Source organism: Xyrauchen texanus, chromosome 50 (assembly GCF_025860055.1).
Source record: "Xyrauchen texanus isolate HMW12.3.18 chromosome 50, RBS_HiC_50CHRs, whole genome shotgun sequence".
Classification (NCBI taxonomy): Eukaryota; Metazoa; Chordata; class Actinopteri; order Cypriniformes; family Catostomidae; genus Xyrauchen; species Xyrauchen texanus.
The window spans coordinates 8,445,653-8,589,831 of NC_068325.1; the positions used below are offsets into that span (position 1 = coordinate 8,445,653).

The 144,179-nt window shown below is 38.0% G+C and overlaps 4 protein-coding genes across 4 annotated transcripts in view; all 4 read right to left on the reverse strand.

Moving 5' to 3' along the window:
• Positions 1-8,268: 8,268 nt before the first annotated feature.
• Positions 8,269-20,477, reverse strand: LOC127641140 (programmed cell death protein 4-like). Its single transcript, XM_052123929.1, has 12 exons — positions 20,408-20,477; positions 19,877-19,964; positions 16,916-17,218; positions 14,614-14,708; positions 14,128-14,241; positions 13,798-14,019; positions 11,492-11,589; positions 10,210-10,327; positions 9,931-10,038; positions 9,724-9,834; positions 9,505-9,644; positions 8,269-8,989 (listed from the first exon to the last, which is right to left on the reverse strand). Exons 2-12 carry the CDS (start codon positions 19,917-19,919, stop codon positions 8,923-8,925), a joined length of 1,419 nt encoding a protein of 472 aa, XP_051979889.1. The 5' UTR covers positions 19,920-19,964; positions 20,408-20,477; the 3' UTR covers positions 8,269-8,922.
• A 7,481-nt stretch (positions 20,478-27,958) lies between these two features.
• On the reverse strand, positions 27,959-66,371 carry LOC127641291 (RNA-binding protein 20-like). Its single transcript, XM_052124195.1, has 14 exons — positions 66,207-66,371; positions 57,135-58,146; positions 55,740-55,801; positions 54,953-55,050; positions 50,520-50,617; positions 40,991-41,134; positions 39,340-39,471; positions 38,418-38,497; positions 37,710-38,331; positions 35,556-35,648; positions 34,548-35,106; positions 32,794-32,901; positions 32,097-32,218; positions 27,959-28,955 (listed from the first exon to the last, which is right to left on the reverse strand). The coding sequence occupies exons 2-14, from the start codon at positions 57,939-57,941 to the stop codon at positions 28,887-28,889; spliced, it is 2,994 nt and encodes a 997-aa protein (XP_051980155.1). The 5' UTR covers positions 57,942-58,146; positions 66,207-66,371; the 3' UTR covers positions 27,959-28,886.
• Positions 66,372-109,222: 42,851 nt separating this feature from the next.
• Positions 109,223-135,807, reverse strand: LOC127641339 (structural maintenance of chromosomes protein 3). Its single transcript, XM_052124301.1, has 29 exons — positions 135,605-135,807; positions 134,944-135,019; positions 134,667-134,705; positions 134,485-134,552; positions 132,805-132,876; positions 132,642-132,721; positions 132,466-132,544; positions 132,088-132,205; positions 128,445-128,620; positions 128,218-128,298; positions 127,894-128,058; positions 125,321-125,442; positions 124,683-124,896; positions 124,421-124,524; positions 124,080-124,179; positions 123,223-123,383; positions 122,975-123,116; positions 122,237-122,387; positions 121,957-122,109; positions 120,912-121,063; positions 119,294-119,452; positions 116,173-116,280; positions 115,959-116,067; positions 115,282-115,529; positions 113,610-113,822; positions 113,308-113,496; positions 112,815-112,992; positions 110,370-110,476; positions 109,223-110,209 (listed from the first exon to the last, which is right to left on the reverse strand). Exons 1-29 carry the CDS (start codon positions 135,617-135,619, stop codon positions 110,138-110,140), a joined length of 3,651 nt encoding a protein of 1,216 aa, XP_051980261.1. The 5' UTR covers positions 135,620-135,807; the 3' UTR covers positions 109,223-110,137.
• A 3,398-nt stretch (positions 135,808-139,205) lies between these two features.
• The window catches only part of LOC127641246 (dual specificity protein phosphatase 5-like), a 5,371-nt gene continuing 397 nt past the window's right edge, over positions 139,206-144,179 (reverse strand). The window contains exons 1-4 of the mRNA XM_052124084.1: positions 144,124-144,179; positions 143,127-143,269; positions 142,356-142,575; positions 139,206-139,931 (exon numbers count right to left, since the gene is read on the reverse strand). The exon at positions 144,124-144,179 is cut by the window's right edge and continues 397 nt beyond it. Coding sequence (XP_051980044.1) covers positions 139,525-139,931; positions 142,356-142,575; positions 143,127-143,269; positions 144,124-144,179 — 826 coding nt within the window. The 3' untranslated portion in view covers positions 139,206-139,524. The remainder of the gene's footprint in view (positions 139,932-142,355; positions 142,576-143,126; positions 143,270-144,123) is intronic.

A 144,179-nucleotide genomic window follows, 5' to 3' on the forward strand; every position in this document is an offset into this window, starting at 1 on the left:
CGAGCCAGAGCCCGCGCCTGCCCCGGCCAGCGAGCCAGAGCCCACGCCTGCCCCGGTCTGCGAGCCAGAGCCTTCGTCAGCCACAGTCAGCGAACCCAAGCCAGCGCATACCACAATCAGTGAGCCAGCGCCTGTCGCCTCAGAGGTCAGTGAGCCAGCGCCTGTCGCCTCGACCGTCCCTGAGCCAGCGCCTGTCGCCTCGACCGTCCCTGAGCCAGCGCCTGTAGCCTCGACCGTTCCCGGACCAACGCCAATAGCCAGGACTGACCAAAAGCCAGCGCCAATGGTCATGCCCGTCCTAGAGCCTGCGCCCCTCGAGCCTCCCGAGGTTTCCCAGAGCTCCGCCTCCCGAGCTTTCCAGAGCTCCGCCTCCCGAGCTTTCCAGAGCTCCGCCTCCCGAGCTTTCCAGAGCTCCGCCTCCCGAGCCTCTCGAGCCTCCCAGGGCTCCTCTTGAGCATTCCAGGGCTCCGCCTCTCAAGTCTCCCGAGCCTCCCAGGGCTCCTCTCGAACCTCCCAGTGCTCTGCCTCTCTAGCCTTCCAGGGCTCCGCCTCTCAAGCCTCTCGAGCCTTCCAGGGCTCCACCTCTCAAGTCTCCCGAGCCACCCAGGGCTCCTCCTCCCAAGCCTCCTAGGGCTCCGCCTCCCAGGGCTCCATCTCTCAAGTCTCTCGAGTCTGCCAGGGCTCCTCCTCCCGAGATTCCCAGGGCTCCGCCTCTCGAGCCTCCCTCTGCTCTGCCTCCTGAGCCTCCCACGGCTCTGCCCCCTGAGCCTCCCGAGCTTTCCATGGTTCCTCCTCCCTCGGCTCTGCCTCCTGAGCCTCCCACGGCTCCGCCCCCTGAGGCCTCTTAGCCTCCAGAGCCTCCCTCAGCTCCGCCCCCTGAGCCTCCCAAGCTTTCCATGGTTCCTCCTCCCTCGGCTCTGCCTCCTGAGCCTCCCACGGCTCCGCCCCCTGAGGCCTCTAAGCCTCCAGAGCCTCCCTCCCTCGGCTGAGCCTCCCTCGGCTGAGCCTCCCTCGGCTCCGCCTCCTGAGCCTCCCTCGGCTCCGCCTCCACAGCCTCCCACGGCTCCGCCCTCAGAGCCTCCCGAGCCTCCTGCGGCTCCGCCTCCCGAGCCTCCTGCGGCTCCGCCTCCCGAGCCTCCTACGGCTCCGCCGCCAGAGCCTTCCAGGTCACCGCCTTTGTGGCCTCCTCCCAGGCCTCCTGACCCTGTTCCCATCCTGTGGCCTTCCCCCAGGCCTCCTGACCCGGTCCCTGTCCTGTGGCCTCCTCCCAGGCCTCCTGACCCAGTGCCTGTCCTGTGGCCTCCTCCCAGGCCTCCTGACCCTGTTCCCGTCCTGTGGCCTCTTCCCAGGCCCCCTGACCCTGTTCCCGTCCTGTGGCCTCCTCCCAGGCCTCCTGACCCAGTCCCTGTCCTGTGGCCTCCTCTCAGGCCTCCTGACCCTGTTCCCGTCCTGTGGCCTCCTCCCAGGCCCCCTGACCCAGCCCCTGTCCTGTGGCCTCCTCCCAGGCCTCCTGACCCAGTCCCTGTCCAGTGGCCTCCTCCCAGGTTCCCCAAACCTGTCCTTGCCCGGTGGCCAGCTCCCTGACCACCTGAACTTGTCCTTGCCCTTTGTGCCCCCTTGGACTTCCTGCCTGCCCTTTGTGCCCCCTTGGACTTCCTCCCTGCCTTCTGTGCCCCCTGGACTGTCTGTCTGCCCCTTGTTGCCCCCTTGGTCTGTCTGCCCACCTCAAGCTCCCCCCCAGTCATGGACATTTTGTTTTGTTTTATGTTACTTTGATCGTCTGGAATCCGATCCTTGAGGGGGGGCTATGTTAGGAATTACTTGTCTTGTTTCACTGTTGCCCTCTGTCTGCCATTTTTGTCACCTTTGCATTCCATAGTTTTCACTTTTGTCCCTTGTTTAGCTCCACTGTCTCACTTGTCATTGTTTAGAACTACACTTCCCAGAATCCACCTGCCATCATACGTTTATTTCCCCATTGAGGGTTTTCCTTTGTGTTTTGCCTGTTTGTTTATGAAATAAAGTTGAACTGCAACTGGATCCGCATCTCCTCGTCTGCCTTCGCTGCTCGTTCATAACACTATATATATATATATGAGAGAGAGATAGCAAATATTTTAAGCACTTTTAAGAGTTTCTGTTTTGTGAAAAATAATGACTTAAATAGTTTTAATTTATCTCTTTGTCATACAAAGTCCAATCAATATTTGGTGTGACCACCTTTGCCTTTAAAACAGCCCCAATTCTCTTAGGTACACCTGGATACAGTTGTTCTTGGTTGTTGGCAGATAGGATGTTCCAAGCTTCTTGGAGAATTCGCCACAGTTCTTTTATCTATTTAGTCTGTCTGAATTGCTTCTGTCTCTTTATATAATCTCAGACTGACACAATGTTCAGTGGGGGGCTTTGTGGGGGCCATTACATCTGTTGCAGGGCTCCCTGTTCTTCTATTCTAATCTTTTCTATTTGCAAAAGTAATGTTTGGGAGTCTAACATGTATATACCCTATTGACACACTAAAGCTGAAGATATAAATAACTATCTTAAGACAAATGTTTTTGACACAGTACTATATATATATATATATATATATATATATATATATACACACTCACCTAAAGGATTATTAGGAACACCATACTAATACTGTGTTTGACCCCCTTTCAGCCTTCAGAACTGCCTTAATTCTACGTGGCATTGATTCAACAAGGTGCTGAAAGCATTCTTTAGAAATGTTGGCCCATATTGATAGGATAGCATGTTGCAGTTGATGGAGATTTGTGGGATGCACATCCAGGGCACGAAGCTCCTGTTCCACCACATCCCAAAGATGCTCTATTGGGTTGAGATCTGGTGACTGTGGGGGCCATTTTAGTACAGTGAACTCATTGTCATGTTCAAGAAACCAATTTGAAATGATTCGAGCTTTGTGACATGGTGCATTATCCTGCTGGAAGTAGCCATCAGAGGATGGGTACATGGTGGCCATAAAGGGATGGACATGGTCAGAAACAATGCTCAGGTAGGCCGTGGCATTTAAATGATGCCCAATTGGCACTAAGGGGCCTAAACTGTGCCAAGAAAACATCCCCCACACCATTACACCACCACCACCAGCCTGCACAGTGGTAACAATGCATGATGGATCCATGTTCTCATTCTGTTTACGCCAAATTCTGACTCTACCATCTGAATGTCTCAACAGAAATCAAGACTCATCAGACCAGGCAACATTTTTCCAGTTTTCAACTGTCCAATTTTGGTGAGCTCTTCCAAATTTAGCCTCTTTTTCCTATTTGTAGTGGAGATGAGTGGTACCCGGTGGGGTCTTCTGCTGTTGTAGCCCATCCGCCTCAAGGTTGTGCGTGTTGTGGCTTCACAAATGCTTTGCTGCATACCTCGGTTGTAACGAGTGGTTGTTTCAGGCAAAGTTGCTCTTCTATCAGCTTGAATCAGTCGGCCCATTCTCCTCTGACCTCTAGCATCAACAAGGCATTTTCGCCCACAGGACTGCCGCATACTGGATGTTTTTCCCTTTTCACACCATTCTTTGTAAACCCTAGAAATGGTTGTGCATGAAAATCCCAGTAACTGAGCAGATTGTGAAATACTCAGACCGGCCCGTCTGGCACCAACAACCATGCCACGCTCAAAATTGCTTAAATCACCTTTCTTTCCCATTCTGACATTCAGTTTGGAGTTCAGCAGATTGTCTTGACCAGGACCACACCCCTAAATGCATTGAAGCAACTGCCATGTGATTGGTTGATTAGATAATTGCATTAATGAGAAATTGAACAGGTGTTCCTAATAATCCTTTAGGTGAGTGTGTATATATGTATATATATATATATATATATATATATATATATATATATATATATAGATAGATAGATAGATAGATAGATAGATAGATAGATATTTATTTATTTTAGTTTGGGACCCCAACTCCTTACTGTCGGCTGAAACCACAAGTGCCTGTGCTCAGGTTGTACTTGGATGGGACAAGTGACCTGAGGCCAGATTTTAGGATTACCAGATAAACCCTGACCATAACCCATAACCACCCTCCATGAGGATCGTGATGGGTCAAGATCTCAAAATTCTGGTCTTTACATTTTGCTGGCAAGTGCTTCTTACCGGGTTGTTTGCAGAGCATTTGACACATCACATTCGACAGAGCACAATATTGGTTACAGAGTCACTAAAAAGATCCTCCAAATCAAACAAAGATTTATCCTCTTCCCATCTCTGCAGGAGCTTGAGGAAATCTGTTCTGGCTTTGCAAACCTGGCTGGCAGTCCTGTCTTTGGTGCAGTTGCTGGCAGCACTGATGGCTGTCACATTAGAATCAAGCCACCATCTGCTGATTCTATGTGCTACTTAAACAGAAAGTTATTTTATTCCATCCAGCTACAAGCACTATGTGACCACCAAGGAAAATACCTGGACATTTTTGTGGGTTATCCGGGATCTGTCAATGACTCCAGATTGCTCAAGACCAGCCCAATCTACAGACACTGTACCCACTACCACATTTTAGGAGATGGAGGTTACTCCTGCCTTAGCCACCCAATCTCTCTTATTACACCATACACAGAGCCACTCCAGAATGCAAGTCAGCATCCAGAATTTCAGCTCCCACCATGCAAAAGCTTGGTCCATAATTGAGAGACCATCTTTTTCAAGGCCTTTGAAGTTAAGCCAGACTTTGCTCCAGAGGTCATAGCTTGTTCTGCTGTATTGCACAACATCTGCATCACAAATGGTGACATCACGGAGCCAGAAGAAGGCCAAATAAACAATGCTGACCCTGATGACCAGCACATAACAGACCCACAGAGTGGTGAACTCACAAGAGACCACTTAGCTGCAGCCTTCTCTGCTTCAGATTTTGATGATCTTCCTCCAGCCCTACAACATTATGATTATTTATAAAATCTGTTTCTATGAATGACTATTTACTAATCTAACATATAGTTATTATATACAGGTGCTGGTCATATAATTAGAATATCATCAAAAAGTTGATTTATTTCAGTAATTCCATTCAAAAAGTGAAACTTGGATATTATATTCATTCATTACACACAGACTGATATATTTCAAATGTTTATTTAATTTAATTGTGATGATTAAAACTGACAACTAATGAAAATCCCAAAATCAGTATCTCCAAAAATTAGAATATTACTTAAGACCAATACAAAAAAGGATTTTTAGAAATGTTGGCCAAATGAAAAGTATGAGCATGTACAGCACTCAATACTTAGTTGGGGCTCCTTTTGCCTGAATTACTGCAGCAATGCGGCGTGGCATGGAGTCGATCAGTCTGTGGCACTGCTCTGGTGTTATGAGAGCCCAGGTTGCTCTGATAGTGGCCTTCAGCTCTTCTGCATTGTTGGGCCTGGCGTATCGCATCTTCCTCTTCACAATACCCCATAGATTTTCTATAGGGTAAGGTCAGGCGAGTTTGCTGGCCAATTAAGAACAGGGATACCATGGTCCTTAAACCAGGTACTGGTAGCTTTGGCACTGTGTGCAGGTGCCAAGTCCTGTTGGAAAATGAAATCTGCATCTCCATAAAGTTGGTCAGCAGCAGGAAGTATGAAGTGCTCTAAAACTTCCTGGTAGACGGCTGCGTTGACCTTGGACCTCAGAAAACACAGTGGACCAACACCAGCAGATGACATGGCACCCCAAACCATCACTGACTGTGGAAACTTTACACTGGACTTCAAGCAACGTGGATTCTGTGCCTCTCCTCTCTTCCTCCAGACTCTGGGACCTTGATTTCCAAAGGAAATACAAAATTGACTTTCATCAGAGAACATAACTTTGGACCACTCAGCAGCAGTCCAGTCCTTTTGTGTTCTGACACTGTGTCTTGTTCAATAGTGGCTTGACACAAGGAATGCGACAGCTGAAACCCATGTCTTGCATACGTCTGAGCGTGGTGGTTCTTGAAGCACTGACTCCAGCTGCAGTCCACTCTTTGTGAATCTCCCCCACATTTTTGAATGGGTTTTGTTTCACAATCCTCTCCAGTGTGCAGTTATCCCTATTGCTTGTACACTTTTTTTCTATCACATCTTTTCCTTCCCTTCGCCTCTCTATTAATAAATCAACTTTTTGTTGATATTCTATAATTATATGACCAGCACCTGTAGTTAAACTGAATAAAGATGTAGGGTGTTTGTTGGTATAAATCATCTTGTTAAAAAAGGGCAAACATGACTCAAATCAAACTTTTTATTCTAAATAAAAACGTTTTTCCACAGTTTTCTCAAGAATTGAGTGAAGTCTCTCCTCCCTCCTCTCATTCTCTCCTCTGCCCTCTCAGTCTCTCTTGCTAAAAATCCAGCACTAAGTCCTATATCTGTCTCTTTGCTGGCCCTGCATCTCCACTCCCTCTCAAGTCCTCCTGCCATTGGTCCTCTGGTACTGAATCAGAGGAACTCACTGCAGCAACAATGGAGTTTTTCTCTGATGAGGCAATTAGGATGGGAGGCTGGATGGATAGCCTTTCACCTATTGCCTCATCCATGAGGTTGTACCACTTCCATGTTCCTGCAGTGGATTCCGCTGATTCAGTCCCAACTCTAGTGGGTGGCTTCCTTGGCTCCTAAAAATAATTTAGAAGTGAATGATATATCTTACAGAGATACATGACATTTTCATATAATAAGGCTCTGACATCATAACATTGTCCAGTATGGTTCTAAAGAAATAGTTCACCCAATAATTATAATTTGCTCTTCATTTACTCACCCTTAAGTGGTCTCAAATTTGTATGACAGAGCACAAATAAAACATTTTAGAGACATGATCTGCTTATGTCCATACAATTCAAGGCATACATGCAGTACATACAAGGTTATGCGTAAGACTTTCTAATAGCTTATTGATTAGAACAGACAAAAAAAATTAATTTCTTTTTCACTTTAAATCTTGACACAAGTAGTTTCCTAACACTAGATTTCAAGCTCAGGTCTCCAAGAGTTCAAGTCTGCTTACACTTCCTGGCACCATCTAGAATGCATCTAGCACTGTGAAGTGTAATTGAGCTTGAAATCATGATTGGCTAGGAGACTGCTGATGTCACTATTCTCACACAAAACTGATTGGATTGCTTCAGAAGACATAGTTTTAACCATTGGAGTCATACATATTACTTTACTGCTGCCTTTATGTCCTTTTTTGGTCCTTATTTTTATGTACATATTTGTAATATCAAATAGCTTCATATATAAAAAATGCAGTACTAAATGAAAGCTACTTTTATGCATCACATGCATTAGCCAAACACATTTAACTGTTCAGTCAAGAAAATATTTTAGCTTATTTTTTTATATTAACACATTTAAATTTCATAACAAAATTCCATCAAATTGAATTGTGTAGCCTTGTGTTAAACACAATTTTATTAATAAAACTTAAAATATTTATTTTATTTAAATTTGAAATTGAAATGCGTAAATCTTAAAATATTTTTTTTTTATTCTGAATGTTTTATATATATATATATATATATATATATATATATATGTACAACCTAATATCAGCACATATCATATAGTCTTCAAAATTCATGTATGGTCTACTGAACCTTATTGCAACAATGAACTGTCAGATTGAATCTATCATTTTGTTTGTTCATTTGATAGATATACAGTATATTCTCGCATTAGCTTATTTATGCTTTTGGTTGTAAATATAATGTAATTAACTGCTCTGACATCACTGTGAAGGCGTTTGTCAAGAATGGCATGACATTTTGTTTCTGCACAGGGCTTTATATTCTTTCTAGTTTGTAAGCTCATTACAGTTTGAGAAATACATTTCTCTTTAAAACTGTTTATTTTGAAGGGATTGCATCTCTCTTTTTTCATTTTACAGTAATGAGGTTAGGGGTGGGGGCTTTATTGTCAATGTCACAATAAACAAGGCGTCCCAATACTTAGCTTAATTTTCTTAATGCAAAATAAAACGTCAAACATGATGTCTAAAAAAAAAAAAAATTAAATTAAATCATCAAAAAAAGTTAAACAAAAATGCCACTATATTGCCCTGAGAGATTTAACGTAATTTACTGGTATCATTCAAATATGGTTAATGCATTAACATCAGCCTTAAGAGTAAAACTAAAATAACAACTAAATGTTCAGACAACCATAATTAATTATCAAAATTATTACAGCAAAATGACCTGGACATTTTTTTCTGAGATTCCCCCGGTTACTTTCACAAAATCCCACATAATCAGTGATGACAACAGGAACATGATCATTTTTATTTATTTGTCAACCATTTTAAACTAAGAGCAAGTTAGGTACATTTCACACCCAGCACTCTACTGAAATATAAAAATAAATGTTCTTGACACTGTTCTGTGAAATTATCCCTGCTGCTTTACATTGCTCAGTTTTGGCCCTTTCTACAGTGACCCACCGATATGACATCCTTGAAAGTTCAACGAGAAAAATAAAAGGGAAAATTAACTCAAACACAGTATACAAAAAAAAAAAAAAAAAAAAAAGCAGCCCAGGGAGAAAGAGCTTTGAACTTGGAACATGTCCTCTCAATTCCATTTATAAAGCGCTGTACACAAGTCTCTACAAACACTGCCAACTGGAGAACAGGAGTGGCAGTGAACTCAGGAATACAAAACATGGAATGACTTAAGTCATTATAAGTGTGGCACTTTCAGGATTAGCTTATACAAGTCACATATCAGAAGGATTGTATGATTACATCTTCAGATTTAAAAGTGCCTGGCACTTTGGCCCAATTGTGTTCTGACAGGAGGAAAGTTTAGTACTTCTCAAATGTTCAAGACAAATACAAGCAACTTAAAGAAATATAAAGCTCCAATTACAGTTAAAACTGGAGAAGCTGCCATGAAAATGGCTTGTGGGAGTCCTAAACTCCGTAAGTTTCGATTTTAAGGCGCCCGCCATCTCCTTCGCTGATGAACCTCTTTCGGCCCCTGGAATCAGAGGAAAAGTAATGGTTTCAATTCCAAAGTTACGGTCAAAATGACAGTATTTGTGGCATAATATTGATTACCACTAAAAATAAAATTGCAGTTACAGTAAGACACTTACAGTGGAAGTGAATGGGGCCAATCCGAAAGTGTTAAAATACAGTTGTTGTTTTTCAAGCACAGCCACAAGACGTAAGCATTATATGCGTTAACATGATTTTAATGTCATAAAATTACTTATCCATGTAAAGTTATATCCACTACTACAAATTGGTTGTAATGGCAGTAAACCCTGTAATCTGGTAAACAATGTAATGCCGTTACGATTTTATCACATTAAAATCACGTAGCACGTATAACGTTTACATCTTGTGGCTATACTTTTGAAAAAAAAAATAAAATAATTTAAATGTTTATGGACTGGCCCCATTCACTTCCATTGCAAGTTACACAAAGTTTACTACTAAGGGTTAGGGGTTTGTTGCAAGTATGAGCAACAGTTAAAGTGTTCAACTCACCGACAAGGACAGAGGTCTCTGAGTTTTTTGTTGATGACTCCAGCGTTAAAGCTCTGTTCCACAAACTTCTCCAAGAGCGCGGAAGCACATGGTACATCAATACTAATATCTGCCATATCGAGGTAGACCCTCTCGAATCCCTGTATGAGGAGGATGTTCAAATTAGAGAAGGACATTTAAAGCCATAATAATTCAGATGACCAGCAGATGGCACCATACCCGTCTCAATTGATCCACAGTGATGACTGTTGAGGCGCAGAGAGACTTCAGCAACTGTAGAATCATTTGAAGCGTTCTGTCGCCTTTAGATTCCAGCACCATGATAATTGCCTGTAAAAGTTATGGAAAAAGAGCAACATCATGAAAACAGAATCATCATTTGAGGCTTTACCGTATCCTAAACAGCTTTTTTGTTGGTATTCTTACCTCATAAACAAACTCATGATGGAAATGTGGGACTTCCAGTTCTCGCAGGCACCGTTCGGCCTCCAATGAGTCACCTGACAACAGGTACTCTTTTAGCAAGAGAGTAACCTGCAACAACAACGATTGCGCAATCCATCAGTGACATTTCACATACATTCGAGTTATTGAGGCTGAATGAATATGCTGATGCTTATTGTACTGTTAAGTCTTCCAGCTCGCCCTTTCAAAAACAAAAGTACAACGTTATGTAATTTAGCCGGTGAATGGGTGCATTCTTGCCTCTTTGATGAGTTGATTGACAGGCCTCTGGCCACCGCCCGAGCCCCAGAGGTTGTCGATGCGAAGGCCGTTCCATCGGCTCATTCTCAGCAGCACGGCTGCCCGATCCAGAGCAGCTCTGACAAATCAAACAAACATCAAACTTTGTCTGATTTTTTAATTCTTTTTGCATCAAAGCAAAGTTACAGAGAATGTGTACTTAACGTCTGTAATGAGGGAATGAACTACAATCCCATGAAGCATTGCTAATCCTGTTATCGAATTAAAAACAATGGAAAAATATGAAACTATTGACAAGTATTATTACAAAACATTTATGTAGTTTAAGAGTTTGACTGGATTGCTTCATTCACAGTGCGTCATGGGAGTGGCTGGTTTCTGCAGAGCTGTTTTGGTGCGCTTGGTTTGTCGCAATTCTCTGGTAAATTTCTCTCTTCAGGATTCACGTGTAATTTAGTTCTTTATTTTTGTAATTTTGTAATTTAGGAATTCCACTATTAAACAGATTTTTTTTTTTAAATGAAGTTGAAATAACAGAGTGATGGCTTCTGTCTACGCATATGCCATTGATTCACAACATCAGACTCACCGTAGGTCTGTCTTTAAAGGTTTATACGTTTATCGTTAAAAATCAATTCCCCTATGGAAAAATTTTTTTTTTTCTTACGGAAACCAACCATTGCAATCTACTGCACAAATAACTTCTGCTTTAAAAAAAAAGGTTTCTCGACATTCCCTCATCTGCCATTGGTCACCAAACAGATAGTCCCACCCCATCTCACTCCATTGGTTGAGCCAATTTTCTATGTCGGGCTGGTTGAGATCCTCAAAAAAACATTTTAAAGCTTATGTAACTTTTTCAGTGTCAAAATACTTGACATACTCCTATCCCAGTTTAATATTCAGAGACAACTATAAGTATACCATTCAGAAGAAGTTCATTTTCTAGAAAGCTGTAAACACTATGGTGCTATCAAAAATGGAAAGTTTGATTTGAGCAACCTGACTCAAGAGAGACAATAACATTGACTCAATAGCATGATTTGGGGGCAGGAATATCTGTTTTTTGATCAACGGAAGGAGGGAGGGGCGTATTCAGAAAGCTGTTTTGTTTATTTTTGCAATATCGTTTGGTGGCGCTAGGAACACAGAAATTACATCAGCTGTAATTTCCGGTGGAATAAACCTAAAAATTACTTCTAGGACTAAGCTATAATGACTTACAGGAGAAAGTATTTTAATGTCAACAAAATTACACACTTAATTAAAACATCATAAATACCTGGCATAGTCACAATCCACTCGTCCTTTGTAGCCATCTATGAAACCTTTTAGCAGGATGTTGTCCGCAACTGCTCGAGCAATAAACTGGCCAAGCATCTGTAAAACAAGAAACAGGTATTGGATTTTATTATTTTCCAATCTAGGTGGAGCTTTCCACTCAAAGCAAATGTGCCTCAGGCCCCATGAGCTCATTGATTCCAAAAAAGGAACTGAAATCAGTTAAAGCAGCAGAAGTTCACTTGAAAAAATAAAACAACCCCAAAGTTCCTTATCGAGACTTTGGAAATGAGCAATGGCATATTTTTGAAATGCCACTGGTATTTTGTGTGTTCTACCATAAAGAGAACATTTCAGATAATGCAGTAATACACCTCGTATGTCAGTGAATTACGGAATTAGTTGAATTAGCCAAAGCCAGCATCACTGGTGTTTTCACATTCTACCATCCGAACAATATTTGCACTCGCGTATAGAGTGAGGGATGAGAGGAGAGGGTTGGGTAAATGTGTTTGTACAGCAGAGAGGGTGTTTGGAGGTATAGCGCTGACCCAGCACACAGCAAGACAAAAGCACAAGCTCTGGTGTTTCTACGAAAGTCTCTTCTGACTGGCTGATCTGCACCACCAGACATGCTCTACACAGAGACCACACAGTTTTCATTGTTAACCGCAGACAAGCCAACTCACTTTCAGCAAAATAAACATTTGACACAGAGGAAGACACACCGGAGCTTAAAAACTGTGCAAAATGTTACAGATTAATCCAATGCCTCTAAACGTCTAGTTTACAACATTTTCTACATTCACTGAGCACTTTATTAGGACCACCTGTACACCTACTTATTCATGTGATTATCTAATCAGCCAATCGTGTGGCAGCAGTGCAATTAATAAAATCATGCAGATATGGGTCAGGAGTTTCAGTTAATGTTCACATCATCCATCAGAATGGGGAAAATGTGTGATCTCAAGTGATTTGGACAGTGGCATGATTGTTGGTGCCATATGGGCTGGTTTGAGTATTTCTGTAAATGTGATCTCCTTGGATTTTCACACACAACAGTCTCTAGAGTTTACTCGGAATGGTGCCAAAAATAAAACAAACATCCGGTAAGCAGCAGTGCTGTGGACAGAAACACCTTGTTATGATAGAGGTTAAAGGAGAATGGCCAGGGTAGCATTTCCCAAAAGCATCCCAAGCTTAAGTTGATCTTAGAGACCATTGGTACAAATGGTTTCTACGATCTACTTAGGCTTACGTTGTTTTGGGGAAACGTGCCCAAAATTGTTAAGTCAATTTTTTTATTAAGTCAATTTTTCTGGAGAAAATGCAAATGGTACTTGCCAATGCAAAACAGGCCACTATGTGAAGGTGTTATGGGTGGTTGTTAGGGCTTTTCTTTGCAGTTGCTAAAGTAAATCTTGGTGAAAGCTTACTGGCTCAAGTCACCACCAAAATGATAATACTGTTAAGATATTCAGATTCTTATATATGCGTTTCTTCGACTTCAGAGAATTTCATGGGACAGGGGTTGATGTTCATCAAAACAAATTCAGATTTCAACTCATTTAAACCTAATTGGAAACTAGCTGTAATCATGCCATAATTTATTTTTTATTATTTTCAAATTCCTTTTATGTATAGATGTTACCGTTTCAGTCTTTTTTCCAGACTTAATATTAAACAAGGAAAACCCATTATAAAAATACAAATAACTACATTTACAAATATGATGATATAAACATAGAATAAAAAAACAAAACCATTTCAATATTTATTGTGTGAAAATAATCTCTATTCATTTAGACTGTCCTACACTTTTGGCGTCATTTCCACAACACCAAACAATTTTGCCCCTAATAAAGTTTTCAAATGTTAGTGTACTTGTTAAAGTCAACAAAAGTGTCAATGAAGAGCATGCTTGAGTTGAAATATGAAGTTATGTTTGACGAAAAATGTATGGTAAATTTCACTTGAGAGCAGAATATGTTTTATTGGATGTCATGTCCAATTAAGATGTAAAAAAGTGTGAAAATATTAATTTGAATATATCGGATACATTAAAACATGATTAACTGCTTAAATTTTAAGGCATCGTTCATAACCATAGCACGAACCAATTATACACAAATTTCAATAAGAGTAGGGGTTTGTTCAAAGTTCTAATCCCAAGTATGAGCAATAGTAATAGTGATGCTTGCCTTAGCACTTAGAGTTGTCAAGGTCCTTAAAAGGGCAAAGTGCATCTATACACATCTTACAATAGACCACTTAAACATATGCATATTATGTCAAGCATGTTACCTGTGGAGCCCCTGGTGTGTCCAGCACCAGGTCAGGTAGGTCTTTGAGCAGTTTGTGGAAGGAGGCCTCCACGTCAGTGGTCACGAGTACACGACCACAGAGTTCACTGAGCAGTTGTGACGTCAGCTCTCTGTGGCTGGCTTTCGCCTCAAGAGCTAGCGACACAGCTAGCATAGGCACATCACCACGCATATCACCCAGGTTTATCTCGGCAAGCAATTCCTGTGGAAACAGAGTAAACGTCCTTTATATCTGATTATATATATCAAATGTCAAAAGCTGAACCCTCATGATAAAGCAACACAAACAGTCATAAAAAAACGAACTCACCGCCACTTCATTGGCATCACCATGCTCAAAGTACTCTTGAACGATAGGAGTGACCGTCTTCTCGAAGGTTTCTTCGTCCAGTGGTAGGACAACAGTCTCATACACGCAGTTTTCCTGAAGAATGCAATGGGTTGTTAGTTGAGTTCATTTTTAAAGAATTTCAATCTTCTATTGGTCATGCATCTTCTGGTTATACAAATTCACAGGTCAAAGTTTGCCTTTTCTATCACCATAAAAAATCATTTCTATCACCATAAAAAAAATTCTATCACCATAAGTTTGCCTTTTCAATCTAATGCATATGAAATGAAAGTGGATGGAATGCAAAATGTAGTTACCACGATTTAGCACATTTTTGTTATTGTTTAAATAATTTCCACAGATTCTGTCAAAATAGCAGCTCAGAAATGCAGTAGAAGTCTACAGATTCCATCTGGGCCTTCGTATAAACAAGCATTGCCAGTCAGAATGCAGTAGCATCCTTACCTGTTCCGCATCGTAATTGGGATCTTTGAAATCGACTTTGTCTTCGTCGTAAACCACCCCAGGGGTACCCCACACACCTTTACCGCCCGCTCCACCTATGGTAAAGGAACAAAAATAAAGATTTGAGAAAAAACAATACATAAATACATTCAAATTCCTTTTCAAAACAAATAAAATGCATAAGGAGAACTTTAAAGTGACATCAAGAACAAAAAATTTACAACTCTTTCAGTGCCTCCTACTAAAGTGAAAGTACATACTGTTCCTGCCATTGTTATGTAAACCACATAGGGTTTACCCTCTGAAATAATTCCACAAAACAAAGCTGGTGCCCTTTTATTCACTGCTGGTGACATCATCTCGATATGTGTAGAGCGAGCTCTAACCACAAGTGCCACATTGATTCTGAAAAGAAACCGATTCTAACCCATCATATTCTCCAAGGCTGCAACTAGTGATTATTTGGATAAGTGACTAATAACAGACTAGAGGTCAATCAATAGTGGATTTTGTCAATACCGATAACTAGGGTGGTGGAAATGATGAAACCGATTAATCGTAATAGTTTTTAAGACCGATTCATAGAATGTAACAACATTTTCTGTCAGCACAGACAGAGAGGCCAGAGTCCAAAATGAATAAAATCCCAGATGTAGTTTAACCAAAATGATAATCCCAGTGATAAATCAGAAATAAATTGGATGCATAACGTGGGATGTTTAACAATAAACAAGCTTGAAACACAATTATCAGAGGAACACAGAGGAATGAAACAAACATCGGCATGAATTAAGCAGATAATCAATGGTTTCAAAAAGAAACTATTGGCAACGATTAATCTGTAAAACTGTAATTTCGGTCTACCTCTGGTGGATTTTGCAGATAACAGATTAATCTGACGATATAGTTTCAAATGGATTCATTGATTGTTATTTTTTTTTTGCCTTAACTTAATGTGACGGACAAATAAAAAAAATAGGCCCTCTCTCACTTTTTGTGTTCAATTAATTTTCCAAAAGTTCTTTTTCTCCGACATTTTCTTTTAGAGTGCGAGCTACATTGTTATCTTCCTTTCCAGCTGTGTCAAGCTCTTAGTAAGCAGCATGAAAATAGTTTTTTTTACAATTTACTTCACATGATGTCAGACGAGATCTCAGATTTAAGGGCCTTTGAGACTGACTAGGAAAACAACATAGATTACAAACATCAGCTCAGTCTCAGTGCAAAGCCTCCAAAGAAGATTGTCAATATGGCATAATCCACTTTCAGGCCTTTTTATGGATGCTGCCCATATGTGCATAGGATTGCACTACTGTGTTCAACCCTAAAGGCTTTAGAAGAAAGCACTGCACTTCCAAACCAGGTATATTTTTGCTGCGATTTCAGGTTTCTGGACAAATATGTAAACAGGAACTCCTGCCCTGTTCTGCAGGCTGATTTATCCAGAAGTTATGTAACAGGAATGGGGTGGACAGAGTCGACTGTGCAAAGCCAGAGAGAATAAAAGACAAAATATCCCATTATGTCATATTGTGGATGATCATACACAGTGGAGTCGGAATGGGGGAGGCGGTAGAGAGGTCAGCAGAGGCAACCATGACTCAGTCTCTGCTAAAACAAATTAAATCTCCTACCCATCAAATAATCTTATATCTCAGATGATTAAATGATCACACTCAGACACAAAGAGAGTGAAGACTGTTACACAACAGCAAGAGTTTCCTCACATCCTTAATGTAGCTCTGTATGTCTTTGTCTGACTATATGTAGGCCATTTCTGCAGGCTAGCCTTTTCCAATCAATTCTGGTCTGTTGCACTTAGGGGCATTCAACCCTATAAAACAGACCAGCAATTGGCCAAACAAGTTTGTGTGAGTGTGTATAGTGAATGAAAGGGTGTGAATGTCCGTTATGAATAAATGTGTTTATTTGGGATGAGTTTGGTTTGTGAAGTGTGTCAGTTTGAAAAGGGGGCACGCGGATATGCGTGCTTAAGCAGAAAGGACCGCCCTGCTGTTTGTTTGCCATTTAATTGGTTTAAAACTGTTGAGGATGCAGGGATAAAATGGAGATTTGCCAAGTATCAGGGACTTGGACTCAAGCCAGACCAAAACACACAAACACACATTCATAAATGTCTGAAACAACATTTAAAAACTGGACTTCCAGAACTTTCCACCAGCACAAAACAAATAATCAGCTACAAATTCCAGATGTCCAAGTTCAACTTACTGGTATTTATGTGCATTCCAGAACTTTAGTTTAACCAAAATATCTGCATTCCTAAGAGAAAACAGGATACCTTTCTTTGGCAGTCCTCGTCCTTTCCCCATCCTTGACCTCCTGTTAAGCAGTTTGCCCTTAGGACTGGTGGGTGGAACCGCAGTCCGGACCACTTCCCCATTATCGCTGAGCGAGTCGCCCCGGCCCGAGTCCCGGGAGGAGTTCTTCCTCAGACGTCTCTTCACCTTGGCTTTGAGTCTCGCCTCCTGAATGGTGCCAGTGGGGGCCGCTATCCAGTTTCCATTGACCTCATTGTCAACATTTCTAGTTAAGGTGCTTTCCTCGTCTCCAGAGGGGAAAGAGTCACTCGGATCGGCAGCCCCTGTGGAAGGAAAGGATGACAACTGTGTTAAGACTATTGGCGGGAAGCAGCAAACTGTGATGTAGATGATCAGCTTTTGAAAATGAATGTACATCAAAGGATTTTAAATATCTAGTACAAGAATTTTAAACATATATAATATGAAAATAGGTATTGCATTAGCAATTACTCTTTAAAAAAAAAAAAAAAAAAAAGAGCTTGGGGTGCCTTGCTGAACTCATATGGTGATGTCAAAATTGTAAATTCAATTCTAATAAAACGCACTAATAAAATGAAAACCTTGAATGCAATGTAATCTGCTTGAGATTTAAAATAAAAAAAAAGATGACAAATGCATAAATGAAAATGTACAATACAGGGCTCCAGACTGTGACTAAAATAGTCTCAAACACGTCCAAAAATAATTGATTGCAACAATAAATAAAATGTCGCCATTGGTGACAGTCGGGTTGTGTGCGTTCATATGCGGTTTTGTAAGATATCATCTTGTGAGCAGAAGCAAGCAAGTTTTCTTTCAGGATAACCTTGTACGTGGCTTGAGTTATGAGTCCTTCACAAACATGAATCAGCCCAGTTCCAGTCTTGCTGAAGCACCCCCAGACCATCAACGATCCTCCACCTGGTCGTCTAATGGTTAGATGGAGACCTGGAGAGGCCTTTAAGCCACAGAGCACCCACTGTAACATTTGTGGGTGATCATTTTTTTCTCTCCAGAAGAACAATGCTCCATGCCACACAGCCAGGTCAATCAATGTGTGGATGGAGGACCAACGGAACAAGACCGTGTCATGGCCAGCCCAATCTCCAGATCTGAACCCCATTGAAAACCTCTGGAATATGATCAAGAGGAAGAAGGATGAAGATGCTGACTACCACCCCTGGAGTCATGAGTTCGAATCCAGGGCATGCTGAGTGACTCCAGCCAGGTTCCCTAACCAACCAAATTGGCCTGGTTGCTATGGAGGGTAGTCACATGGGGCAAAAGGTGAGTTGTGAATGGATGCAGCGGAGAATAGCGTAAAAGCCTTTACATGCGCCATGTCTCTGTGGTAACGCGCTCAACAAGCCACGTGATTAGATGTGCGGATTGATGATCTCAGACACGGAGGCAACTGAGGTTCGTCCTCTGCCACCCGAATTGAGGCGAGTCACTACGCCACCATGAGGATTTAAGAGTGTGCTGGGAATTGGCATTCCAAATTGTGGAGAAAAGGGATGGCCACAAGCCATAAAACAAAGCCGAGCTGCTTGAATTTTTGTGCCAGGAGTGGCATAAATTCACTCAAAAGCAATGTGAAAGACTAGTAGAGAGCATGCCAAGACCCATGAAATCTGTGATTAAAAATCAGGGTTATTACAACAAATACTGATTTCTGAACTCTTCCTAAGTTTAAACATTAGTAATGTGTTGTTTAAAAATTTATATGAACTTGTTTTCTTTGCATTATTCAAAGTCTGAAAACACAGCATCTTTGTCATTTTGAAATGTCATTTTCTGCAAATAAATGCTCAAAATGACAATATTTTTAATTGGAATTTGGGAGAAATGTTGGCAGTACTTTATAGAATCAAAATGATTATAATTTTACTCAGACACATTCCCATTAATAGCAAATCCAGAAAGAGACTGATAATTTTGCAGTGCTCTGTGTGCGTGTATAATATATATATATATATTTTTTTTTAAGCCTGTAGATTTAACGCGTTAATTCAGTGCGATTCATTTTACAAAATTAATCGCATGCCCATGGACCATAATAAGGAAGATTCCAGAGAAATGCAAGCTTGTAGTACCACCCGTTTACTACAGAGGACAGTAAGTGATATTTCAGCTGTATGAGCAACACACAGTTTATACAGTGAAGAAAAAACTTCAGTAGGCAGAACAACACAAACATGTACTATGTTCTTGCATTCAAAAGACTTGAAGGAGCGCAAATGCGATCTTAGGGATCTCAAGATGTGTTTAATGATTGATATAAATATGTATAATCATTATAAATTGAGATATTGTTATGAGGGGCTTTCTCAGTAAATATTTGTATATGCGATTAATCGCGTTTAATTAACTGCGACACCATGTAATTAATTTGATAAAAATGTTAATCGATTGACAGCATATATGAGATCCAGCTTTTGACACTTGGGACCATTGAGGGACTCATACACAACTATAACACAAGATGCAAACATTCATTGATATGAATACTATACTTTATGCAATTATCTGTAATGTAGATTCTGAAGAGCAGTACTAAATAAGAAAATCTTTTATCTAACATATTTGTATAAATTATGAAAGGGGTGTGAACATTTGAGACAAAAGGGAATGCATTTTTCCCTTTTATTAAACCTCAGATTAAGGAGTTATCCGCTGTTATTTTTTTCTTCTGCTTTCTATCTAAATACAGCAATTCTGTGATTTGGTGACTAAAAACTTTAGTTTAATGCTTTAGTTTAGGAGCCAATGGCTCCTTGGGTCATTTTTTAGTCTGGAGCCCTGCAATAGCAAACCAGCATTTATGAGAGTAAAAACATGTTACTCTTGACCTTTTGCACACGCTTATCACTACAAATACCAAATATTTCTACAGCACTGACCCAGAAACAGTTAGTAGGCCATAAAACCACTACAAACTGAAATAACTATCAACTTACCAACAGGGTTTGCATTGAGCCATGCCTCACAATCCGTTGACATTGTAGAAAAATTTAGTTTTACAGCGTATGAATTGCGTCTTTGCACCTAGAATGTCAAAAATAACATTAATACACTTCTTTCTACGCAAAGCATAAATGAAGGAATAAATGAAAACATGGACTGCAGTCAGCTGCTCCAATCAGCTTCGTCCATCTGGCTCATAACACAAGCCCAATGCAATGAATGGTTAGCATTAACGGTCCCAAACAAAGTGTTTAGGCAAATAAGTCACATGTTTTACATCAACTGTAATTAACACTTCTTATATGCGATGAAACGTATGCATTTAATGATTGGCGATAAGTGCACGCGCAAAAGCACGAGCGCAACATAAACATAAACAAAGCCTGGGGACGAGCAACGAACAAATGCTGTTCTTTTGATTAATTTGATGCCGCTGGCAACCCAACTTAAATTAAACTCTTATATATCGCGAAATATGCTCATTTAAAACAACAAATAGTCGATAAAGGACAAATCCTGCTAACCTGCTTTATCGCGTAGTCCAAGTTCAGCGGACGTACTTTCAGTGGATGTTGATTTTGTGTTCTCTGCCCAGCAACTAGATAGCGTCATACTTTCCTCTGAGCATTTTGATTGGCTAGAATAATGGAGGCGGATTATTAAGTGGCCAATGAAAAATAAGATGCGATGAGGCAGGTCTTTCTCGCATTTTCGACGGGGTGTTCGGCTTGTTCCGCCGCCCGGTGTTCGTCACTGGAACGGCAGTAATCATTATGTAATAGTTTGCGCATATATGAGCAGGAGGTAACTCTGCTATTTTTTAACTGACCCATTAAAATAATTGTTGATGGGAAAAAAATATTTAATGATGGATCATGGTCGTAAAACCATCATTGTATCAAATGTCTTTGTAAGGGAAAGGACATCACTAATATACAAATTCAAAACAATGTTCTTACCATCCTTATGCATTTATTGCTATTACTGTATGTTAGATCGATCTATCGATCTATCTATCTATCTGTCTGGCTGGCTGGCTGCCTGCCTGCCTGTCATTTGCTTTGTCTATCTTTCTATCAGTGGCTCAATCTATTAGCTATATCAATTGTTGTCTATCAATATTTTTTGCTCTATAGTTCTGTCTATCATTTTGTTGCTCTGTCATTTACTCTATCATTCTGTCTATTGTTATCGTTAATGTCCTATCCATCGTTCACTTGATTCTATCCATCGTTTTGTTGCACTGTCGTTTGCTCTGTAGTTCCATCTATCATTTTGTTGCTCTATCGTTTGCTCTGTAGTTCCAGCTATCGTTCACTTGATCGTTCTATCTATCGTTTTATAGCTTTATCATTCTATCTATTGTTATCATTATGGTTCGCTCTATCGTTCACTTGATCATTCTATCTATCGTTTTGTTGCTCTATCATTCTATCTATTGTTATCATTATCGTTCGCTCTATCGTTCCATCTATCGTTCACTTGATCATTCTATCTATCGCTTCGTTGCTCTGTCATTCTATCTATTGTTATAGTTATCATTTTCTCATCATTCACACTATCGTTCAATCTATCATTCACTTGATCATTATATCTATAGTTTTGTTTCTCTATCATTCGCTCTGTCGTTCTATCTATTGTTAGCTCTATCATTCGCTCTATCATTCTATCTATCGTTCGCTCTGTTGTTCTATCTATTGTCAGCTCTATCATTCTATCTATTGTTAGCTCTATCATTCGCTCTGTCGTTCTATCTATTTTTAGTTCTATCATTCGCCCTGTCGTTCTATCTATTGTCAGCTCTATTATTCGCTCTGTTGTTCTATCTATTGTCAGCTCTATCATTCTATCTACCATTCGTTCTGTCGTTCTATCTATTGTTAGCTCTATCATTCGCTCTGTCGTTCTATCTATTTTTAGCTCAATCATTCTATCTACCATTCGCTCTGTTGTTCTATCTATTGTCAGCTCTATCATTCTATCTACCATTCGTTCTGTCGTTCTATCTATTTTTAGTTCTATCATTCACCCTGTCGTTCTATCTATTGTCAGCTCTATCATTCTATCTACCATTCGCTCTGTCGTTCTATCTATTGTTAGCTCTATCATTCGCTCTGTCGTTCTATCTATTTTTAGCTCAATCATTCTATCTACCATTCGCTCTGTCGTTCTATCTATTGTTAGCTCTATCATTCGCTCTGTCGTTCTATCTATTTTTAGCTCTATCATTCGCTCTGTCGTTCTATCTATTTTTAGCTCTATCATTCGCTGTCCTTATCTATTGTTAGCTCTATCATTCTATCTACCATTCGCTCTGTCGTTCTATCTATTGTTAGCTCTATCATTCGCTCTGTCGTTCTATCTATTGTTAGCTTTATCATTCGCTCTGTCGTTCTATCTATTGTTAGCTCTATCATTCACTCTGTCATTCTATCTATTTTTAGCTCTATCATTCGCTGTCCTTCTATCTAGTGATAGCTCTATCATTCGCTCTGTCGTTCTATCTATTGTTAGCTCTATCATTCTATCTATCGTTCACTCTGTCGTTCTATCTATTGTTAGCTCTAGCATTCGCTCTGTCGTTCTATCTATTGTTAGCTCTAGCATTCGCTCTGTCGTTCTATCTATTGTTAGCTCTAGCATTCGCTCTGTCGTTCTATCTATTGTTAGCTCTAGCATTCGCTCTGTCGTTCTATCTATTGTTAGCTCTACCATTCGCTCTGTCGTTCTATCTATTGTCAGCGCTAGCATTCGCTCTGTCATTCTATCTATTGTCAGCTCTATCATTCGCTCTGTCGTTCTATCTATTGTCAGCTCTATCATTCGCTCTGTCGTTCTATCTATTGTTAGCTCTATCATTCGCTCTGTCCTTCTATCTATTGCCAGCTCTATTCTATCTATCGTTCGCTCTGTCGTTCTAGCTATTGTTAGCTCTAGCATTCGCTCTATCATTCGCTCTTCATTCTATCTATTGCCAGCTCTATCGTTCGCTCTGTCGTTCTATCTATTGCCAGCTCTATCATTCGCTCTGTCATTCTATCTATTGCCAGCTCTATCATTCGCTCTGTCATTCTATCTATTGCCAGCTCTATCATTCTCTCTGTCGTTCTATCTATTGTTAGCTCTATCATTCTATCTATTATTCGCTCTGTTGTTCTATCTATTGTTAGCTCTATCATTCTATCTATCATTCGCTCTATCATTCTATCTATTGTTAGCTCTATCATTCTATCTATCATTCGCTCTGTCGTTCTATCTATTGCCAGCTCTATCATTCTCTCTGTTGTGCTCTATCATTCAATCTGTCGTTCTATCTATTGCCAGCTCTATCATTCTCTCTGTCGTTCTATCTATTGTCAGCTCTATTATTCGCTCTGTCGTTCTATCTATTGTCAGCTCTATCATTCTATCTATTGTTAGCTCTATCATTCGCTCTGTCGTTCTATCTATTTTTAGTTCTATCATTCGCCCTGTCGTTCTATCTATTGTCAGCTCTATCATTCTATCTACCATTCGTTCTGTCGTTCTATCTATTGTTAGCTCTATCATTCGCTCTGTCGTTCTATCTATTTTTAGTTCTATCATTCACCCTGTCGTTCTATCTATTGTCAGCTCTATCATTCTATCTACCATTCGCTCTGTCGTTCTATCTATTGTTAGCTCTATCATTCGCTCTGTCGTTCTATCTATTTTTAGCTCAATCATTCTATCTACCATTCGCTCTGTCGTTCTATCTATTGTTAGCTCTATCATTCGCTCTGTCGTTCTATCTATTTTTAGCTCTATCATTCGCTTTGTCGTTCTATCTATTTTTAGCTCTATCATTCGCTGTCCTTATCTATTGTTAGCTCTAGCATTCGCTCTGTCGTTCTATCTATTGTTAGCTCTATCATTCGCTCTGTCGTTCTATCTATTGTTAGCTTTATCATTCGCTCTGTCGTTCTATCTATTGTTAGCTCTATCATTCACTCTGTCATTCTATCTATTTTTAGCTCTATCATTCGCTGTCCTTCTATCTAGTGATAGCTCTATCATTCGCTCTGTCGTTCTATCTATTGTTAGCTCTATCATTCTATCTATCGTTCACTCTGTCGTTCTATCTATTGTTAGCTCTAGCATTCAGCTCTGTCGTTCTATCTATTGTTAGCTCTAGCATTGGCTCTGTCGTTCTATCTATTGTTAGCTCTAGCATTCGCTCTGTCGTTCTATCTATTGTTAGCTCTAGCATTCGGCTCTGTCGTTCTATCTATTGTTAGCTCTAGCATTAGCTCTGTCGTTCTATCTATTGTCAGGCTAGCATTCAGCTCTGTCATTCTATCTATTGTCAGCTCTATCATTCGCTCTGTCGTTCTATCTATTGTCAGCTCTATCATTCGCTCTGTCGTTCTATCTATTGTTAGCTCTATCATTCTATCTATCATTCGCTCTGTCGTTCTATCTATTGTTAGCTCTATCATTCGCTCTGTCCTTCTATCTATTGCCAGCTCTATTCTATCTATCGTTCGCTCTGTCGTTCTAGCTATTGTTAGCTCTAGCATTCGCTCTATCATTCGCTCTTCATTCTATCTATTGCCAGCTCTATCGTTCGCTCTGTCGTTCTATCTATTGCCAGCTCTATCATTCGCTCTGTCATTCTATCTATTACCAGCTCTATCTTTCGCTCTGTCATTCTATCTATTGCCAGCTCTATCATTCGCTCTGTCATTCTATCTATTGCCAGCTCTATCATTCGCTCTGTCATTCTATCTATTGCCAGCTCTATCATTCTCTCTGTCGTTCTATCTATTGTTAGCTCTATCATTCTATCTATTATTCGCTCTGTTGTTCTATCTATTGTTAGCTCTATCATTCTATCTATCATTCGCTCTATCATTCTATCTATTGTTAGCTCTATCATTCTATCTATCATTCGCGCTGTCGTTCTATCTATTGCCAGCTCTATCATTCTCTCTGTTGTTCTATCTATTGTTAGCTCTATCATTCAATCTGTCGTTCTATCTATTGCCAGCTCTATCATTCTCTCTGTCGTTCTATCTATTGTCAGCTCTATCATTCACTCTGTCATTGTATCTATTTTTAGCTCTATCATTCGCTGTCCTTCTATCTATTGTTAGCTCTATCATTCTATCTATAATTTGCTCTGTCAAATGATAGAGCATTCGCTCTGTCGTTCTATCTATTGTTAGCTCTATCATTCTATCTATCGTTCGCTCTGTCGTTCTATCTATTGTCAGCTCTATCATTCGCTCTGTCGTTCTATCTATTGTCAGCTCTATCATTCGCTCTGTCGTTCTATCTATTGTTAGCTCTATCATTCTATCATTCGCTCTGTCGTTCTATCTATTGTTAGCTCTATCATTCGCTCTATCATTCTATCATTCGCTCTGTCGTTCTATCTATTGTTAGCTCTATCATTCTATCATTCGCTCTGTCGTTCTATCTATTGCCAGCTCTATCATTCGCTCTGTCATTCTATCTATTGTCAGCTCTATCATTCGCTCTGTCGTTCTATCTATTGTCAGCTCTATCATTCGCTCTGTCGTTCTATCTATTGTTAGCTCTATCATTCTATCTATCATTCGCTCTGTCGTTCTATCTATTGTTAGCTCTATCATTCGCTCTGTCCTTCTATCTATTGTTAGCTCTAGCATTCGCTCTGTCGTTCTATCTATTGTCAGCGCTAGCATTCGCTCTGTCATTCTATCTATTGTCAGCTCTATCATTCGCTCTGTCGTTCTATCTATTGTCAGCTCTATCATTCGCTCTGTCGTTCTATCTATTGTTAGCTCTATCATTCTATCTATCATTCGCTCTGTCGTTCTATCTATTGTTAGCTCTATCATTCGCTCTGTCCTTCTATCTATTGCCAGCTCTATTCTATCTATCGTTCGCTCTGTCGTTCTAGCTATTGTTAGCTCTAGCATTCGCTCTATCATTCGCTCTTCATTCTATCTATTGCCAGCTCTATCGTTCGCTCTGTCGTTCTATCTATTGCCAGCTCTATCATTCGCTCTGTCATTCTATCTATTGCCAGCTCTATCATTCGCTCTGTCATTCTATCTATTGCCAGCTCTATCATTCGCTCTGTCATTCTATCTATTGCCAGCTCTATCATTCGCTCTGTCATTCTATCTATTGCCAGCTCTATCATTCTCTCTGTCGTTCTATCTATTGTTAGCTCTATCATTCTATCTATTATTCGCTCTGTTGTTCTATCTATTGTTAGCTCTATCATTCTATCTATCATTCGCTCTATCATTCTATCTATTGTTAGCTCTATCATTCTATCTATCATTCAGCTGTCGTTCTATCTATTGCCAGCTCTATCATTCTCTCTGTTGTTCTATCTATTGTTAGCTCTATCATTCAATCTGTCGTTCTATCTATTGCCAGCTCTATCATTCTCTCTGTCGTTCTATCTATTGTCAGTTCTATCATTCACTCTGTCATTGTATCTATTTTTAGCTCTATCATTCAGCTGTCCTTCTATCTATTGTTAGCTCTATCATTCTATCTATAATTTGCTCTGTCAAATGATAGAGCATTCAGCTCTGTCGTTCTATCTATTGTTAGCTCTATCATTCTATCTATCGTTCGCTCTGTCGTTCTATCTATTGTCAGCTCTATCATTCGCTCTGTCGTTCTATCTATTGTCAGCTCTATCATTCGCTCTGTCGTTCTATCTATTGTTAGCTCTATCATTCTATCATTCGCTCTGTCGTTCTATCTATTGTTAGCTCTATCATTCGCTCTATCATTCTATCATTCGCTCTGTCGTTCTATCTATTGTTAGCTCTATCATTCTATCATTCGCTCTGTCGTTCTATCTATTGCCAGCTCTATCATTCGCTCTGTCATTCTATCTATTGCCAGCTCTATCATTCGCTCTGTCGTTCTATCTATTGTTAGCTCTATCATTCTATCTATCATTCGCTCTGTTGTTCTATCTATTGTTAGCTCTATCATTCTATTTATCATTCACTCTGTCGTTCTATCTATTGTTAGCTCTATCATTCTATCTATCGTTCGCTCTGTCGTTCTATCTATTGTCAGCTCTATCATTCGCTCTGTCGTTCTATCTATTGTCAGCTCTATCATTCGCTCTGTCGTTCTATCTATTGTTAGCTCTATCATTCTATCATTCGCTCTGTCGTTCTATCTATTGTTAGCTCTATCATTCGCTCTATCATTCTATCATTCGCTCTGTCGTTCTATCTATTGCCAGCTCTATCATTCGCTCTGTCATTCTATCTATTGCCAGCTCTATCATTCGCTCTGTCGTTCTATCTATTGTTAGCTCTATCATTCTATCATTTGCTCTGTCGTTCTATCTATTGTTAGCTCTATCATTCTATCTATCATTCGCTCTGTTGTTCTATCTATTGTTAGCTCTATCATTCTATTTATCATTCACTCTATCATTCTATCTATTGTTAGCTCTATCATTCTATCTATCATTCGCTCTGTCGTTCTATCTATTGTTAGCTCTATCATTCTATCTATCATTCACTTTGTCGTTCTATCTATTGTCAGCTCTATCATTCGCTCTGTCGTTCTATCTATTGTCAGCTCTATCATTCGCTCTGTCGTTCTATCTATTGTCAGCTCTATCATTCGCTCTGTCGTTCTGTCTATTGTTAGCTCTATCATTCGCTCTGTTGTTCTATCTATTGTTAGCTCTATCATTCTATCTATCATTCACTCTATCATTCTATCTATTGTTAGCTCTATCATTCGCTCTGTCATTCTATCTATTGTCAGCTCTATCATTCACCCTGTCGTTCTATCTACTGTTAGCTCTATCATTCACCCTGTCGTTCTATCTATTGTCAGCTCTATCATTCTATCTATCATTCGCTCTGTTGTTCTATCTATTGTTAGCTCTGTCGTTCTATCATTCACTGTAGTATCTGTCATTTGCATCTTTCTATCTATTGTTCACTTCATCGCTATAAGTATCTATTGTTCACTGTCCATCTATCTGTCGCTCAATGAATCTATTGTTCGTAATTCTGTAAACCCATTAATTTGGCAGCATTCTTTTCCAAAATATTTTATTTAAAATTTTGCACCAAAGCAACCCGAAGCAATTATACAGATTTGTTTTCTTCCAGAAATCAGGATGCCATTATTCCCAGAATATAAAACATAACGGGGAAATCTTCCAATAAAATTCCAATAATACCAATATTATAACACACACTCAGCTTTATCTTTAAACAAATAAATCTGAAATCAGATAAATAAACATGGTCCAGTTCAAGTATCCGTATAGATTGAGCTCTGTGTACAGCAACAGCAAAAACAAAAATAGTATGAAACATACTACATAAAAATAGCTTTTCTTCTTATGTGTTCAACAGATGTTTTGCACTTTTAAAATAAGGCACTTTGTGAATCTTGCAAGCATAAAAACCTGCATTAAAAAGAAACACTAAAATAAAGATGCTAATACAGACAGAAAAAATATCCAATCCTTTAGGACGCATCAACAGAATATTCACAAGTATGCACTGATTAACCTGAGGATAATTTTACACCCCTTCAATTTTAAATTAGGCACTTCTTAAAAAATCTGAAGTATATATTTGTCCAACACAGAGTAAAAATAAAATATATGAAAGCTTTAGAGTATGAATGAGGTACAATGCACATATGCAAAAAATGTAAACCCTACACTTATCAGTGCATTTCACATTTTGATACACATTGTTTACAGTGTAATAAAAATACCTGGACTACACCGGATACACACACACACAATCTTGTGTCATAGACATAGGTGTTAGTGAGTAATGGATAATATAACTGTGAATGGTTTCTTTATAATTAAAGGTGTTTTTCTTATTTCTCATTGTTTTATTGATATTCTTGAAATTCTTGAGGATATAGGGGATCCAAGTGCTCTCTTTTTCATTTGATTGGTGTCTCTTTGTCTCACTCTCCATGGCTTTGTTCAGTATCTCCCAGCAATGGTGTCTTCCTGTGAGTCTCACTTTAGCTTCATTCAGTGTTTGGGGACTCCATGTGGAAGTTCAAAAGACTTTCCTCTGCGAGCTGCGACAGATACTTCTGTAAAAACACAAACAATCCCCCATTCTTTCACTTTAATTGACAGTTTATCAGTATATTTCAGGTATAACCCTGTATGCTCATAACGTTGATTACCACAAAAAAGCAAAAATCAAGGTTAAAGTGAGGCACTTGCAATGGAAGTGAATGGGGCCAATAAGTAAAGGTTAAAATACTCACTGTTTCAAAAGTATAGCCACAAGATGTAAACAATCTGCATGTTAACATAATTCTAATGTGATACAATTGCTTAGAAAACTTTTCTGTGTAAAGTTATATGCAATTTTATAACTTCATTGCCATGACGACATAACTCCGTAAACCTTAAAATGATGGTTTAACATTTTTACAGCTCAAATAATACATGACTTTTAACTTAAGAATTAATTTGAGTGCTTTTACAAAATTATAAGCTTCAGATTTCTGCCTTTAAATGCTCCAAAAATTGTCCCCATTCACTTCCATTGTAAGTGCCTCAGTGTAACCTTGATTTCCAAAGTAGGGTCGAAATAAATTTTGTGGTAATCAACATTATGTCACAAATGCTGTCAATTGAGCTTAACTTGTATTAAATAAGAATATTCCTTTAAGAAATTGAATCAAGCAGAACTAGTTCAGAACCACTGTTATATACCATCATGAAGGTAACCGCACTTGCTGTACATTTTACATACACCCCCCAAAGTGGCAGACCTCTGACAGACACGTACGGTGCGACCATTCATACAGTTTAGAAGAGCAACAGTTTGGTTTCTCTGTCAAAATGGCTGACTGACGGCATATGTTATGACTTCACACCAAAGTATGTTTACGGTGCATTGTGTAAAAGTGTTTCCCTCAACGTGTTACCACTCAACAGCGGATTTGTTTACCAGTGAAACGAAGGGGAGAGTTGAAATGTAATAGGGTCAAAATGTAGGAGGAAAGCAGGTGTTTCCTGTGATGTTTACAGTGTGTGTGTGTCTGTCTTTCTCTGTCTGTCTCCCTTTCACCTGTCTTGCTCTTGTGGTGTTAAACTCAGCTGGCAATTTCTCACTGTCGTTCTTGTAAAGACAACAAGTCTGACAGACAGTGACGCTGTAACAAGTTTAGTAAATCTCCTCATCGTTCGGCCTGCACAACAGTGTGTGACCACTTTTCCAGCCATCTTGGTTACAAAAGTATTTCTCCACATTCATTTCTTTCTTAGGGATTTCATAAAATCCTTCATAAAAATGTTCTTAGCCATGAACAAAACCAATAAGCTCCGAAGTGAATCACAAGATTACAAACTGTTACTTGAAGCAAAACAAATGTTAGAAAATTGGGCAAAAAGATAAAAATACAAGACTGTGTACTTATCGTTTTTCATGAGGGAGTGAACTACAATCCCATGAAGCATTGCAAATGACATAATAAAATAAAAAATGAGGAAAAATATGAAGAATTTGATTTAAAACGATTGATTCTAAGTATATACAACATATTATTTTACTACAAAATATTCTGAGTTTGAGAGTGTTGGGAGACGACTCGATTGCACAATTCGAGGTGCCTTATGGAAGTGGGTGGTCGCTGGAGAGCTCTTGTGGTGTGCTTTGCTGCCCGCGATGCCCTGATTGGTGGTTTTGTCTCTGTAGGATCATGGGTAGTGTAGTTATTCAGCACAAATTCCACGATTTTTTTAAAATGAAGTTGAAATAATGCAAAATGATGGCTTCAACAGAAGCATATGTCTGTCTGTCTTTAAAGGTTTATAAGTTATCATTAAAAATCAGTTCCTCTATGGAAGAAATGTATGGGATTTTTACTTCCGGGACCGAATGTTGCACTCTGTGGAGTATACTCTGAAAGGCTAGATCACCTGACTGTACACAAGATGAAATGGCAGGCGAACAAAAGAAGCAAACCCTAGGACTATTCATAACTATTCATGTTCAGCTTTTGATTACACAACCTTTTATTGTTAAATAGTGATCAATTTTAACTTAAAATTAAAATTTTTAAGCACAAATATGCTAACTTACAAACCAAGATGTATTGATTTCGAAATCGAGTGTGAAGATAATTTGCTGTTATCTGAAATATCAAAATTAGATCAACAATTTAATGTAAAAAAAACGATGAAAAATGCACAATATCGTTGCAACACTTAACATTGTCAACACATTGATTGAATACTTTTCTATATCAATAAAAGTAAATCTTCTTACATTTGTGTGAGCAATCATTCTTGACACAATTTAAGTTTAGTTGTTTTGTTTTTGTAGGTCAGAATAATTTAGTTTGAATGATTGTTTGAAACATCTGGTTCTGAATCTACTGTATATCGAATTATAGTCTATACATACATGTACATTTAATGCAAGTTCGGTTTAATGGACTAAAAGTGGGTGGGTCATGGCAGCTTGTGTAAATAATATTGTCCAATGGTAACACAAAGATTTGTTATGTTATGTTGGTCATTTGAACAGTGGCCTCTGACTTTTTACTGACACCTCTGGGTGTGTATACAGCATTACACAAACACAAAAGCTTTCAGTTAGCGATTCCATTTGTCATACATCACATATTTTAAAAGTTGCCACCCATGATTAATTTATTTCACACTGTAAGTGTCTGACAATAAAGCAAGTAATATTTGATTAGTCACGTGATCAAAAATGGGTCCCTTCATTGGAGGCAACCCTACGTTGAACCAAACAGCTTTTCTAGGCCACTGATATGAGTCTTCATCTTAAGTTAGTGTGCATTATTTTAAACATACAATTTACGTCAAAGACACTATATTTTACAACACATTTTTGTATTTTCTTGTACTCTGCTGCATTATACAGCATTGGTATGTACGTTTTAATGCACTATGGATTTCAAAATTGTAATAATAATAAATGTATTATTTAAAAAAGTAATTAATCTTACATAATACAATTAGAATTACAATATTTTTTATTATAAAATAAAAAAAAATTTACAAATAAAATTAAATGAATCATATTATTAATAAAATTAATTTATAAAATGACATGTAACAAATAAATATGACAAAACCTCCATTTGCAGACATTGTAGGAACATAAAAAAATATTAAATATGTTTTTTTTCTACAATGCAAAATGTTTTCTAATAGGGGCAGGTTTAGTAAACGTGTGTATGTATAACCTGTAGATTCCTGTAGTGAATTGTACTGCGACAGTGTGATGTCTTCGCTGTCTGTTCGCTGGTGTAAAACAAGCCACACAGGTTGCAATAAAATCCCGTCCTTGGCACAATGAACTCCACACCTGCCGAAAGACAAAATGAGCCAGAAGTCAGAACTACATCAGACCAAGGCAACAAACATCCTCAGTAATTTTGATGTGTGCACATGTTGCTTTTGGGGCCATAAAAATGTGTGTGTGTGTGTGTGTGTGTGTGTGTGTGTGTATGTGTGTGTGGAGAATACACAAGCTCAGGCCTCGGGGGTGTAATTCACACCTCACACTCTAAAAGTGGTCCACTGACATCAGCTGGCCATAAAGGCTTCAGTTACACACTGACAGCCCCATATAACCAGAACCTTTCATTTATAATTACATCTCAACACGTTCAGTGGTAATGTGCCTATACAACTGTAGTTTCGCTTACTGCCCCCGGTGAAAACAGGTGGTACTTCAAGCTTAAATTGCTCTGATGGTAGGAATATTCCTTATTGTGGTCAAGGGTCATGGTTAATTGCGTAAAAAAAAGTATGCGTTATTTTTTATATAATTAATCGAAGTGAATTTTTGCATTCAATCGAGCTCTAGTTTGGAACAACATGCAGGTGAGTAAATTATAACAGTGTTTTCATCAAAAGGAAAGTGTGAGTTTCAGTCACCTAACGGTATGCTGTGTTCACTGAAGGCTTTCTCTGGCTCTTGGGATGGTGAAGCAGCAGGGATATCTGTCGTCTGAGGTGAAGGGGCAGGTAATGATTCCGGAATATCTAGAAAATACAAATAAAAAGCATTGGTGAAATGGAGTCTTTAAAATGTATGTTAATCATTGTCATGGCATAATCCAAGAGACTTAAAATGGGATGGAAATGTCAATGCTTGCAAGCTACAACTAAACTGAAATAAAAGCTAACTCAAGCGGAATTCATTGCAGAAAGTTGTGGTGCAGTGATGTCTGATTTGCAAACGAATTATTCTTTTAAATCCATTCCTTTAAAATGACCTTTTGAGGATGAAATAATCACAGAATTTGACTAAGTTTGCCAGATTAGTGACATCAATGGCCATATTTTAAGCCTTAACTTATAAGCTCAAAGTCAATGGGCATTGCCACGAAGTGTTTTATTTTCGTGCAAGCATGCGCTAAGTCTAGGCGCAAGTGGGTTTGGCAAAATTGTGTCAATTGAGGTTCTTCTCTGGCACCATCTCTGTCCTATTATACAGTCCATTCCCTGTCAAGCACCAGAGATATAAACAAAGGCAGTACATTCATAAGAAGTTGGTAGTGTATTGACTGTATGCAATGAATCGAAAGAATAAAAATATGCATTTTGTGCATTAAATGGAACACGCTCCTTTTATAAGCATGGAAAATGTGGTTCAGGATATGGATGTAGGCTCCGTTAAATTACAGAAAATTTAAGTATTATTAATTATTTTAATCTACTGATATACAAATCATGGCTAGTAATAACAGTGATTGAATCGGCATGCATACACTTCTACTGGTAGACATTGATTTTGAAAAATGTTATTCATTTAAATGGATTTTTCGTATATAAATGGAGAAGCCATTCTTGGCCAATTGAATCAGCTATAGAGCCCAAACCTATGCCGTAGTGATAGGTCTGGTTCCGCGAGACAATTAGAGCCTCATGATTGATGCCTTTAAGAACAGATCGCCCCTATTCTCTAGTGAGCAGCCTCCTTTCCTTTGTGCATACAAGATGGCGTCCATGCAGGTCCCGGAACTGAGCGAGTAAGTTATCCGGCGCAAATTAGATGTGCCGCTGGACCCACTTTCTTAAACCCCAGCAGGATAGGAGCACGTGTCCAAACCAATGGCCCGTGGCAGACCAATTACTAGTTTTTTTTTAACCGGTTTGATAAAGCGAACCATCCAAATGAATGTGAAATGTGCTAAACACTATAGTGGAGAAGAAAACAAATGAGAACTAGAATAGTTCAAACTTTGAATGTTGCCTCGTCTGAAAGTATAAACAAAAAAATACATTTGAACATACAGTATATAGAGTAGGTCTTAGAAACGAGAGGTAGTCAGATATCTATGGGATATTTGATTGTCTGCTACAGGAAAACCATTAGTCCAATAAGTTAGTAACTATAGCGCACAGTAATTCTGAACAGGCTTAAGGATTGTGCCAAATTTGGTGGATGTCGCTTGAAAGCTCCAAGAGGAATTACATTCAGAAAATGTGGTCTTGGTTTAGAGATTTTGAAAAATCCCTTAAATAAGTTTGAACAATTACAGTTTGTTGGCTTCATCAAGACAACAAGTAAAAACAAATGGAATTTAAGAATTTAAATACAGTGCTGTCCTGTAATATATAAGCAAGTCAACTGTATCTGATCTGTGCCATGCAAACTTCAATGATTTAACTACAACCAGTTGTACCTCTCTTCTGATTGTCTTCTAGTTTGTGAAGTGGTTCCTTGCTAACCATGTCCACCACCTTTTTCTCATCATTGCTTGAGTCCATGACTTTCCCACTCTCACATGTGCTGTTGTGGTCTGGAGAGCCACCTAATTTGGTTTTGTCTGTGTGTGTTTCCATATCTGTGGAGGTGCAGGTCTCCAAAGCGCTCTTAAACTCTTGAGAGGGAAACTGGTTGACTGGAGACACTGGCTGCTCTGGGACAGATGTGACTGGGGGAACCCCATTAGGGCTGGGCTGAATACCACCAGAGCTTTCTTTTGTGACCAAATCTAGAGGTGGATGTTTAGGGCCGTCCACTGCAGGCTCCTTGATCTGTTTTGGGAGTTCTGATTTGAGGACTGGACTGACTGTTGTTGACTGGCCAGACTCCACAGGCTGGTCTTCCTCATGAAGATCAGGTAGATCAGGTTCGATGATGGAGTCATCTTCTCCTCCAACTTCATCTACGGTCACCAGTTCCTCCATGCTTTTAGGATACCAGCACTCCTCCTCTCCATCATCACCACTATCCAGTCCCTGAGAATCAGGAACAGTGTAGAGCCCTTTGAGTAACAATGGTACATATGGATCTATAGGGTATAGTTAAGCTAAAGCTAGTCTTGCAAGACAAACATTTGACAATCTGACCAACATGTAAAACAACCAGATTTTGTATTCAGAACTTTTCTTGAGGATATACCTGCAGATACAGTACCTTGCTACTAACTACTTCAAACATAGCTCTTGTGTGTCTTTAATTCTATTAACCTCACAAACTTGGGCAAATACAGCAACTAGTTCTATCTTGAAAGCTCTCATTGTAGCAGCCCGGTTCAACACAACTTGTTTTTCATCAAACTTATAAAATCCTGTGCACCCTAAAATCCAAAAGTTGTGTAGCAGCCATCCAATCAGATTCTAGCGATCTTAGTTTACAATCAGAACCTGCAGGCTGTCAAATAAATGAATGGGTGTGTTTTCCTCACCTCACTGTCACCCTTTCTTTCACACTTTGTGGACTCTAAAGGTTTGCTGTTGTGAGGAGAAGCTGATTTCTCTTTGGTTGGATTGTCTTCCTTCTGTGATAAACAAACAAACTGTACAATTAATATTGTCCATTTGCACATCTTGATAAATAAAAAATTAAAAAACGAAACAATGTTATATAATGTTAAATGTGGATTTTGCTGTTTCGGAAGGAAATTGGTACTTAAATTCACCAAAGTGGCATTCAACTGATCACAAAGTATAGACAGGACATTACTGATGTAAAAAACAGCACCATCACTATTTGAAAAAAAATTATCAAATCTAGACAGACCCCATTTCCAGCAGCGATCAATCCAACACCTTATCCTTGAGTAATCATGATAAATTGATAATTTGGTACTAGAAAATCACTTGCCATAATATCAAACACAGCAGAAAGCTATTTAGTTCATTAAATGTAGATTAACATTGTCTTTGTGTTTGTATTTGAGTTGCCACAGTATGCAATAGACTGGCATGTCATAGGTCAATATTAGGTCAAAAATGGCAAAAAAAGAAACTCTAGAAACTCATCAGTCAATCATTGTTTTGAGGAATGAAGGCTATATAATGCTTAAAATGGCCAAAAAACTGAAAATTTCATACAAAGGTGTTCACTACAGTCTTCAAAGACAAAGGACAACTGGCTCTAACAAGGACAGAAAGAGATGTGGAAGGCCAGATGTACAACTAAACAAGAGGATAAGTACATCAGAGTCTCTAGTTTGAGAAATAGACTCCTCACATGTCCTCAGCTGACAGCTTCATTGAATTCTACCCGCTCAACACCAGTTTCATGTACAACTGTAAAGAGAAGACTCAGGGGTTCAGGCATTATGGGAAGAATTGCGAAGAAAAAGCCACTTTTGAAACAGAAAATACAAAAGAAAAGGTCAGAGTGAGCAAAGAAACACAGACATTGGACAACAGATAATTGGAAAAGAGTGTTTTCCCACCCTTGTGGGGTCAGCTAGACTGTAAGATGTGTGAGAAGTGCCGACAAGACAGTCACATCTATGGCAAGTGCTACAGGAAGTGTGGGGTGAAATGTCACCTGAGTATCTGGACAAACCAACAGCTAGAATGTCAAGAATCTGCAAAACTGTCATTGCTGCACGTGAAGGATTTTTTTTAGAAGTTCTAAAAATTGTTATAGAAATTGTTCACGTTATTAATGTCCTGACTATACATTGTGATCAGTTGAATTCAACCTTGAATAAAAGTACCAATGTCTTTCCATAAGAGCAAAATTGGTACATTATTCCAAACATTTGGCCGCCAGTGTATATAATTAATAATTCAATTAATTTATAATATATATATATATATATATATATATATATATATATATATATATATATATATATATATATAAACATTTATAAATATAATATTTACAAATATATATATATTCATAATATTTTATATTTATATAAATTGTTATATAAGTTTTATTATATATAAATACAAATACTGTGTATATATACACTGTACATATAAATATACACATATGTAAATATATATAAATAGTTTTATATTATATAGTAATATTTAAAGTGTATAAACATTTATTATATGCAATAATATTTATATAAATTGTTATATAACTTCAATAACATCATTTACGTATAATAAAAACACAAATAAGATATAATATACAAAGTAAAATATATATAAACAAAAAATTCTATGTTTTAGATTTTTGAATGTGTAATATTCTGAACTCTTGTTAAATGAAATTGTGTGATTCAGTTTTATTCTACAATGCATTTGAGTAGTTGCAGTAAACAGTAAAACATGTTCATGAGTTCTTGCATTAACAACATTGTTTTATGTAAAAATTTCTATGAATGGATGCTGCCTTAAATTGTTCATTTTAAATAAATGTACGTATCATATAACATATAAATGTATTATATATTAATAACTTATTAGCAAAATGTTGCTTAAAATAGTTTTAGATATAGGAGAATAGAAGTACTGTATGTCACACTGTAGAACATGTGAACTACACATATAGTGTCTGACTGTATATGGAACAACAAAGCACAGTATTACGGACTGTATTAAAACAGACAACTTATTGCATATTTGAAATGTCCAGGACATGCCTGATTTTCAGACTCTCTCTCTTCCTTCTCTTGTCTCCGACTCGACCTCTTGCTGCGTCCTCTGTCCTCGGCTATCCGGTTGGAGCTTGTGTCATCTGTCATGTCTGAATCTGAATGTCGAGGTCTGTGATAATCTCCACCCTCCCGCCTCTTAGATTTCCCTTCATGTCTCGGTTGCGCTGCCCTACTCAGTTTATCAGTCTTGTAAAGCAACTCCTTCTTGTAAAAGTCATCTATGGAGTGGTAGGAAGAAAAAGAGGACCCCTGAGGGCTTCTGCGAGAATACCAGTCCCGGCCCCGCTCGTCTCCTGGCCCCATACGTGGACTAATACGGTCTCCAGATTTAAGGTAGGGCTTCCTACGGTCGGACAGCCAACCATTGGGTCTCTCTTCCTCATCATTTCTCCAATCATCTCTCTCGCGTGGGTCCTCGTCGCCTCGGGGGTGGGACGTCCAGTCCCAGGAGGCCCGACGTGGCCCCATGCCATTGTTCCAGTCAGGCCGACAGGGTGGCCCCAGTGGACTGTGTGAGGAGCTACAGGAAGTAAAGCTCGGACTGCGGGATCGCGGACTCAGAGAATGACTGATGGGGCTGCGCGATCTTGCTCGTTCCGGTAGGTACCTACACGGACACATCAGCAACATTTTTTAAATGTATATATTTTCTTAAAGTAGTGTCTTTAAAAATACTTGGGATTTCATTCTCACCTGTCAACTTCCTGCATCTCATCTTGCTCTTTTTGTGAATGGATGTCTTGGATTATAGAGTCAACATCTTTACCTGGTTTCTGGATTGGAGAGGCAAACATCCATTTTAGTAGGAATCCATTAATGAAGAATACAGGTTAACTAATTCTGATTTGTTCACAGATATCTGACAATGAGGCACTTACAATGGAAGTGAATGGGACCAATCTTTAAACATTAAAATCCTCAATGTTTCAAAAGTACAGTTAGAAGATGCTAACAATATGTGAGTTAACATGATTTTAATGTCATTATGGTTAGCGTTTTCCTTGATCTTTTGACATAGAGGATGTCATTGAACTATAAAAACTTACTGTAAGTTTCAGAACTCAAAACTTCCCCTAACTGCAAAAAGAACATTGAAACCAAGCTGCCAAAAGTACTCATTCTCTGCTTCCTCCACATTGTGATGTCACACTATGGTAGACATTTGCATATGATCGCCTTAACAACAACACATACTTAACCTTTAATCACTTCTGTAGCCCGCTCACTACAGATGAGCATTGAGATGGCAAAGAGAGAGCATGTCAGTCATGAGCAGACAGCCAATCATTATAGTGGGCGTTTACAGTCAAGTCTTAAAGGAGAGGTAGCACCAAAACAGAGCGTTTCTGACCGAGGGTAAGAATGAGGATGGAATATGATGTTAGGGGGAGTTTTTTTTTTTTTGCAAAAAACTTTACTAATATTATAAGTGAAGGAAATATATAAAAAACATTTATAACAAAAAGATATGTCATGACCCCTTTAAAGTACTGTATATGTAAACAGATGGGACACAAAATCGGATGTGTCCAGGTTATGGATCTGTGCATTAGATATTGCAGTGTAATTGAAGCCTAATTACAAATACTACTTGGTCTGTCAAAGTAACTCATACCTTTAACTGTAGCTCCTTGTATCTCTTGGACATGCGGATCAGTAGTTTCTGTCCGTTGATGGTAGCTGGTTTCAGCTGGTAGTACTGCACCATAGCTTGAGCTGCCTCCACGTATGCCATTTCAATAAAAGCCTAATGGAAATTTACCGTTAAATCATGCATCAAACATAAAATGTGTCAAATGAGATCCGAAAACATCTGTTAACATATTCTTTTTAATTGTGTAGTAAATCTTCAAGACAGTTACAAGATCAAATGTCAAACTCGGTTGGCACTGAACCCAGAATTCGAACCAGCTGGTCCTAATGGGACCAATCATAAAGTCAATCAAAATTTGACTGATGAATCACGGTGGGTGATTGAGACATCATCTCTGTCAGGGTTTGAATGTACAAAGCATGCTTGCCTAAATCTATCTCCGCTGTACTTCAGTGTGTCCAGTCTTTAGTTACAACAATGATCATTTGTAGTCTGTAGGTTTTAACGTTTTTTAAATACCCACATGACATCAAAATTGGTGTTTTGTGGCCAATTTTGACAAAAATAACCTTAACCATACAAACACATTTAAAATGAACAGTCTTTGTCTTCTGGGAAAATGGACCAAAAGCCTTGATGACTCATCTAGCATTATACAGATTTTTGTCCAATCAAATGCTCTCTAGAATGTGGATATTCCTTCCCCAATACCTTCTGAAACTAGCAAATCATGGTTCATGGTTATGATGTAACTAAAGCCTATTGGCTATTAAAAAAAAAACAACCAATTTCCTTCAAAAAGTTCCTTCATTATATCCCGCCCAAACTTCCCGTTTCAATATGAAATATGTCAAAACAGAAAATAAATCTGACCTCTTTAAAGGAAAGGTGAACCCAAAAAGGAATAGTTCACCCACTTTCCTCATTTACTCGCCCTCGTGCCATCCCATATTGAAAACAAACAAAGATTTTAGAAGAATATCTCAACTCTGTAGCTCCATACAATGCAAGTTAATAGTGACCAAAACTTTGAAGCTTAAAAAGCATATAAATGCAGCATAAAGTAATCCATATGACTCCAGTGGTAACATTCATGTTTTCAGAAATTATATGATAGGTATGGATGACAAACAGATAAATATTTAAGTCCTTTTTTACTATTAATCATCACTTTGACCAGCCGTCCAATTCACGCATAAGAAGACAAAGTTCTTTTTTTGTTTTTGCTGATTCGCATTATTCGTGCATATCGGCACTTTCTGGGTAGGGAGGAAAATGTATAGTAAAAAAGGACTTAAATATTCATCCGTTTCTCACTCACACCTATCATATAGTTTCAGAAGACATGTTTTAAACCACTGGTGTCATATTGATTAATTTATGTTTTATTTTGTGTGCTTTTTGAAGCTTCAAAGTTCTAGCCACCAAACACTTGCACTGTAAGGACCAACAGAGCTGAGATATTCTTCTAATCTTTGTTTGTGTGCAGCAAAAGAAAGAAAGTCAACACATCTGGGATGGCATGAGGGTGAGTACATGATGAGAGTGGGTGAACTCTCCCTTTAAGCGGTTTCACAAAATACATAATTTTTATAGAACTGGAAAAAATGACATGGCATTAAGTAGAGAATGCAGTCTGTAAGCTACACAATTGGACTGAATCTTACGGTACCTGATGTGTTGAGCGCATGAGGATGTAGTTGGTCACCTTGCCAAAGGGCAGGCCCAGGTTGATGACATCATTCTCGGTGCAGCTACCTTCCAGCAAGTTACAGATGTGGACAACACGGCCAGGACATGCTTTACGCTGAAGGAACTGAGAGAGGACAGAGAACGACACACAGTTCTGAAATTATTTTACTTCTTGATAGTCCATACTGTTTAAGATCATTAGTTGTGGATATTGTGCCTGACAGCATGGTTTAGTGCTCTGATTGTAACACATGTTTGAAAGTAGAGAACTCAGTTGTGATTGGCTGCAATGTTACCATGGGAAAGATTAATGTTGGATTGTGATTGGCTGCAATGTTGGAGTGAGTGGGTTATTGTTTTAATACTGGTTCCAAATGTAAATGAACTACATTTTTCATTCTAGGATCATTTTGAGTTTATTAATTACATATATTTGAACATATAAAACTTTTGTGAATGCCACTTGTGTTATGTGATATAGGAAGGTTGTTTGGAGATAATGAGATAATAGAAATGCTTGTCATCTGGAGTTATCTCCATCTCTGTCTATTTGAAATAAATTAATAAGGACTTCAGAGCATTAAAGGGATAGTCTTTGTACTCTCATAATTTACTCACCCTCATGCCATCCCAGATGTGTATGACTTTCTTTCTTCAGCTGAACACAACCAAAGATTTTTAGAAGTATATCTCAGCTCTTTTGGTCAATATAATGCAAGTGAATGGTGACCAGAACTTTGATATAAAGTGAGCATAAGAGACTACATTGATTTAATCCATGTCTTCAGAAGAGATATGATAGGTGTGGGTGAGAGACAGATCAATATTTAAGTTTTTACTATGAATCACCACTTTCACTTCCACATTCATCTTCTTTTGTTTTTGGCGATTCACATTCTTTGTGCGTTTCGCCACCTACTGGGCAGGGATGAGAATTTATAGTAAAAATAAATAAATACTGATCTGTTTCTCACCCACACCTATCATATCGCTTCTGAAGACATGGATTTAAGTACTGGAGTCTTATATATTACTTTTATGTGACCTTTATGTGCTTTTTGGACCTTCAAAGTTCTGGCCACCATTCACTTGCATTGTATGGACCTACAGAGCTGAAATATTCTTGTTAAAATCTTCATTTGTGTTCTGCAGAAGAAAGAAAGTCATATCTGGGATGGCATGAGGGCAAGGCCGGATTTACCACCGGGCCGGATGGGCCGGTGCCCGGGGGCCTCCGACCTGTAGGGGGCCTCCAAGACCCCACTAACTGTGTGACCTCATCCTTTAATTTAAATTAATTAATGAGTGTGTGTTTGTGTGTATGTGTGTTAACAAGTATTTATTTGCGCACAAAAAAGTATCATGATCAGTTTTTTGGCTGTGTTGGCTGTGTCTGATGATGACAATGAGTCAGGTTACCGTGGAAACTGTTGATAGTGGCAAGACCGGCGGTAGAAGATAGTGTTAAAAAAAATAGAATTGAGGACATTGAAAAAACAAACAACATGGATAAAAAACGGTGGAGCAGTGGAGCCACAAAACCAAAAGCTAAAAGGGAGAAGGATAGCAGAGAGGATTTAATTAAGATAAATATTCCAACCATTTCCACTTTTTTCAAAGTCGGCTCGACGCAAATAAAGAGCCTGGCAGCGCTTGCAGTGATGCTAGCGAAGAGGAGTTTAGCGCAACTTCCAGCCTTGCTATTTCAGATGAACCTGAGCATCAGCACCAGCATGACAAGACAGAGAACCACAGCCCGGCTGGAGTGACAGACATCTGTTCAAGTGCTCCCCCACCACCACAGTCTCCGACTCCGCTAGAGACCGAAACCGAAGTAGGCGCTTCGGAAGCCGCTGAAGGCGGCAGAGACCCGGTGGTGAAAGGTAGGTTAACATACATTACCAGTTTGACAGCCTCAAAATGTAGGTCTATCTATTACTTTTCCCTTTATTAAAAATCCAGATTATTATAGATGCGCCAGATCGGCGCCGAAGCCTTCCGAATCTATGTACACCGACCAACTTAAATAGCCAATTTGAATTTGAATTGTGTAAATCTGAATTATAGACTTTTGAATTTGAATTATAAGTGTGATTTTGCCAAATGTAATATTACGTTGTATTTTAAATAGGTTTGAATTAGAATTTTTTAAACTCCAATCCTGGACATTTCATATTTAACCAAATTGAATTGGTTTTTTTTAATGGCACAATTTTATAAATATGTATTTTCAAACAGCACATTTTTGGTTCGGAATTCTTACACTGTAAATATTCTTACACTGTAAAAAATACAGCTTCAAGTTTTCAAGATGAAGAAGAAAATCAGAACACCAAATTCAATATTCTAAAAATTCAGATCTACAGAAAGTGGGTCAGAGATCAAGCTTCCGTGTAAGACATCATTAGAGACTAAAGGGTCTACTTTTATTTGTGTACACTCACAATAACAACAAAATCTTGTGCTTTTGTAAAATAAAGAAAATAAAAAGGGTGATCTATCAGACGTCTCTGTCTCCACAAGCATATTTCTGAAAATTTCTGGGAGGGGGCCTCCAAGATTTTGTGCCCAGGGGCCTCTGCTTTCTAAATCCGTGCCTGCATGAGGGTGAGCATTTTTCTTTGAAAAAGATCAGATTTAATATATATTTGGAGTCAGTTCTCCTAAAGTTCACACAGGTGTCGTAACAGAGTTTAACTACTAACAGCTCACAACCCAAAACACGTCTTCATTTTGAACAATACATTTATTGTTTTATCATTTAAAACCTAGCTAAATTCTTTTTGTGAAATGTTATGCTTGAAAAGTGTGCTGTTTCTTTAAAATAAACACCACTTGATTTAAAAAAAAAAAAAAAAAAACAATGACGTTTATACATTTTTAAATATGCTTACGTGTTTTTTGGGCCATTTAGCAACTTTTCATCAAGTCGTAATTTGTTGTTTAAACCAAGCTTAAAAATAAAAAAAAATACAGAAAACCTTAAACCCAATTTAAAACAATGTTTTTAGAAAATCCAAAAATATTTTCGTGTGTTTTTTTAGAATTACGCATTTGAATTTCATAACAGAATTCCATTAAATTGAATTGCGTAATGTTTAACAAAATTAACAAATTCAAATAAATTATTACAAAATATGTATAACATATATTATGTATTATATTACATTAATACAAGGGTATATTCATATAAAATATAATATAATATAACATAATAAATTATAATACTAACATTTAAGCATTTTAACATTTATGCATTTGGCAGATGCTTTTTTCCAAAGCGACTTACAGAGCCCTTATTACAGGGACAATCCCCCCCCGGAGCAACCTGGAGTTAAGTGCCTTGCTCAAGGACACAATGGTGGTGACTGTGGGGATCGAACCAGCGACCTTCTGATTAACAGTTATGTGCTTTAGCCCACTTTGCCACCACTAATCCCATATATATATATATATATATATATATATATATATATATATATATATATATATATATATATATTACAGTGAGGTGTTTAGGCTGTTTTTACATGATGTCAGGATTTGATTGACAGTAGCATGTGTGAGGTGGGCTCACATGAGTGCAGACATTGAGTCAGAGAGGAGGGTCACCGTTTACACTGCAATTAACACACGGCAGGAGGAGTGTTATGGTATTACAGTATAAGTACCACAGAGATCAGCAGAGTGCATGAGAACCGATTAATTATCATTCTGTTGAATATGAATCAGACAAGATGCAGGGGAACTGTCATCATAATGATCACATAGTCCAACCGGATCATGGTTATCATATACTAAGGTTTTAGTTTCAAATACTAAGATGAATATGAGTAAGTAAAAGATGACATAATTTTTATTTTTGGGTGAACTATCCCTTTGAAAGAGTGTTAACTCTGTATGTGATTGATTTCTGGCTTTTATCCACCGCTGGCTGCTGAGCGATTCTTAACGTTTAAGCAGAGCCTGTGATAATTCTGTGAATGGCTCTCTGCCAGCAAAGTCATGTTAGGTCTACCTCCATAAACAGATACAGAAATAGCTTTTCAAACAGGCTGTTTATACATCTGCTATAAAAGAAAGCAGCACTGTTTTGAAGCTTGTTCAGTTTGTAAAATATTGTTTAGTGACTAGATGTTCTGGCAAGGACAGAGTCAAACACAACCCTTGCATTGCATTGAACCTCTGATGATTTGTGCTTGATGCTCATTGGCTGGCCTGGAATACCACTCACAGAGACTGTCATTTACACACCCTCATGTTGTTCCAAATTCTGGAAATTCTTCCCAATCTCATTTTCACTTCTGCATAGTCTAACTTGCCATGTCATAATTGGTCTAGAAACACATTTTATACATGTGGATTGTCAAATTGTAATTATTATTTTTAATTTATTTTAAAAAAAAATTCCCAAAAATTCAGGAGAGAGAAAGATAATTTGAGAGATTATCTGCACTATACTGTGCTACAAATTAGGGCATGGCAATAAATATTCACAATATTATAGTGATGATTGTAGTGTGCTTTTTATTTTGACATTACGTTCCTAAAAAGCACAACATTAGACAAATTTCACAATCCTTTAGGGTTGCAAAATTAATCAAAATAACATCAAAATCTCAGTATTGTCATATGTGATTATTAAACCGCAAAAGGCTGCAATTTAATGCAATGAATACATGGTCTGCGTGAACAGGTGATGCATATTTTGTGAAAACAAAGTGCTGCACATTTTGAACTTTTGTAACCACTACAAGTTATTATACAAATCTAAACATGAGACAAGGTATCACAGAAATGACAGAGGTGACTTCATTTCACCAGAGTAATGAGCAAATCTGACAAATGACCGTGTTCGGCCAAAATAAAAGCTCCAAGTGAAAATAAATAAATAGGACAGAAATATATTACTATTGTACAAAACAAACATCCATCCATCTTCAACCGCTTATCCGAAGTTGGGTCATGGGGGCTTTTGACACAGAAGACATAGGGTCGCAGCTCCAGCAGGGGGCCCCAAACTTCCCTATCCCGAGCCACATTAACCAGCCCTGACTGGAGGATCCCGAGGTGTTCCCAGGCCAGTGTGGAGATGTAATCTCTCCACCTAGTCCTGGGTCTTCCCTGAGACCTCATTCCAGCTGGACATGAATGAAACACCTACCTATGGAGGCGCCCAGGGGGCATCCTTACCAGATGCCCAAACCACCTCAACTGGCTCCTTTCGACGCAAAGGAGCAGCGGCTCTACTCCGAACTCCTCACGGATGACTGAGCTCCTCATCCTATCTCTAAGGGAGAAGCCCGCCACCCTTCTGAGGAAGCCCATTTCGGCTGCTTGTACTCGCGACCTAGTTCTTTCGGTCATGACCCAACCTTCATGACCATAGGTGAGGGTAGTAATGAAAACTGACCGGTAGATCGAGAGCTTTGCCTTCTGGCTCAGCTCTCTTTTCGTGACAACGGTGCGATAGAGCGAGTGCAATACCGCCCAAAACAATTGTTTGTTTGTTGCAGAACAAACATAATCCTCATAATAAAAATACTACTTCTAATAATAATAATAATACTTTATTATTATATTGTATTATAATTAAATTCAACTGGGCTTTAAAAGTAAGTGAATTTGTAGTTTTTGCACACCATTTTCATAAAAAAAAAAAGACTATTTATAATGGTGCATCTAATTAAGAAATTATTAAATCTCGTTCTTTGCATTCATTAAGTGAAAATTTGTGGAAAACATGCCTTGATAATTATTTTTTTTTATTTCAGCAAACATGGAATCCGAGTAAGACTTCACTATTTGTATTCCCCGTTGCTTCGCTTTATTTATTCAGAGTTGTTGCTGTGCTGTTTCCTTAACTTTCTATCACGACCTGCAGCGATATTGCGCTACAATAGTGGGGTTTCCCTCTTACATAATACTCTGGGATTCCCCCAGTGTACCAGCGTATATAGGTGATCATGAGAGACTGTCGATATTTTACATTGGTGTGTATAAATGGGTATAGTTTATAGTGTATGTGCTTTTCCAACTCTAATCCCAGAAATGTTCAATTCTTTCAGCTTTGTTGACTTGCTGTTGGGCTTCATCCTATGACGTTTGTTCTCCGGTCTGTTCACACACATGCACACTTTTCAAAAACCAATTTGGCACTTAAGCATTCACATGGCCACATAAGCCGCGCTTTCCGGGAGATACCTAGATGTGTTAAACTGCTTTTTCTTAATCCCTTAAACGGTGTAAGGAAATTGCCTTTTTCATTTACGCAGCTTCAAAAACCCTGGAATAAACCGATTTCTTAAGCACTTGTAAACGTGGTCAGTGGCTGTTTGGTTAAATCCTTTGATGAAAAAACTAAAAACTTTTAATTCAATTTTAGGACAAAAACATAATTAATATCATCAATCAGATGAAAAAAATATTTCATTTTTCCAGCCAAATCGCCCAGCTCTACTACAAATACATTCCTTTCTGCTTTCTTTATCTAGACAGGGTTAACACTGCTTTAGATTGGCACTGGAACACGTTCTTCTCAAAGCTTTCCTGGGCAGTGAATTTCACAGATCTCCTGGCATTCCCCCTGCCAGGAAGCCTTTATCCCCCAGGATCAGTTTACCATTCTGTGGGCTGAAATTAAATTCCCAGCCCTCAAAGAATCCTGGAACACAGCACACATCTTGATTACTTGGCTCTACAGATTTGACTGTCTATACTGGAAAAACCGAACCCAATATTTCTTATACTGTCCATGTATGTTTAAGTGATGCACAGATTACATTGATAATGTGCATTACATTGATAACATTAAGGACCCTTACTTCAGAAGCCTTGTGTTAATTTTTTTATTTTTTATTATTTACACAAATATACTATTCTTTTTGCCAACTTTTCCAATGTAACTGACAAATACATACCAATCTTTTTGAATTGAAAACACTTTGACACAACTGACTTTGTTCAGCCTCTCAATCTATAAGCTGCAAAGTAAAAGCGCCGCCAACATACAGCTGCTGTGCGGCAGGTGGGTTTTATAGGAGCTAACATTAGCCAATACCTTCACTGTGTACACCTCTGAACTAAATCGTAAATAACTGGACTAAAAAGACCTGTTTCTGAATCATGCTAACCCACTGCATCAAATACCATCCTGTACAGGACATCTATTCAATTATAAGTGGAAGACATCTGGGCAAGGTCAGAGCAGCACGACTCTAATCCAAAACAATGCTTCACGGCATCCATATGCGAGGATCCATCAGTCACACTCAGCACACACAAACAGCCGTCTGTCTAAGCTCTACTCACATTACTACGGTTCATACAATCACAGATCATGTGCGAGATGATTCTATTCTCTGGCAATGAGATCAAATCGATCAAAATAGCCTGTCAGAAGACAGCCCGACAACATTATAAGAGTTACACAGAAGCAAAACATTTGTTATGATGTTATGAAAGTACTGAAAATTAATTATGCAGTGGCCTAAAAGTATTTAAAGTAAAATTGTTTAAATTGTCATTTTTAGTCATTTTAAGGTTTTATGGTTTGTTAACATTGTGTCATCATGGTAATAAAGTTGTCAAATTGGCTATAACTTTACACAGGAAAGGTTATTAAGTGATTTTATAACACTCATTTTTAAGACACATATTGTTTATGTCTTCTGGCTATACTTTTGAGACTTTTTAGGTTTAAGGATTGATCCCATTCTCTTCTATTGTAAGTGCCTCAGTGTAACCCAGATTTTACCTTTTTTTTTTTAAAGAAAAGGAGGGGCAAGTCAAAATATTTTTTTGTGTAATCAACATTATGCCACAAATGCCGTTGATTGAGCTTAACTTGTATTAAACCCGGAATATTCCTTTAAATAGCACAATCAGTGCTGAAATAGTGTTGACAAGTATTTAAATGAGGTCATTGCAATTTTTCAGTGTAAACACTGTTAATTTTCATGTTAATTTGACTTACAGAATTACTTTTTGCACTTATATCCGCTCTGTTTTCTCATCGCATTGTTTTTATTTTAAGTGAATAGGCCAATAAAAAATCAGCACAAGCATGCAAACAAATGGTGCTTTTAGCTGCCACAATTTATTCTCAGTGAATTCCCTTCTGAGATTATATTAAAAAAAAAAACACTGAACAGCTGATCTTAGTTATAGTCAGATCTTAGAATAGTTTTGATGATCTAAGTAATCTCTACCTTTAAAGTCCTTTCAGATTTGGTTTTCACAGACAGCGCACAAAGTTAACATTTGCCGAGTGTGAAATGCTGGGAATTTAGCTAGTAAATAAAATATGGAATAATAAGCCACTTGGCTAGTAAGTTTTTAGGCAATGCAACAACATATATGATTTTTCTCTATGTAAGAATGATATTTCCCGGTTAAATTCAAAAGATGCCTAATAAAGTAAAGCTAAGTGTCTTCTAAATAAAAAACTGTCCATCAGACATTTATAACTCCAGAACTCTAAGTGGTGAGACATTCTTGGCATCAAGCCACCAAAACAAAAATATAAGGAACAAAATAATGATGGGTCAGTGGTTTTGTGACAGATTGAATTTCACTGAGAGACTACACTGTAACATATCAGACTGCATCAAATATTCAAGGGAAAAACAGCTAGTCACTGTTCTTTTATTGTCATAGGGACAACATTTTCTGTAATGAAATAATGCAAAATACAGCCGGTAAGAAATCATTTTGGCTGGTAAATTTTCTCAAAATCACAGTTGTGGCAAAAAGCTAATTTGAACACTGGTCACACAGTTAATGTCCCAAGACGATATAAACAAATGTTCCGTTTTCACATGGAAACAGATCTGTCCAACAGGAATAAAGCCTGATGTATTTCCACCTCATTAACACAGCAACAACTTAACAACCTGAACTGCGTGCAATCAGCCTCTATTCAATTTCAAAATCTAAACTTGCCAGTTGCAGATACAGAAACTATCCCCTATTGATGCTTGTGAATCACAATTTATTCTGAGCCTCTGTAAAAACATGAAACTCTTAATACGTAACCAGTGACTGCGCTGCACAATGCTGCTGGCTTCCACCTGTTCCCTAAGTGTTGTGAAGATGGCTCAGTTGTCCTTTGAATAATAACCGTTACAGTGTGATAATAAGCAGTACGTAATTTGTCAGTCAGTGAAAACAGCATGACCTAGACATAAGCATGCTCTGTCTCCATTCTCTTGGGTCTATTACAAAGCCAGTGAGCTAAGAGTGGGAAAAAACAATGCTATGATATAAGCCGACAAACATTCGGAGAGATAACAACCTCTTCAGACAGAGTTGGGTGAAGTTTTCAATATTACAAAACGTTAAAATCAAGTTTTTATTATCCAACCAACAGCTTAGCTTAGCTTAACTTAGCTTAGCAAATCCAATATCAAATGAATAAATATGTCAGAATATTTTCCTTACAGAAATTTCTTCAAAGACTGTATTTCCAGATACCCGTTTCGCTTAATGTGTCTTTGTGTGGTGCTAACCGTTGTCCCTGATTGCTGTGAGGTAAATCCCGCCCCTGAGAGAGGAAATGGCTTCATGGCTGTGGCAGGCAAATATGGAGCACTTCCAGTTGTAACATCTGTGGAAAACAGGAAACAAAATGTTTCACAAGCATATTTTTAAATGGTACATGTTTATGATGACTGCAAGTTTGTAAATTGGATGAGCTGCCAACTGTTCCTGGAGGTAAATCACTAAACAGTTTCTTATAGGCCGATACTTTGGCAACATCATCACCATGTCAGAGACGGAAGTGTTGGCAAAAAGAACGGTGTGAACAGTAAACCAAACCTGTAGTTAGCTGACCCAACAGTCCTCAAAAGTTAACTGTTACCTTTAAATTGCCTAGTTGAGCTAAATTGAATGCCCAGCTGTGCCGTTGGCTGTCAAAATCGCAATGTCAAAAACCGAGGGCTTCACTTTTATTGAATTCGGTCTACACTGTTACAATTTTTCTCATCAAAAAACAGTAAAGAGCTGGCAGCAGGGTTGCCAGCATGTTACTGTAAAATTAACGGTGTCTTGCTGTCACTTAAATTAACAGCTAGATCCTGTTTTTACAGCTACAGTATACAACTGTAATTTAGCTGCATATAACTTTCAAATGACTATATACTGTTGTTGAAATTAACAGCTAAGTTCCCAGCATGCAATGCAGCATGAAGAAATTACTTAATTTTTTTTTACTATTTACTGGTTTATTTTGATGAGGTTTTTGTTGAAGTCTAAGTTTGTCACATATTCCCTGTTAAACTAAGACTTCTATTTAGTCTGAATAAAAACTTTTGCACATGTTTTTTTTTTACAATTTTTGTAGCCCCAATGCATTGTCAAAGCATACATACTTATTCAAGCACAAAGGCTTATGGGCATTTCCCATAGGGGTGTTGTTTTTCATAAAAAATACACTGTTCAATCCCGGCATCATTGTACATTTAATATGCACATTGCTTTAAAACTTAAAACTTTAAAACATTTTAGGTGTTGGTCAGAAACATCATGAACACTAACCATGTGCCACAAACTAACATTTTCATGGGGGGTTTCAAAATATAAGATTCAAAATGTCACTATAGCTTTCGCCAAGATGATATCATGATTTTAAATGTTCATTTTCCTCTAATGCCTTTCATACAACAGCTTTTTACCATAAAACTAGTTAGTTAACAGTGAGCCTGCTCTTGATCTCCCAGAATGTAAAATTTTTAACAGCAAACTATAGTATTTAAGAATCACAGTAGATTGCTAAAGAATTTGGCTGTAAATGTACTGACTGGACTGAGGAAATCATTTCCAACTAATGGCTTTTCAGTAAACATTTTATTACAGATATGTTATTAACTCATATCATTATAATAATAGTATAGCTAAGAATATTTCTGAATTTATGAAGGCTTTGTTTTATACTTTTGTTTAATTGATGATTATAACTAGCTGTGTTACTAGCAATGGTGTACCCAAACCTAGCTGGCTTTGAACCTGAAGGCTAATTGTATCCTGTATCTACTTTTAGCAATATTTAGAGGAGCTTTCTAGCTAGCACTAGCGGCATAATCTCTCAATTCTAACCAAAGTCTTTCTAGCAAGTCAGTCCACTGGCAGCCATCTTTGAAATGCTCACTGGCAGCTAGTTTTCTATGTCTTTATCTCAGATTACGCTAAAAAACAAACATTTTCCGGCTTGTATAGCTAATGCGCATTCTCGATTTGATTGAAAGCGATGTCTGTATCTAAAAGGTGATTGGCTCTTTTATCTGTAAGGCAGGACTTTCTTTCTATATCCATTGTCCTTTGGGCATTCCAATTTCTCTCATTCAATTTAATAGAATTGGCCAGTCTCTGCCAAATAGTCTCTGATCTAACACAACAGTTTGCCGGCTTTCTGTCAACACTAACTGCGCATGCGCTGCAGTATTTTTAACCAGTGGGATTTGTCTATTGGTAAAATTATTTGACAAATAAAAATGTATTTCCAGCATTGTCGCATTTCCTGTTGAAACAGGAAGATGGGCAAGCAATGTCGAAGGGCTTATCCTTTTATAATAGCCATTAGACTTTAGTTTACATGACAGACCAGCAAACTTACATAAAGCCACTTTGTTTGCAACCAACTGATGGTTGGGAAAGAATACAAGTAAATAAAAATAAGTATAAGCGTTAGCATAACTGAAGACACACAAATTACCCATTTGTTCGTTGGTAATGCTAGTTACAAGTGGTATTGAGAGGAGGGGGGGATTCTCCTTCCAGAGAGCATTTTATTGTACACAAAGTTGTAAAAAGTATGCCCCTGCCAACAAGATAAGTTATTGATATTTTTGGTCCATTTTCTGAAAGAGAAAGTCTCTAAATTTTAAATGTGAATATATCATCATCTCCTTTGGCCCAGCCTGGGGCATAAGCCACCACGAGAGCTCTCCAGGTGTATCCCATCTCCTTCATGTCTGCCTCTACAGTATATCATGGCGCAAGTTCATTTTTGGTTGAGATTTTTTCTTCCCTTGTGGGTTCCAAGTTGAGGGCTTGAATATATGCTAAAAGCTAATTTCGTCAACTTTTAGAAATACACTAGCATATAGTTGGCCTCCAACATACATGGACTAAATGCCACAAAACTTTGAATTCATGCAGACTTTAAGGGGATCTGAAAACCATCTACCCTATGAAAAAACACTTCGTATAAATGTTTAAATACATTTATACGAAGTAAGAACAATTCACATTTCTCTCTTAATATGCTATTACATGTACTTGAAATAAACAATATACAGTATCTCACAAAAGTGAGTACTTATTTTTGTCAATATTTGATTATATCTTTTCATGTGACAACACTGAAGAAATGACACTTTGCTACAATGTAAAGTAGTGAGTGTACAGCTTGTATAACAGTGTAAATTCGCTGTCCCCTCAAAATAACTCAACACACAACCATTAATGTCTAAACAGCTGGCAACAAAAGTGAGTACACCCCTAAGTGAAAATGTCCAAATTGGGCCCAAAGTGTCAATATTTTGTGAGGCCACCATTATTTTCCAGCACTGCTTTAACCCTCTAGGGCATGGAGTTCACCAGAGCTTCATAGGTTGCCACTGGAGTCCTCGTCCACTCCTCCATGACGACATCACAGAGCTGGTGGATGTTAGAGACCTTGTGCTCATCCAGCTTCCCTTTGAGGATGCCCCACAGATGCTCAATAGGGTTTAGGTCTGGAGACATGCTTTCCCAGACCATCACCTTCACCCTCAGCTTCTCCTCACCTGGTTTTCGCCACACACACTTGACACCATCTGAACCAAATACGTTTATCTTGGTCTCATCAGACCACATGACATGGTTCCAGTAATCCATGTCCTTAGTCTGCTTGTCTTCAGCAAACTGTGGCTTTCTTGTGCATCATCTTTAGAAGAGGCTTCCTTCTGGGACAACAGCCATGCAGACCAATTTGATACAGTGTGTGGCGTATGGTCTGAGCACTGACAGGCTGACACCCCACCCCTTCAACCTCTGCAGCAATGCTGGCAGCACTCATATGTCTTTTTCCCAAAGACAACATCTGGATATGACGCTAAGCACGTGCACTCAACTTCTTTGGTCGACCATGGCGAGGCCTGTTCTGAGTGGAACCTGTCCTGTTAAACCGCTGTATGGTCTTGGCCACCATGCTGCAGCTCAGTGTCAGGGTCTTGGCAATCTTCTTATAGCCTAGGCCATCTTTATGTAGAGCAACAATTCTTTTTTTCAGATCCTCAGAGAGTTCTTTGCCATGAGGTGCCATGTTGAACTTCCAGTGACAAGTATGAGGGAGTGTGAGAGCGATGACACCAATTTTAACACACCTGCTCCCCATTCACACCTGAGACCTTGTAACACTAACGAGTCATATGACACCAGGGAGGGAAAATGGCTAATTGGGTCCAATTTGGACATTTTCACTTAGGGGTGTACTCACTTTTGTTGCCAGCGTTTTAGACATGGCTGTGCTGAGTTATTTTGAGGGGACAGCATATTTACACTGTTATACAAGCTGTACACTCACTACTTTACATTGTAGCAAAGTGTCATTTCTTCAGCGTTGTCACATGAAAAGATATAATCAAATATTTACAAAAATGTGAGGGGTGTACTCACTTTTGTGAGATACTGTATGTTTATAAATGTTTTAATTGTTAATTTATAAGAAAAATATTGTTTTTAAAGAAAATTAACAAGTCTTTGTCTCTGCCAGTCCAAACACAACTGCGGTATTAATACATGTTAAACAGTGCAGTGTCTCTCTGTACATAGTCCACTCCCCTACTACCAAAACGATGATCCTAAAAATAGTGTCGTCTCTAAAATCACGTCCTATACCCCCTCAATCTCTTGAACTTTCAGCACTCACGATGTAAGGCAAAGAGGATATTTGACTTACCTTGACTGGCAGCTGCTGAATATGCCATAGTGTTACTCAGTGCCATGTTGAGACATCCCTCAGACGATGCTGGAAAGTGCACTGCTCCGAGCGTCGGGCTGCGAGGGGGACAGTACTGCTTTTAGATTCTGAATCCCAATGCAACTGGGCTAACTATATCTTATCACACAGCTCAAATTCAGGTCATAACCTCTTTATATGGTAGAAGATATGGTAGAAGAAAATATGAACTGTGTTTAATATAGAGATTGGTTGTACTCATAAAATGCTTAACAAGAGTATTACAGGCGATGAATGGTACATAACAAAGATTAAATTTGACCACGTTCATACAAGACCTTTAAACATATCTTGTTTCTACACCAAGTTAGCAATGATTTCTGTCAGTATTATTATCGTTAACAAAAGCTAAAAAAAAAAAATGTCATTACTCCAAAACTAAGTGTACCGTATCCACTAGACGGCCCTAAAAATGTAACACCAATAAACATATTTAAATGATATTAGTTAATGCATTAACTTTGGCAGCCCTAAAATACTAAATGAAACAATACATTTACTGAAAATAGAAATGAAAACTAAATTAATGCAGAGGACAACTTAGTAGTCAACAAGTAGCAAGTATCAGCTAGCTACTAATATCAACTAACATGATTACTACAGCCATCCACGTGTGAGCATGTGTTGATTGTTGATCACAATTATAGACAGTTAGTTACCTTAACAAAACACTATACTCTACATCCATCAATGAAGGTTTTAACATGGTATTTTCCTCTGTACTCACCTCTCGGTGTAATGCGAACAGTTTTGCAGATGCAACTTGCCCTTCACATGCTGGTCCCAGTCCTGAGAACAGCACACACACATAACACACATACATACAAACATACATACACAAACATGATATGTCAGTCTTCACTGTGATCTAACTCCCACAGAGCGAGAGATTCCGCTGGCGTGGCCGCTACATGGCCAATTAGAGAGCTAGCTGTTCATGGTGGAGAGAGGGAGAGTTGAGAATGAAAGCAATTATGACGGACTTCTGCAGAACAACTGTGCCCTCACCCTCCAAACCTGATTCCTCTCAACACATGCCAGCTGCCACAAAAACTTTCACACCCTACTGTACTTCATGAGCCTACTGATTTAGCCAAATATTATGAAAAACTCTGTCAGTTCTGCAGAAATAACATGAAAACAACAGATGCTGGAGTTAGAAAATATGGTTCCAGTAAGGCACTTACAATTGGAATTGAATGGGGGCCAGTCCATAAACATTCATATATACACTGTTTCAAAAGTAGAGCCACAAGACGTTAACATCATACATGTTAATAGGATTTTAGTGTGATAACATTTTTGTTCTACATGACTTTAGTTTATTCAAATGTTTGCAGGTTTCACTGCCATTGTGTCATCATGGCAAGTTGTAATATTGGATAACTTTACTCTGATAAGGTTAGTCCTTGATTTTATCACACTAAAATCATGTGCACACATATAATGTTTACATCTTGTTGCAATACTTTTTAAAAATTAGGATTTTAACATTTATGTACTGGCCCTATTAACTTCCATTGTAAATGACTTACTGTAACCGCCATATTGTTTTGTTGATTTTTTTTTGAAGGAGGGACTAGTCTAAATAGTTTTTTGTAATAATACATATTATGCCAAAAAGTGCCATTTGAGCTTAACCTATTTTGAACCCGGACAATCCTTTAAAGACGTTTTGATCTAAAGGCTAACACTTTACTGCTTGGAAGAGTTCTGTAGGCAAATATGAATTGTGCCCATGTATGAACTTTATTATAAAAGTATATTGTTGATTATTCTTTTGATGAATTGGACCCGAGAATGAAGGAAAAGTGGCCAACAAATGCCCAGTATAAATGGGAACTCCTTCAATACTGTTTAAAATGCAACCCAGGATTTTTTTTGGCCACTACATAATTCTCATACTTCAATACTGAAGTATGGATGAGTAGGTGAGTCCAAACTTTTCTCTGGAACCACTCATTTCATCTCTATGGTATGGATATAACACAAGTTGAACTCAAAGCTTGTGAGAATTTATTGTAAAATAAAGACTCCCGTAAGATGGTGTTTTGAATATTTGAGGTTAATGTGAATGTGTAATTCTTTCTTCAATCTCACCAAGCAAGTCTGACCTACTCACCTTCAAGTTGTAAACCTTCTTCTCACAAATGGTGCACTGATGGGGTAGGTGTAAAGGTGTGGTTCCGTGATAGTCATTGAGCTGGTGGGGTTGTAAGGACAAGGTCACCCTCTCCTCGCTCTGGTGGAGCTGCGGTTGCTGTTGAAATACCCCTTGCCCTCCTGTGGGTGGTCCAACTCCTGGGCCACATGCAGCATTGAACTTAGGATCTGTCGTGGGTTCCTCAGGGTTATACAGCTCTGCTCTTGAGCCCACAAACCCTGGTCCGGTAGGTACCCATGGCCCAGGACCTGCTCCTGTACCCATATACATTTTGCCAAAGTCCATCTGGCCTTTCCATTGCTCCTTGGGAGCTGATGAAGAGATAGATTGCAGGTTCTGATCATTGCCTCCTCCCATGAACCCAGTTTGTTGAGTTGGGATCTCAGAATAGAAGTCTCTCTGAAAATTGCTTTGGGCATTGTTTCTTGGTTGTGTAGTAGCTCCACCATACTGTCCTCCATCACATGTCTTACTAGTAACCACTGAAGCCCCTCCCAGATATCCAAACTGCAAGCGACGGTCTGTGTCCGTCGGATATGTTCCAGTCTTTTTACCATACTCATTGTGCTGGTTGGCTTTCTGATTGGACACGCCACCAAAGGAAGTGGGCCTGATACCGGTGGGATTTGGGGAAAAACCTCCACCAACTAGCGTTCCCAGGGAAACGTTTGGGGGTGGAAAGGCTATGGGTGGTGGTGGGAAGGCCACGCTGTGGGCCTGGGCCATGTTGGAGCCTCGGAGTTGGTTAAAGAGAGGCTGGGACATGGCCACATTGGAGAGGACCTGATTCAGGACAGTGGCTGCGGCAGCGGTGTTGGTGGTCTGGGCAAGTTTGAGACGGTGGAGGGTGAGCTGGGCCTGAAGCTGAGCCAGCTGAAGACTGGCAGGACTCAGCAGCAAGTTCTGACCCACTCCACCTAGAGCTCCCCCCAGAGGAGCTGACTTACTATCGTGCTTTTCTCCTGAGGTACTGCAAAGAGAAACATAACAAATAATAAGTTACATAAACATAAGCCAAAAACAAAGCTGATCCAGGCTCATGAATACCAACATGTACACCATTTATCAACATTGAACTTTGTTTAGCTTATGCTGCAGTACAACATTTTAAGAACATACACTCATTGAGTACTTTATTAGGAACACTATGGTCCTAATTATGTGCCCGACATGGTCTTCTGATGTTGTAGCTCATCCGCCTCAAGGTTCGATGTGTTGTGCATTCTGAGATGCTATTCTGCTCACTACAAATGTACAGAGTGGTTATCTGAGTTACGGTAGCCGATTAATCTATTATCAGCTATTTTTATTTTCTTTGGCTTTCTGTTTTACTTTTTAATAACCATTTAAATCAAGCAGTTCTGTCATTTGGCATCTAAAACCCTTTATGCTTTCATAGTCGATCCTTTTTTCCAATAAACTTCAGTATATATTGGTGTTCTGATCTTCTGCCCACTGTGATGACATCATCATCATCATAGGATTTTCACATTGTACATTATACAAAATCTTTTCGCATTACACAATTTTCCTCCATATTGTGCAGCTCAAATGTGGAGTTAATAAAATATGCATTCCAGTTGACTATCACATCATTTACAATAAAAAAATACTTTCTTTTGGTGCCTCCCTGTGGAAATTTCACCTGGAAATTGGAGCGTACAAATGCCTATACATTCAACAACACTTACAGATTCTGCCACTTAGGGCAGTGGTTCCAATTTCGGTAAACACAGGCTTTTGACCTAATGTTGCCGAATTGAGAGCGTGATCAGTCGGATGGATGGAAGTGCTTACAAACAGACTTGTTTAAATTCAAATATGTGCCAGAAACAAGAAATTAACCATGACTGCCAAAACATTTGAAAAATGCAATTTTTCTTAATATTTCAACTTTACAATCTGTGGTAGCTGGGAAGTTCCTAAGCAACTACCAAAATAATTCAAATTATTTAAAGGATATTGCTTTGTAATGCCTCAAAGTATTGAAATTGTCTTTGTTTAATTCAATTCTCAGTCAAGAGCACAAACTCTTGACTCCACGTCCCTGTTTGAGTAGACTGATTAATGCGCTCACATGCTTGTTAAATTTAGCAAGCGCAACTATCAATCATAATATCTGTGCAAGTCTGATACCATCCTCGATGAGCGCACACCCTCCTAGCCAAGTGCCAGGGCTGAAAAGACGTAGCAAAGAACCAAGGGAAAGTTCTTACAGTGCTGAAAGAAGAACTAAAATGGTACCAGCCATGCTAAAGAGAATTTATTTTTAGCAAAATATTTATTTATAGACTATGTTTTATTAGATGTTTTTAGTGTACATATATCTTTTAAATGCAGATCAATTTAATTTAAGTTTAGTGATGTCACCCTTATTGAGATCCCCATTGGTTTGTGCTAGAACAATGCTGCTATATTTGAAAATTATAACATCTGATATCTTCAAAGTAGTTAGCGACTTCTCTTTAGTAGCCTTTCATTTCGCTAACAGGTTTTTCTTTAAAAGGATATCTTGACTATAGTTTAACATTCTTCAATTATGAGTAGCCTGTAGCTTGGGAAGCAAGAGTTTCAAAAACACTGTCATAGGGTTATTCAAACAGTCAAGAAATAGAGATGGAAGACAAGTTCTCAGATCCTATCCTATCAAATTAGAATTTGTGCAACTGAATCTTTTGGAGGGGGGATTAACACCTCTCCACTGTGGTTCTGGAGTAATTTAATATTATGATATGGACATAGAGATCGTAAAGTTCACACATAATTATAAGAAATCCCTTCTTTCTGCACACCCGAAGATGGATAACATTTGCTTTATTGTACAAACATACATATCTGCAATACAAATTTTGTCCAAAACCTTTATAAGTTAGCATGAAGGAGACAGACCTAGACAAAACGTGAAAGAACAAATTCAAACATCTACACCACAAGCACATGACTACGTTAGTATTACAAGCAATAGTCTCAATATAGAGTTGCAGATAGAAATCAGCAACCACGCTACCTCTGTTTAAAGACCTCCTGATATTCATACAGGGTTGCAGTGATTGTGATCTTCCAATGACATTACACAGCAAGAGCTGGGCAAGGATAACCAACAGCCCACATAGTTCATATAGAGTTCATAGTGAGTTGCTTCAATTCGCTGGCAAATGCTGTCGGCTAATAACTGCTGCCTATATGAGAACTAACGTGGTCTTCCTCTAGGGGGTGTAGAGTGAAAAGCGTAATCCTTCTTCTGAATTGAAATAATCAAGTATGCATTTCATTCCATTGTAAGGAGCCATTTAGACCAAACGCATTGTTGTTAAAAAAAAAGAAGCTAGATGCAGTGTAATGCATTTAACAGAACACAGGTGTCTTGAGACACACTTTTAAAAGCTGACGTTCTTTTTTACCTCTCTAAGGTAGGTGGTGAAAGACTTCCATCTGACACATGTTTACATAGAAAACAATACAGAAAGAACACAGACGGACACAAAAACTAAAGTTGCTGCTTCAGTTTAATATCGTCACATTATGTATTTGAATTGGAATATAAAATATATTGGTTGTAAACCCTTTGTTTTAAGGGTTTATAGAGGGGGTTCATTAATGACTAATAAGCCATTTACAATTTAACTAGCATGTTATAAATGCTTTGACACCCTTGACACACAGCACGAAGAAGGACACAAAAACGAAATTTCACCAAAAATACAATTAAGTATCTTCTTTGATACCCCAGTTCAATTTTTATTAAATTCAGTAACTGAATTGGAATATTAAAGATATTGCTTATAAACCCTTTGTTAGGGGTTTATAAGAGGTTCATTAATGACTAATGAGCCATTTACAAATGCATTACAAATCATTGATTTGTATTAATAACAACATGAGTAAAAGGGAGACTTTCATGCAGTACTTGCCAAATAGTTAGCAATTTAACTTGCGTGTTATAAATGCCTTGACACACAGCAACCAGACGGACACAAAAACTAAACTTCATAAAAACTACAATTTTGCATCTTTGCTACCTCAGTTTAATTTGATCAAATTCAGTAATTTAATTGTAATATAAAATATATTGTTTATAACACCTTAGTTAAGGGTTTAATTAATGACTAATACACCATTTACAAATGGTTAATTAATGACTAATACACCATTTACAAATGGTTAATTAAATGTCACTAATACACCATTTACAAATGCATTATAAATCATTAACATGTGGTTATCACAACATGAACAAAAAGAATGACTTTCATGCAATACTTTCAAAATATTTAGCAATTTAACTAAAATGGTATAAATGCTTAATAAGTATAATTTAAGAGGAATTATATAATTTTACTTTGTGTTTATATTAATTTCCATCTTGACTTGTTTTTTCACTTTCCTGGTCACATTGATCTCAAACAAATGGTGCTAATGTAAATGTGTCCCGTTACCTAAAGTACTCTGGAAAAACACTTTCCTCATGCTTATTCATATAGCAAATATGAAGTAATAATGCCTAATGACCATTAATCTATACTGGACTTTATGTACATAGGTTTCTAATGTTGGAAACTCCTTATCAAATTCTTCATATGTTTCCACTTTGCACTAAGGTACAATTTCATACGTTACTAATGTGTTATTAAGCATTTGTAAGATGTGAGGTAAAATGGCTCACTATTTGGAAAGTCTCCATTTAAAATAATGCTGTTAAAACTGCATACAGAATAAATTGTTTATTATGTATTAGTAAATGGCTTATTAGTCATTAATGAACCCCTTATAAACCCTTAACAGAGGGAACGTTAATGGAAAGTGTTACAAAGATAGTTTTACTTCTGTTCCGAATAGTGCATGACCCTGCTGTATATAGATAACCCCTTGGCTTAGCATATTGTAGACTCTTAATAAAGAGTGCTGTTGGACATTACACCAGTATTGTTCTACCTTCATGACTCAGAGCCCAAAATACACCCTTGACACACAGCACGCTCATCTACCATAGAAAACCAATATGGTCTTGACGGCTGCCAGCTCGGCGCAGTCCTGAAGCTAAGACCTCTCACATAAACACAGGATCCAAGTGTCAAATGCCCTTGACCAATTAATGCGAGTCATTCTTAAGACAGTACATTAGCTGGGCAGAATTATACACCATTGTTTGTGTACAGTGTCTTTGCACCAATCAGGGTCATGGGATAGACCATGCTGCGTGACTCGTTGTGCATTTCTAGCTAATCCAGGGATAAGATAGCATGAGTACAGAGGTCACGTCACCCTGACCTAATGATACAGCCATTGTTGTCCTCAGAACAACTGTTCCATTTTTATTAAAGCTGAACATCTGGCTGTCATTGGATGAACATGGGTTACATTTTGTGTCACCAGTTGATGAAACATTTTTGTTGTGATAGAAGAGTGGGTAATAAAACAGCACTGGTACATGTACAACCCCCTGTTATATAGCAACATCATCACACAGGAAATAGACATGTTGCTGAGATGCGGTTTTTGGTCCTGTGGTAACCAGGAAGTAATCGCGCTTACATAAACAATGGTGTGATTCGGAGGCTGCGTTTTTGCTTTAAAATTACATTTTGACTCCACTGATGTTTAGGTTTAGGGTTGGGTTTAGGGTTATTAAAATAGACATTTATGATGACTGTATTATTTCATAAACTAAAAATACAATACATTTTTAGCACCACTCTGTGGACATTTCACTTCAACAACACTTCTAGCGTTTGCCACTGGGGACAGTGGTTTCAATTTTGGTAAGCACGGACCGATTTCAGCTGAAGAACTTTTCTTTTGCGTATTCACAATATACGCATTCAACTTTCACAATTGAATCAGTCCCAATTGATAAAATAAAGTCCTTGACAACATTTTATTCTCATTTAATATCTTGTTTCACGTCACATTACCAATGCAAAATGGCGCCTAAATGACTTTTCATACCAAGTTTAAACTTTGCTATTTCCATTGTGATTGCTATTTCTATGTAAATACATCTGTGTAATAAAAATATGTTTTCGTTATATATGGAGCTTCAGATGCTTCCCCTACCCCTTTATGCCCACTACCCCAAGCAAAAACCTGAACATATCATTAAAACATTTAGCCAAATTTAAAATGAGAATACAGATAATCTTGAAAAATTAAAATGAAATCTTACCACATGCCTAATGAAGCTGAGGCCTCAGCTTCATTAGTGAATTCAATGAAAGAACAGAAAAGTTAACAGCACTTAACAGGAAAGCCAGCTGAGAATAAGGATGCATTTTCAAAATTATGACTTTAAATCTCATAATAATTGTAATTTACCAAAGCACAATTTATTTATTTATTTTTTGTATGTGGTGGAAATGGGCTTTCCAAACACAGAAAGGCATTAAGACACCTTAAAAATATTAAAATAATTTGGACCTAGTGACTGATTTTTTTCCACTTTGCGGTTCAGGGCTTCCGTAAAATACTGTTTCAAAAGTATAAACAATATGCGTGTTAGCATGTGCTGTCTGTGCAATAATTTTTTTTTTCATTATATATGGAGCTTCAGATGCTTCCCCCCACACATTTATGCCCACTACCCCAAATTTAAATCTTACCACACGCCTTCTCAGCTTCATTAGTGAATTGAATTAAAGAACAGAAATCAAGTTAACAGCACTTAACAGGAAAGCCAGCTGAGAATAAGGATGCATCTGAAAATAATGACTTTAAATCTCATAATAATTGTAATTTACCAAAGCAAAATTGTTTTGCAAGTGGTGTAAATGGGCTTCCATACTCAGGAAGGCATTAAGACAAATAAAAAAATACTTAAAATACTCCATAAAATACTGTTACAAAAGTATAGTCACACGACGTAAACAATATGCTTGTTAGCATGTGCCTTCTAACAAAAAGTTTCTACATAATCTAATCCTTAAAAATTGTGTTTAGTTAGTGTAATATAATGTAGTCAGGTTGATTCAGACATGTTAAAGAATATTTTTGACTTTACTCACACTAGTTAATTAATAACACTTTACAATAAGATTCTATTTGTTAACATAAATGCATTAGGTATCATGAGCAAACAATGAACAATATTCGTTTACAGCATTTATTAGTTTTGTTTAATGTCAGTTTATAAATATATCATTGTTCATTGTTAGTTCATGTTAATTCATGCAGTAACTAATGATAACATATACAATTTTTATTGTTAAAGATGTATTCGTATATGTTGACATTAACATTAAACAATATTAATAAGTGTTGAAAAAGTATTGTTAGTTCATGTTAACTAATGTAATGAACTGATGTTAATGATGCAATTTTATTGTAGTGTTATTAGTTAATGTCAATGTTGCCTTCATAAAGCACATTTTTACGTATTTTATATTTTTTGCGTAAACATTACCCTTAATCCTTTTTTTTTAGCATGAGCATTTCCATAAGGGAATCAGTGTACACCGACAAACCCTTTCGAAACCCTGCTGCTCTAATGCATGTATATTACTGTATTCAATTACTGCTTACAGGAGCATCTGGTGCAGGAAAAGTTATGTATGTACAAGGAGTGTTTACACATTGACTTTAAATGCTAGTCCACTCAATCTCTGAAGAAGATTATGTATCTTTAAGATATGACTGATTATTTAGCACAGCCTTAAATTTAACACCAAGTAAAGATTTACAAGACCGCAAACAGGCCAATTTCATTCATTATTTGTTGTTATTTATTTTATGTCCGTGAAGATTCTCATTTATCCGGTTTATTCATTCATTTATTAGAAAACTGAAATGCATTTAAAACGCAATATTTAGACTTTTTAACATGACATATAAACATAAATTATTTATTTAAATAACAAACCTACATTTGAAATGATATGATTTTTTGGTGTCCTATTCACTGCCATTTTAACCTGTTTGCTTCTTAAAGAAATATTCCGGGTTCAGTACAAGTCCAGCTCAATCGACAGCATTTGTGGCATAATGGTGATTAGCACAAACATTTCTTCCAACATATCTCTCCTTTACTTTAAAAAAGCAACGATCTGGGTTATTGTGAGGCACTTACAATGGAAGTCAATATGGCAAAACAATCAAAACGTTCAAATATAGAAAAAGTTCAAAGACTATAGCCACAAGACGTAAACAATATGTGTTAACATGATTTGAATGCGATAAAATCAGATACTAAAATTTTCTGTGTAAAGTTATAGCCAATTTTACAACTCAAAACAAACTTTAACAGAAGAATTAAAGTCCTTTTATAAAATAATAAGCTTCACATTTTTGTGCTTCAACCCTCCAAAAATTGTCCCCATACACTTCCATTGTAAGTGCCTCACTGTAACTTTGATATTTGCTTTTTTTTTTATTAGTAAAGGAGGGATGTCAAAATAATTTATCCAAGTAAATTATGCCACAAATACAGTTGATTGAGCTTAACTAGTCTTGAACACAGAATATTGCTTCAAACAATGAAGCAGCAGTGACACTTATGGATTCTTAAGAAAATTCTTTAATTCTTAAAAAATAAAAATAATTGCCATTATGAAAACAACAAACCAACCAAACAATGTACATATATCTAATATTGGTTCGAAGTAAACCAGGTTCTTTTAATAGTGTAAACAATGCCCGCCATTGACGCTAGACATCATCGTGTCAGTGAAACTTATTGTAACTAGATCATTAATCTCGCTCATTTTAATGAGTCTTTCTGAAATGAACAAAATGCAACTCTATGACACTTCTTAGACCGCTAAATAAACTTTTTAATAAGTACTTTATCAAAAACAGCATGTTTGTCCTTGTGTACAGCCGCTCATCTGCTCTCAATCGTTTCTAATCTCACCACAAACAGCCCAAAGCTTTTTCTCCACACACTTGTGTACACATATATCTATATCACATATATATGTCCACATTTACGAGAGGAAACGATAAATTAACCTTCTTGAGATGACTGACCAATCTAGGCCATTCTAGAATTTGGAGATTGCTAAATAAAAAAATAAAAATAAATAAAAAACTGGTACTCACTTCACTATCCATAGCGGAACACGCAAGTCCACACGATGACAAGCCAATCCCAGCACTGGCTCTTACCTATCACAATTCTCCAGATGAAAAGTGAACAGGACCGAACAGTCCCTGAGTATTTCCTCTTTGCTGCAGTACTGTGACCGCTGGGTGCACACTGGCAGCTTGTAGGTCCCTTTGCTGTGTGTGCTGCTCCTGCGGGCTGGTTTGGCCTAGAATAGTGGCCGGGGTGATGAATTGTCACATGTGCTTTGCAAAGTGTGTGAAGGGAAAGCAGGGAGGGCGATGTTACATGAACTAACACATTACGGATGAAACCATTTCCAAATGAGACATATCCAGTAAACAAACTAGTTTTATTAGGCATGTTCATACCTAATGTAGCAGGTTAATTCAACTTTGTCATGAATAAGAGCTTTTAACTTTTCATTGAAACTCTTGTTTTTGTGATTGTTTAGTAAAAATTTTATTTTTATTTAAATTACTTAAATTAAATCTTGTATGGAACATTCCACAATATGAATAAAAGTAATATACATTTTATATACAGTAATTTTACACAGAAAAGGTTAGAGTGTGATTTTATCACACTAAAATCATGTTAACACGCATGTTGTTTACCTCTTGTGACTATACTTTTGAAATAGTATTTTACGGAAGCCCTGAATAGCAAGACTATTCTTTTTAGGTGTCTTATTGCCTTCCTTAGTATGGAAGCCCATTTCCACAAAAAAAAAAAAAAAAAAAAAAAATCATAAATAAATAAAAATTATGAGATACAAAGTCAAAATTATTAGATGTCATATTTATTAGATACTAATTCATAATTGTGAGATAAATGTTTATCTCATTATTATGTCATTTTATCTACAAATTATGACTTTATCTCATAATTATGATTTTTAATCTTATAATTATACATTTTTATCTCTAAATTATGAATTTATTTCTCTAAATTATGATTTAATAATCTCGTAATTTTGATTTAGAATCTCGTAATTTAGAATTTTAATCTTATAATTATGACTCTACAAATTATGACTTTATAATCTCATATATTTTATTTAGAATCGTATAATTATGAATTTGAATCTTAGAATTAGGATTTAGAATCTCATAATTTTACTTTTTAATCTCATAATTATGATTTTTAATCTTATAATTATTACTTTTTAATCTCATAATTTATATTTAGTATCTAATAATTATGACCTTTTCTCTCAAAATTATGAAATTATAATCTCAATTATAATTTAGTATCTAATGATTCTGACAATTTATCTAATAATTATGTTTTTTTTAATCTCATAGTTTGGATTTGGTATCTCATAATTTAGATTTTTGTATCTCATAATTTTGACTTTTTATTTCAACATAATGACTTTATCTAATAATTAATAATTAAGAAAGCACAGTTTTTTATGTGGCAGAAATAGGCTTCTATACCATTGGGGTGTAAACCACACAAACTTATGTGCATGCTACCAGTACTATTAAAATTATATAAAACATTATTAATCTAAAGCGTTTCTTTTTCTTCTTATTCTTCTTTAGCATGGAGCAAAAGTAAAAGGAGTCACATGCAAGTTTGTGGGATGATGTTAAAGTACTAAATCGTAAATGTGATCCTTGTTTGACAGCAGTTTGAGTTTGCCAAGACACCCACCTGACACTGGTCTTCACCCCTCATATGTCGGATTTCTCTCTCTGTCCTAGATTTTAAATGTTTAATTAGCAACATCAATATAATGGCAGATGAGAGATATCACCTACTTATAATGATAAACTGAAGTGCTGATAGCATATGGGACACCCTAGCTATCAGGAATTAACTTCTAGACTTGTTAACATTTGCACTTGTCACAGGGCAAATTATATTATGAATGCTTAATAATAATAAAAATTAAAAAAAAGATTTTTTTTTTAGCATTTTCTTTCAAATAAACAGAGCAACTTTTCATAGATAACAGGTTAAATACAGACTACTGTATATAAAGTAGACTTTATAAAGACTGGGGAAGTTGTCACAAGGTTTGCAGTTAAAGGTCTTATTGCATAAATGCTTTTTAGCTGGAATCAAGTAGACGCACATATTTTCAGAACTTACCAGGTAGTCCAACTTCCTCGCTCACTTTCCTCCAAGCAATGTCTTTTTTTGTCCGGTCTCTGTACATGCATGATGTTGTGTCATACAATTCCGGGTGCCCACACGCCGCTACAACAAGGTTTTCATCCATTTTTACAGATTTCTTCTGCGACTATGTCAGTACGTCAATACATCAGTGACATCCGGACAATCTCAACACTGATAGGCTTTCGTGACAATGCATCATGCGAATTTCTCACTCGAGTTGAAAAACGAAAAACTTGCACGAATACGCAAATGAAACGATTTCGCGTGTTCGAGTTGCATCATTTGCTTCATTTGCTCCGTCCGGCGCGAATTTACATCTATTCGCATCTTGGTATGTAGTGGTGGTGGTGTCGTGGACTAAAGCACTAAACTGTTAAGCAGAAGGTTGTCGGTTCGATCCCCACAGTCACCACCATTGTGTCCTTGAGCGAGGCACTTAACTCCAGGTTGCTCCGGGGGGATTGTCCCTGTAATAAGGGCTCTGTAAGTCACTTTGGATAAAAGCATCTGCCAAATGCATAAAATGTAAATGTAAAATGTATCTTTGCATTGACTTTTTATATAATTGCGCTGCGCAAAACGCTCGATTCGCATTGTATGTGAATGCACCATTAGAGCGCATTGGGAATTGGGCATGCCAAATTGGGGAGAAAAAAAACTTCAAGTTCAAAACATCTTCTGCAGAACACACACACAAAAAAGATATTTCAGCTCTGTAGGTCCATATTATGCAAGTGAATGGTGGCCAGAACTTGGAAGGTCCAAAAAGCACATAATGGCAGCATAAAAGTAATCCATATGACTCCAGTGGTTCAATCTTCGGAACTGATGTGATAATTGTGGGTAAGAAACAGATCAACATTTAAGTCCTTTTTTTATTTTTTATAAATATACTCTTTCACTTTCACATTCTTCTTTTTTTTTTTGTGATTCACATTCTTTGTGCATAATGCCACCTACTGGGCAGGAAGGAGAATTTATAGTAAAAAATAACTTAAATATTGATCTATTTCTCATCCACCTTGAATAAAACCACCTTGGCAGAGGCCCATCTAATTATTTCAGATTATTTTTTTGAGCTGACCTCCAGCCCTTTAAAATTATCTGCCTGGCGATCATGACACTGGTTAAGACCCAACTCTTTATGTGTCTATTTTCTATGTCGATGGCCGCACCATTGCCCAAGATAAAGAGTCTGGGGCAAAATGATACGTGAGTGCCTAATACATCGCACACCAGACTCTGAACCTTCAACCAAAATTCTTGGATCTTAACACACCACCAAAAGACATGAGCTGAGTCTCCATCTTCAGATTGGCATTGCCAGCAAGTGGGTGTGTCTTTAAAACGAAGTCTATACAATCTAGAGGGGGTCCAATAGAATTGATGTAAAATCTTGAATTGCATAAGGTCCACCCTTTCTTCTCTAGATGCAGGCTTGACATTTTTTAGAATCCTAACCCACACTCCCTCCTCCAATATCAAGTTTAAATCTTTCTCACATAATCTCTTCATTCACTCTTCAGTTAGCAGGGAGTAATAAATTGATGCCTCGTGACCTTGAAAAACAATTATCCAAAAGCAGTAATCACCCCCCACAGAGTGTTCGCCGCTTTAGGGGGGTGTATGCTATTCCCAAAAATAGTACAGAAGGTGGCACAGCTGTAAATACCTACAAAACTGAGATCTGGGGATCCCAAAATGTTGAACCAAATTTTCAAAGGATCTCAACACTCTCATATAGGTCAGCGCCTATCTAATTATTTAATATAAGCACATACCGTTTAATATACCAAATTTCAGCAACACTCAGCATTAACTTTCATTTTTAAACATTAATGAACATGATTAAATTACAGTAAAGCATAAGACATGTGCATTCAAACGGTCTGAAAATGGTTAGGTTTTTTCATGTACTGTTTTCATTTACTTTTCCATGTCATAAATTCCTCTGTAATAAACTTGATTATCAATTTACTTTGTATTTTCTAGTATAACATTATGTGATATTGTAATGCTGCTCATGGTCAGCCATAAACAGCCCTTTGTACATAAGAGTCTCAGCATCCAATTACCAGCGAGGTGCCAATGCAACAGATTTACAGCCAGCCATCTGTTGGCATTCTGCAGGAACAACAGAGCAAGCAGCATTTCAGATTCTTTCCCCTTATTTTGCCACACAGGATTCTCAGACAAATAACATGACTGGGTATAACATGACTGTAAAGATTTGATAGCAAAACAAAGAGCAAGCAATTGTTACATTATTTGTATGTGTGCTTGGGTGTCAGTGTTTTCATTTAAGAGTCTAAAAGTCTGAGACCAATATATTTCTAACTGAATCAAATTTTATACTGCTATTATAATTTGCAATTAACTTCATTTGTAGAGCAAAATGTATTAAAAATTGACATGAATTTAAGAATTGTTCCTCTTTTGTTTTAATGACAGCACTGTAAATCAAACATTTGACAATGACATTTGAAAATTACAGTGCAGAAATATTTTGCATTCATTATACATCCAAACTTTTCTTTGTTTACATTTATTTGAATTCTTCCAGGTTTGAAATAGATTTCGAATCCTAGATTTGTAAAGTGGACTCAGACTTTTGAACCCAAGTGTATCGAACACATTGTGATCATTGGTGTAATTTCCCAAAACATTTAGTACATAAATCGGCTGTTTGAGTTGAACATATAATGACAAGAGTGATTCATTAAAGGACTCCAAACAAACTGTCATTTCATGTGATTGATTTAACTTTTGGCTATGAGGAGATAAAAAGGACAAATCCACTAGATGGTGCTGACAGATTTCTCACCGTCACAAAAGCATCTGAGACATTAATTGTGTACTATGCTCTACATACTGCCTAATAAGGGCAGTGTGTACTGGAAGATAAATGTATCAGTTCAAGAAGACTCAGATAGTTCAAACGAGACTGTGTTTTGATATAACCACCTTAGGCACAACTTAACTACCATTGCAATCATAGAATTGTATACCTAGATGCTACATTTGGCTTATCCGGATCCATCAACAGCTTATTGGCAAGGTCAAGGAAATCAAGCAATCAGGCTTTGCTCTATGATGGTCCGTCTATATAATTTACATGAGTGTTTTACCAGTTTCTAATGTGGCATCTAGTTATTTGTTTCTATAGTGGCAATGACCTTTGTATTCTTGCTCTGTTTAGAGTAAATTCATAAAAAAATTATCTTAGCACCACTATTAATAACAAAAATAAGCAATTCTTCCAGGTGCCACAGAACATACGTAGATGTTCAGACTGATCGCACTCTGAATTCGCACAGTAGGCTGAAAGTTTTGCTGTTGAAATCGGTCTGTGCTTACCGAAATTTGAAATGCTGCCCCCACTGGTCTAAGCTGGAAGTGTTGTTAAATGTATGAGCTTCAGTTTCAGGGTGAAATCTCCACAGAGTAGTGCCAAATGCGAGTTGTATTTTTAGATGGAAATTAGGTAATTCAGTCAAAAGGTGTGCATATTTTATGATATTCATTATATCTATTATATTTTATTATATCTACTGGTAACCTAACCCTAACCTAAAAATAACCTAACCCCTAGCCCTAACTCTACTCCTAACCCAATCCCCAACCCTAAACCTAACCATCAGTGGAGTAAAAATATAATATTAAAGCCTAAATGCAACTTCCAAATCACGTTCACCATTGTTTATGTCAATGCGATTACTTTCTGGTTACCAAATCTGTATCTCTTGAGTTATGATTTATAATCAGCATTATGGCTGCACTGTAAACATATACAAGTATAACATAAAATCCAAATTTAAGAAATGAGAAATGTGTATCCATTGGTGTAGAAGCTTTCAAAAATAATAATAAAAAAATCAAACATTAACAATGCATATGTTCTTTCAGCAAATACTGTACAGCCTATCCTACTTTAAAGTCACTGTGATTGTCTGAGATTGTCTGGAGTGGCTATTAAGTACTATGTGGTGTGTTTGTGCCAAGAACAGTTGAGGAGAGTTTATTTTACAGTGTTGTGGTGTGACCCAAATCCCAGTCTAGTCCAAGAGGCAACAGCATACCAACAAGAGTTCAGGAATTATTCACGTGCAGTCGTAGGGCCACATACATTCCCCGATACACTGTTTAAAAGGTCCACATTTAGTTAGTGATTTCACAAGCTTTCTAAACAAAGTAAACAGGCATTGTATCACAAGGATAATCACTTAATTTGCACATACAAATCCCTACTTGCTGCTAACAATAACACACTATAAATGTAAATTACATGTGCTTTTGTGGTAAAATGGCTAAAAGCTTCTATAAGGTGTATCAAGGTGAAGAATTAAATGTGTGAACATGTTTGGCGTAAGCATGCTTGTGTAAAGTAGCAGCCTAGCAAATTTTCAGTACAGAAATAAAATGTTAAGACTGGTTTAGGGTTTATTTAATACCCACAATTACATGCTTTCGATCTTTTGACTCAAGACACTAGCTCTGTTACAAAACAAGTAAGGCATCACATGCATGCCTCCGACACTGATGCTGTTTCGAAAGGTAGTTAATCTTAATTATGCTCTGAAGATACCAAGTTTTGGCAACATTCTAAGGGGCCTTTCAGACCGAATGTGTTTTTAAGCTTAAAAAAAAAAAAGCAGAAATAGTACAAAGCAAAGGTGTCACAAGATGCCTTTTAACTGTTTACATTTTCATTATCTTGGAAAAAAAAAGCAGAGCTGTCAAACTATAAGAGTATTATGCTGTTAGCTTAGCAACATGCTAACATCAAACTCAATTAAAACCCGTTGTGAGTCAAGACTCCCATCCAACAATTAGAGTATTGTGCTGTTAGTTTAGCAACATGTTAATGTCAAACTCAGTTAAAACCAGTTGCTTGTCAAGTCTTCCGTCCAACTATTAGAGTATTGTGCTGTTAGTTTACCAACAGGCTAATGTCAAACTCAATTGAAACCAGTTGTGAGTCAAGTCATCCGTCCAACTATAAGAGTATTGTGCTGTCAGCTTAACAACATGCTAACGTCAAACTCAATTTGTCGAGTCTTCCGTCCAACTATTAGAGTATTGTGAGTTAGTTTAGCAACAGGCTAACATCAAACTCAATTGAAACCATTCATGCACACATTGCACTTGACGTGATTGTTTACAATGCTCAACTGCTGCAAAGAACATGTAAATTGTAATTCTGTAATAAACACTTCCCACAATTAGTTAATTGTGACAGCATATATATTATCTTAATTGATTTATCGATTAATTTGCTACCCTATGATGAAAGCTGTAGGCAATGAAGCAGCAAACTAGGTATTTGAACAGAGTTACTAACAACATGTCCAATTTTCCCTTGTGTCTAAGTGTTCTTTGATGCGCTATACCGGTGTGATTATGGTTTGGGCAGTAAAAGGCCTGGCACGAGCTTCTATGGTGACAGCCACAGGAAAAGACTTGAACACCTACATGCAGGTTGCTGACAGTATATAGTATGTCAAAGCACATATTGAGGGCAGGGGCCAGTTGATCACTGAGAGTCTGGCTCAGAGACTGCTGGTCTATAACTATTCTCAGGGCTGTGGAAAGTCCAGCAAGCTCAGCACATCATAACAGCCTTCAATCTGTTCAATGCTGTGTCATGTCCAGTATATTTTGGGCAACATCCCTTTAAATAAAGATGGAAGGGTGGACTTTTCATGGATTAGAGATGTAGTTCTCGGCCTTTTGACTCTCAAGCCCAAAGTATACTTCAGTTTTGCATACTCTTACAAGACGCTTTGCTTAAATTTAACAACAGAGTGATCAGGCACTGTACATGTGCAGCCCGATTTTTCTAACCGCGTATACTCTGAAAGCACAGAATGCACATCCGCCTGTAATTATTTGCACTACTTAGTGGGTCCAAAAGGTAGCAACACTCACAATTGAGCCAAAGTAGTACAATAAAAAGACACATTCTCCACTTAACAACAGGAGATGAAGGTGGAAACAACAACAGTGAATGTGCACGTGTAGAGTGTGTGTTTGAGGAGGTCAGGAGGTACCTGCATTTATAATAATAATAATAATAATTCCTTGCATTTATATAGCGCTTTTCTAGGCACTCAAAGCGCTTTACATAGTATAGGGGGAATCTCCTCAACCACCACCAGTGTGCAGCATCCACCTGGATGATGCGACGGCAGCCATAGTGCGCCAGAACGCCCACCACACACCAGCTATTGGTGGAGAGGAGAGAGTAGAGTTATGTAGCCTATTCAGGGAAGGAGATTAATACGATGCCATGGTAGATAGGGGCCAATGGGGGGTATTTGGCCAGGACATTTGTGAAGTCGGAAAGGTTGAACGCATTTTCTAAGCTTTCGCATCAAAACTGAAGTATACTTTGGGCTTAAAGCCCCCATTTTCACATGGAAACTTTGGAAACTTGTCGAAATGTCACAGCGATTTTTAATGACATAAGAGCATATTATCGTCTTCCTATTCATTAAGGGCAATTTGCAGTCTTTGCTCTTATAAGTCTTAGATGCTTCCGAACATAAGCAGGTTTTATCAGAGTTTAGGGTATGATAGTTGAGTCAATTCCTGCATTCTTAACCCCGTCCCCCCACTCCTCTCTGTGACAGCCCCAACTCTTACCACCCTGTAAGTGAGCTTTGTCCAGCGCTTGCGTAGCATTTTACCATCTGTCAGCACCATAAGCCTGTGGATGCCAATCACACCCTGTCATTTTCCAGCCAATCTCTGAAGAGTACTACCTAGAAACATGTCCTCCCCTCCCATTCAGAATTCAGTGCCTCATCCACCTGCTACCCCACACTGTTACTTTCCTCACATGGAAATCTATGCCTAGCCAAATGCACATACACACACATACACACTCCTTCCTTTAAAGATGCAAGTTCCCATTGGCAAGAGACATAATTTTAGCACAGATGCAAAAGTTTTAAAAAATTATAATCTTGAGTTCCATTCATATTGGAAAGTCCGAATTTCTAACTACCTACTTGGAAAAGTTCAAGAGAATTGCAGTTGAAGTCCAGGTTCCAACTTTGAAACTCTACAGTGGCAATTTCACCAGGATAAGGGTGTATGTTGTTATGCTAACATGGCGGCACCCAGGGAGATCTCTTAGGAAAATCTAAAGTTCATGGCAAATTATCTGTAAACTTGCCTTAAATTCACCACTGATCATTTTCACATGAGCTTTGCGGCAAAGCTTTAGTAGTTTAGTGGTTGCGTTGAGCCTCCTAATGTTAAAGAGATTGCCATCTAGTCTAAAGTCCACTGCCACACCACTGTTGTGGAGAACCTTGGTAACACACATGAGGAAAATTTTAAACTGGTGCTAGCACACACCCCTGCCTCACCCCTGTGCGTACAAGGAAGGGCTCCGACTTTTGCATGCAGAGACGATGCGGGAGCCCGTGAACTGAATCGCGTAGCCGAGTCGGATGGTCCTGGCTAGCCAACGCAACGGGTTGGATAGCGACATCCAAGCTCCGTGTGAGGGGCACTAATGGGACGATCATTTTTGACGTACTGGGTGGGGCAGGTAATAAGGCTTGGGTGCTGAGAAAGAATTAGGAAAGCAAGGGTTTTCCTCCCGGCCCTCCACCGGGGGACGGAGTGGTCTTGGTACCAGCACTGGAGCAAACATCTGACTGCCTGGGTCTTCCATCTCAAGGGCACCTAGGAGCTTCACGGGTCCTAGAGGGGGTCCTGAAGACAGGGGCGTACACTGCCTGCAGGGCACTCAACACTGGGGCTGAGCGCTGGGCCCGTTTGAAGTGGAGCTGCCTGGTTTAGTCGCAGGGGGGGCGCACTTGGCGGGTAGACAGGGCACGGGCTGCGTTTAGGCGGCGGCATGGCATGATGTGAGATATAGCTTCCGTCCGCCTCTTCACCGTCGAAAACTGCTGGGCAAAGTCATCGACGGTGTCACCGAAATAGCCGAACTGGGAGAGGGGGGTGTTGAGAAACGTACCTTGTCATTGTTGTGCATCTCAACCAATTCAGCCACAAATGGCGTTCCTGGACCACGAGGGTGGACATCGCCCGCCCGATTGCTTACGCTGTGACACTCGTAGCTCTGAGAGTGAGGTTGGAGGCAGGGCGCAGTTCCTGCAGCACATCGGGATCGGGACTACCCAGGTGCAGATCTTTAAGTACCTTGGCTTGGTGAAATTGCAGGAGAGCCATGGCATGCAGGATGGAGGCGGCCTGTCCAGTGGCGCTGTAGGCTTTCGCAGTCAGTGACGACGTTGTCCTACAGGCCTTGGAGGGAATACCAGGCGTTCTCGGGACAGAAGTGGATCGCAACCACCTTGCCCACCTGAGGGACCTCCGTGTATCCCTGAACTGCACAAATGAGCTTTGCGGCAAATTTGCCATTGTTGCCAAAAGTTCTTGCCAACATTTATGGTGAATCACAAACCCATTTGCATGTGAAAATAATGAGTGGCAAATTTGCAGCAAGTTTGTCAGAACTCTATCATTTTTATCAGAATTAAGACATCTTCTAATTGTCTGTAATTTTGCAATACGTTTCCTTTAGGGCTGATCAGACTGAACACGTTTTTGGGTCTTTCTGCGATGTATCTTTCTAATTGTTTTTCTATGTAAACAAGTGCTAGAAGGACGTCTTTGAACAGTATTGTGTATCTCACTCCCTAACAAAAAATATAGAGTTCTGGAAAATTAGTTGCTAACTTGCCACAAATTTGCCACTCATTACACTGTGTGCACATGCAAATGAGTTATGATTTGCTGCAAATGTTTGCCAGAAGTTTGCAGCTCTTCACCGTTAGTGGTGTACCTCTGGCAAACCTTTGGGAACAATGGACAATTTGCTGCAAGTTTGCCTCAAAGCTCATTTGCATGTGAAAATAATCAGTGGCGAATTTGTGACAAGTTTGCTTCAAATTTGCCATGAACACTAGATTTTTGGAAGGGCTGTTTTTGCAGCGTCTTATGTAGGAGTGCCAAAAGAAATGGACAATGTACACTTAAATGGTAAAAATGTTATGTTATAATACGTGTTATAGGTTTATACGATACAATGTTATAAGTTTACAAGTTTAGGCTTTACATTAGCATTATACGGTTATACGATAAATCTGAAGTCGTACATGTAGACAGATTTAAATTTAAACCCTGTAATAAAAAGAAAGATTGACCTAGATGTAAAATACATGACCAAAATACACATTATAGAATGATTGCTCTTTAATATATCTCAGCAATATGCAATTTTCAGAAAAAATAGAAACATAATTCCACATGTACTTCACATTGTTGATAATACAGCCATTACAGTATTTGCTATAACTACCGCAGATTACAGGACACCTGTAAACAGCTGCCACATTATGAACTAAAGGAACCTGGCTGATTTGTACGAAAGCCATTAGGATGAATGGGCATGCACCACTACTCACTGGCAGAGAAGCAACAGAAAAGACAGTTGCCCATCTGTGGATTTAATAAAGAGACACAAATATATCAGAGAAGATATGAGGATGTTGTGTCCGCTGTTGTACTGTTACACACATCAACTCCAGCTGCAAACAGCATGTTTAAGTTCAGGTTATGTGAATTTAAACAGAGGGAGTTTAAGCTAGTATAAAAAACTTGAATAAACTCTTGTAAAACAGATAAGAAACTTATAAAAGGGAGGAGAAAATTCTTCCCTTAGAAATTATTCACAGCAGCGCCATCATCGAGTTTTGACGGGAATGACAACGAAGCTAGACGTACAGTCTCTTCAATTGGCTGTACTGCAGTTTAAAGTGTTTTTGGATCATTCTGCTGATGAAACGTTGAAAAAAACATCTTTCCAAGAACATTCAGAAGAAAATAACACCAGACAACATGAGTTGTGGAAAATCATGTGATCTAAGAGCTTTCTACAGCTTCATACTGTTCGTGCCATTGAAGAGACGGCAAGTCTATCCCTTTAAGACTCATTGTCATTCCCATTAAAAATCAGTACCACATCGATAGCTTAGCAAAATGCCAATACCTGAATTCAAAATGTAATCTTCAATGTGTTTCGTGTGAGGAGTGTTATTTGTAGGGCAAACAGAGTTGCTGCCTATGCAGAGCAATCCAAATTGGTCACTTGTGAGGTTCCATTTCACTAGGGTGTTGCCTATGTAGACAGTAGACAGCAAGGCTATTTTGGTGCAGTATATTGCCTTATATTGTTTGGCACCAACAATCATGCCATGGTTTGTCACTGAGATCAAATCTTTTTCCCATTCAGATGGTTGATGTGAACATTAACTGAAGCGCCTGACCCATATCTGCATGATTTTATGCATTGCACTGCTTCCACATGATTGGCTGATTAGATAATCACATGAATAAGTAGGTGTACAGGTGTTCCCAATAAAGTGCTCAGTGAGTGTATATATTTCACTTCATACTTTATTTAAAGGGGTCATGACATGAGAAACCAAATTTGCCTTGATCTTTTGGTATATAAGAGGTCTTTGTATCATTAAAACGTCCTGCAAGTTTAATATTTTAAGACGTCCTCCCCATTCTAAACGAATCATTTATTTAATCAAGCTCAAAATACAGCTCGTTCTGGATTCATGGTTAGAAGTGACGTGTCGGTTAGAAGTGACGTAACAGCGTTTGCATATGACCGCCTCCAGCACAAGATAACTACGCTTTAAGCGCAAGACTACGCTCATTTCAGTATCGCCGTCGCCTCACAAGTGTTCAGTCGATGGACAGCGAGCTCTGACAGAGACTACTTGTGCACAGGAAAATTACGATGCCACACAGATGTGCTGTTCCTGGCTGTGGTCAAACAAAACCTCTGAATAAGCTGCCGAAAGATCCAGACGTCAGGGAAAAATGGATGCAGTTTATTTTTTGCGGACGTTCCAGTCACGGCAGTGTTAACTTAAGCGTTTGTTCTGTACATTTTAAGGATGACTGTTTTGAGAACAAATCTCAATATGATGCTGGCTTTGCCAGAAAACTGTTGCTCAAAGATAAGTCCGTGCCGACTATTCTGGGAACAACGACGACGCAAACTGTAAGTAATCTATTTTAAACTTTAAACTACTTTTTAAAGCGCAATTTCATTCATTATGAATAATCACAGTGTTTTTACTTAGTTTACTTGCATATTGTTCTGGCTGGGGCGTCAATAATTGATACATAGGCACTGACGTTAGCCAATCATAACAGTGGGCGTTAACACTGAAGTCTTAAATGGAAAACGCCCCCAAAACAGACTGTTTGAATCAGAGGATGAGAAACAGGGTGGGAAAAGGTCATAAATCACTAGATTTTAAAAGTTTTTCTTAAAAAAAAATATATTAATACTATAATTGCACCTAAGGGAACATAATAATACAATAAAAAAAAACCATGTCATGACCCCTTTAACAGGTCTTCACACCATATTCCTCATGAAGTTCACAAACAAACAAAATGGGTTTTCACTTTGCACTTCCTTAAATAAGGTTATGCAGCAGCAAAGCCTGAAAATATCACTGTTTGGCAGTCTGCCTGCTTCAGTCCAAGAACAGCATATCTCTCATAGTCACACTAAAGTGAATAGGCTGAGACTATTAGCAAGAGTTATTTTTTGTAGTACAAAAGCCTTGCTATCTACATAGGCAACACCCTACTGAAATGGAACCTCACAAGTGACCAATTTGGATTGCTCTACATAGGCAGCAACTCTGTTTGCCCTACAAATAGCCCTTCTCACATGAAACACATTGAAGATTCAATTCGGAATTCAGGCATTAGCATGCTGCTAAGCTATCGATGTGGTACTCTAATAAGCCTAAAAATGCATAGTACAAACAAATATAAAAAATGCATTCGCAAATATATTTTAGATTTATACTAAATTACCCTTAAAATACTGCCCACTTAGGCAGCTAACTAGGTTTTGGAACAGAGCCATACATGCACATACTGTAGTGGAAACTAATAAAATGGACATAACACTACTGTCACTAACTTTGCATCTGGGGCCCATTTGCAGGCATTTATTATCTACAGACCATCCAAAGGGGCCTCGACATCACTTCCTCCCCATGGACCCATTAATTAGGCAAGAATAAGATCAGCTTAATGTTGAAAGACGACTGGGATGGCCGTGATTTGCACTGACAGCTGAACACTGTCCAGACATTATGTGTGGTCAACTGGGCCTTGAGATTTCATTAATGGACTTTTTAACCGACTACATCACACTAACACATTCTTTTTGTCTCTTTCACAAACTTCATTGCAGTCATCAACAAAATTTCATGGAAGATGCAGATTCTTCTGATATACAGAGACGAACAAACACAGGCACTACAAGGTTAATGAAACTGGACACCATCTCTTGGACACACATCCTCAATTAAGGCAATGCACAAACTGCCTCTCTGTCTAAAAGCGCTCCCATGAGATAACGGTGATGCTAGTCGTTCTGATAGTAGCAGCTGAGAATAGAGCGGTGACTGATTGTATGTTTCTAAAGACGCAAGGCTAGTGATTAAATTAACACAGTAGTGCAAATGTTTTAAATGACAGCCTCTGTATAGTCTGGTCTACATTGCAGCTTACTCTGGCCAAGATCCGGCCCGCCCACTTTGACAGGAAGAGTCATCTGACTGACAAGTAAACAGATTTTGTTTTGGTTTTCTATGCAGTTGAAGTGGGTGGGATTATCTGAAATAGATTATACCAGAATAATGGGCCAGTGAGGACAAGAATCAAGTAAAAAAATGTGGAAATGTCCCTGAATGGTTGTTTTGAAAAAGCCTAAAAACAGATTTTTCATAATCTCAGACATCTGTATTTTTCATTGAGTGTGTTTATATACTCTCCAATACGCCAATTACAAAAATCGAGAATTGTGACAAAATTGCTGCAAACTCTTCATTGTCGCCAAAGTTTGCTGCAGGTTCACCACAACCGATGAAGAGATTCAAAATTCTGGCAAAAAATTGCGGTGAATCGCAAGCTCATTTGCATGTGAAAATAATGAATGGGAAATTTGCAGGAAGATTATATTTTTTGTAAGGCGATCTACCAAAAATCTGCTTATTCAAAAACATCTGACCATGCAAGAAAACGACTCGGTTACTAACGTAACCTCGGTTCCCTGAGAGGAGGGAACGAGTATTGCGCAAGTAGCTTACGCTATGGGAAAACTCTGTTTCTCGAGAAATATTGAAGTCTTTATGTAAAACGCATTGCAGCTGCACAGCAGACAGTAATGAGCGAGGCAGCTCGGTCATTGGCTGTGCTGCGGCAACTGCTCGAACCAATGACGGGCGACTCTGAACGCAGCGACCAATGGGCGCGCTACCGCGTCCAGCGCTCAGAGCCCGCCGAAATTAGCATAGCCAGGCTATATAATGGGCACCCGTCATACGAAGTTCCTTTAGGTTCAATCGACTGAAGCGAACTGACCAAGCACAAGCACGGCAGCTTACGCAATACTCGTTCCCTCCTCTCAGGGAACCGAGGTTACGTTAGTAACCGAGTCGTTCCCTATCGAGAGGTCTCTCCTATTGCGTAAGTAGCTTACGCTATGGGAACACCATGTAAAATGCCGTGCGTGCTGACTTCGCTCTATAAAGCCAGAGGCCTGAGCCTTAAAGCAAAGTGATTATTCCACAAGCCGGCCAACGGTGAGCTACATAATGGGATAGTATAGAGCGCCCTTCCAAGGTGGTCCATGGTGGGGCGCTCATAGTACAAACACAAGCACATATCTTATGTACTGAGTTTTCTATGTGCTGATATGCATAAAATATCCTTTAAGTCAGTCAGAGACAGACCTTGTAAGGGAGGAGAAAATGCTCAGCATATACATACTCCAGTCCATTCTACAGTCAGGCTGATAGAATGTTGGAATGCAATGAGGGGACCTGTAGGTTATAAAACCTGATAAATGTCAAAGGCGAGGCCCAGCCCGCCGCCGCACAGATATCTTAAATGGGTATCCCACTCGACCAAGCCCACGAGGAGGTCATGCTCCTCGTAGAGTGAGCTCTGACGCCTAAGGGGCATTGAAGGCCCTTGGCTTCATAAGCTAACGCTATAGCATCCACTATCCAGCCGATATTCTTTGCTTTGAGACTGCGAGACCTTTAGTGCGGCCGCCAAAGCATACGAATAATTGTTCCGTCTGTCTGAACAGGGCAGAACGTTCCAAATATACTCTGAGCGCCCTGACGGGGCAGAGTAAATTAGCGTCGCTTTCGTCTGCTGGGGACGATAGCGCTGCCAGAGATATCACCTGTGCTCTGAAGGGTGTGGAGAGCACTTTAGGAATATACCCGTGCTTTGGCCTAAGGACAACTCTGCAGTTGTTAGGTCCAAATTCCAGGCAAGCAGCGCTTGATGACAGCGCGTGCAGGTCGCCCACTCTCTTGACTGAAGCGAGCGCCAGCAAGAGCGCAGTTTTGCTGTTTAAGGTGCACGGTTCGGAGAGGTACTAACGGGGCACTCTTGAGTGCGTCCAGGACCGTGGCCAGATCCCAGATCGGCACCGAGGGGGGGCAAGGAGGGTTCATCCTCCTAGCGCCTCTTAGGAAACGAATGATTAGATCGTTTTTCCCTAATGAATGTCCTTTATCAGGATTGTGCGACGCCGCTATGGCAGCCACATAGACTTTGAGCGTGGAGGGTGTGCGGCCCGCCTCCAGCAGCTCTTGCAAAAAGGCGAGTACACTTGGTATCTCACACGATTTGGGGTTCAAGCTCTTGGTATCACACCAGTCACTGAACACTTTCCACTTTTGGGCATATAAGCCTCGTAGAGGGTGCTCGCGCCTCAGTGATGGTTCTCAAAACTCCACTGGGGAGGTTCTCGGGAACCCGTTGAGGGGCCATGCATGGAGGGACCTCCATAGAGTGCAGGGAGCTCAACCTAAGTCCACCCTGGCGATTTATATACTGAAACTACCGTCATGTTGTCCGTTCGGACCAGGGCGTGTTCGCTTTTCAGGTACGGAAGCAGGGCTCTGAGAGCCAAGGCGACCGCCTTCATTTCCAGACAGTTTATATGTAGGCGCTTTTCCGGGTTTGACCAAAAGCCGGAGACAGGCCTGCCCTCGTAAAGGGCCCCCCATCCAATTTTGGAGGCATCTGTCGTGATAATTTTTCTCCGCGTGTTCACGCCCAGACTCACGCCGGTTTGATACCAGTTGATGGCTTTCCAGGGCGTCAGGGCTTTTATACAGCCGTGATTCGCTCTGATCAAAAAGTGGCCCAAGCGACACGCGTGAGTGGGGACACGGCTCTTGAGCCAGCGCTGGAGAGGACGCATGTGCAACAATCCTAGCTGGAGTACAGCTGATGCCGAGGCCATGAGACCGAGCATTCTTTGAAATCGTTTGACGGGGGCGCGCGCGCCCTTTCTGAATGATGTTGCAAGGTGCTCTGATGAGAGGCGCGCTGTCATCTGCACTGAGTCTAGCACTATTCCCAGAACAGATATTCTGGCTCTTTGCAAAATTGATTCTCAGACCCAGGCATTCTAGATGGCTGATAATCCAAGATCTGTGCATCGTTAACTGACCCTCTGATTGTGCTATGATTAGCCAATCGTCGAGGTAATTCAGTATTCGCACTCCCCGCTGTCTCAGGGGGGAAAGTGCCGCGTCCATACATTTCGTGAATGTACGGGGGGCCAATGATAGGCCGAATGGTAGTACTGTGTACTGGTATGACTGTCCCTCGATAGCGAATCTCAGAAAAGGCCTGTGATGAGGCGCTATCGGAATGTGAAAGTAAGCGTCTTTCAAATCCACTGATAGAAACCAACCCCCGGGGCGAACTTGTGCGAGGATATGTTTGGTTGTTAACATTCTGAACGAGCGAATCATAAAAGCTTTGTTCAGATGTCTGAGATCTAGGATGGGGTGGAGGCCACCGTCCTTTTTCGGGATGAGAAAATAGCGGCTGTAAAAACCCGCCTCGCTCATAGAGGGAGGAACAGTTTCTATAGTGCCCTTCTCTATCAGTTCGAGCACCTCGGTGCGTAGAACATGTGACACATCTTTCCTCACTTTCGTCTCGACCACCGCTGAAAAGCGGGGTGGTCTGCGAGCGAATTGAAGTGAGTAACCGTGTTTTATTATGTTCAAAACCCATTTTTGGCATGTCGGGGATTTTTTCCCAGGATTTTGCTCGCACAGATATGGGCTGAATGTTGGCTGGGGGCATGTCACAGTGATGTATGGGCCCCACCGGCAAATTGCCTTGTGCTAACACTGAGTTTACAGCTCCCAGAGGCGCAGGTGCGCGCTGAGCAGCCGTGTTGAGTGCCGAGTGCAGGGGTGCGTGTGAGCTTACAGGCACGCACGCTATCTCCGTAATGCTCGCATCGTGAGCTGGATAAATGTTTGAAACTGTATAGACAGTGTTTACAGGTGGGGGTGCATACATTGTAATAGGCACGCGCGCCACTTTCATAAAGCTTCCCGCTCTTAGCGGGAGTTTCTGACTCGCTGTCGCATCTGTGATGCTTGCGGCATGAGACTGAGAACTGTTTGAAACTGTATGTGCAGCGCTTATGGGTGGGGGTGCATCTACTGTAGTAGGCACGCCGCCACTTTCATAAAGCCTCCCGCTCGCGGCGGGTGTTTTCGGCCATGCATACAGTGTTTGTAACTGTGGGAATGCGCACTTTAGTGTGGACACGTGACCCGAACTCTCTTACCGTGCTGCTGCCCGTGCTCGTGTCCGCTAATGTCGACGGCGCGGGGTCGAAGGCCGAGCCCGGCCAGTCGTCGGATGCAGCGCCAATTGGAAAGGCTGTCATCCTTTTCACCGTCGTCCCCTGGCGCGCCGAACGAGATGAGACCCACCGTTCTGTTGGAGGGGTGCTGGTCCGTCTGCGTGAATTGGACTGGCGGCGGGGAGTTCTCGGGTGGTGGTGAAGCACGCGGGGACTGGCCCGGCGTGACGTCACTGAAGTCCGCGTGCTCTGGCGGCCTCCGTGAGCGGCGCTTTTTTCTGCTCGAACAGAGGGGACGGCAGCACGGTGGTAGCAGGCTCATTCGCGGCGAAGCGAGCGCGCGGCTCGTTGAGGCCCAGGGAGTCACATTCGGGGCATCCGCCTCGAGTGAAAGCAGCTTCCGCTTGGTCAGGTCCCAGGCAGCGAGTGCAGATAATGTGACGGTCCCTGTCAGGAAGAAGGCCTCTGCATGAGGCGCAGGTCGAAGGCATTTGGAACAACGCCTCGAATTTGCTCTTTTACTAAATACAAAAAGTGTCGCAAAGGCGAACACTAGCAAAGTAGCTTAGTAAAAAGGATATAGTGATGCGCGCCGGATGGCGTAGCAGAAGGCTTCGAAGGCGGCTGAAGGCGCCGGCGTCATCTTAGCAGTCCTGCTTTAGGCTTGTCAACGGCGGGCGAAAGACTCCAACAATCCAGAGGATCCAGCGAAGAGGAGGTCTTCGCTGAAGGAGATTAAATCTAAAGGAACTCGTATGACAGGGTGCCCATTATATAGCCTGGCTATGCTAATTTCGGCGGGCTCTGAGCGCGGGAACGCGAGGCGTGCGCCCATTGGTCGCCCATTGGTTCGAGCAGTTCCCGCAGCACAGCCAATGACCGAGCTGCCTCGCTCATTACTGTCTGCTGTGCAGCTGCAATGCGTTTTACATAAAGACTTCAATATTTCTAAGCTACTTACGCAATAGGAGAGACCTCTCGATAGGGAACTCAATTTACATAAAACAGATTGTTCTCTGCTTTTACATTAAAAGATAAATATTCATTGGCAAAACACTCTTTATGAAAATCGAGTTCATGGACCTTAATTTTACATTGGACATCAAGTTGCGACCCAACACAGTGCTAAAATAGTTTATTGTACAAAATTACATTTTGATGGTTTCATGGTTTCAGCAGCCAATAATTCACCACACAAAAAACATTGTGGTTGAATCCAACAATTTTTACTCTTGTTGAAAGTGACCCAGTATTTACTACATACAATTTCACAACATTTCTGTCAGTGCAATAGTAATAAGTGCTTATTATTTTACAGATATAACTCAGTATACAAAGTGGGATTTAAAGTTCTGTTCATGACTGATCACACTGTTAAATTAGCAACAGTTCTTCTGCTGCAATCGGTCTGTTTAGCAAAATTCTGTTCACTGCCCCCAGTGGCTGAAGCTGGAAGTTTTGTTAAACATATGGGAACGCAGTTTCCAGGTGAAATGTCAACAAAGGGGTGCCAATTTGGTGTGTGTAAATGATGTAATACAAACAGGAATGCATATTTTATTACCCATACCTTAGTGTTGGGGAAGCTACTTTGAAACTGTACCTCCCCTAAGTACAGTCAAGCTACTCTTTTGGTAGAAGCAACTACTTTTATATTGAAGCAAGGTATGTCATAAAATATTGATATATAGATTGGTGTAACTGCGCAAACTGAGCGATTAGAAATGGTGACATTTCTTATTCAATTTCTCTGTATGTAGCCTTGAATAGGTCTTACGTTCAGGCAATACCCCTGACTTAGACTCAAATAATTGATCAACACTCACAGTTCCCACCAACCTGTTAGATCGCCACTGTGCTGGAAATAAATGGCAGGTCTACCCGAGTTCTGTGCGCGCTCATGCTTGCAATGATTGGGTTTTATGCAAGGTGTGCTGTGGGTGGACATGACTCATTTCGACCCTTAAACCATCTACATGACTCACTCTTCTGACATTTACACTCAGAGTCTTAAAGACAGAATTAACACATTGAGAGCACCTTCGTAAATTCACCCCGCAGACAATCAGCGCCAACCTGCAGCTGTGTGTCATCGGACTGCCTCCAGAGGGAAACTTGAACTCTTTTTCATCACATCAACTTCAGCTAATGACAGCAGAAGTGCAGGGGATGGATTTTACACCATGCGTAACAAATCTAACATTGTTTGGCAGGTGGCCGCCAAGTTTGAGTGAGAAAAGATGTCATGAAATGCAAGTGCAGAGAAACACTGTGGTAGGACACTAGGATGCACAGTTTGGGAGTTTTAATATGGGCTACACACATAACATTGTTCAAGCGTGAATGTGCGAGTTTGAGATTGTAACATTGCCGGTTGGATAATGGCACTTTTAAAAGGCAGCCTAAGTTGTGTTTTGCTTGGCCAAAGCAAAACAACTTTAAAGGAATATTCCAGGTTCAAGAAAAGTTAAGCTCAGTTGACAGCATTTGTCATAATGTTGTTTACTAGACTCTTCTCTCCTTTTTAAAAATGGGGCAGGATGGGTGCTGGCTGACGTTTTAAGTCAGTAAGACGGTCCCTTACCACACCCTCCAAAGTTTTAGTAAACACACTCTCACAGCAAAATCATCAGGATTCGGCTAAGTCATATGATATTGTACGACTTTCTCTACAGCCAATGACGTTGCTGGACATCATTTCCATCTAATAAGTGACAAGTACTTGCTTCTGTCACAGACAACAGCTTCCTATAAATGTTTACACACTCTACTGATTGGTTAAGTTTAGATATGGAGTTTGGGTAAGGGCATAGTATTGATAAGCATGACCTTGACGTGCGGAACTCAAGCTTACTTCCGCATTACACATCCGGACAATTTGCACGTGATGAAATCGTTCAAATTCAAATGAACGAAATCATACGAAATAGCCAACATGTAGAATATGTACGAATTTTCATGAGATCGGGTTAGTTTTAGCTCAATGTGTTGAATTTTCAGACAGTCCCTTACCCACCATAGGCAACAAATATCAAGGTTAAATTACGAAATTTGAACGATTCTGCGGTGACACCTTCGGGCAAGATTAAATACGGAACAAATAGCGTCCCGTATTGATTCGATACAAGACACGTCGTTTAATCTTCAAATACGGGACAATCCCATATTTTACGGGACGAGTGGCAAAGCTAATGGAAGTGAATGGTGTGCATTTTTAGAAGGTTTAAATGCAGAAATTTGAAGCTTATAATTAGTGAATTGTTATAATTACAGTTTTCTGTTAAAACTCACATATTATTTAAACTGTAAAGTAACTTTTACACATGTTTTAGGGTTTGTTGACATTACATCGGCATGGCAAGGAAGATGTAAAATTGTCTATAACTTTATACAGAAAAGGTTAGTTTTATCACATTAAAATCCTTTTAACACAAATATTGTTCACGTCTTGTGGCTATACTTTTGAAGCAGTGAGTATTGTAACGTTTACGGATTGGCCCCATTTCACTTCCATTGTAAGTCCCTCACTGGAACCCAGATTTATGCTTTTTTTAAAGAAAAGGAGGGATGAGTCTAAATTATTTAGATAATTTTTCAGTTTTATTGGCAAAGCTGATGTTTCCCGCCTCTTTACAGATCGTTTCTACAGTATGTCCTTGCCATGTATTCATTTGGTTGCTAATATGAGGAGGAGTTTTTTGGTATGGCTGGGTGGGTTTCTGTTACAAGATCATATGGTGTCTCAGACAAAGACAAGCTGTGACAGAGTCTGTAAAACACAGCTTGTCTGTTGCCACCCTGTCCTCTAAATTAATTTTAAAGCCCTCAGTGGATAACTGTAGCTGCCATTATGTCTAACTACATTGTTTTAGTTGTCATTACATTTGAAAAGATCATATGAATGAAATCGATGAGGTTCCTGTGAGATTCCCAAAAGGTCTACATGAAATTGAGAGAAACGAGCTGTCAAGAACATGTTGTTGTTGGTCATATTTCACCCAAAAAATCAAAAGAAGCATATTTGGCATATATAAAATAAATCAGTTTTTTAGGACCATTAAGATTTTTTTGCGACATTATTTTCATGACCCCCCAATTTTTTAATTACTGTAATGTGAATATATATAATTTAAATTGTATTTATATATTATGGTATTTTTTTAACAATTGTATTTATGCAAAATTTTATTAAAATATTTAGTAAATGGGGTCTGGGTAGCTCAGCGAGTATTGACGCTGACTACCACCCCTGGAGTCGCGAGTTCGAATCCAGTGTGTGCTGAGTGACTCCAGCCAGGTCTCCTAAGCAACCAAATTGTCCCGGTTGCTAGGGTAGAGTAGGTAGAGTCACATGGGGTAACCTCCTTGTGGTTGCGATTAGTGGTTCTCACTCTCAATGGGGTGTGTGGTAAGTTGTGTGTGGATCACGGAGAGTAGCATGAGCCTCCACATGCTGGGAGTCTATGCGGTGTCATGTACAACGAGTCACGTGATGGGGGGTGGGGGTGGGGTTGTCCTTTTCTGCATATCGCGGCGTCGTTTTGTGGTCCGTTCTGCATAACGCGCCGGCTCATTTTTGCTTATCGCGGCCCATTCTGCATGTTTCATGGCCGACCAACCGGCCCGCTTGGTTTTCCCTATGGCCAGTTCGCCACTGATCGGACCCAAAGTGTCAGCCCCTCGGGAAAATGCTTGGTATGCTAGATTACCAGTCCAGCCCTGTATATGTGTGTGTGTATATATATATATATGACACAATATTTATATAACTTCTTAATAATAATAATAATAATAATAATTTAATAATAGCTTTAGTGAAACAACCGTATAAAAACCTATTAATTCAATTGTCTTTATAATTTACATATAGTAACCTTTCTGTATTTTAGGATGGGGCTCCCTAGCAAGGCCATCATCATATTGGGGGATCCTTGGCATCACAAAGTTTGAAAAGCCCTCGTTTATATGATCTATTATATCTATTATAGAGAATATTCTTCTGAAGACTTCTAAATAAAACAAAAATAAACTAATATTCTAAATAAACACAAAAAAACTGACTAATAAAATCTTAGAGATGCAGTGTGAGGGGAATTCTTAAAGGTGCCGACACCAGTGGATTAAGGGGCAATTTGGGGATGTCACTCCTACTTATTTATCCAACTTGCTAAACAATAGCTACAGGCTATCATGGTATTGGCACCGATCAAAGGGGACTTGTTTTCAATGTCAACAATGTTGGCTAGCAGCAGTCACACAGTACATAGCATAGGACCGGCCAGGTCATGTGATTGAATGCGAAGACTGCAGTTAATCCATGTTGAAAATCAGTCATTGCAAAATTATATATTGACTCCCTGGTCTTGTTCTTTCAGCACACCTATTGGTGAAATGTGGCATTACATGCAGTGCTGGCAAGCCAAGTAATTTATACTCCAAGCACCTGGCCACACCATGAGACTGCACATTGCAATGAGCTAGCAGTCCCGTCTTCATTTCAGATATTGTTGAACTTCACTGGCTCAATATGGAAAATGAAGGCGATGCATCCACATAATATGTTTATCCATATCTTAACACAGCACAGATCAAGCATGACAGTCATGGTTTGAAGGAAAGATGATTGATAAACCTTGAATTTAGAGCCTTGTACTACATCCTAGCTTTCTTTGGTCAAAGTGCACTGTAAATGATGCTGAAGGAAACAGGTGTAGACTGTAAATAATTAATGCAGGATATTTAGACAGGTGTGTTTTTTTAGAGTGAGGTGTTTAGTGATAGCCTCTCTAGACAACATGGTATTCGCAATGCAAACCTTCTTCGTCAAGGTTGTCTGGTTAACATATGCAGTTAGCCCTTGCTGATAGATGCTGTTAGCCCTTGCTGATAGATGCTGTTAGCCCTTGCTGATAGATGCCATCACTACAATAGTATGCAGTAGGTTTAAAGTTCTGCTGCTGAAACTACTTATCAACATTCAAATCACTGCCCCCAGTGGTTGAAGCTGGAAGTGTTGTTGAATGTATAGGCACGTGTGTGCTCCAGTTTCCGGGTGAAATGTCCACAGGGTGGCGCCAAAAGTGAGTTGTATTTTTAGTTGTAAGTATTTTATTGGGTATAATTCCAATTTGACGTGAACATTCGGTGTCTGTGTACAGTCAAATCTGTGGATAGAAAAATCAGGCTGCACGAATTCAGTGCTCGAGCATTTTGCTGATGACGAGATTTGAGTCCTGCATCCTGTACATGGATGTTCAGCATTCTGAAGTATACTTTGGGCTTAACTCTACACCCTAACCCAAACCTAAAACTAATCATCAATGGAGTAAAAATCTAATTTTAGAGCAAACATGGTTTGCAGTGGGATCAGAACCAGTGTCTGATCAGTAGTGACCATGGTTGAAATAAAAAAAAAAATGGAATGCCACTTGTTAGTAATTCGGCTTAACGGGGTTGATTTCAGGGCACATAAACTTTCGGAATCAACGTGTCGATTTCCTGTGTGATCATAAATACATCAAAAAAGCATTTTCATATATCGACTATTCAAAGGTAGCTGTGTATTCTGACTAAATAAATGTATTTTATATTTTATGTTACCCATTTTTTTTGGAGTGCTCTTAAAAGGGGTACATTAACTTCTCTTTCTTGTGGGTCTTTTTTTATTATTTATTTATTTTAGGCTATTTTGATTATGCTTTCAGTTATCAGTTAGAGCGTGGTACTTTCAACACCATTAAATGTACAGTATTTTACCCAATTTGACCATTTAATAAAAATCTATTACACCAAACATTTGCAGATACTGTCTGCACCTTAAAAATTATTCAAATTCCCATCAACAAAGCAATGACTCATAAATCAAACCATCTTGGTGTCATTCTAATATTAGCGCTCTAAGTTCTCTGTCACCATGTCAGAACTGTGTCTTGTATATGTTCTGTTTTATTTGTATGTTAATCATGTGCTTTGGTTCCGAAGGCCAAGAAAATCTGTCTGCTGACAGGGACAGTGTTCTCAGTTAGGGGTCTTTGGTTTCACAAGTTTTTCAAGGCTGTCCAGAGGAATGCTCAGCACACTCCCTTCAGTGATCTGTAGAATAGAGATCCACCCTTGGGCATGTATATCAGTATCACTTCTGCATGTTACCAGGCAAGGGTGTACATTTGGATTTTAACACAGTTTCAGTTCCTGTTAAGGCTGATCAGTTGTACTTGTTTAGAAAGGGTATTTGCAGTGGCCTCAAAAAGTATTTTGACACTTAATTCAGGATTAAAAACTTATGAAGGTCTTGGCACTGTATAACAAAATATCCAGGAGGCAAAGACCTAAGTACTAAGAGACTTTGTGGATATCAAATGTTAGTTGAACATGTCCACAGTTAATGTAGTGAACACCACATGTGTGAATTTGAGGGGAAAAAACTTTATACATCCACTATAACAACTTTGACAACATTTGGTTAAATGGCATTGCAAAAATGGTTTTCTGAGGAAAACACTAGCATCATTTGTTTGAAGATTCATGTTGGGCTGAGATTTTGTTGACTAATGCAATGACATTTCTATTGCATTGACAGACCTTTTTAAGGACGAATGAAGTGTCCAAATACTTTTTGGGGCCAGTGTTGCCAAGATTTGGCCTCTAGCTTTTGTACCTGACTAAAAATGTAGGTGTACGCACAAAAACAAATGTGTCCCGCACAAACACAGCTAGTCATATGCTAGATTGCATACCGATTTAATTAATACATTAAATATAAAACTTTCTATTTTACCAATGAAATTATGAAATTTCATTGGTGATCCTGAACCATTAATGATCCTGCTAGTTAAGTCACATTTACAATATAGGTGCTGGATTTAACAAGAACGCACAGTATGTTAAGTAGTGGTGGTGGTGTAGTGGTCTAAAGCACTAAACTGTTAAGCAGAAAGTTGTTGGTTCGATCCCCACAGCCACCACCATTGTGTCCTTGAGCAAGGCACTTAACTTTATCATCATAATAGCAGACCATGAGAGAACTTGACTTCTTCAGAGGTACAAGTGTGAAGTTCCAAGAGGCTTGAGTTTTATGACAGAGAATGCAACTTGGCAGCAGATAATCCCTAAAGACTGGCGGATTTCTGTTTTGACGGGTTAGCCCTCTGAAAAACATATGTGACCTTTAAACTTTCTCTGAACAGGGCACATGTGTTTTAGCTGGACCTAAAGTACCATTTTATGGCATACCAAAGATTTGAAGACAGTTTATAAAAAATAAAACTCCACAATGAAACCAGAAAAGGAATATTGTCAATAAATATATAATTGCAGAATTGATCATAATTAGTTACCATTTTGAATGTTGACTACAGTTTAGTCAGCATTGTATAAATGACAAAAACTGCCCATGACACCAAAAAGGGTGACACAATGGCACAAAACAAATGAACAACTAAGCTACTGGTTGTAAAATGTGCCAGCTGTAAAATGTTAAAGCTAAGTTCCTGCACTGTGATCTCCATAGATGAAAGCAGGATGCCTTTATGATGAGCACACGTGCTATAATCTACTTCATCTTAGATGCTCATAGGACATTGGACATCACTTGCATAATCCTCAGCTTCACGCCATAGATTTTAACATCTTTGGACTGTAACCGTACGCATTCCTGGCATTAGGGCATATTACAGGTCTGTTGTCATGGTCTGACGTGTTTAGTTACACAGGAAGAGAAGGGGGCGAGTTTGAACACCTAAACAGGAACCTCTGAGACATGGGTTCTAGCCCCGGGAACCATGAAGATTTTGTATTCACACACACACATATACATATATATATATACACACTATTTGGTGGATGCATTTTTGCTCTAAAATAAAATTTTTACTTCACTGACAGTTATTTTTAGGTTTAGGTTAGTGATTCCAATATAGGTAAGCATATGCTGATTTCAGCAGCGGATCTTTCGATCTACTGTCGCCGAATTCACAGTGCAATCAGTCTGGAGTGTAAATTTTACAAGTAGGATGTGCTAGTAGTTGGAAATGTTTTCTTGGTCCTGGAACAATTTACTTATTGACTTATTTACTAAGTTTACATTCCTGGTCTTGTTGTGAAAGATTCATTGGTGAACGTTTTTCCAAAGAAACACAAAAACATTTGTCTTAGCAATCATTAATTAAACTGTAGTAACTTGTTTTGCCTTAGAAACAACTTACCTATTCATCTGACCAAGGTCACTTACTGTAGTTTTCAATCAATGCATGCAGGCAGTGTTTCAATAGGGAAGTAGTCCTCAACATTTGACTGCAAACTCTGGTATGGAACTCTTGTATGGAACTATACATTTTAATGATCCGGTCAGTTCTTATAGATAACATCCATTTCCAGCCAACACCTTTTCCTTGTTACACTACAGAGGTAAAATGGGTTAAGAATATAATTTAACTTAACCTTAAATACCCCTAAAGTCAGAGAGAAAATTGTAAGTCAATAAAAATGTTGATCAAGATGCCAAACCCCAAACCTGACTTTAAACACAGGCCTACGCTTAACCCAAAACCGGACTCTAAACCCCAGCCCTAAGCCAAACACTAAACTTCACTCTAAACCACAGCCCCTATGCCAAACCCAAAACCTTACTCTAAACCCCAGACTTGACTCCCCAACACTAATCCTAACCATAAACCCCCAGCACTAAGCCAAACCCTAAACCTGACTCTGAACTCCAGCCCAAAACCTTAACCACAGCCTTAAGCCAAACACTAGACTTCACTTTAAACCCTAACCCTAATCCTAACCCTGATTTTAAACCTTGGGCTTATTGGCTCAAGAATGCTGTTCTTGGGCCAAAAGCATGTCCTACTTCCAGCTTTGCAGGGGAAATCACGGTAAACATCCACACCACTAGCTATGTATGGCTGTGAGATTATGATAAGACGATGCCACTGCTGCAGTATTCATTGGTTTATTGGCTGGTAAGAGTTGCCCATGTGTCCCTGTATATCACAGATAAATGATATTAAGTCTACATAGCACGTGCTGTCACAATTTACTACAGAAGTTAGAGCCATTGAATGCAATGTGATATGTGACACCGTATTGTCAAGAGTAATCAAACCGACACACACCAACACACAAACAAATTAACAGAACTCCAGAAACACTCAAGGAATTTGACATTTGTAAATGTACCAACCGAGGCATTACAATGATTTTTTTTTTTTAAATCTGCCCTTTGAAATCTGCTCAGGGACAGAATTCCAATTAAACTTGGATAAACACTTTCTTTAATTTTAGACTGTGTTTACCGGGGGACTTTTACACTTGGCCAACGTGTTCTCAGCATATGCTCGGAGCACAGCAGGATGGCCGTTAAAGTGCAGTTATAGCTGTGTTGATTACATATAATTCAATCAGACGCACATAGATCTATCAGTGATGTCAACTGAGCACTTTTTTTCAAAAGGAAAATGGCATCATGATCGGTGTGAAGAGGTCAGACTTTAAACACCATAAACTTCATGTTTATAATGACATTGACATTTCAGTTTTGGGTTTCGGGCAAGGATGCGATGGCACAATTTATTTTATGAGGAGGGACTGTCCTGGCTCATTTGGTGCCATGCATACACTGCCAAAAAAATAAATGTCCAAACCAGTGGTTCCCAAAGCTGTTTCTGGAGGCCACCTTGCTGACCGAGACTTGTAAAAACTTGCTTGAATGATGGTTGGAAAATTCCTTATTACAATGTGGGGCATGATTCATTGCGTTTACATTTTTAATGCATTATATTTTCTAATCGCAATGAATAAGTGCGTTAAAATGCCCTAATGAAAATATAAAAAAATGCATTGAGTGACCAATTGTATATACTTCCTAAAATTCACATGGTTTCCAAACATTTAAAATCTGCTCCATAAATTTCCTTTCATTGAAATATCAGGAGTTAAAATCATTTCTCGGTATTTCAACTATTTCAGAGTGCCATCAGTCCTGAAGGACAACACATTAAAACAGCATGGTGCCCAATCAGGAAATATAGGGCCATTCAGTAAAAGCTCATGCTGGTGCCACAAAACTGTCATACATATAACATAAAGATTAGCCCAGCTGCTTCAACATGTCAACGAAGCAATGAGCACATGCTCAGAGGTCTGAACCGCAACACCATGATAGCAAACACGCAAATCTGCCAAGATGGAAACAAACAAGCATCACCACAAATAGGCTGATAGTGGTTGACACCAGCTGAGATGCCAAGACTTCTTCACCAAGCTAATGTGGCACCTCTTTGCTTGACTACAAATCATTTCAGACCATATTGGTGGTGTTTGGAATGAAATGAGTGGAATAATGCTGGATTTTGACTAGATAAAGAGCTTGACTAGATAAAATTTTATTCATAATAGATTTTTTCATGATCTTAGAAAGCATACAAATTCATAAAGCTTAGATATACTTATGGTGAAGCGCTTCTTCGTTCAGAGCCAAAAAGATGATTGAAACCACTGAGGTATGGCATACTGTGTGTGAAGATTCAGACACTGGCCACACCGCTGGGGGAGGCATTTAAACATGAGGACGCACAAGACTATATGTAAAACCTTAACTAATGTAATATAATGTGCCATCAATGACTTAATGCCTCATTCTACATTTAGAATTCACATGAGATGAGTAAAACTAAAGAGTTTTAACCAATCGATGATTATTTTAAATAATACACATGCAGTAGATGAGTAATTTGTCATGTTTACATTATGAATTCGTGGCACTAACATGCTATACGCGGCCATATATGCAACGTTACACTCTGTTATTGTATTTTACAATGACACTGATAGAACTGCAAAGATTGGTGTATAAAAGAGTGTTAATGGGCAGAATACGACAAAATAATGATGAAAGGCATATCTTCCAATGGGCAGATGTGTGAATGGCTTCCGCTGAAGGCGACATATGAATGAAGCAGCCAATCAAACAACATAATGTGAAATTGTCACTTAAGAGTATTTGAGTAGATTTTATTCCTTTAGTAGACTAATTAAACAACAACAAAAATTACAAGACATGTTCTTGGAAAATGACTACGCGAACAATTGTGCAGATGTGGTAAGTTTGCACCAGCTCGCTAATAACTGCACAGTGGTGTGTTCATGTTGACTGATCTTAACTGACAACGTACCAATGTAACCAGAATTAGCTATCTGCTTCAAAGTAGGTGGAGCTCCATGTCACACCTACTGATAACGTTGACTAATGGCAGTAAGAAGGCATTAGGCAGCCAGTACAAAGTTTTCCTGAATGTTCGCACTGGCAAACTGTTATGAACCACAGAAACAAACTCCAGATTTTGTTAAACCCATTCGTTTATTTTCGTATGAAACACACCGGGGCCTAAACACTTGCAAAATTTGTTTACCTAACCTCACCAACAAAATTGGTTTTGATAATAACATATGTTTTTAAAGTAGTTGTTAAAAAAAAGCTGACAGCATCCCTGCTGTGCTTGCTGAAAGGGCAAGTGTTGTTATTTGAGAGATCACACTTACTGAATAAACAGTCATGTGCTCCAAAGCCAAAGAGGAAACAAGGTACTATGCCGGAGCCATTTGGTTTTGGCAACGACAACAAAAGATTTCAGCAATAACAGAATAAAATGCAATTCATGGAAGCAAGTATCAAGATATTTGGTCAGTGATACTTGCATCTTTGTTGGTATAACATTCCCATCAACAACACAGATTGTGGGGACTCAAGATGGTGGCTTAGATAATAGTTGAGTTTAGCAGATGCTACGTACCTATTTAAATTTCCATCTGTATTTGTTAACAGAAACACCTTTCTTTACTGTATGTCCTAATGGAGGCTTATTTTTTTAGACAATCCATCAGCATGCCACAAAGGAACAAAAAAATTCCAGCAAGTCAGAACAGGAGCCTAGCCGACATGCTAACAAGGATAACACCGCTGCTACCAGTTCAGGCCCTCTAAATCCTGCCCCCTTTGTCATGCTATAGCAAAGATTACAGACAATATTACAAAGGTGATTGATGATAAATTGGGTTTGCTCACACAAATGTTACAGCACGACAGTGAAAAACTGGACAATCATGAAAAATGGATCTTGAAAAGCAGGGAATTGGATCGAAGATTTTGCGTTTTGTAAGATAGGGACACTACAGAGACAAGTGCACAAGATGATGGACCATTTATTGGTACTATAGTTGTGTCTGACCATGCTGCAGTTTTTTATAATTGAAACTCCTCTGACTAGACCATCAGAGATTTAATACTTATATTAAGTGTAAGTTATTTGGAGTTTAGTTCATTTTTGTCTATCAATTACCCCTCCACTGTACAGAAGTCCTTTTTATGAGACTTATTCAAGGTCTAATTATTTCTTACGTGTCAAGTAAAGACGTATAAACAAGTTTAATGGTCTGAAAGAATGTTGCAATTCCAAGCCCAGTTAAATGAAAATAAATATCTGCTCTTCGCTCTGCTTGGGAATATATTTTTTTTCTGAAGCATGCTTAATAAGAAATTAAGGGCAGAGAATGTATGAGCACAGTGATAAGGCAGGGACATATCTAGCCTCTCTTACGAAGAAGAAAGCAGACTCTCAAAATATCTCTTCAACTAAAGAAGGCCAGGAGAACCTTTTTTTTTTTTAAGTGCCATTGCAATTAATGATGCGTTTGTACAGTAACATAAAGCCTATATAAAGAAAAGAGCACACCTTATTGCTTCAAACTGATGGATGTTATTTGTTTCTCTAAAAGTAAACTACCATCTATAACTGATGATCAGAGATCAGCCTTGCATGATCCTATTTGCAGAGGAGTGGTTTTGACAGCTATTAGAGGAAATGGTGGTGTGGTGTAGTGGGCTAAAGCACATAACTGTCAATCAGAAGGCCCTTGGCCCGGAGTACAATTAATTTTAAAAGGAGTTTCAGGACATTCTAGTTGATCCTTTCTTGAACATGTGTAATAATTTATTAAGCAAAAGAATCCTTCTGCCTTCCCTAAGAGAAGCAAATACCACTTTGATACCAAAGAAGGGGAAGAAGATTGAGGAGTGTGCCTCATACAGGCCACTTTCACTTCTAAATACCGATTTGAAGATTCTAAAAAAAAAAAACTTGCATCAAAGCTTGAAGGTTTACTTCCTCAGATTATTAATGATGATCTAACAAGTTATTAAGTGCTAAAGATCTAGCAAAAATATTAACAGAATTTAAAAATTCTAATGAGGCCTTTGTTAATTTCAGTATTAATAGAGGAATGCACCAGGGTTGACCCCTTTCCCCTCTCCTGTTCATTCTGGCCATAGAGCCATTAGCCAAAACAATAATGTGTGACACTGGCAAACATGGTTTGATTTTAGCCACCAGGGAACAAAAAATTATTTTAAATGTGGATAACATTCTCAATTTCCTGTCTAGGCCTGAGATATCGACCAATAACCTCATGGGTATGATCACTGAATTTTGCACATCCTTAGGTTATCAAATTAATTTCAACAAGTCAGAAGCCATGCCACTTAGTAATCAAGAACACGATCCGATGACTAGGTCACCCTTTCCCTTTAAATGGTCTCTGTGGTTTTGTCAAATACCCATCTCAGTTACATAGCTGCTTGAATATCTGAAGAACCTACTTCAATTTGGTTGGACATAGTATTTTCAATCACAGCATCCTCTTCGAAATGTACTTTTTTCTAAACGGTTAAAGACTGCAAAAGCTGCGTGGGTAAAACTCATTGCCCTAATTTACTAGGCGTCTTTAACGACTATGTATTTAGACATTTGTTCCAATGTACTTATGTATATGTGTTGTAGCATTATATATAGCATTTAATTACATCTGTTGTTACACTGTTAATCTAACCCTTAACCCTAGCCCAACCCTTAACCTAAAACCTACCTCTAAACCCATCCGTAACTCAAACTCAGCAACAGCAAATGTGAATCTTGTGAGAATTCTGCAGAACAACATGTAGTTACACAATAAGTAAATTGTATGTATTTTAATATTAGTACATAGGAGTTAAAGTACACAAGGTACACAAAAGTACAATCCATTAAACAGACTGTACGTCTATCCCTCACATAAAATTAAAGGTCCTTGGTTTGGCAAGTCCAATGATCAAAATGGCTCTGAAAATTGACAACCAGATGAAAAGTTTCAACAACACTGAACAGGTTACAGCAACAGATATGATAGTACTTTACACCATAAAAGAATGTAGTCTGGGACACCCATCAGCCCTCATGTTCCCAGGGGTAAAGGAGACAACTTTCCCCACTGGAACATGCTGGCAGAGTGATATAGGGAGAGCAGCTGAGGAGGGACAGAGAGAGAGAGAGAGCAGAGCGAATGAGAGGAAATAAATAAAGCCGAACACAATAGCTACGAAACATCCTGACAATACCAGTCCTTATTCTGCGGCCCATTGAGCTATTTAAAAACAATCAATCAAAAATCTCCCATCTCTCATTGCACAGTCAGGCCACACGACCTTTCACTGGCTGTGAAAAGCTTCACGTAGGCAGCTGAGAGTTTAACACACCACTCAAAAGCCAACAATACAGGGAATGTCTAACAATTAAATGGTCTTAGTAGGTATGATGGAGATTTCTCAAACAATGTTAAAATGTCTTAAAGCATGAGGGCAGTTTATAAAGCCACAACATGTACAATGGCTTTGTACTGGTGGATTTTTTTCTTTAAGTGTTCATAGTTTAATTTAAATGTAAATAATTTTCAACCAAACTGCATAGAAAAACATGAATAATTAACACTTGACAGTTTTCCCTTTTTTGTAAATGGTTTATAAAAGGGTTAATTATGACAAGTAATTTACAAATGCATTATAAATCATGTATATGCTGCTGACTTTAAGAAAATTACATAATACCTTCTTTTAATCTCACAATAATAATCTCACTAAACATTGTAACAAATCATTAATTAGGGTGTTTATTAAGTATTTATTGCTTGAATGTCGCCCTTGTTGTCTTAACTGTATATCAATGATTTATAATGCATTTGTAAATGAATTTAGTCATTAATGATCACTTTATAAACCCTCAACACAGGGGACATTAATGTTAAGTGTGCTTAAGCATTTACACAACCGTTAAAAAGTGAAACTGACATGTTTCTTATGATCTTAAATATCTTTTGATCTGAAGGTGTATGCTTAAATGTTTGAAATTCGTTTTGAAGACAAAAATATAATTGTGCCGCCATATTAATTTATTTCTTTATAAAAAAAAAAAAAAAATGGTTTTGAAATGGATGATTTGGACCGAATAATAATAAAAATCAGCAATAAAGTGCCCAACATAGATGGGAACTCCTTCAATACTGTTTAAAAAGCATCCCAGGGTGATTCCTCAAGAAGTTGGTTGAGAAAATGTTGAGAGTTCATGTCTTCTTCAAATTCTAGGCAAAGGGAGACTACTTTGAAGATGCTAAAATATAACACAGTTTTGAATTATTTTGTATTTTGTTTAGTCACAACATAAATATCATAATCCATTTATGTTATTCCATAGTTCTGATGACTTTACTATTATTCTAAAATGTGAAAAAAAAAGAAAAAGACAATTATAATAAAGATTGAGTGTTTCAAAACTTTTGAACGGCAGTGTAAGTATTGCTTGAATGTCGCCCTTGTTGTTTTTAACTGTCTATCAATGATTTATAATACATCTGTAAATGAATTTAGTCATTAAATGACCCCTTTATATTCCAATAACCCCATTTGCATAAAAAAGTTTTTCCCTATTAAATATTGTTGTTTTGAGGTTTTATCCTTGTCCCAAAATACATGGCCAATTACTACCTTGAAATATTAAACATAAAATGGTTTCATTTATTAAAGCCTACTGGTAAATCTAGAATTGAGTAATTTAGCTTTGCACCAGTACATAAATCATTTTGAGCTATCAGCACAGAAAAACAAATAAAAGTTGTTCCATTTAAATCTTATGCAACAATATCACAACCTATTTTAACAGTACAAAAGTAACAAGCTGTTGTATAATAGACATTTGTATGTAATTTGTATACATGTAAATGTAATTTATTACAAAGTAAACATTGATGGGTCTTAAAACCAAGCTTCTAGGACACTGAAAATGACTAGCATACAAAATATAAATGTAAAGATAAATAAATCTCATGTTTACGCCAGAAAAGAAAAAAGTAGGATGGTCTGACATAAATTGCGATAACTTTCACATGGAAGTGTCAAGTAAAACAGAAAATGTTGATGTGTTAAAATAGAATGAGTGGACGGCATGGCCATAAACGGACACCTTTCTAGCACAGCAACAAAACTGCAGTCCACATTTCGGTCAGTAACACACATGGACGAGTCACGTGATTCTATCTCTGTCCCTGGTGTCACTACAGGGGGTTTTCACTCAAGACTTTAGAGCTAGCATACAGGGCTAATTTTGTTGGCCTGTACTAGAGCAAGTTACTTCGTACGTGACGAGGTACTTCAACATTAGGGCAAGTGCCTCAAATGCAAATGCAAGACACCGACTAAAGATCATTTGAACTAGTTTGTTTGCACATGATAAGCCTACTTTGCAACAGCTTGAACTAGTAGCGAAACAGCAAATTATCATCAAAACATAAAATTACACGAACAAACACAGTATCAAGTACAACCACTTTTGCATTATTATTATATTTTGACTAAACTACTAAGCAGGGTCAGAAATGTAAATTAAGTTGCCTCCGAAAGTGAAACAAATACCCCAGATATGTATTACTTTGGGAGAAAACACAGTAGTGAACTCCTATGTTTGTGTTTTTTTAAATTAATCTATTATCTAACATTTGATTTTGCTCATAATATTTTATTCTAGGCCTATTGGTAGGAGTATAATCTAGTTAATTGACTCAATTAAAACGGACAACATGTTGAGATATATATATATAAATCCATTTACAAAGGTTAAAATTGCCCTTGGAAAGGAAATCCAGGGGCAAATATTGGCCCTTTTCATAAAACTTAATTACGCAAACTAGTGCGAAGTGACTTCATAGAGCGAACATAAAATGAGTTTGAGAATGCGGTCATTACTTCTGTGCACATCAGCACTGATCATACAGTGTCATTTAACTGCAACAACGAATTGCTGTTCGTCACCAGTAACATCTGCTGGAAACATTAAATGGGGCCCATAAACATGCTTCACATATGTGGTCTGTCTGTTGTGCTTTAAGTGCTCAATTTTTTCTAATTTCTTTCACTTTTGCTTGTAATAGACTTAACACGTGTCAAAACAAAATGCTGAAAGGAATTGTTATCTAATTTCCAAAAGTCTGAGAGATTTAATAGACACCTATTTTTCTTTTATAGAAAATACATAAAAGTTTTAAGGCTTTAATTAAAATAAAATAAAAATTGTGAGTGTAAAGTTTAGTCAGAATGCTATTTGAAAATACATTTGAAACGTTTCATTTAAAAGACTGCATCATAATAGTTTAAAATGCAAATCAAATATAGTAATTGTTAAGACTATTTAATTTTAAAAATGTGGTATGTGTAAAAAACAATTGCTAATTTTAAAACCAACAAAAAGGTTTTATTTGTTAAAATGAGTTAATGCATTTCTACATATACTTCTACATTAACATTAGATCATGCAATATGAACACGAACAAACAAATTAACAAAATGTATTTTCATAATAAACATTTATCCGGCTTATAATCCCTAAAGAAGAAATGTTAATAAAAAATAAAAAAACGTATAAAGTGTTATTAAAACTTCTTTCGATATTCTCAAATCTTGTCAAATTCATACTGTCTGTCTTATAATATAAATACTAGTATTATTTAATTCTAGTATTTTATTATGAAAAAGTAGTTTATTTTTAAATACTAGAAGTATTATTAATTATAAAATGTTATGCCTAAATTATCAGTAATGAAACAGTAAATTAATATGAAATAGCACAGGGCAAACTTAATCTTTAGCATAATTTAAACCCGTTTTAAGAACAATTAAAAACCTAATGATAGTCTATCTGCATATACTTCCATTAGGAAAAAGCCATTATATAAGATAGAATAGCTTTTCAGGATGTAATCTATGGGCATATAAAGCATTTTAAAAAATGCCTGAATTTAACCCAATTAGCTGTAGATTTTGCCATTACCCAATAAAATTATATATGTCAATCGCTAAAAGCACTTAATGACTTTTACAACCGAAAGAGTGTGAAGATCAGTTTACTGTTGAAAAAGTGAGACAAGGAATCATTTATATTTAAGTTTAGGGGAATATATATATATTCCATAGTTAAAATATACTTTTATATTTGTGGTGGGGAAAAAACCCCCAGATATTTTACACACACACACACACACACACAAAAAAGAAAAAGCATAATTTGCATTTATGCACACACCTTAAGAGTATTGAAAATATTTCAAACAGAAAGCATGGTGAATTTAAGCAGGAGGGTGGAGGATAAGCATGTTTGTTTTGGAAATCTTTGGCTCCAAAAACTCTGCCAAAGTTTAAATCCACTGCGATTGTGAGCAAAGAACGCAGAGCTGAAACCCATCCATCATTCTAGTGTCTTGAGAACCATGCGATTTCAAGCATTTAGATGATATCTCACTGTCCGCACTACTTAAGTGTGATTTATCCATAATAAATCGGGAAGAGACATTTGCAAACAAGATGATTTTCATGCATCTCAGCGCAACACCATAAACCATTTTCCCATATCCCAGCAGCCCATTCCTTACCTCTGGAGGTGTTCAGCAGAAGCTTTCGCACTGTTCCCTGGATTTGTTAAGTGTCCATTCTCAAAAGCGCCCTTGTCCCAAGTTTGCTTCATGGTATAAAGAACTTTCCACCCGCTGGAAAAACCAGGCAAATGGTCCCACCAAAAGGTTTTTCTGCAGTGTTATCTTCAGAACTGAATCCTAATGTAGGTTCTCCCTCTTTCCAAGTCGAGGCAATGTTGCTCTGTAGAGGAAAGTAGGAATCTAATTCGGCTCCCAAAGCCTGCTGTCTGTGATCAGCAGTGGTGATGGTATAGTTGACCTTCTCTCGCACTCTGTGCCAGACACTCCAAAGTCAAAAAAAAAAAAAAAAGGGGTGTTCAAAGAAGCTGGTGGTAAAGCTGGATGAGGGCTAGGAGGATACGACAGGAAACTGGACGTTTAAAGCACTTGACCATTTGGGAGTCCCTAAGGGTCGACAATCCTGACTGCCGTCCACTTTCATTCCCTCTCTCGAGCTCCATTTCCATCCCAGCCAATGACAGAGCAAGTGTGAGAAATGCCATTAACCAGTTACTCAAATGTGCCGGATCAGTTTCGTCAATGGATCAAAGACTAGAGGCCCTGTGCGCAGATTATTAACATTTCCTACCATTAACATTTTGTGGGGGATAATAAGGGCCCCCTGCTCGAACGTCTATGTGCAAAGTCTTTGATTCGGTCTCTGTAAATCTCTAAGATCACTGCTGATGGAGAGTTTGTTGCAACTGTCTCGGTCCGAGACACAAAGGTTTATTGTAGATCTGGAAGTGGTCCCATGCCAGGTGTGATTCTAAATATTGGGCAGGATTTCTCCTCAACTGAAACCAGGATACTGTATCTGCAGCGGTTTCAAATGAATAATACACTTTGGTAAGTCACTGAAATTTGTGTAAAACTTGGATTGAGGTCCACAGGATCTCTCGCCTTAATTGAATAATTCAGCACACACAGAAAATTGATTTTTGATATCCATCCAGTGCCGTTAATTGGTACGCAGCATACAAATGATGACCGATGACTTATATTCAGTGTTCAGAAAGTGATTGTATGTCTTGTGAAGACTTGGAATATAGTTCACGAGCCGTGTCGACTATACATTTATTCCTCTGAAAAGTAGTGAGCAATTTTTCCTTTAGCGTTCCACTGAAGAAATCAAGTCTTGGTGTGACATTAGGTTTTGGAAATACTTGAAGATCTTTCATTTATGGGTGAACTATTACTTTAAAGACAGCATTTGTGGCAAAATGTTGAATACTACAATAAATTCTGACTTATCCATCCTTTTCTTGAAAAAAAAAGAAAGGAAGAAAGGTTACAGTGAGGCACTTACATTGGACACAAAACTTAAGATAACATGATTTTAATGTGATAAAATTGCTAACTAACCTTTTCTTTGTAAAGTTATAGGCAATTTTACAACTATGCTGCCATGATAACAGTGCTGTAAACCTTGTAATCCAGCAAAAATGATGATTTAAACAACTTTGCCGCTTAAATAATATGAGTTTTAACAGAATTGCTTTAAAAAAAAAATTATTAGCTTCACATTTCTGCCTTTAAACCCTCAAAAAATTGGCCCGGGGGGGGGGGGCACCTGAGACTCGTAGTTACGGATTAATTGACAGCTGCTGTCAGACTCTATGTTATTATTATTCCTCACACGGTCGCAAGACGACATGTACATGAATCTGGTGTGGTGAGCTGGAACCTGCTTACGTCAGCTGTCACCGCTTACGTCACGAAGTACCGCAACAGCCAATAGGAAAATTCAACTGCAGTAGCCACCGTTCAACCTGAAGAGGGCAGCACTCAGACGCTTTTACACCATCTATTGTAGAATTAAAACACTTTATACACAAATGTCAAAAAAATTACTTGAATCAATGACCAGTACTAATAAAGCCCCATGCTTACAGATCATTACCTAAAAAAAGTTGGTTTAGGGTTTAGTTACCCTTTAAGATCACTTTGATGGTATAAGTGAAAATCAAACTATTGTTTTAAATAATTAATAATTCTATTAAACAAACCTGAAAGAGAAACATTTTTAGATGGATGGGATTGATAGCTAGAACAATAGATGAACAGATATATGACATTAGACAGACAGATAGGTGCATAATTTGTGGTACTGTTAAAGATACAGATATAGAAACATACCCAAATATGTTGGAAAACTGATTAAAGAGAACAGTTATTGACTGTTAAACTAATTAACAACAAACTTATGAAACCTATCACAAGTTCCCTGCTAACACCCACATGAACCCTGCATATATGTGACACTCAGACTAACAATTCCTGAGTATTTTTGGCTGACACGAAAGCAGATAGCCTACTATTTGAAACTAAAAACTAAAACGGCGAGCATGGACAAAATGTTCTTTTATGTGCAGGACAACTGCATGCAGGAAACCCCCCAAAAAGTCTTAACCACACCAACAGGTGCTAAAATAGTGAGCATACTGTGAATAAACTGTTCTCTTGGGACATTTGAAATCTGGTGTTTTGCATTTAAATGCACTCAGTTAATATTTAGTTACATGTCGTATACGTGACCAGAACTACCCCCACCATGTTCAAATTAGCAATCGGACTCATTAGATCGCTTTTCTGAAAAAGGCCAGGCCACAGCTGCAAATGCCATTATCAAAACTTGACCCTATATATGCCAATGTTTACTCAACACTGGATTTACATGTTCAACAGTCTCTCATCACTCATCAGGAAAGCAATAATGGTTAACGCAAGCCTACTTGCTTATGGATTTTATTTGTATGTTTTTTTTTTATATATATTACTCTAGATCCGAGCTCAAACTCCATTCTAGTTTGTTGAGTCAACAGAGGTGTGATCTTACAGAGATTGTGGTGAGCAGTTGGTAACTTGGTCAACTATGACCTCATAAAACTACTTTAAAAAGAAACAATGCAGTTTGAAATGGCAGATTGTAAATGCCTTTTGGCATAGGGGTTTAACGGTCACCGTGATGGGTTTACACGATTATAAATGGAACAGAAATGACACAATAAGCACCACTATTATATGTTGCGTGTAGTTGCTGGGTCAAATCTGGTGGATCTGCAGGGCGTGAGTCTTGCTAGTTTTACAGTTGCACCTATAAATACACAGATAATAAACAACTACAAACTTTAATATTTTTCATTTTTAAATTGCAGACGCCTTCTTGCCAATCGCCTGAAAAGGAAGCCAAGTGTTAAATGGTAATAAAATCGTAAGGACCTCCTTCTGCAATTTATTAATTTTATTTCTTGTGGATTCTGCCATGAATTAAATGCATGAAAGCAGCTACATAAAATCTGAATTAGAGGAAAACAATACTCAATAGAATGAATAGTAAGCCAATCATTTAATGGCATTCGAACCGGTCACATACCACACTATAAGTTATGTCTACCCTATTAAAGACTGCAAGTTCATTACTGATGTTGACTTCACATTGTGAACAAATACCCCCCAAAAAAGATGATTTTGTTGGCAGCTTAATGGTTAGGCAGGTTTACCCCTTGACGGTAAATGTGACCCCTGTGAAGACCCATTGAGACAACATCTGTTCTCCCAGCAGGGCACTGCTCACAAAACTGACAAGTCTAATGGGAACCTGACAGAAGCACAGACAGACTCACTCAATGCAAAGTCCAAGGTTACATCCTAGGACCAAGTGGTTACAGGTTCGACATGGCACCTGTCGCCAAACAAATTAACTTGTGCAGGGAACGTCTGTGAAGCAGGGACAGATTTATACATGGTTTCCAGAGCCCTCGCTGTGGTTATAGCATGGTTTCATCTGTTGATTATGTTAAGGGACTCATCTAAAGCGTGAGAGAGCAAATCTGGCATAGTGAGGAGTGTGAGAGGCAAAGAGAAGTGAGATGGGACAAGTTTGAAGGATTCTTGGATCAATTTAGTGGTCAGCGGAGCAGATGGGGCAGATAAAGAGTGTGGTTGTGGTGCTGTTGGACATGACTCACCTTTAACGAATGGATTACAACCCTCTTACAGACAGGCATGATGATTTCCAAAGCCCGAGCTCTACATGTCACAATCTGTGTAAACTCAACTTCATGTGACTTTTGGACTGAAAATACCATGTGAAGTATTTTAAAAAGGAGTTGATATCTTGAACAAAAACGTCACAAAAGATCCAAATGTAAAAGGTCTTTAAAATGTAACTGAACAAGAGTAATGTTCTGAAGTTGAATACTTAGGGTCAGGGATTTAAACTCCCAGTATGAGAAATGGTATAAGTGAAGTTTGCCTTTTCAAGAGATAATCCTTATGTATGACACAGTGTCATCTAGTGGCAAGAAACATTACTGTAAATTAAGTCGTTGTTGAAAAAGTCCTTGCGGGGTAATTTTATTGTATTTTAGAGCAACATAAACCACATTAAAAGACTGACTATATCACAATGACCTAAAAGAACATGTGGAAAGTTATCGTCCAAAAAAAAAAATAAAAACATAAAAACATCTAACCTCAGAAAACGTACAAAACAAAACTATATATATTGCTTAAAAAATGCATTAATGATGTTTCATGCTGGTTTTTAGCAGTGAGAAACAAAGAACAGTTTTGACATTCCGACTGCAAACCACAGTTCTTTAGTTTACACCTACCTTTGTATACAGTCAACCATCTACATTTCTTCCTTTCCTGCTGATGTTTATATCACTTACCCGCACAGTGTTGCAAACCAGTATGACTTGCATTCTTTTATGGAACACAAAAAGTGTTAGGCAGTATGTTAATCTGTCACTTTTCACTTTCATTGCATCTTTTTCCTGTAAAATGACTAAATAATCAATAGAGAACATTCTGCCTACCATTCATTACCTTTTAGATTCCACAGATGTGTCATAAAAGGTCTGGAACAAAATGAGGGTAAGTAAATAATGACAGAATTTTTATTTTGGGTAATCCCTTTAAGGATTGAAATTCCTTAACATTTATCAACTATAAATAACTCTGAAGCAAGTATATTATGAGCACAGAACATTTAATCAGAATAATAAAAATGTTTTCAGTGTTGCATCCTTGAAATATGAGAACCGACAAAAAGGAGAAAATATAAAACAATTGTAAAAAATGTCACTAGCATAACCTGTTCAGATACAACAAGACAAAAAAAATAAAATAAAAACTTTTTGCATTGATTCCAACCTGGCTGTTCAAATGTAAACACAAAGTTGAAAATGGGGATGAGAGAAGAGAAACTTGAGTGATAAAGTGGTGTAGGGGTGTTTTCTCTTAGCCATGAGTGGTGTCATCCTCCACAAAGTCCTTCGCCTGCTCTGCTGAGATCACATCGATGTGACTCACCTATTGAAAACACACACGCACAAAATAAGCCTAGAGATCTCACCAGGGCAGCTTTAACTATCTTGACAAGACTTCCATTCATATATTTATTTTCTACAAACAAGACAAATTTGCATTTGCTAATGAATTCACACGTCAGAGTGTTAATGATGTCTGTTACCTTGTTTCTGAATTTGACACCATAGAACTTATCGGCTGACTCCAGAAGCTCGGGTCTGAAGGTCGTGGTGATGAACTGAGCGTGTCCTGCCAGCTCTACAATCATATCTGAACAACAACAAAAAAAAAACACCTTCAAATCCACTGGTTTTTTTTTTTGTCTTTTGAATGGGCCAATTTAAAAACCCTTAAGGTTGAGCCCTGAGAGATACATCAGTTAAACTATATTAACCCATTAAGCTCTGAGGGTGTGTTTAAAGATTTACTGTTTCAGTGGCATACACGAAATTAAAGGCTTATAACTCAACATAAAAAAACAACGTGGCTCAAGTATTTGGTATCATTTTAAAGAATATTTTACTTCTCTCGGTCTAAGAAACATCTCAAAAAACAAAAACAGTGAGCCAAAATACAGTATAACTGGCTTCTTTTTCCCTGATTTGACACTATATATCTCAGTGTGTAAATATGGCTCCGAAAAACTTTTTTTTTTTTTTTTGTTCCTAATCATTTCACCTGTAACGGAGTACAATTTTGTGTTGATACAAAGCAATCAAAAGTTAGAGCATTACAAAAATAATTCATCCAATGTCCAAAAGCCTTTCCAAACAAATACAAATTTAATAATTGTACATAAAAACTAATTACACATGCAAACACAACAATTACTGAAGGTTTGCATAGCAACCAGACATGACATTAGTAATGAGATTTCACAGAATGAGTTTCATTTTGTGCCATTTGAGTCATCATTGAGCCATGTACTTGGCAACATCTCCTGGTGGCCATATGTATCACATGACTCTCTGCCCAAATATGGAGGACTTCCACCACTGGTTGGAGCAATCTAAACCCAATAAAATTAGTTTAGTGTTCCATGAAGCTACAGCATTTCAGAGGATATCATCTGATCCAGGAATGCGAACATGTTTATAGCCAGATAGCAAGATGCCAAATAGCCAGATGCTGTGTGCACATTGTGCTTTGTGTGGGTTATCTGAAGTTCACTGCATCCGATTACTTTGTGTGTGGGCTCGTTTTAAAAGATAATTGCCTCCTCTATGTAATGGTATGTGATATTTTATGTTCCGATTATGTTTTATGAAGTTATATGTGAAAATGTGGCATAAGAGCAAAACTTGTTCACATGAAACATTTATGTCTAAGACATATACTTCACTATTACTTGCTATATTTTTGTCTCAGTAAAACAAATAGGCTGGTTGTATTCAACTCTTTAGGATTTCAAGTACAATAATGTATAATGAACATTGCAACATTTTAAATAAATGATCAAAACAGAACCCATCTGATTTGTCTGCAAATTTCAAAGCACTTGTTCAGTTTTGGTCATAATGCTTATATGCTTTTTAAAGTAAAGCTTCAAAGCCCGACATGGGCAATTTATGGCCCGCCAAATAGTTATATCTGCTCCCCAGCTCATTTATCCTAAAAGCGTTTTTTTCATTGGATAATTCAGTAATCTTGCATTGGGATGTAAAGCACCTCCACAAGCATTTATCATGCTCAGGGTTGTCAAATAAGAGATGCAACCGCTCCCATTTGAGAACAATTGGAAATATTTGCCTAATGTTATAATTATTTTGTGCAATCTGGCAACCTTGCATAAGTGCGCGCTCTTTCTAGATCTCTTTTCCCCTTTGCGATCTCTAGTGCGAAATTCTGCTCAAAGGAAAAGTGTGTTACGGCCACTATGTGTCCATTTTTGAGGCTACTTGTGCTGTTTCGTGCTATTAAGTTTGCAGGCAAACCTTCTCAGTGATCTCGGCATCGACACACGGAGGGGAATTCACTGACACGTGAGCAAAAGCAAGCGAGAGACAAATATGTATTTTCTATTTGTGCAATTTATAAATGTTGAGGTCCCTCACACCTGTATGTTAATCTAACTCTTGCAGTAATTATTTATAGTCATGCAGCCTCTTTTATTCAGTTTTGTGCTGAATGAAAAACCAAACCAGTGGCGCAAAAACCATTGACGAGGCCCGCATCATGACCCTTTTAGTGCATAAATGGGTAATGTTTGAAGAATGAAATAAGTAAACTTAAAAAAAGGAGTACAATTTGGACCCCTATGCACTACTTAAAGCCCGATGTGACCCCTTTAACAAAATATTTGCCCACCTAAGCTTTTAAACGATAGTTATTAACATTTTGATGATTTTTTTTTCTTCTTGAGGGCGAGCTTAAATAGTTAAAATATATATTCACATTTATATTAACTGGCTCATTTCATGAGCACGCCTTTTCTCAAAGCCAATGTTACGGTTCGGTTTTGTTGATGTAACGCTTTCTGGCTAAGATTTAAGCCATTTTCTCTGATCAAAAACAGAATTATGGCATTTTGTAAAACAAATATAATAATGATAATAAATTGGTGAATGAAAAGTAGGTGGAACCCTAATGTAAAGTTTGCTGATGGTACCTGACACTGCTTTTCTGTGTTGGGCATCCAGAGCCTGGTCAATCTCATCAAACAGGTAGAAAGGAGCAGGGTCACATTTCTGTATGGCGAAGATGAGCGCCAGTGCAACCAGAGACTTCTGACCTCCAGACAACTGCTGCATCTCTCTCATCTCTCCCTGTTTACCTGTGAATGACACCTGAAACACAAAACAAATTAAATTCATCAATTTGAATGTATGGGATAGAGCCTCCCCACCACCTATGACAACCAGATAACAATTAATTTCATATTTTCACTGACACTTCCACATTTTCGGTATGGAAAAAAGATGCAATGAAAGTGATTGTGCCAAACATATCATTTTGTGTTGCACACAAATCAGTCAGTCACATGTGTTTGGAAACAACATGAGGATGAGTAAATGATGACAGAATTGTCCTATTTGGGTGAACTACCACTTTAAATATGCATGTTTACAGCATACACATTTGAGTGTCCCTGATCTCCTTACCCTGATGCCCACTCCAGTAAACTGATCTACACTGGGCACGCTGCTCTGGGAGGATGATCCTCTCTCACTGTCCGCTCCCTCCCCCTCATCCTGAGACTGACCACCCTCAGTGTCTCCCTTCTTCATCACCAATGTGGCTTTACCACCAGGCACCAGCTTCTGAAACACCTCGCTGAAGTTCTTAGACACCTGCATGGAGAAACAAAGAATAAGGGAGTTTAGGAATAAAAACCTGAAAATGTTGAGATATCAACAAACAATCCTGTTATCAGAGGTTGACTGAGTATGTCTGATAGTTTTACCTGTTTGAAGGTAAGCTGTATGGCCTCATACTTGCGCAGCTCCAGGACATTCATGAGCTCCATAATGGATTTGTAGCCTCGGTCCAGCTCTTCCTGCCTCTTAATCAGCTTCTCTTTCTGCTCAGAGAAGTTTACAAACTGGTCCAGGGCTTTTTTATTCACATGGCTGTATTTCTTCAGCTCTGTGTTACACTGCTCCAGCTTTCTGAATAACTACAAACAAACACACAACAACACAAGAACAAAGATGGAAATCAAGTCCTAACAAAGTATTTCTCAAACTTAAAGTGACAAGAGACAATTACGAATTAAAGACAGCCTCTTTTATAATAAAAATAATAAACTTGTAAAAGAGACCAGATGAACACAAGGAGTGGCGTAGGCATGCTCCTATTCGTGAGAAAGCCACAAATATCATGTTCTTCAGAACGAGATCTAGTAGATATTATAGACCAAACCCTAAGAGTTACCTAACAAAGGTTTTGCAAACCACTATGTTTTCTTAAGGGAATTGCATGTGGTCAAGAGATTGTTATAAAAGTAAAACATTTTATTGAATACATTTTTTTTTCATTTTAAACCATAAAATCTAAATAAATAAATACATAAATAATCAAAATTGAAATATTGTCCCAAATATTCATTAAAGGGCTGCACAAATGACAAACCTCATATAAAAGAAAATGTACAATAAAAAAGCTAATTTAATATTTTGTTTGACCTCTAGAGGTGGACAAACAAAATTTTCTGGGGTTAAAGGATCTTTTACTGAAATAGTTAAAATATTTAACCGATTTAAAACCCTATTTACACCCAGTTCGTGGAAAGCAGCAAGAAATAATCTGAACTTGTCAACTACATCCATTCTGTTCAGGTGAAAATCACTTGAATGCATATACATTTTTTTTCTTCACAATTACGAATTCAGAACTTAAGTAGGAGGACTTTGTCACGACTTGAGAGTGCATAGCACTGAAGCACAGTCTCTTATGAGAAAAGTCCTGAAGTTCGAGAATCAGGGACAAAATTGGCATGATTTTGCCCTCCCTTCTCAACTCCATGCACTCAAGTTCACCAAGAGGGGGAGAAAAACTGAGAACACAAGCATGGGGTAATGACGAATGAGTCACCTCTGTGTAGGAGGCCTGTGATACAATATAGGCCCCAGATTGGAGAACTGGAGAGAAAGAAGAGGATCAAATAAGAGAAACAAAATGAGAGCTAGGTGGGAGGACTGTGAGACAACAGGGCGAGTAATGGAGGGGGATGAGAGGGAAACTAAAGGTAGACTTGTGCAGAGGAGGACAGAGGTTTTTTTAAAGGGTACACGGTCAAGTCATGATCTTTACAATACAATTGTGTAATACCAATTCATAACCTCATTTAAAATTATGCCGCATTTATGAGGTTAATGAGCATGCAACCCATTTTAATAATTGCTTGTCCATCTGTAGAAATCCACTCAGGTTGTCTTAAGTCTTCTGAAACTTACCAAATAAAATAATACTGTCTTTTCATGTGCCATTATTTGGTGTTTTCACATCACCTTTCTTTTTGTTTCACAGAAACAAACCAGTTAACCAATTTGTCTCACTTTGGTGAATTAGGAAAAATAAGGAAATTATGACTAAAATGAAAAGTGCATTACAGAAAGCAAAAAAATACTCTGTACCTGCTTGAGAGTGAGTGTCTGGTACTTCTCAAAGGCCTCTTGAGGCAAGGAGCCCAGCTCACGGATCTTCTTCATGCACTCTTCCTTTTTCTTCAGTAACATGCCCTGTCTGTTGGTCATCTTCTCCAGCTCCTTGGTGTCATGATTAATGGCTTCGTTCTGCTCTTTCTCAATGTTCTTCCAGCGCTCCATACTCCTCTGGTGCTCCTTTATCTCTACCTCTGTCTTATCGATGAGGACATCCAAATCTGAGTCATGATAAAGAGACAGAAAAAGTATATTCATGCAAACAGATGAATATAGGCAGCTGTTAAAGAGGTCATGGGATTTATGTATATTTTTCTCCTTGAGGTCCACTGATAATCGTCAGTTAAGTATTTCCTACAAAATAATATGTTTTTTATGACCATTTTCCACTCTCTCTCTGCTCCTCTTAGCACTTTGCTGCATGTTTTCTGTCAAGTCTAATCAAGTCTAATGTGGGCTGTCAAATGTAGTCATCTGTCTTATGTCAGTCTAATGCGCAGTTTCAGCAGCTTAGTTTCAATACGGGTTTTTTTTTTAAGTGTAGAGGAAGTTTTTAAAGTTACGCTATGCTCAGAAGATCTATGAAAGTTTGATTCCTTATGATGTGTCCCATTTAATGGCTATGATATGGTTCTGTGTTCTTCACTCACCCTCAGAGCGAGCCAGAGTGTCTTTTATCCGCTTGTTGATGCCATCCAACTCTGAAGTTGTAGCTGTGAGGACGGTTCCTCCTTCAGTTTCTCTTAGTTCATTTAGTTCCTAATCACAATCAAACACAATTTAAAGTTGATGATGCATTCCATATCATATTAGTTACACTGGCGAAGAGGAAAAACACAAGCAGTATCTGGTATCTTCACTGACCTGCTCGACTTGGTCGAGACGTTTGCGAAGGTTCTCATTGAGGTACGTCTCCACCCTGGTCATGATTCCCTCCAGCTTAATTCTCTCATTCAGCAGCTGTCTGTTGTCCTATGGCAAAAACAAAAAAATCCCTTTGACTGATGGGCTAAAAGCAACACGCTCTGTTTTTAATAATTCATTATAAAGGATTAAAATAAACATCTAAAATAATAAATGAAACTAATATATATATGCTAAAATGAATAATAATAAATTCCTGTCTGGGAACACAAAAGCAAACGAATTAGCAAAGCAAATTAAGGACAACATAAAAATAACTAAGGCTAATGATGTGGGCTGGTTATACAACATTTAAAGTAGCTTTTTAATTGTCTGACGTGTGTCTGGCTGAACTGGAGGTGGTAATGAGCTGCAGCTGTGACTTCAGGCTTCAGTGGTAATTCTCCTACACATCTCATAGAGCTTCACACTGACTAACACCTCTCAGATGAGGCTGCAGCCGCTGTACAACAGATTTCACAACAAGCCTGAGAGTTAAACACTCACATCTAGAACTGCCAAATGTTCCAAACGGCAAAATTACTTACTGAAGACAAAGAATTCAAGGTTATTAAGGACAAGCATAAAGCCTAAAATAACTACTTTTAGCTGTTGCAGCTTATTCTGGCTAAGAACTGCCCACTAGCAACTAATTCTTCCTCGGGTTCTAACTGTAGCAGCCACAGAATTTTTTTTTTTTTTTTAAGTACAACTTTGTATCATTGGACTGATAAAAATTAGGGCGGTCAATTTAACGTGTTTAACGCACTTCCCCCAGACCATAATAAGGAAGAGTCCTGAGAAATGCAAGCTTGTAGTACCACCTGTTTACTCGAGAGGGCAGTAAGTGAAACTTCAGCTGTATGACCAACGCGCAGTTTATAAAGTGAAGAAAACACTTCAGCAGACAACACCACAAGCATACATTACGTTCAAAACACTTGAAGGAGCGCAAATGCGAACTACGGGATCTCAAGATGCGTTTAAAGATTGAGTATTAAACTATATTTAACTTGACACAGTGACCTAAACATTTTATTTTTATGACGCAACGCACCAGAGACGCGACAAGCATGACTGACACAGGTCGTTCGGTCTTTACCTCACAAATATTGAATTACCAACAAGGTTAAGGAGGTGTCCTTTAAACTGTTACACCGTTTTTACCCAGTCAATCTTTATTTAAGAAACATGCTCCTTCAAATAGATCCACTTTGCTCCTTCTGTAATGCTCTAGATGAATCTGCCCCTCACATTTTTTGGGAATGTGTTCACGCTGTAGTATTTTGGAGAATTTTTTTTTTGTTTGTACGTACCTCTATTTTAACTAGTTTTTCTTTGCTTTATAAAAGATGTTTTATTTGGTTTTCATAGTTTTGATAACTTAAGTTAATATTTTCTGATTAATCTGTTTATTTTTCTTGCCAAGTTTTTTTATACATAAGCGTAAATTTATGTCTAATAAAGCCCCTATTTGCACTTTTTTGTAAAGACTTGAAATATTATTAAAATACTTTTTGTACCTCCAACAACTCCAAAGCATTAAAAACCATTACACTATGTAATGAATATAATGTCTTGGCATTATTGTAAAATATATGTGTAGTATTGTGTACTATGTAAACCCCTGGCTTGTTTCTAAAAAAAAATAATGTCTGATGCAGGTGTACATTGACGGATCCTTAAACAAGCCCTCATAATAAATCTCCAACTGATTGACAAATTCACTTGTGAAATGGATTGTTGTGAACTGTATGCCAATGATTGGCTTATGATCAATAATATGGTAGTAAATTGTATTGTCTTATCAATGATGAACTCTTCTGCTACAAGAATGTCATGCATTTTAATTATCTGAAAATGTATTATATATATATATATAAAATTTTGTAATATTTAAAGATTGTATAATGTATAATTATTTCATCATTATATATTGAATTATTGTTATGAGTGGCTTTCTCAGCAAATATTTGTATATGCGATTAATTAATCAGGACTAGGGTTGCAACGGTATGAGATTTTCACGGTATGATAACAGTCTCATAAAATATCATGGTATACGGTATTAAACAATTACTATTATCAGTGAAAACAGAAGGGTTATTTTATTTATCTATTTTTGAGCAAACACTATTATAATTGAAACCATTTATTTTATTGATGTATAAAAAAAGTCTCCCTTTTGAAAATAAAAATAAATAGAAAAAATAAGAAAGCTAACGGAATTATAGTAAACAGAATTATAAACGTGATAAAAAATATCATGTAAATATAACATGTCATATAAATAAAGCATGTTAGTTTATATGTTAAATGAACTACTAAATGAAAAATAACTTCAGCTGTGTGAGCTTTTAAAGTAATGTCCTCTGATTATTAACAGTTAATATTAAGATTATTAACAGACTGCTCCTGTCTGTACCTTTAACTCAGCGCTTCTCAACTGGTTTTGCTTCAGCACAGATTTTACATTGGAAATCAAGTGTCGACCTGCCATAGATTAAACATAACCTGTATTTAATGTATCCTGGGTTGCATTTCCTTTTATGTTGCATAGTTTTTTAATGGTTTTCCAGTACAAGGACATGTATCAAGTGACAGTTTTGTTGATGATGTCAACAACAAAATCTACAGGAAGTTGTCTCTCCCCCTTTTAAAAATGTAAGAGCATATTTACTTATATGGGCCCATTATTATCCCATTTGTTACCTAATATTAAATATTTATACACATATTACACAGAAGGAAAGGCTCCTCATTACCATGGTTAGGTCAGTGTGCTAGTCTTAAATAATAGTAATAATAAATGTATATATTTATGAAAAATAAATACTAGCTGAAACACATCTTGAAACTTTAACTACAACTGCCACTGTTGATATAAAATATAAATATAATTCAATTAAAAAAATTTTTTAGCGATTGACAGCCCTAATAAAAATATATGCGCCCTACGAATTGTGTATAGCCAGCCAGTCAGATTTAAATGTGCGATTGAGAAAGCTCTTGCCATTGGGTGCAATATGCATTAGATGTTCAGTGAATGGTCCATGGGTAAACGTAATGCTGACATGTGTACCTGCTGCAGTTGTCTGATCTCATCATTGAGGTCATCCACTCTGCGTTGGTCCTCAAGACTGAGTTGAGAGAGCAGGTCAGTGCCCAGTTCTGCCTTTAAAGACTCCCGCGTGCTCTCCATGGCGTGCAAGCTGGCCTCCAGACTCTGAAGACTGCGTTGCTGCCGGACACAAGAGGGAAAGAGAAATAAAATCATTCTGATAAAAAACTATGTCTGATGACACAAATACTGGTATCATTTGACAATTGGCTGTTTTTAGTAATGTCAAACTGATTTATTGGCTACTATTTGGCCTTTAAGTGATTATTAGCTGATACCCGGCTCACTGTGCTTTTTTTTTTTTTTTTTTTAATCTAAGAAAGCCTTATCGATGGATAATGCACACTTCTGATTTCAATTATTATTATATCTGTAAATCAAGAATAAAGTTTGAATTAAAGTAGTTGCTTCCACATCTCACATTCTGTCCCTTACAATAATAATAATTATATATAAGTCATGCATAATATAGCCATTAACTTTGCATTTTATTGATCAGTTTCTCTTTTAGAGTACAAGTACTAATATTCCTATATTATATAGTAGTTTCTCAATGAATATGGCAATTAAAAGGTCATGCATAACAACCATTACAAAATGTTGTTTAAAATAGTTTAAGATGACGTATAGCATCTCACACTGTAGGACATGTCAACCCAAAGTATTTAATATCCACTTCCTATAAGGTACAGTGGTAAGAAAAAGTATGTGAACCCTTTCAAATTACCTGTATGTGTGTATAAATTTGTCTTAAATTCTGGTTTGTTCTTTATCTAAGGGGGCTTTCACACTTGGTTCGATTGCCTGTTCCGAACCCGAGTTCAATTGCTCCCCCCTCCCCCCTGCGGACTGTGTTCACATTATATATTTGTATCCGAACCGCGATACGCTTGCGTCATCAAGCTGCAGCTGGTGCGTAATCGTGTTGCTTGATAACCGCGAAATGAAAAGGCGTCAAAATTCAATGAATAGACTTGCTCGGTTCACATTTGTTCTTCTTTTTTTTTAACCTTTGGTTTTGTTTTCAACATCAAGATACAGAAACACACTTGCGTCTGTCTGCCGCAAAAATACTGAAATCGTTCAAAAGACAGCGGGCTGTCCGCCGAAGACAATTTTTGCGAAGGCAAGCAGAAATCATCTCACTGCTTGCAGTGCGTGTGCGTCAATCCCGCTTTTCGTCAAGGTAAGTGTATACACACACACGCACACACACACACGCACGAAAGTAAACCCTTTCCGCTCATTTTGTGGGGAATACTGGCATAGTGTATTCCCCACACTTAATAAACTTGATTCAGCAGTTAAGAACGATGCAGTGGGAGAGGTATGGCAAACTTAAAAGTTTGTGTACTGTACTGTAAATGTGTTGGCATATGCACATTGTGTTTTTCTATTTGATGAAGATGAGATCAAATTTTACAACCTATTAATGCAGATCAAACAGCTAATTACAAAGTTCATATACTTTTTCTTGCCACTGTATATAATGGCCACCCAGCTCTCTAAATATTGGCATCAGCATCTTTGAAAGGACCATATCAGTTGATCTCTAATCTCATGGATGTAAATGTTTTACCTTAGGCATGAACGTTTTCTCTGACTGCTGTCTCTTTTCTTTCAACATCTTCATCTCTGACAGTATACTGTCTCTGGATGCTTTAAACTTCCTCTGTTGGGTCTCGATCTGTTGCATCTGATTCATCAGTTGATCAATCTCATTATTGATACGTGAAGTATTTTGTTAAAGAACCAACATAAGAACTCATTTCACAGCACCTTTTTATGTCCGTTCAGAAAAGTTAAGTTACAATCAAAATTTGAAAGCACTAAATGCATTTATCTGAGGCTGTGAGAACAGAAGTGCACTAAAATACTTTTGACAGTGTTCTATACTTCGTTCTTGAGCAATCTTCTTTTTCCCTTTTAAACTGGAGCTGAGATGTTGGTTATGTCATAATATTAGTTCTGACTCAGTCACTGTTTAAGAGTTGGACTTGGTTCAGAGTTGGTTAGTGTGAGTCGTCACGAGAGGAATGAAGTTTTCAAACCTGCTTTTAAATGAGCACTTGAGGCCTTGAGAATCACATCCAAAGAAATAGATTTCTCGTCATTCTGTGACCTTGTGCTATTTAGATCCTGGCTGATAACACCAGTATGAAACAACTGCCTGAAACACACAAACTCGCTTATTAAGACCTAAATTCTTTCCCCATTCTGTGACACTCCACATTTTGCCCCAACTTGTCTTTGAGACTAAGCTTCTGCTTTCTTTTTTCAGATTTCATGCCAGCTGATCTATTCAGCTATAAAACATTGAATGAAACAGAAGACATCAATATGTCAGCCTCAAACAGATAATTTTCCCACAATTCCCTGCATTTAACAACCTCTTTACTGTTCTAGTCCACTCATGATGCCCTTTAGCTGTGGATGAAGTTTACACTCAATAACGGAAAGATTTCTGAGACTAAGGCAGTGTCTCAACCTAGTGAGTGCCTACCCTATACAGCATCAGCATATAACCATGATGGTGAAAAATCCTGTCTAAGTTGACTGCTAACTTGTCTTTTGTAATAATTTATATGTTTATGTAAGCTTGTTTTTTTTTTGAAGGAGGATATGTTCAATGTTTCTTCTGAGATTTTCATTCAGTTTGGCCTCCAGTTCTCCAAGCTCCTCCTCAGCCTTCCTCATGTCCTTCTGCAGTTCCAGGCGGGACTTACGAGTATCGTAGTATCCACCGGTTAGAGCACCACGATGACTCACCTGATCACCTGTACAAATACATGCAAAAACAACAACCTGAAGTAAAAAATTAACAACTACACCGTTAATTTCAACATGACCTTTCCTCGCATTCAGATACATAGAAGGAAACATATGTTTAATCAGTTTATTTACCCTCAAGTGTGATGCAGTCCATGGTGAAAGCTCGAGCCAGCTGAGTGGACACTTCCATACTGCGGCAGATCAGCGTCTTACCAAACACATGCTTGAAGGCCTTGTCGAACTTCGTACTGTAACGGAGCTTGCTGATCATGGGGATTGCATCCTACAGCAAAAGCGCAGGAGGAATGAGAAAATACTTCAATTAATTTTAATTTAAACGCTGAGGTCAAAAGAAAAAAAAATGAAACCATTTGAAGTCTGCATTCACAACCCATTTTAATTCCATATCATGGCAAGTTTGACTAAAATGAGATATTTAATGAGATCATTTAATTTGTCTCCATTTTATTGATAGGGAACTGATTGGGTGCAAGTTTGCAGAAGGATTGTGACATGGAGGCTACATTCACCTATGAGAGCATCTTGATGTATCCCAATGGCAATGTTTCTTTTTCAAATGTCTCAATATTTGCTATTATTGCTGTAACATTGGCCACTATTAAATTAATGCTGGTAAAAGACTGCATTTACAACAACGGCAATATACAAAAATGCCAAAATAGCTATTTGGCTATTACTTAACATTATTTCTGGCCAAAGTGATGACAGCCAAAGAGGATCATGGTTTCAGAGGTGAAGCTAGCAATTACATTTCAATGTCTTTCTTTGGCAAAATGTGCACGATAAGCCTACGATAAATTTTTTCGAATTCTGATTTCATGTTGACTTTGTGGAAGAAGGCCAGCTCACATTAGTCTCAGGGTAAGCGGTGTCCCTGACATCCAGTTTGCTGAGAGGTAGGAAGGTGACCTCTCCAGGCAAGTTCATCTTATTAAACTCCATCAGTATCTTGGTGCTCACTTCATCCGTCTCCACAATGTGGTAAAACAGCCTAAACAAACACCAGCAAATATTACCATTTACTTACTGCCAAAACACAACATCTACTGGCAATTTCTGAAGAAGCAAAGAATATAATACACCAGAGTGTGTCTGACCTGGTGCCAGCAGTCACCTCCACACAGGTGTAAAAGGCAGGTTCACACTCAAAGTTATTCATGACAATGCCGTGGTAACCGTTGATGACGTGCTGGTTGATGCCCTTCCGACGAAAATGCTCCAATACTTTATTAATGCTGTCGATACCATTCAAAATAGCCTGGAAGACAAGTAAATGGCACACAAAAAGTATGTAATTTAATTTTGAGCCCTGATGATGATCCAAGAATTTAAGGATCTATGTCTAGATTATGTATATTGATGTACATTTTTGCAATGTGGGATGAGTCTCTAAAATGAGTGGCTGACTCAATAGTCCAAGAGAGATGATCCAGCCGCCAAGATGAGCCCAAAATAACAATTTAAAAGAGATGGTTCATAGATTAGCCAAAACATACTGAACTGATGTGGGCGTGCATTTACATGACTTTAAATAGATAGAAACACATTCTTTATTGATTTCAGAGGGCATGTTTAAGGAGTTGAGATGTTTTTTTATTATTATTTAGAATCTTTAGACAGAATCAGATAACAAGAAACTTTAAAATGAGAGAAATTCAATGTGAAATAAAGGAAGACAGAACTTCATTTTACCCATCAGAAGTGATAGGATTGTGAGGGGGTGCAACAGGGTTTAATATTATTGGTTAAAATTACTTTTTGAACAGCTTGCAAAGCCTTGGTTCTTTTAGTCTTTTCAGAGGTGGAAAAAGTTATTACTTTACAAAGAAAGAGCATTATTTTTGCTCTGTAAAATAATGTGCCGATGAATCGTACACAATAAGACCTGGCACTTTTATTAGGAAAGCCAATGTTGATTTCACTCTTTCGCAGCAGGTCCGTTTTCATTTCTAACCTTTCCGGTGGCGGCTCGCAGTAGCTGTTGTTTCTTCTCCAGTTCTTCTCGTTTGGCTGCCAGTGCCTGCTGTTCTGCGTTCTCCTCTCTCCACAGGTAGCTGCATAAGGGGGACAGACACACCCATTAGCCCTGGCTAACAAACACCACGCCTGCGTTTTGATCTAGCACAGTCCCGGCCTCAGCATGAGACCGTATTCTATAGCCCAACAGGAAAGCCTTACCCTGCTGTGAGACCTATGGCTTATGGATTATTAATAACTATTATGACGGATGAGGGGACGTATGGTTCATACAGGTAATTAGAGAGTGTGGGATGTTTGGGAACCAGAGTATCTTACTTTCTCTCACTCTGTAGTTCATCCTTACGGTTCTTCACCTCGTAATACTTTTTGTCCAGCTCTTCAACGCGAGTTTTCACTTCATTCAGGTCCTGGTCTAATTTCTGTAGCCAAAATAATAGATCAAATCTTATATGCTTTCAAAGCAAAGCAGAACCAATCGAAGTCAAACCAAAACATTTATTGTTACTAATGTTACCAAATTTAGCTATCAAATGGTTTCAGTTATTTATTGTAGGAAATCTACACACATAAATCTTACATTGTACTGTTCCAGGTTTCTCTCTTTATTAGCTTCTGTATCCTCCAGGTCTTTGTGGATGGCGGCAATCTGCCGTTTCTTGTCGTTGATGGCCTGATCCAGAGACTTCAACTCTTTCTTGATCCATTTGTCCCTCTCTTCCTTAGAGGTGAACTGGCTACCACGACCTTGTTTGGCGTACAGGTCTGTTCGCTCTTGTGTGGCTTGAGCCAATCTAGGAGTGAAAGAATAAACGCATATGAATAAACAACACCAGAGCAAAACACGCCAAGCAATGGTTACAAATAATGAGAATGGCATTCGTAATTCATTTCAATTCCTTAATGTATTTTTAAGCAGAGTAAAATATTCAGTAGGAAATATAGGGCAGGTCTTGATTTTATCCATTGGGATTTGATTGTGAAATTTTGCCATTGATTGTTTTTTTGTTTTAATTTAATTGTATTCATCAGCAGAAGAGAATATTTGCACCTCGTGAGAATGTTAATATTGGTCAAGGACAAAAATGGATTAATCTAACTTAATGTGATGTATTTACCAGTGAAACGGGAAAGAAAATTGCTTTCGTCAATTCTCTTCACTGGGACTTTGCATCTGTCAAACACTCATAGGGACTTTGAACAGTTTGAAGACTTTACCTGGCGATTCCCCGTTCTTCTTTTTCTTTCACTGTGTTAAATTTGGGTTCCGTTTCCTGTAGCTCCTTCTGTTTTTCCTCAATCTTCTCCAGAAGCTTCTGGCGCTCTTTTAGCAGCCGTTTCTGATGGTGAGAAAGAAAGAATGAAGTTGTAAAGAAGATTATTTATAGGAAGTCTAAATACACCACATCATGTGCAGGTGTGTGTGGAGGTGTTTATATTTAGATGAAGAAAACTGCCATTTGCAGAACCAGGTGTGTAGGTTCAGCGGCATGAACAGAACAAAGGGGATCTCCATCGGAGCAAAACTACATTCATATTCACCAGTCAAAGGGCAAATGACGCATTTCTGCCTCTCCTTAACAGGAAAAGGCTGCACACACTTGGCCAGGTGAGGCTAATCCCTCTCTAAGAAAAGCTAGGATGCAGAAGGGCTGACCAAAAGTGTGTATTTCACACATATAGGGATACACAAAGTGTGTGTTTGTGTGCGTCTGGCTGTAAGCCCAGACTGGAGTGAGTGTGTATAGTCAGTGACGCAGGCGGAGACACTGTGGACCCTCTGTTCACTAGAGCCTGCCAACATTTCCTGCAGCTCTCTGTGTGTATTCATGAGTGTGTTTGCGTTTGCAAGCAAGTGTATGAAACACGTGTGTTTGTGTGGATGCTGTATTAGCTTATTTTTGCAGTGTGTATTTTATTGAGGAAATGAAGGCTTTATATTTACTCTTGTACACATGTGCAATATTGAAAGGAAATTTTATGAATTTGGTACTGAGTAAATATAAATGTAATCAAATGTAGCTCAGGTTGATTACAGTGTTATTTCTGGGTCAAAACTGGTCTTTCTGTGGTGGCTGACATACTCGGTTATCCACAAGTTCGAAGTTGGCATTAATGAATGTATTTTTATGAAAAATAGTATCCTGAACACATTTAGAAACTACAAATGCCACATTTGAGAGAGAGAGAAAAAAAGTTGATTCCACTTAACAGAGTAGCATATTTAATATGAAACTGCAAAGTTTGTAAAAATGCAACTGCTGTAAAATTGTGACACATTTTAATAATGGTGATGTGATGTGTCTCTGGTAAAACCTTTATTTTGTTACATCAAATTTCAAACCAGGCTTCAGTCACGCTAAAACGCACGTCTCAGATGAGAAGCAGCGGACGCAAGATGAAATTAATTTGGACAAATTTTAAATGAAAAAACCTGGATTAATTCTGATTTTATTATTTTAGTGTATTGTAATAAGGTTTGACATTAATTCTCCGAGTTCTGAACAAACTTGTCAATGCATTAAAGTCAATCAGATTTAACAGTTTCAAATCTATCTCTGGGGGGAGTAAAACTGCCATTTAGCTCATTTATTCAGAGCTGAAATAATTATTAATTATATTGACAATAGATGTAAAAGGTAACAGCAGTTTTTCTCAATTGCTAAGACACATTTCATGATACAATTCACCATTTACTCAATTTTAAAACTACACACCAGTCTGTATAAACTTCAATGTCAAAATTTTACTTTAGCTTCAAATTCACACAGACCCATCAAGCACACAAACTATTCCACTGGCTAGAACACATAAGTGGGATCAATTGAAAGCACTGCTACAAAACCCTAATGGTGCATTCACACACAACGCAAAGCAACCGTTTCACACGGTGTGATTACACACAAAGTCAATGCAAAGACGCGATTAGGAGGCGAATGAATCGAATGGTGCGACTCGAACACGCAAAATCGCATTACTAAACTCGAGCGGAAAATCCACATTACGCGTTGTCTCGAAAGCCTATCAGCATTGAGATTGTCCGGATGTCACTGAAGTACTGACGTAGTAGCAGAAGAAATCAGGGAAAAAGGATGAGAAAATGGTTGTAGCTGTGTGGGCACCCGGATTTGTATGACACAACATCAACGTATCTGGGACTTCCACAACAGACACAGAGCAGCAATCGTTGTGATATCGGCCATGGTGGATGGCGGAAAGATAAGTTGTCATAGAAGCCCCCCCTTGTCCTTTTCCGGAAGAGAAGGGGGAATACCCGCGGGTTCGCGTTACTCGCACGTACACAAATTAAACCCAGCGGTCAAACTCGTGCGAGGCAAACATTTTTTTCAAGTTGTATGCGAACGCACCATAAATCAACCAGGAAGAATTTTGCAAGTCAATTTGTATATGTTTTTATTGTTTTTTAGTTATAGCACATCATACTGTGTACAATAAGGGAGTAAACACTGTAAGGCAATGTACAAAAAGTTTAAGTAGCCTATATAACGTACTGTAAAGTGATGATGGATGAAAAGCCCTTTAAAAAAATATATATAAATTCAGTTCGTCTACAGCAAAAAAATGGTTTCAAAGTACAGAGAAATTAGCATAAGAAATATAGCATATCGTGAGTTTGAGAATTTTATATACTGTATATTTGTTTTAAATTAAATAAATACAAATGTGGTTCAACAACGTACTTTATATGCACATAACAGTTTCTCTAAACGTGTGCATTGAGTGCATGTGTGCCTGAAGCGGGTGCATATGTTTGTGTATGATAGTCTCACCCTCTGTTCGCTGTTTCCTGCCAGCTCGTCCTGCAGATCTTTGGCTTTGAGTTCCAGTTTGGTCCTCTGTTTTATCTGCTCCTGTCGTTCGGCGCTCAGCTGCTCTTTCTCCTCCTTCATGGCTGAGATTCGAGACTTCAGCTCCCTCACCACACGTTCTGTCTCCTACAGACACACAGAGAGTTAGACAACATGACCCAATCAAAGCTACTATGTGACATGAGCAAGTGTGGTTTTCAGACAGCATTCTTCCCGTTTTATTACAGAAATGTATTCAACGTTTTCAAGAAATCATAACCGTATGGTTGTTCGGTGACAATTTACCTCCACTTTGTCTCGGGCATCTTGTTGAGCATCTCGCAGTTGTCTAGATTTGTCTCCACAGGTCTCTCTCTTACTGGACAACTAGACAAGTAAATGACACATCATCAAATCATAATGCTGTTCTAAACGTACATATGAGCAACAAAGGTGAGTACCTCTGATTATACAGTGCTGAACATTGTGTTCTTCTCTATTACAACCAGAATAGACTCAGTGAACATGTGTACCTCATCCAGTTTGGCCCTGGTCTCATTGAGCTCCTGGTTGTAGATGGTGTACTCCAGAGCTCTCCTCATTTTGTCCCATTTCTGGTACTGTGCCAGTTCTTCCTTCTCGTCCTCCAGTGTGTGTAGACGCTCCTCGATGTACTTCAGCAGCTCATTAATCTTCTCTCTCTTACCCTCTGCACACACAAATACAGGAACAGGACTGTTCATTACAAACCTCTAATTATAAAAGCTCTTTTCAAGTAGAAAAAAGACATGTCTACTGCAGTGTGTCCTTCACCACTACTCGTATTTCTAAACACTGGCTACACACAACCAACATACACTCACTGAGCACTTTATTAGGAACATTATGGTCCTAGTAAAGTGTCGGATGTGGTTTTCTGATGTTGTAGTCCATCAGTAGTTAGTTTTACTACAGTAAAAAGTGTTGTTATTTGAGAATTAAAAGGCCTTCTAATTCATGTTTTCTCCGTTAGTGCCGTTTAGAATGCGGGGGGCTGTTTGTTTTAAACTAGGTTCATCACCAATACATAAGAGTTTTGCAACAGAAATTCTGTACCACATTCAAAAGTGTTTCGCACATCTCACTTGTTCACAAGCACAAATAAAATAGTCTGTTGTGCGGTTGAGACTAGTCCGCGAATTACCGCAACTGCTCTGCACTCGTGCATCTCTATACTTGATTGAGCCATGTTGATAATTGATCAGTGTAGCGCTGTTTCATTACAACTTTGAAGCGAGCAAAATGTGCTCCATAACATAATGACAGGGAAGGGCTCATTAATTTTCACAAGGAAAGCACTAACTGATTGTTCAGTGAAACGTTGCAATCCCCTGCCATCCTACGTTTCAGAAATTAGCTTGAGGGCCACATGAAATGAATCGAGTTTGACACGTTATGCGGTGCCTTCACAGTGAGCATATGCGTGTATGTGCCTTTCGCAGTGAACAAAGTGCACAGTTGACTGGGGCTGGCAAGCATTATGTTGTGTCAAGAATATTAAATTAACCATGTGAAATCCCAACAGCGGTGCTCATAATTCAGCAGTGGCGCAGCTGCAAAATGCACATAGGGAAAACAGTAACAAGGCATTTCCGACTGCAGAACTGCCGCTCACTGGATGCATTTAGTTTTTGGCACCATTCTGAGTAAACTCTAGAGACTGTTGTGCATGTAAATCCCAGGAGATCAGGCAGTTACAGAAATACTCAAACCAGCCTGACTGGCACAAACAATCATGCCATGGCTGAAATAACGGAGGTCACACTTTTTCCCCATTCTGATGGTTGATGTGAACATTAACTGAAGCTCCTGACACATATTTGCATGATTTTATGCATTGCACTGCTGCCACACGATTGGCTGATTAGATAATCACATGAATATGTAGGTGTAAATATTTATTCTTAAAGTCAAAAATGCCAAGTGGTGTAACCGTCCAGTGACGGTAATGTTGGCTGAGTAGTGCAGAAAAATTATCTTTTATTAACATTTCTTTTTTTTTTTTTCACAGTGTTTAAAAACTGATTAATATCAGAACTTTTGTTCACCAAATCCAAGTCATGTGTAACCAACATGTAGGTTGACATTTTTTTGTTTATGTTGAAAAAGACTCTCTTGACTGATAGTTAAGTAAAACTTTTTTTTTGCTGCAAATGACCACAGACATCTCAGCTCAGGAGGTGCTTTGTGCTCAGTTTGCTTTATTTCCACAGAACAGTTTATTGTGACCACAAATCTACAGCCTATACATCTGCGATTACAACATACAATAATACAAAAACACATTCACCTCGAACCATGATTATCATCATCATTATAATTATTATTTTTACATTTACAATTGTTTTAATGTCTTGATTTGTGCAAGTAATTTTCCACCTGCATGTTTAGACGGATACTTGCCTGACGGTAAATGGAAAGGTGGTTATATATATATATATATTTATTTAAATGTATCACTTTGTTATTAATTGCATTTTTTGTTTGGAGTGCAATTTGAATTTAGAAATGTATTTGATTTAAGTAAATTAATTTAACGTATATAATTAAAAAAAAAATCTAAATCTCTTAAGTAAGAATAATCACTGATCCCTCAGCCCATGGGTTTCCAATGTAATTTGATATTGTGATAAATATATATATTTGTACAGTACAAAAGTGCAAAAGTTTTAGGCCCAAACTTTCAAAGTTAGGATTTCTTATAAAAATAATGACATAAATAGTTTCCATTAATCAATGAATGTCATAAAAAGTCCAGGAAACAGAAAAAGAGCCAAATAAATATTCGGTGTGACCACCTCTGCCTTTAAAACAGCCCCAATTCTCTTAGGTACACCTGGATAAAAATGTTCTTGGTTGTTGGCAGATAGGTTGTTCCAAGCTTCTTGGAGAATTCACCACAGTTCTTCTATCTATTTAGGTTGTCTCAATTACTTCTGTCTGTTTATGTAACCTCATATTGAAACAATGTTCAGTGGGGGGCTTTGTGGGTGCCATGACATCTGTTGCAAGGCTCCCTGTTCTTCTATTCTATTTGCATAGTAAAGTTTGGGAGTATAAAATTTATTTTTCCTATTGACACACTAAAGCAGCAGATATAAATGACCATCTTAAGACAAATGCTTTTGTGAAACATCTTATGTGCCTAAGACTTTTGCACAGTATTGTATAATGTGAAGGAGGGAACAAAATGAATTTATTAACACACATGATGTATCTTCACAGACGACAAAATACCTGACCAGCAGAGATTGCACGGATGAAGTAGGTTAGTTTTTAGAACAACACGCATTTTAACTGCACTTAATTTTCTTCCAGTTTCATTTAAATGTTATGTTCAAATAAATACAAAATAAAGTTCAAAGTTTGAAATCAAAGTGTCTTGCTTTATTGTGTAGGCTTAACCCTGCTTAACTTAAATTACCCCATATACCACCTAGCATCCAACCAGCGGTAATACCAGTGTTTGTCGGTTTGAATGTGAATTAATTAATTACCGCATGGACCAGCCGTGTAAATATTCATGTCTATCCATCACTGACTGCGTGACTTCGCCACTTCCTGTGGAGTTTTTTTTCTGTGACCAGGTGGTCAATCAAATCTTGGTCGTCCAAGACTCTTCTCATCGACTATAAGGGGCAGCCCTACTTTCTACGAACCTGACACATGTTTTCAAATAGATTTTGAAAAGATATCTGATTTTTATCATATTGGACAACCTTATTTGTCAACGACCCATATGCTGTTATTTCAGGACAATTTTCCCATGTTGTTTAATCTTTTACATATGAAACATTTTTGTCCTAATACTGTATGTTTGATAGATGTTTAAATAATTTAATAATAATTCAAGTTTGGTCTGACTGATGGGATACTGATTTGATAACATAATTTAAAGATACACATTCATAAATGAGTTTTGATGAGAAAAATGGGAAAGTCTAAAATATATCACCAAAACTGTGATTCGTTTATTATGTAGCTAGGAACAATTCTGTAGAAATCACTAGTCTACAGCCATTAAATATTTTGACTTTTTAAGACTAAGTGGAAAAATGCAGCTGGTAAGTTTTGGATAGCATGACAAAATCACCCTAATAAAATGTTTCTTGTATAAAATAAGGGTCTATATTCTACCTGTTTCCTTCATGAGCGAGATACTCTCCTCTTTACGCTCATCATAGACTCTGGTGCCTGCCACCTCTCTGAGCAGCTTCAGTCGCTGAGAGTCCGGAGCTGTTGCCATCTGATTGATCTGTATTCATGTTTAAAATAACAAAACGGATATAGTGGAATACAAGCAAGTAATAATATAATGAAGGATAGAACAAGCAAATTAACTTAACGATATTCAATCTACAATATTAGCACCATTTTTATCCCAAAAGCAAAGTTATTTTTTTGTAAAGAGATTATATTGTTTGTTACTTCCCAAAGGGCATGAACATTTGTGTTGCTATCATGGTTAATGATTACATTAATTACAAATTAATGGTTAATTTGGAGAGAATGTACCTTTCCCTGCTTGACGATGTAGTAAGGGTTACTGCGGGAGAAACCAGCACTTTCCAATAGATTCATCACATCATTCTTACTGAAACAATGTAAACAATTCATTCAGCTACAGTTTGGATCATTAACTGCATCAACATTTTTTTGATATGTTGAGGTGTTGTGAGAACTGAACTTACGTGACCATCTTCTTGTCTAAGAAGTACTGGTCTTTCTTCGCTCCGATGACACGGCGCAGAGACACCTCTTCTTTATCAATCTTAATAGAAATATCAAAATCATATTATTCACCTACATTAACACAAGTAGCACAACACTGATGTGACACAAGTCAGCTCTCACCGGCAGCCTGTTATCGGAGTTGTCGAAAATAATTTCCACAAAGGCGGAAATGACACGAGGGCCAGTGCCTTCCTAAAAATAAGATAAAAAAAACATTATCTTCATTTCATGCTGAACAAATGAACATATCAAAACCAGAACAGAACATTAACATGTTAAATCGACAGCCCTACAACATGTGTCCAAAATTTTTTTAAGCTCAACAGTAACATATACAATATATAGATCCTCATGTAGGGCCCTAAGATTTCCGCTCAACTCATAATAACAGAATTAACTATAAAGCGCAGAATGTCACGGAATTTGACATATTTGGGATCAAATTCAGGTAAAAATGCACAACTGATCAAATTAAAATCATTATATGTCCTAGTGCGATGATTAAACCAAAAAGGCAGAGATTTAATGAATCAAAAAGCCTATAAAGGCTACATGAGCTGCACGCTTCAACAGAAAGTGAATGTCATAAGCCACTGCTTATACACTAACCGCATCATTAACATCACGTGAGCGCTGTGTGTGTATTAATGACAAAGAGCAGATCACTTTATTTACTGTGAAGCACGCAGCACATGCAGACTATATTTTATAAAATTAAATCATAGCCTTTTGCGGTTTAATAAACACATTAGCCCATTTAGCGAACTGCTTTTCCGGAGCTGAGAAGTGAAGCTGTCAAAGACATCCGGGGCGTTTGCATAAAACTGTTTTAGACTAGTCTTACTAGTTGGTCATCTAAAATGTTGATCTTAATTTGTTTCGGTCAGTTGCAAACAAACCAAAATGTAAGACAGCACACCCCTAGGCTAACTTCTGTTTACATTCCATGTTACCATGGAAAATAACTGTCAATAGCTGAGCCAGTGGGGGCTTGAGCTGAGACTTTGTAGAAGACTTCGACTTCTACGATGGTAACAAAATGCCATGTGTTTTTTTTATTTGGTTAACATCACTAAATTAGTTCATAAGAATCAATTTTGTTGCACTGTAGTACTCTAATAAGCAAATATTTTCAGCGAATGAAAACTGTATCGAGCGTCCACTGTCGGACATTTCTTTAAAGCTGTTCAGTGTCTTACGTTTCCCACAATGCAATGCAAATTAGACTGTCTTACTAAAGACAACTGTGAGCTTGTTTCATGTAACAGGCTTTCTATGGTGTCTTTAGCTAGTAAAACTAACAGTTAGATGCAGTCTTAAGTTAATGGCTATGTTTATGCAACCGGACCCAGGTTTCCTCCAAAACAAAAGCTCCATTTAACTAGTCACGTGAGAATGAAATATATTACTTCTGTACAGTAATATAAAATATTCAATGTAGTAGAAGTAATAATATTAATGTTAATATATCAATAATAATACCAAACCAAATAATAATATTAATAATTAAATTAAATAAACATGAAATAAAAAAGCTCTAATTTTGGATTGTGTGAGGATCGGTATAGACGCTAATAAACAAATAATGCAATGGTATGTTGAAAAGTAATTGTTCCGTTTTCATTTTAGTGAAATTCTATAAATTAATTTGATTATATATATTTTTTCATGATACAATTCAACTAATAAAACCAAGAATTCAAATAACGCAAAACACAGAATTTGGGGAAAAAATAAAACAGATTTCATAGGACCCCATTTGTCATTTAAAAGTATAGTAAGACATTTAATTTAACTCACATGCAACAGAGCCAGACGCTGTTCTGGTCGAAGATGACTGAACTCATCGCTGAGCACAAACTGGATGGCTGAGAGGGGGAAAAAAATTTAAATAGCATACGAACTTATCGCAGAAATAAAACTTACCAGAAGCGCCCATAATGTATACATTTACTTTAAGTGTAAACACATTTAACACTTACCGTAAAAGAAGTTACTCTTCCCAGATCCATTTCTTCCAACTGTGAAAAAAAAAACCACACAAAAAAAAACAGTAAACCACTTAAAGCAGAGAGAATCATACCTGTTGCACATTAAGCATGCTATGATGAAAAGAGGCTCAAGATGTTTTTCATAGTACATGATTGACAAAAAAAAATCATTAAAGATTAAGCTGCCCACTTTATTAGCTTTTCAATGCATTTCTGATGTAATACACAAGAAATCATCACATGTGAGAGGTGGGACAGACAGTCTTACCGATGACATTGTGTTTGGAGCTGAAGGGGTCAACCACAGTCTGATCTCTGTAGCTGCGAAACCCCTGAATAATAACCTAAAAGACAAAAACAAATACATGTATTAATTACACTGTATAGTGTTCATTCAATTCCATTTTCACATTGTGCAGTGAAAAAACATGCTCTCCAGTATAAAAATTCAAACAAACCCTAAAAAAAAAGAGATGTTTATGTATAACAGCACTTTGTGTATTTATTAATGTGTAGGCTGTGTATTATTACCAGTACGTATACAGTATAAGCCTATTAGTTTTTGTATTTGATTAAGATATAGCTACATTAACTAACTTTACTACTTATAGTTTAGTCACACCCAGCTAGTGTTTGAACAACAGCATGAGTTAAAGGCAGATTTCAGAAGTAAATATGCAAAATAAAGATGATATACAGTGTTTCGTTGAATTGTTTGGATTGTTCCCTCTGACAGCTGATGCTACTGCTAAAGCTAGTTTAATTGAAGGCCATGTATTCGTCTGAAACCTACAGCCTGTCGTGATAAGGACTTAAAAATGCCCTTTTGCTCACATGTTGGATCTGTCTTAGTAAATAAATACTTTAAAACGCACATTTCAACATATACATTGTAAGTGTGCATGCAGCGCGTGATCTCATTCACTTACCTGTTTAATGTACATGGCGGTTTTGCACACAAAACTCCCCTTAGAAACCAGTCGAATAAAGATGGAATAAAAACCCTCCTCCTCAGAGAGAAGAAGGGCTTGGGTGAAGATGAAATGCCTGCACACCTGATAAATTTTTCGATTTTTAATCTATGTGTGAAGTTTTATTTTCCCTCCCCTCACAAAACACAAATAATAGTCAAAATGGCGACAGAGGCAAGACGAGCGGACGAGTCTACTTGAGTATTAAGGGGGAGCAGTAACTTTCACGTATTATACATATTTAAAATAAAGATAAATAAATCGAATGTGCATCACATCATCAGACAAGGTAATTAGTATTTTTATTTGTATCTGTTAAATTTTTTATGTACTAATTGGTTTAATATACTTGGAAATACATTTTCTTTCAAGACGCTACCCCTATTTGGTGAAGTTCGTTTCGTCTGTCGAGGTAGATATTGGGCGCCAAGAAAGAGACGCTCATACACCATGTGTGCTTTATGACTAGTAATTTACTTTCTGTCATCTGTTTGAATTCCATGTCATTGTACACTTTTAATAAACAGTGTCATAAAACTAACAAAAAGTACCATGTTATTACAGTATTTTTTGGATGCACCATGGCAATGTCATGTGATGTTTGTACCGTGATATTCTTTTAAGTATATTGCAGTACATGTAAATACAGTAGTAAATGGATCTGGAAATATGATAATGCTCATGTGAAGCAAGGTCTTGGTTGCATTCGGGTTCAAATGCTTTTACTTTGAATGCACTGTAATTCACTTTGGATAAAAATGTCTGCTACATGTAAGTGTATTATAACAACCTGATTACATCACCAATCTCTCCCATCTCTTAGAATCAGAATCAGCTTTATTGCCAAGTATGCTTACACATACAAGGAATTTGTCTTGGTGACAGGAGCTTACAGTGTACAACAACAAAAAAAAAAAACAGCACCAAGACATAGATAATAATAAAAAATAAAAAAAAAGAATAATACAAATAAATAAATATACATATACGTACACTCAGACACACCTTCATAAATACCCACATACACACACGTAGTGCAAATCTATTACAAATCTGTTATATAAAGAACAGAAATACAGTATATTATGTACAGTGCAATGTATGTAATGGCAGAAGTGGATATGTTGGATAATATAAATAGACTTATCTGTGTATTGCACATAATTATTGCTCAATGGGGCAATTTAACTGTTCATGAGATGGATATAGCCTGAGGGAAAAAACTGTTCCTGTATCTGACGGTTCTGGTACTCAGAGCTATGAAGCAACGGCCAGAAGGCAACAGTTCAAAAAGGTAGTGGGCTGGGTGGGTGGGGACCAGCCTTTTTCCTCACTCTGGAAGTGTATAGTTCTTGAAGGAGGGGCAGGGGCAACCAATAATCCTCTCAGCAGTCTTAGTTTAGGAAGCAAACATTTTATGACACAAACTAAAGGTGTGCTCAGTTAGTTTTTCTCAGTTAAAAAAGTTGTTCTCCTAAAGACATAAATAGAAGACCTCAGCCATATCAGTAACCTCATAAAAGCTGTTTCATTCTACATGGAGAGGGTCCCTCATGGGGGCTGCCATTTTAGAATCACATGATCAGCCGGATACTACTCGCTTAATCTCAGTAACCACCCTTTTGACACTTTCACTCAATAATTTAATTAATCATGGCTAACTGTGAATAGTGAATTTCTACAATGGCAACTGTAACTGAAAACTATTTTGTTTGAATGATGCTGCATCCACACCCCTAGATGTCAGCTATTTCTATGGATACCAGCTAATTCGCATGCGCATTCTTGAGTAAATTGACAGACTGTGTCAGTATCTTAAAGGTGATTGGCTCATTTACATGTAAGACTTCCTTTTCTATATCCATTGGCTGTTTCAATTTCTCCCATTCATTTTGACAGAAGAGGTCCATCTCTGTTAAATAGTCTCTGATGCAACTTTAAAGGTGCTGTAAGCAAATTTAGCCAGACCTTATTCACAGCAGTGCCATCAACAATGGACCATTTTTACACGTTTGCGAAGTGGAAGTCATCATAGTTGGGTAAACGCAACTATGATGCTGACAAGGTGTATGTATTTTCACAGTCCTTAAAAGTTTTGCCTGCATTTATGTTTGGATACGTTGACCACATCATCCATCAACGGTTAAATCCAAACTCAATAAAGTTTACAAGTTATTTTTCGAGGGTTATCTGCATGAATATGAAGGCAATTCGATACAAATAAATGACTGTATTATTGAGAGGTTGTGCGTTAAATCAGCAGGCACATATTTGTGTATTAAAGGAACGATCTACAAATCTGTTGCAGTAAATTGCAAAAATGCAAAAAAGAGTACATAGTTAATAAATCTGTGAGTTGTACTTGGTGAAACTAATACCTGATGGTGCGATGCAGGACGTGAAGTAGTGGAAAGACCCATGACCCCTGATGTGTAATAATTCCATTGAAACTGTGATAGTAGCACATTACAGCTCAGATTTCAAAGCATTTCACAATTCCACCTGTGAGAGTACTGCTGTAAGGCCTCATCTTCAAAATTTTGTCCACAAACTAAAGTGCACCCTCGTTTAAGTCATCTTCTACGCATTTAATTACCTGAACCCACTGAGCTTGTACAAAGTTCAGCATATTTTGTAAATTCATGTAAACACAAATACAGATGTATTCTTTTAGAATTTGTGCAAATAGGAACACTGTAGTGGCACTGGTTATTACTGTTTCCGATCGCCGCTATAGTTTACCCAACTATGACGGCTTCTCTTCAATGGGTTGTACTGTTGTTTAAAGTATTTTTGGATTGTTCCACTGACAAAACATTGAAAAATATATTTTCAAGAAATTTAAGATGGCAACAGAGTTGTGAAAAGATAAATGTGATCTATATGAGCTTTTGATAGCTTTATACAACGTCATTGAAGAGACGGTGTGTCTACATTCCTGTCAAAACTCAAAGATGGCGCTACTCTGAATAAGGTCTATTTTGGAATTTATACGAGACTATGCACTTTCTGCATACCGTTACAAAAGAAAATCACTTACAGCACCTATAATACATTTTGTGTTTGAGAAGCGTCGTGTTCTTCCATAGCAGACTGTTTAAAAAAATGGATTGTTCACTGCTGCAATATTCGTCACAGCAGAGGTCACTGTTGGGTATTTCATCTGTTATATTGTGGCCTAAACCTCCTGCATATTCCAGTAAGCTTTAGTGAGTGCAAACATTCATATCACATTCATATCTTTCAGCACAATAAGAATGTAATGTTGTGGTATGTTGTTCCTTTCATAACAAAAGAGTGTTTTTGTGATATATTGTTGAATGATAAGCCAACAATAGCCTTTTTGATTTGCCATTTTCTGCTCTGATATTTAGGGGAGTTTAGATGTGGTAAATGAGAATAAACTCTTAGTGGTAGTTGAAAACATTTGCCAACATAGTTTTGGTGAAGGGGCAAATAATGCAAAGAACTTTTTGAATAAATGACGCTGCTGAGAAGACACATATTACATGTGGACCTGCTGATAAGAAAATGAGACCACAAACAAATATCTATGTTTCTGTAAAATCATTTATTAACAGATTCACAATTCATAAAAAAGAAATTGTAAAAAAAAAAATAATAATAATTTAATTGTGCCTATCTATGCACTGTTGACAGGCAGTACATCATCGAGCTAAGGCAGGTATTGCATTGATATTCTCTAAGGCAAACAAAATCAATAAGAAAACACTGTCTTTCATGACTGGTCACACATTGTTTTTAAATATTAAAACTTAAGCATTTTATTCCCTGTCAAATATTCCATTGCTTTGTTCTGTTCATCTGTCCTTTGATTTTTCAAGTACTCGGAGACTGCAGTGAGTCGGGCAACCGTTTTAAGGCAGCGCAGTTATTGGACTCAGTTTGAACTGGTGAACCGATGGTTGGATGGGCATTGGTGTTAGAAAGGAGGTAGGGAATTTGAAAACCGAAGACTCAAAAGTCCCGCTTTCAATTGTGAAGTCACTGTTAAAGAAGGTGGGCGTGTTCTGGATGGCAGAGGCTTCAGGCGGTGTAGCGGATGGTGGCGTGGAAGAGATTACCTCGGATTCGAACTGCAGTAGTTGACCCATAAAGCTAAAATTGGGCGAGATGATCGCACGCTGCTGACGGATGAGGTCGAAGGCCTGCTCTAACCTCAGCTGTTGGGTTTTCATGATGTACGCCATGCAGATAGTGGGAGAGCGAGAGATTCCAGCCTCACAGTGGACCAGCACTTTACCGCCCTCCTGTTTTACACGTTCTGCAGAGAGACAAGCAAAAGTTTTAATTATAATAGCTATTCTTTAAATAACCAGGCAAATGAAGTGCTAAAATACAGACAGTCTCTTTTAAAGGCGAAGTGTGTAATTTCTACACTACTCGTGGCAACAAATGGAAATGCAGGTTTCCCTGAACATGACCTATATTGCTATTTCAGGTGGGTTGGGATGCTCAACCAGAGCAAATGCCCGGTCACATTTACCATTTCATGCCGAAATACCGCAAACTACAGTCATCATAATAATAGACTACTGGTGGCAAATAATTTCTCTATGCGGAGTTCAAGTTTAGCGAACTTTGATAAACGAATGAGAGGGAATGAGTAAAACATGATCATCTGGTTATCTTTGAAATATTCTTCTGATATACTCCGTCCATTAGCCCTTCGCTAATTCATTTCCTCCCTGACCCTTTTTATCGCAATGTCATATCATTTTCATTTTCACCCCATAAATCCATAAATTCATCTCCAAAGCACACACATACACACACTACACATTACAGAAAACTTAGATTGCGTATGACCTTTTAAATGAAATCAGCTAAGTAGATTCTAGACTCATATCAAACATATTCTCTCAACACACACACACAACAGGAAGTGTTGTGCATGTGTGTTCATGTGAGATCCCTGGCTGCTGGTCTCTTTGAAACAAAACTTGCTGGTGTGAATCACGCCTGAAGCCCATCTGGAGCAGAGCAGGGCTGAGCTGTGGGCGTCATAATGACTATCATACTCACTAATGCACCTAAATATAACCACACAATTATTAGCTGAAGGTTTTCAATGGATTATTCTTTCATTTCTATTTCTAATACTACCACGTGAGAGACCAAATTACCTCGTGGTCTCTTATGTAATATTGTCTTTGTTCTAATACATATAAAATACATTTCTCGATAATCAATTCAAATGTATGGCAAATGATAAATGAAATGAAATATACAGGTCAATCAGGGTGTTTTGGTCTATTTTGGTCCCCAAACTATTACTATTATACTGTAAAAAAATAAAATAAATACAAATAATGTAATACAATTTTTATTAAGTTGAAATCAGCCTAAATTAAAGCCAGTGCAATAAATACTTTGCAATTTCAGTAATAGGATATATATAATATTTTTCCACATTACAGTATTTAGAATTAATTTTGTTTTACATTACGGAAAAGTGACAAATAACAACAACGTAGGAAAATAAATAGCGTAATAATATTAAAGTTAATTTGAAACAACGCGCCATTAGTTGTTAAATCTTATTTGTGTGAGTTTCCTTTTTAAGTAAATACAGTTGAATGAACTGATACATTTGTGTATATCTAACAAAATAGTTATGCTGACATAAATTGAATTTACTTAAAATGCTTGATAGAAAAATGCTACATATATATATTTTAAGTAAATCCAACAATTTTTCTTCAGTGTCCTTATTTGTCATATACAGGCTAAAATAGGCTTAATTGTTTCTATGCCAATTATAATGTCTATTATTTAGTAAATAAGCATAAATTAAAGCCAGTACAACACATATTTATGATTTAAATATATATATTAAATAAATAAGTATTTTTTCAGATTACAGTAATGTAATTTAGATTGTTTAGTAAAGTGAGTTATACATGAAATGTGCTTAATTGTCCGGAATAGGCTAAAACAGGCAATACAAAACATAATATCTTATTTCTTTCTTTTGATTTTCATGTAAAATATGACCTCAGACATATTCTCTCACATGTTCTGTGAGATTCACCCATAAAATGCTGTCATATCATCGTGTAAACACATCTTCCTGATGAACAACCAATGCACAGCTTACAAATAACATATCAGCTCGTGACACATGCACATTAAACACCACTAACCATCGACTCATTCACTGACACACTGGCCCTGCCCATTATACATAAACTGTTGGATTAATCTAACCTGTGACTCATGGTAGCATGTCCGTTTATCTCTGTTTTTCTATATGTATATATTTCTGTGGGAGTTGGTATTAATTGTATTTCCCAGAAAAATAATAATATTTGTACATGTAAATAAAGCAAGGTGCTATCCAGTTTGATTAGGGAAAAAGTTGGACTTGGAATACAGTGTTAATAAGGAAGAGGAAGTCTTATTTTTAACCGCTCTGAAATAAGCTCCACTATCAATAGGTTTGTGCTAAGTTATGGGAAATGTTTTAGCACTACATGTGTAGTTTACATAACATACAAAACGGATAATACTTTTAGCTTACTGTGATGTTGACCAAATGCTGCTATTAAATTTCTTGTCAATAATTCACCCACTTAAATGAGCTTGGACTTTGACATTTATGAAAGAAATCAATTTAAACCACAACAGAAAGTGAAATACTGAGGTGCTCTGCAACAAATACTGCACTGTACACACAAATACTTACCAATAAATTCTATGGCCTCTTGGAAGTGTGAGCTGATGTCAGCAGTATGGCTGTCTTCCACGGGAATCCATTTGTAATCGTACTGTCCTTTAGCGGGCCGTGAGTCCCGGCGCGAGACATTCAGTAGCGCTGTTATGTGGAGGTCACTGAGATAGTCCTGTCTGCAGGCATGATAGGCACTGCCCAGGTACAAGAAAGACAGGATCTCCACTGGTCGTCCCTGTATAAATGGAATAACATACAGATATCAGAAAGGAAACTCTCATGGAAGACACAGTAAATATAGGTAGGTGGTATACAACTTCTGTTTGTCCGTATGATAAAAATAAAAATGCATTCCAGACCAAAGATTGGATATTAAAGGACCTCAGATGTCAGCTGGGTGTGTTTGAAAACTCTGTTGTGATGTTTGAAAGGATATGTCAATATCTAATATTCTATAGTCCTATATCACTTTTGAAAGTACGCTGTAAAATATTATATATTGAATTGAGTTTAACCTCACTAAATTTTGTTCGATTTTTGCTTAAAACAAAAAAAAATTATAAAAACGATTTGTTGGTCTTATAATAAATAAATAAATTCTGTGTATATTCCATTTAGAATATATATTTTATAAAACTATAAAGATGTGTCATTACCGCATGGTTTCTATATTTCCCTCATATTTGTGTGGGAGTTATTGCAGAAACTCCCACAGCTAAGAGGAAGTGGTTTCGGTGGAAGTGGGTTAAAATGAGGAAATGGCAGCTCGCTTTATTCTCTTCGTACCTGATCATAGTCTGGTTTGTGGTGAGAACCCAGTTTGTCACAGTGACTGTTGACACCTCTTTCACTTTCGTGTTCACTCAGGTCCACAGACTTGGTTTCAGTGCAAAGCTCGGGGTACTGTGAATGGAAGTACTCGAAGCCTCCTGGAATGAGAAATACTGTGTTATTACAAGCTGTCTTATTAAGTCAAGGATTGTTGAGTCTTTAACCTTATCAAGACCTTCTCACAAATTAGTTTAAGTGATTCCCACCAACATAAAGCTCAAGGGCTCCACAAAATCTCCTAGTTTAAATTATTTATATGTATTAAATGTTTAGTATCACAAAGACAGATTTTTATTTGAATATACTGCTGTTATTATAATTTGGTACAACTTTAAATATTACTATGTTGGTTTTTAGCTTCCCTTTCTGACTCATTCAGCCATTGATGCACAATGAGAATGTATCTCTTGAAAACCAGACAAAAACAACTAATTAAGAATAAAACAATTAATTAAACACAACAAAAATCAGTAGACATATACAATTAAATTTATAAAATATGAATAACTTAATTATAAGTTTTAATTTTACATTTGCAGGTAGATGTAGATAAAGGGATGCTATATATTATATTAATTAATTATTTATGCATTTATTGTACTTCGTTTTTTCTGTATGAATGTACTATATAGAGAGAGAGAGAGAGAGAGAGAGAGAGAGAAAGAGAGAGAGTAATAATAATGAGCATTTGTGCATATATTACATATATATATATATATATATGTAATTAAGAATTTTCGTAATTTTGATGTACTTTTAAGTATATAGTTTGAATTCGTTAGTAGTCTATATCATTTAGCATATCTTTAGTAAATACTATTAAACAGTCAATATATTTGACAACAATATTATACAACAAGTAAACAAAAATGACAGTCAAAAATAATTCAACTTTATCGGCGAGTTTCAAAATAATCGAGAAACATTAATAAATTCTTCGACTGTCACTCACCTTTCAAGAAGCAGATGCTCGCGCTACTCGCCAAGTGCGATAACGTATTTATTACT

Coding starts and splice junctions, on each gene's coding strand:
- LOC127641140 (XM_052123929.1), bottom strand. CDS start 19,919: ATGTCAACGGATTGTGAGGCATGGCTCAATGCAAACCCTGTTG. Junction 14,020..14,127: donor GTGATGCCAATGAAGTGGCG/GTGAGTTCGTTT, acceptor CTGTTTCCACAG/GAATTGCTTGCCGAGATAAA. Junction 9,645..9,723: donor CTGTGGATCAATTGAGACGG/GTATGGTGCCAT, acceptor CTCCTCATACAG/GGATTCGAGAGGGTCTACCT.
- LOC127641291 (XM_052124195.1), bottom strand. CDS start 57,941: ATGTCCCAGCCTCTCTTTAACCAACTCCGAGGCTCCAACATGGCCCAG. Junction 32,219..32,793: donor TGAACACAGCATACCGTTAG/GTGACTGAAACT, acceptor GTCTTTCGGCAG/GTGTGGAGTTCATTGTGCCA. Junction 28,956..32,096: donor TTCACTACAGGAATCTACAG/GTTATACATACA, acceptor GTGTTTTTACAG/AAGTATCTGTCGCAGCTCGC.
- LOC127641339 (XM_052124301.1), bottom strand. Junction 128,299..128,444: donor CCAGGGCCAAACTGGATGAG/GTACACATGTTC, acceptor TTACTTGTCTAG/TTGTCCAGTAAGAGAGAGAC. Junction 116,068..116,172: donor GTCTCGACCAAGTCGAGCAG/GTCAGTGAAGAT, acceptor GATTGTGATTAG/GAACTAAATGAACTAAGAGA.